This window comes from Clytia hemisphaerica, unplaced genomic scaffold, assembly GCF_902728285.1.
Source record: "Clytia hemisphaerica strain Z4C2 unplaced genomic scaffold, Clytia hemisphaerica genome assembly, whole genome shotgun sequence".
NCBI classification, from domain to species: Eukaryota; Metazoa; Cnidaria; class Hydrozoa; order Leptothecata; family Clytiidae; genus Clytia; species Clytia hemisphaerica.
The window spans coordinates 2566168-2710346 of NW_027103917.1; the positions used below are offsets into that span (position 1 = coordinate 2566168).

Below are 144179 nucleotides of genomic sequence, written 5' to 3' on the forward strand. Positions count from 1 at the left end.
TTTGTCTCATAATCTCCTCTAAAACTATAACATCTTGAAAATTACTATAAACTAAATTACCAGCAGCTTCTATTGGAGTAGTAGAATCTACAATCGGATCACCTAAATTGCTTGACCCAATAGCCCAAAGCCATCTGATCAGGCTTTTGTCTCATAATCTCCTCTAAAACTATAACATCTTGAAAATTACTATAAACTAAATTACCAGCAGCTTCTATTGGAGTAGTAGAATCTACAATCGGATCACCTAAATTGCTTGACCCAATAGCCCCTAGTTGAAATATATCTCCAAAAAAATTAAACGCTGGGATACAACCAAATGGGATGACACCTTCTCTTTTCAACAAACGAATAGAAAGCTCCATAAACCTGTGATGAAACCAAGCAAGTACGTATTCTCCTACCATTCCTCTTTCATCAGCATAAATACACATCAATGAGAGATGTTCATTTTCATCAAGAGTAAGATCCTTTAACTCTTTGTACTTACCAGCAGACATGGGCTTGTCAACTAAAGTTGCAGTGTTCGAACCTGTATTTCGAGGAATATGAACAGCCGAATGAATAGTACCGCCATCAGGTAGAAGTACAGCTGCAGCCCCAGTTGGTGCAACATTCAAAACAGAACGGTTAGATTGAAACATTCTCCTGACCATTCTAGTAAGAATCTTGATGACTTGGCTTTTCCCTGTACCTGCACAACCCTGGACAACCAAGCGTTTATAATGAGAGAGAGAGATAAACCTTCCCTTAGCACAGGGAATAGGCCCTATCCTAAGATAGAGATCACAGCGCTATATTAAGCTATATACAGCGTTTATAATTGTCATAACTAATGTCAATATTCCCTCTAGCATATTGCAGTAAGGTTTTTAGATTGAAATAGACAATCGTCATTTGAAGTTCGTTCACAAGCTTGGGGTCGACGTCTGAGAGCGTACACAGCCGACTCGATCTTTCAAACTCAAGAGATGCCTCACCAGAAACTTGCGAGAGCCAGCCTTTCATTTCCTGATACTGGTCTTCAGAAATCGTATCAATGTTTAGACAATCCGTCCCATGCTTATGCCAATCAAAATCATTTGTACCAGCATAAAGAACAGGCTCGTCAGCCTCGGCATTTGACATGTGCACCCTATGGTTTCTAGCTATATCTCTCAATAAATCATTTCCAAATGAGTCCAAATTTGATCCTTGAGAAGATTGCTGACTATTTTGTGTAGACTGTGAAAATGGAAAGCTGTCAGTATCTAAATCTATTTGTCTATCATCGTTTTTGTTTTTATTTTTTCTGAGTATTTCTCTATCAAAATCAATTTTGGCAAATTTCAACATCATTATTACTACTTCTGGACAGCTTTCGCTATCTAAAAAGTTTGCAAATGACTCTGTGAAGGTTTCGAAAGGCTCTTTTAAGTCCTCAACATTTCTCCATGTGCCTGGGGAAAATTTCATCAATAATTCTTTGGCAAATTTTTCAGAAACAGGCCATTTCCAAAATCTTTGACATCCAGTTAAAACAGGCACATGATTTGCTTTTTGGGCAGGTACATATCTTTGCCCAATCATAAAGTGAAATGTTAGGGTAAAGCGTTCTTCGTGAGTCACCTAAAAATTTATCAAGAGATGATTTTCTGGTTACTTCTCCATCTTTGTTTCCTTTTGGGTCAAACAAACGAAAACCACTCAAGCCTATCCTGTTAAATCTTCTTGAACATTGATAAAGTTTACCTCGCACATTAATGTAATCAGCACTGGATGAGGGTGTGTCAACTATACCAACAGTCTTCAAAATCAACTTCTGCGCTACTGATCTCATTGTTATATTTGGCTCTGATTTAACAAGAATGTTTCGATAGATTTGATGCAGTTCCGCTTTTGTGGCTGCCCCTTTACAGCAATAACCGGTTATATATTTGATTAATGCTAACAAATCTTTGGAAACAATGGCTTGTGTGTCACATTGCCCCATCCATGACAATGGACGTAAAAATACATGTTGTACCATCCTTGGGTGATCATTTCTTCCTTCATAGCGGGGGACTTTACCTTCAATAAAGCGTGGTTTAAATGGATTTGTTTCTTTCCCAACAGAGCGTTTTGTGCTTTCATCATATTCACTAAAGTGATGTCGGCAATACCGTACAACTTTTTTCTTTCTTTTTCCTGATTCGTCCCTTTCTTTAGTTGTGACAGTTTTTCGTCTCAAACAATACTTACTGCACTTGTGAACCATTACTTTATTAACAACACCCATCTGAAATCGGTTCAAGCTGTCGTTGGTAGTTTTACATAGCAAACAATCCTTCAAAATATTTGGATCATTTTCCTCAAGCGTTCCATCTGGCTTAGGCCAGAGATTCTTATTAGGAAGCCAGGTTCTTTCTTCAGTTTCTTCGTTAACATCAATTGTTCCTCCAGCAGGGTGCATTGAAACAAAATGGGGTGAGAATGTCTCGTTTGTGTTCAATTCAGTTGATTGTATCCATCATTCAATATCACTTGCAATATCAACATTGGGATCTGATGTATCTTGGTCCAATATGGATTTGACAATATCATAATCAGATTTGGAAAAGTACAACGCGTGTGTGTGAATGGCACCCCGACTCTTTGCTCCAATCATCTTCATATTGAAAAATACTTTTTAAAACCGTGTCTTTATAATTCAAATGTATTGCATTAAAGTAAGTCGTAATGATATGCTGATTTTGTAAAATAACTTGATGGCGAAATTGTGCATCTGTTTGAAATCTTTCTTTGATGGTGTGAATATTGTCGCCTGATGTCTTTGCAAGATATTTGATGATAACATCATGAAGTGGTACCCAGTGGTGTTCAGCACAGGATGAAGTATCAAAATAGGATGGATATACGTTGTCCTCTTTTAGCTTAAAAAAGCACAAAGAGTCAAGTTCGTGTTTTCTTTCCTTCCAGTATGGATCAGTATTGACTAAATTTGAGCTCATTGAAATAAATTTGTTTGGAATACTGTCATCTTTGTCTTGAAGTCTTTCTAACAGTTCGTCTCTGGTAAGATGTTTTTCATTAACCTGCTGATTAACACAAAAGCTTCCTTGATTTAAAGCTTTCTTGCGGAGTCCAATATTTAGAAGATGAAATTTCAAAAATCTATGAGGTGATACACGGTTATCAGAGCAAAAATATATATGATCTACTCACATGTCATAATCAACAGCCCTTGTTGATGGAATAGTCATGTCACACGTTCCATTAATGAAAATATGTGGATAAGCCATTGTGAAAAAACCTTCAGTAGACAGCTCAGGAAGAGGCTTCTCTTTGTTATCATGTGTTGAAAGGCAGAACTCAAATGTGAATGAAATTTATCAGTGACGGGGATTTCTCTACTGTGGTTTGAGTGTATAGCCAAAAGTCTGATACCGGAATAGTGCCCCGGGAGCCTGAGAATGCAGAATAGGTTGACTTATAATTAACAAGAGTAAACGCGTTTACTCTAATTTAAAGGAGTGAGACTAATCTTCGGTCTCGGACAAAAGGTAACATGAACCACTTTCGTTTTTGAAGTCAGTTCAAAGTTCAGGAATGAAAGACGAAACAAAAATCTCTATGCAGAATTCAACCATAACCAACAGAATGGAAACAAAACATCAAAACCAGGAAGGAATAATAAGAAGACTTCATCATCAACCATTTCTTGTGACAATCACACAAAAATCATGATCCAATTCAACTCTTTATAAAGCACAAAAACCAAAGAAAAATTGTGAAGGAGCAACACAGAAGGTGTAGACAACTCCCTTTATTGTTGAACCAGTTGAAGAAGATTGATGATGAAGACCAACAGTATTAAATAACCAAATCACCAGGCCAGATGATCCAAATCAATGTCATTCAAATCCATTCCTCAGCGAGCTGATGTGCTGACAAGAAGAGAAAGTTTTTTGTAGGTAGGCAATAGCAACCGGTCCAAATGAATAAAGGCGCGGGAAAACGGGGAAAACAAACCAATCATAGGAGTTCTCTTGCTGCAATATGAGGATTTAGTGCGAAAACGGAGCGATCTGAGGAAACACGAGAGTCATGTAGTAATGCACGAAACAAAAAAGTTTAGCGATATAGGGCAATTTAGTATATCGCGCGCACATTTTACCAAATCTCTATGCAGAATTATTGTAGGGATTACTCTTTATTTCTTTATTCATAGAAGATTTACAAGAATCTGTTTTATTTCTTATAATAACTAAATGGAGGGTAAAGTATTTGTAAGCTTTAGTGTTTTTTAATTGTGTAGCATAGCTTATAGGTGATTTCAATTTTTTTTACCCAACTTTAACTTTATATAGACCTCCATTCTCCTGGAAAATCTTGATGTAGCAACTCCCTCTGCTTATTAGACCCCACACCAATTTAGCAAAAAATGATACTAGTTTGTCTTAATAAATAATTTGTGAAATCTGGCAACGAACCAATATGAAAGATAAATAATTTGTAAAATCTAGCAACAAACAAATATGAAAGAATCAAATATATATCTGTAGAAGAAAATATTGAAAGATTCTGATTAGGAATTCCTTCCGAGTAAATAGAACATAACATTAATTTTGGGTACCATAAGTGAAATAGCTTGAGTATATCATTTTTCAAGTACATTATACATAGAACAGCTGTACTGTGTACTGTGAACTATTTGACAATCTGTTTTAACTGTTCTGTAGAAACCCAATTTCAAACAAAACACAAGTCTGTTCCTTCCCTCATACTGAGGGGCAAAAAAAGATACTTTGGACAATTCTTTGGACAAGTTACGTCCAAGGCAGTTGCAATAGAACCATCTTTCACATCTGGAACATGCAACCCATTCCCCAAAGACTCCTTCGTTAACTCTTGTTTTAAAAACCTAAATAAAAAAACAGATTGTGTTAGCAAGAAGGAAAGGAACTAATAGTAAAACACGTCCTACTATTAGAATTCCCTACTATTAATGACCTTTTTTCTTCTAAATATCTTTAAGAAGCAAATAATCTTTTTACAAAAGTGTCTGAACAGAATAGAAGGAACAATTAACCCCAATTGACGGTATAATTAATAAAGGCATTAAGAAATCCTAAGATTAAATGTGTTTAATCTAAAACCCTAGTTTGAATGGAATCAAATTCTTCAAACATTGTTACTAGGAAAAAATTGTTTAAAATCGATGTTGGAAGGTTTTTGGAAAGTTTATACCCATATTATAATCAGTTGATCAGATTAGTTTAACAAAATAACAAAGCAACTCACCGATTTCCTAATGAACGAACCGCACAAATTCGTCTGTTTATTCAGAATGACGTCGAAAATCAAAAAGAGCATGGCGACGTCAAAATTTAGTCGCAACTATAATGACTTCCTTAAAAGTTTTCCAAAAATCTTTTTCTACGACAAACAAAATTTTACGAAAAGTAAATGGTAAAGCTAGAAATGACGAAGATAAATTGGGAGATTTTGATTATACTTTGTGATTTGTACAAAGCAATACCTCTACACACATGGAAGAGATTGGAATTGATTCGTGATATTGCATCAGAAATCTATTGCGGAGAATCGTGTTGCGATAGGGAAGTGCTTATTGACATAAAAGGTGAACAATCTTACTTTCAAAACCCACCATTTATATTAAACATCGAAAATTTAGCACGAATTGAAGTAGATCTTCCACGCATGAAAGATATTACAAAAAATCTTTTGAACGTTCCTTTGATATTCATACCTGATGTACTATTTTGTTGTGGGAAAAAATTGAAGATCATAACATTTTTTGCGGAAATCAAGGTTTATTTGTCCAAATCCATATTAGACGGTAAATCATACCATGGGAAATGCACTGTATGCAGAAAATTGGCATACTACGGGTATGAAGAGAAAAAAGGAAACCTATCGTGTACTTTTGACGATCTGGATGGAGAAATTATGCTCCGGTATAGCATTTACCAAGGAATTATTGAATTTAGTAGACATGATATGTATCGGTGGTATTTCATTTGAGAAGGCGGTGGATATAATATATGCCAGTGCTTGAATGTCCTCCCAATTGAATCCTGATCGACTGGAAGTGGCCTGGTATTTGTATAGAATTTTGGAATTCAAGAAAACCTTTGAATATTGGCCAAGAAAAGAGAAATCTAGAGAGCTAGACCTCGAATTATTGTGCAGATCGGTATTTGACGAGATAAGAACCAAAGTAGATTTCATTTGGAAGAAACATTGTTGCACAGAACCAGGATGCCATGAAAGATTTGTAGTGTTAGATGGCAACGAGAAACTTCATCGATTAATTTGTGCTGAGCCTAGAGTCAGAGTTACAGGGAATGTTGGTTATCCTAACCATGTCGAAGCCTGCATACGTAACCCTATAAGATGAAATCAAGTCCAAGAGAAATCCAAATATTGTGAGGTGCGTTCCAAAGAACAATCCGGTAATACAGACGAGCAAATTGATTTGAGACCAATGACTCGCCAGCATGCAAAATCACTCAATGAGGATCGATACTGGCAGTGTTTTGCCACCTGAACAATTTCTTACTAACTCTATACTCGATAATCTTGTACTTGAAGAAGAAAAAATCGAGTCTATTATTAATTCTTTGAACGTTAACAAGGCCCATGGGTGGGATAATATTTCTACTCGTATGGTCAGAATCTGTGGTAAGTCTCTAGTAAAACCTTTGCTTAGTATATTCAATCTTTCTATCAACTCTGGCATCTTCCCATCGCAGTGGAAGAAAGGAAACGTGGTTCCTGTCTATAAAAAGGGAGACAAGAGCATAGCCAAAAACTACAGACCAGTGTCTCTTCTTCCTGTGTTTGGGAAAATATATGAAAAGTGTATTTATGATACACTTTACAGATATTTTGAAAGTATCAACTTATTTTCTCCTTGTCAGTCTGGTTTTCGGGAGGGGGATTCCTGCATTTCTCAGTTGTTATCCATAACGCATGATATTTATACAGGGTTTAACAAAGATTCTTCTCTAGATATCAGGGGGGTATTTTTAGACATTTCAAAGGCATTCGATCGGGTCTGGCCCGATGGCTTACTCTTTAAACTCAGATCTTATGGGGTGACTAGACCGTTGCTTTCCTTAATTCGCAGCTTTCTTGACGATAGGCATCAGAGAGTCGTGTTGAATGGGAAAACATCTGAGTGGAAGCGAATCAAAGCAGGGGTACCTCAAGGCTCGATTTTTGGTCCGTTGTTCTTCTTAATTTATATTAATGATCTCCCAGAAAACCTTGAGTCAAAACCCAAGATCTTTGCTGACGATACCTCTTTATTCTCTCTCTTTATCAACTCTTGAGCCTTGATGTACTTAACAGAGATCTCTCCAGGATAACTGATTGGGCTCATCAATGGAAGATGTCTTTTAACCCTGACCCATCTAAGCAAGCTGTTGAAGTCTATTTTACCTGTAGACTCACTCCTCCTAATGCTCCAGTAATATCTTTAAATAACTCTAATATCGCGACCAGTGAGTACCATAAACATCTTGGTTTAATCTTAGATTCAAAACTTTATTTTGATCGCCATCTAGATGAGAAGATACAAAAGGCCAATAAAGGAATTGGTCTTATTAACCGACTTCGCAAGCATGTACCTAGGAGATCTCTACTAACCATTTATAAATCTTTCATTAGGCCTCATTTTGATTATGGTGATATATAGGAAATGCTACCTTTGTGCAGAAGCTTGAGTCTATTCAATATAATGCCTGCCTTGCTATAACAGGCTGTTTTCGTGGAACGTCTCAAGAAAAACTATATTCAGAACTTGGTCTTGAAAGTCTTGCTGACAGGCGCTTTGCTAGAAGAATGACATTCTTCTATGGAATTATTATAGATTTAGCCCCTTCGTATTTACTTAACTACCTGCCAGGAAGACTTACGGCACCGGGTGGCCTTAGAACAAGAAATCCTATTTATCCTCTTAACTTACGAACTGAGCGTTTCCGTAACACTTTTTTTCCTTACTGCATATCTCAGTGGAATGTTCTGGGAGGTAATATACGAGATCTACCTTCAATAAACGGTTTGTGTAAACCGCAGGTTACAGGTCGCAGGTTACAGGTCACAGGTTACAGGTTACAGGTTGATTAAAACTTATTCAGGGTGGTTGGGAATCATCATAAATCCACATTCCAAGGCTGATAAAAAAATTCACTAACTTTTTGAGCAAAATTCTTTCTTCTTGGAAGTATTTGTCTGACTTTTGGATGGCTCGTAATTCCCGCGTAAAAATGATTTCCGAGGGTTGAAAATACAGACTTCTTTTGTTATTCTACTGACCAACTTGAAAATAGCCTGTATCTTGCCCCAAATAGATGCGATTTTTTAGCAGGCTCGCGAATTTGTTTTCAGAAAGAAAGTGCCGTGTTTTATCACGTGAGAATAGATAGTCATGTGATTAAAACGGAGCATTTTCCTGAAGATTAATCACATGGTGTTGATTTTTATCACGTGGCGTATTGCTTGAGTTACATCATTCCCGCATGGCCTAATTCATTTTCAATATATTATTCAGGTCAGTGGTTGAAGGAAAGATTCGTGCTTGTAGCTTGAATGATCAATATACAAGAGTTTTTTCCTTAGAGTTTTTTTCCTTCTTGCTTGTTGGGACTGATGATTTGCATGGTGGTTAGTCAGTTAAAATCAGATTTTTCCAATTTTTCAACTAGTGACTCTGTGTCTGTTTTTGGGGCAGCCTTAAAAATGGTTGGATTTGGCTGAAACTTGCGACACTTCTTCCTTGGGTGAAAAAATTGGGTAAACAGTGAGCCCAGGACTTGAAAATCGACCCTCACAGTACAGGAGGAATTGGCTAAAAATCAACCCTTATCATAGTTCTTTATTAAAAGGGGGAGCAATGTTCAAAAAATCTCAGAAAGAGGGATGTTTTTCTAGAAAGAGGGGTTAATGCATTAGCAAGTCTTTTGAACACATCTTTTTCCAGACTGTGTCAATCAAACAATTTCAAACAGAAATTAAATTGAGCGGATTATATTCAGTTAGGACCATGTTCGAGTAACACAGTTTCTACCCCCCTGAATGCAGGGGGTCTTGCTTGGGTCTTACCCAAGTAAGGGGGGGGAGCTGGTGTGAAAGTTTGAATTTCCTAAAGGGGGTTGCCAGTTAAATGGGTATTGTAAACGTACGTAAGGGGGGTCTTCCTTCAAATATGGGTATAGATTGAAACACGGTGATCTGGTGACGGAAGTATGAAAAATCGGGGAAACTTTGACTCGTTTTTTTTAATAACTCGAGTTTTATTAGTCGAATGAAGATGGAAATTGGTGTATATAGTGCAATTGATGTACGAAATAGACTAAAATCTAAAATTTCCGAAAACTTTAATAAGGTTTCTTGAAACAGAGTACTTTCGTTTTCTCAGATCCCTCAAAATCCCTAGAAATCCCCTCTCAGATCCTGCAAATCGGAATTCACATAATTCCGACTGTAGTGGTGCTACGGACCTAAAATTTTGACTGTAGGACCAGATCATAAATACAATAAGGATAAAACAAAAAGGTTTTGTTAATTGATAAATTTTTCTACAAAAATTAAAATTTATCGATATTTTGAATCCGATAGCAGATCGCTGTGAAATGTTCATCTCAATGTAAAAAAATTTATGACTTGTCTGTATTTTCACATTTAAATTATTTTGGAGGTTCGGTAAAATGATGGCCGAATTGCTGTCCCATGTTTTATCAGACTGTCCCAAGTTAGAGCTGTTGACGGTAGGTTGTTGGTAAAATTGTAGTATCAAGTCAGCAAATTTGGTAAGGGGAGGGGTTACTAATTTTTTTCTATTTACGTAAAGGGGATTCCCACTTTTAAGGTAAGGGGGGTCTTCTGACCCAAGGGGGGTCTTGACAGTAAGAGACAGCAGTACGAGAGTAAGCTGTTAGTAAAAATGCATCAAGTCAGCAAATTTGGAAAAGGGGTCTCTAATTTTTTTTCCGTTTTAAAAAGGGGGGGTTCTCACTTAAGGGGGGTCTTGACAGTAAGAGACAGCAGTAAATATTAAGCTGTTAGTAAAAATGCATCAAGTCAGCAAATTTGGGGGTTCTCTAATTTTCAAAACAGGGGTTCCCACTTAAGAGGGGGTTCCCACTTAAGCGGGGGTTCCCACTTAAGGGGGGTCTTGACAGTAAGAGATTACGGTGTTAGTAAAAATGCATCAGCAAATTTGGTGAGGATGGTCTCAAAATTCCATTTTCGTAAGGGGGATTCCCAGTTAAGAGGGGGGGGGTCGTCTTTACCCCTCTAGAAACTATGAGTAAAGTTATTGATTCGTTTGATAATTGACTATGTTTGATTGGTTTGATTTATTTCAATTACATTTGGTTACGTTATATTACAATTATGCCTGATTACTTTGATGTTACAATGTACCTTAACTTTTCAATGTTGATTGAAAAAGTTGACGTCACAAATTGACGTTAAATCAACAAAACCAGTAGATCCTGTGAGACAATAATTTCAATAAATTCCCAATTTATCTTTTAGTCATAAGTAATTTATAATTCTCAATGATATATCAATGGGAGAAACTCCTATAGAAGTAATCTCCATGTTGAAATGAACAATGTGAACAATGAGTTGAAACCAAAGTTGGAAATTCCTGACAGCAGTAGTGATGAATCAATTTTTAATGAAGAAGATGAAATTAATGCTGGATATGTGAGTCCATCTGATGAGGTGAGATACTACAAGAATAAGAAAGAAATCCCCATTTTAAAGGACAGTCAAAATGACGAATTTTCACCACAGTTTCTGGTTGATCTGTTGATATCTAGAAAATCAAAAAGAATTGCTGTTCAAAAACCTGTAAAAGTTCAGGGAAATTTAACCTTTCTTGTTGACACTTCAAAACTTTCAAATCCCAATGACTGGGCTGCTGATGACTTAGGGTGTTGGGAAAATCGTGGTAACAGTGGGACATTTATTACACTTGATGAAAACCAAAATGTGGTAGAGACCTCTGGCATGGATAGGAGAAAGAAGAATCGTCAAACTCTTCAGCCTGGGCAATTTTTGATATTGAAGACCTACTTCAGGAACAAGGCCTCTCATGATTACAGACGAAATGCAACTATCGTTAAGATGTATCCAGACAAAACTCTTGATTTGGTGCTCATAGAGTACAGGTATTTTTTTTAACAATAGAATCAAAATTTTTCACAAGCACCTGATTGTTTGACTTGATTCTGTATATATCTACATTTAATAACTTTTTAGGAGGACTAAAGTTTTGATGCAAATGCCTCCTTTATTTTTTGAATTTTTGAATTTATGTTGCTTTTGGGGCCTGATAATCTGGAAACTTCCCACTTGTTTAGCATAGTCCAGGTTCGAAAGACGAGCCCAAAACTCCTCTTTATTTTACTTTTAGGTATACAAATGAGGTACATCCAATCACAGTCAAACCCCACGGCTCAACCAAAAAGTCAAAGAAAAGCTTTACCCCAACTGCAGCATCAGCAAAACAGAAGTTAAGGGATGCAGTGACTGGAACCGCTCGGGGACCTTCACGAATATACGATGATCTTTTTGAAAGTGCTGGAGGCATGAATTTTAAAGCACACAGTGAGATTCCAAGAAATAACCAGCAAATCAGAAACACCCGAAAAACAGTATGTATAGGTCAAAGCCTTTCACTTAAAGTTTTAGACAAAACATAAAATCTTTTGCAAAATCTGAAAACTTTATTCCATTTTTTAATTTCCAAATCCTTCTCAAAGTTAAAGAAGATGCTTTTTAAAAGTAATCTTTATCTTTTACAGTGTATCATCAAAGATGCTTCAATGTTTTTGTGACCCTAAGGTACACAAGGCTCCTTTACCCAGCTCCTGTACCCAGCTCCTGTACCCGTGTCTTTTTAAAACAAAGTGATCTGTTTCTACAAAATGCCTTCTCTATTTCTAGATTCGAAAGCCCAAAGCTACTGATGAAACCACTGAATTGATAACATTAGTTTCGTCCCATCCTGAGGTGATTTCAAATTTACAGTTTGATCCACACATCAAATTTGTTGTATATTCCAAAGCAACACTTAATCATATTAAAGAGTTGTGCACTGTACCGTCTGACATTCTCAGTATCTTTCAAATAGACAGGACATTCAATGTTGGAGCCTTTTATGTAACTAGTACTTGCTATAATTATGGAAAAGTGCAAGATCGCATCAGCAAGAAAAAGCCATGGATTCCAGGCCCAGCTGTGTTTCACGTGAAAGAGGATCAGTCTGTCCATAGATTTTTGGCCCAAACTATGAATCAAAAGAATGCTCGCATGAGGGAAATTCTCTTCATTGGATTAGACAGAGAGAAGGCCATCTCCAGTGGCATGTTGACAGAAATGCCGTTTGCGAACTTTATATTTTGCCGGAAACACATCGAAGATGATATAACCTTAAAGATGACGAATCTTAAAATTGATGGGATGGCCAAAAAAATCATTAAGGAAGACATTTTTGGAAATGAGCATTCACAAGTAAGACCTGGATTATTATATAACAATCAAAAAGTGAGCATCCCCTTGAAAAGGTTGACTTTTGGGTCAATCTTTTCAAAGAGGTGTATTAGAGGAAAAAAGGGGGTTAAATTTCAAAGGAGCTTTGTGTTCAGCTGTTGTTTGCTCTATCATTATTCTGTCAATCTAAAATGCCACACATTCTTAGGCCAGCACAAAAATTCAGGTGAAACTGACTAAGAGGTGCATCCAGAGGCATAATGAATGATAGGGGGTTAAGTCAATATTTTTTATTGGTGGGTCGATAAAAGTTAAGGGGTTGAGAGATTTCCCTTAAGATCGACAATCATACTCTCCTGGGTCGCCTCTTTTGCCAAGTTCTGTAATCAAAATCAATTATTTTCCTTAACCCCCTATAAAGAATTCACCCTCCAAAAAAATAGAATTTTACCTTAATAATTTTTAAACACTTTTTACAGATTATGGGATTGATTGACTGTGAGGATGGCCCTGATTTCTACCCCAGAATGCCAAAGGTGTATGAGAAATGGGCAAATCTCACTGGCAGCAATGAGTTTGAAGTTTACTTCAAAACGTACATTCTTCGAGATTTTGTAAATGGATGCTTGGCGGGTATCAGGCGAAGTGCTGGGCTTGATGAGAACTTGTTCTACATCAATGCCATTGAGTCCACCCACGCCAAATACAAAGCTTTTATTAGGCAGGACAAGCAAGATGCACAGAGGTCAGGCAAGATATCTACCAAGTGCTCGTGGACTGAAGCTGCATTGCAATATGCTGGCATGATGGCTCTGCACTTTAGAAATTTGCAGCGTGCCTTGATCGATGAAGGTAATTTAAGATTGCTACCATTGCTACCGATTCTTACTCTATTGATAAGTGTATATGGTAAAAATCTGACTACTCTTTTGTGCTTATCTGTAGGGGGGCTATTTGAATGTGGGGAGTCAGACAAAAAAATGTTTTCCTGGGTGTTAGAAGGGGAAATAAATGGCTAAAAGTTCTTTTCTCACTGCAGATATTTAAAAGCCAATTTTTTACCCAAGAGCCGAAAACGTCCCCCTACAATTAAGCACACAATATGATAGTACTAGTAATTCATAGTAGAGAGTTCCATTGTTAACTCAAAAGCAGATTTTGCAGAAATTTCTGGGGAACGAAAGTGTTTTTTTTTTTGCACTTAGATATGGTTTACTGTAGATTGAAAAAAGTATAATTAGTTAAATTTGTTTCATTTTCGGACCATATGAACTTGCTCCAGGCTTCACAAATATCACATTGATAAGGAAGTCGGGATGGAATGTCTGAAGAAGAGCAAAACGCAAAGACAAAAACAATTTTGTGGTCTATTCCTGTTTTGCCTGTTGGTAAGACGTTCTTTTAGATTCCGAATTTATCTTATTAACAGACATTGAACTCCTGGCCACTACCACTGTTTGTTTTTGCTGTAACATTAGAGGTAACAGGCATTGCTTTATGGAGTTCGTCTGTTTCAAACTTTTATCGACAAAAACTTAAATGCTAAAACCTTGACAGTTGCCTAACACAAACCAATGTCATTTCAAGAGTACCTAGCTGATCTTTTATCAATCCAAGCTCACCTTTCCTCCCTCGGCACCCCTGGTATAATTTGGAAGGGGGTCACCATCCCTAGAACAACCCCCTACCCTTGGTTCTTCCCCTTTCAAAATATGATGCAACCCCTCTCTAGATGAACCACCCACTTTTTGAAAACTTCCCCCATTCTACAGAAGCCCCTCTATTTTGAGATTTTTTTATTAATATTATGAAGGTTTGCAAAAAATGACAATGAATCCAAACTCACTTCTAAAATGTTAAATTTGATATTATCGTTTAGACCAACATTCATTGAATACATCTTCGTCAAGCTATTCAGCCCCAGATCATTCAATGTCATCTTCCTATTCCAATCATATGGATCCACATTCTTCGATTCAACCTTCGTCAAGCTTTTTGGGTCATTCAGCCCCAGGTTCCTCCAATCAATCTTCATCAAGCAATTTAGATCATATGGATCCACATTCTTCGGACCAACCTTCGTCAAGCTTTTTTGGTCATACAGATCCAGGTTCCTCACATCAATCTTATTCAACTTCCAACCATTTCCAGGAAGAACAAGGTAAAAGTCAAAAATTGATTTTCAATGTAGGACAAAGAATTTGAATCTAATACACATAGATTAGAAGTTACAATTCATAGTCAATTTTGGACCAAAATGTGTTGAAAAGTCGAGCTTTTGTGTAAAAACCTTAAAATAGATTGATAGAGGCTTCATTGATACCATACTGGCATACACTACTACTGTTACAGATTCAAATCAGGACTACCACAAATTTGTCACATTCTGTCTCCGTTTCTTTTTAGAGCTTTCAATTTGGTATAAATAACATTATAGTGTCAAAGAACATTGTAATGTCTGAAGGAGTTTAGAGTTTCAAAGTACAAAATTATCCTGTGAAATGAAATGTGTTAAGATAATCGAATGCTGAGTTCTATTTGTAGCAAGTCTTACATTTCAATTTATTGTTCTAAATTATAGGTAGTGTGTCTCAATTATCAACTTCTGACGAAGATAGTGAGCAACCAAGCCATACTGTGTCGCGTTCAAGTCTCTTGCCACCACCATTCCCAGACTTTACGTCGACTGGTCTACCAGGCCACCTTGCTGTTGATTGGGATGGTGCTGAATACTACCTGAGGAATTTCCTCGTCACAGTTGAAAAAACATCCCTCCTGCCAAACGCATATCTAATCAAGTCTAGAAGCGAAGCGGGCGACACAAGGTATCTCGAGCAATTCATCATTCTTTTAAAATCAGTGGTAACCTTTTTAAAAAATCTTAATTCACTAGACATAGGCTCACTCGGCTATAAGACGGTTCCCTATGAGACATGATGGTCAGGGGACTTTCAAAAACTTGCTCTGTGGTAGGTCTTGATAGGTCGCAAATAGATTTTGACACTTGTATGTCACTCGTTTATTGTTCGATTTTAAGGTATTTGTGCTCATTCCATCACTGTTGCCTATCATTTGGACCTTCTGGAGCAGCTTCTTGTCAAATGGTCCCCAGTAAATGATAGAATTTTGGCCGAAGTTCAACCACAGAATGCTGGTAAAAAGAAGAACGAACGAAAACGACAGAGAAACGAAACCAAGGAAAGAAAAACAAAGGGGTACACAGATAAAAGACCCGCACGTCCGTTCATCGAAGACGATGAAAAATTCCATTTGGTTTATATAAATCAGACACGCTCTACTGTTTGCTATGGTTGCAAAAAGAAAACCCGTTCAAATACAAGCGTAGAATCGTTACCAAAGCCACCATATGATATGGTCTTCGGTATTAAGATCCACCGATCATACCCGGTAAGAGTTCCCGGAAAACTGCCAATGACGTGCGTCACCAAAGAAAAAGAGAATGCATATTTTCACCTTCAGAAAAAATGTGTTAAAGCAGAATTTCCTCATATCCAGCTTTCGAACGAAAACCTTGTCATCGACAACGTTGTTTCACCGCCAAAGCTCACACATAAATTGTGGCTGCGACAAGAGTTCGGTTTGTTGCTGAAGTGATATGGTTCAATTAGTGACTATTATTGATAAATCATTTATATGAAGTTTTTGATACTTTTTCATCTTTGATATCTTACTGTTGTGATTTTTATTTGCTGATGTTATATTACATTAATATTTTTTCCTTTACAGTAGATGAGAATTTGAGTGTAGCCAACCCGGGGGTACTAGTTACTAGGCTACGACGAGATGAGTAAAGAAACTGGATTTCGAAAATTCTGTCCATTTTTGACTTTTTTAACGGTTATAAGAGAGCCGCTTTTGAACTAAAATTGTCACATTCTGGGCCAAATTTTAAGATGTTGATTTCATATTTTCGTTAATATTTTGTAACCTTTGTTTTTAATGATTTTTGTAACACGTTCAACCCCCGGGGAACTTGATATTTTGATACATGTTTGTCACAATTCCTTTTCAGATTGCTAATCTTCTGTTTACTTTCCAGCGTTTGTGCTTGATTGCTTTTTTATGGTTTTGGTAACCCTATGAATCCCCTCCCCCATCTTATTCAATTTACATTTCATTACGCTCCGTGATTTTTCCCACCCTCTCCTAAATCTCCCCCGCCCCCTACCCGTTTAATTATAATTTTTTTTTTGATTTTTAATGTACATAAACATATTTTATTAATAGTGCAGACAGAGGCTTGTGTATTCTCGAATGCACAGACGTGTTAAAAGCAAACTGATTTTTGATATCATGGTCTTGATTCCTCAAGGATCAAGAAAATCTTGGGCTATAAAATTCTGCCACGACAATTGCCATGAGGAATTACGTCATTAGTTACCATGTTTTTTCCAAGGAAACATTATTACAAAAAACGTTTTTCTTTTAACACGTCTGTGCATACGAGACCCTGTTGTGAGACATAAGCCCCTGCACTATTATAAGAAAAAAAGAATAGGTATATTTCTTAGGATTTTATTTATACGAAAAACGAAAGGTGTATAGTACTTCCACAGATATTTTTATTTGTATTGTATTTTTAGATGATATTTTAATTCTGTATATTTTGTATTATATAGTTACAACACCCTCATTAGTGTCATTGATTAACATTTTATTGATATTAGGGGCCTTCCATATAGTACGTACGCACAAATTTTCCAACAATTTGATACCCCCTCCCCCTTGTACGCAGAGAACAATGAAATGATGCCATTCAAATAGTAGTACGCTTTTGCTAAACCCTCGCTCCCCTTCACTGCGTACGTACCATATGGGTGGCCCCTTATTTTAGATTTATAGTGCAGAGGCATTATTTCAGATTATGTTTTAAACAACGAAAACGTAAATTTTTCAGGTTATGTTGTTACTTGTTATCAGCATTTGTTTGCTTCTTATTTGTTTGAATTTTCGTGGAAAAACTAGTAAGCTATTTTTATTATTAGCTGTAGTATTTTATTTTTCAATCGTCGGCTTGAAGAGAAAAGATAAACTGAAAAATAATTCGACCAATTGACCATTCATTCATTCAAAATTAAGTTACCATAGGCCTTGTCTAGTTTTGAGTCGCTGATTTTTCTTGTTCGACGCCTATTGTAATTAAAAGTCATTTTTTTATTTGGTGTTAAATATAAAGAATTCCAGGCTAAAACCCCAACTGATTACTGATAGGAAAATCATCGAGCAAGCAAGCTAGTTGTGACCCGATTAAACTCTGCGGTGTCTCGAATTTTGTAATCCTCGGAGACAGTTGACTAGAAAAATTTTAAAGATCCAATTGACCCGATCAGCGGAAAAATTTACAAAATCTATCAAAACTCTGGTTCCAAAAAGATCTTTCGATTTATTTGGCTCGAAATTGAACCTATAATAATTGTCGCACGTCGCATGAATCAGCGAATAGCAACAAATCATCTCCGCTGTCCAAGTCTGGTCTGTATTATTCTCCTTGCGCAACTGCCGTATTTTCATTCTGGTCTTGGTTATGTCAACCTGTAACCTGCGACCTGTGACCTGTAACCTGTAACCTGCGGTTTACACAAACCGGTGCCTGTCCTTTTGATAAAATTCACATCCTCCTAGATTTTCATGTCTGTTCGCTAAGCAAATTGTTCCTGGATTTTCTCCCTAAAATCTCTCTCCTGTAAAAATAGTACAGACATTTGACAAATATCCGTTGTTGGCTGAGACCAAGCTCTATAATTTAAGAACTTTGTATGTTGAGGTAAATTTTGTTTTTTCTTAAATTTTGAGCTTGGATATCCAGGCTACATGCAAGATTGCTGTTGGAAATCAGTTCAAGCAAAACAATTATATGTGGACAGCAGAGGGTCTTCTCGAGTGAATCTTTAAACTATTTTCCATAGTCATTTTGTCTTTCTGTAAAAAATCGTTTTACAAGCAGTTCCAGTTCGCTCAGTGCAGGGATAGACCAGGATAGACTGCTTATCAAGGTCTTGTAGTATCTTTCTCTGCCAATCAAGTTTCATTTAAATGACATTTTGCAATTTTGTCAATTGATTGGTTTGCCAAGAGTTCTTCATACTTCAATTTCTTCATGTTGAGAATCTGTCTTTGACTTTTAAATTTACTATTTACATCAGCCATTCATTACATATTTAGCTTGTTTTGATCTTTTCAAATTCTCGGAATTTGTAAAATGGCGGAATTATGCTAATCGACATACGTTTCGCGTACATGCCTAAAAGTACTTTCGTTTTTAAAGTGCACCAGGGCTTATATCCCCCGTCAACGCGTCCATCAGAATCATCAATAGCGTAAGGGGGTTAGATAAGCCATGGAGTCGAGGGTGCTATAAAGTTTACAGACGCACTTCTTCGTAGAAGAGAAAAATATTTCCTTCGCACACTTATTTATTCATGTCAGTTTTATTTATAAGAATCGACCTATCTAAAAAGTTAAAATACTTTAAGTAAGTAGAGCCCTATGTTTCACTGGGTACTTGCTGAAAATCCTTTGACATGTCTTTGACATTTATTGACAAAATGACCCTTTTGAACCAAACTATTGACAGGGTCGTTAAATATGACCTTTGCAGACTTCATTTTATGTAGCAAAAATTCTTATTGTGCTCAATAAGATGTTTTCAATATCGCAAGGTAGAAATTTTCAGTAGGAAAATACTACAAAGAGCTGTTTTAGAGGTGTCAATTTGACCATGTCAAAGTATTGACGAAATGAAATTTTTGATAAAAATATTGACACAGTTAATGAATATTAAAAGCTTCGCAAACCAATTCCAAGAAATATTTTGGCAACATTTGATATGATGCAGATCATACAATAGGATAGAGATAGATTGACCCCCTATTTATATTACAGAGCCTTTTTAGACATTTACGTGTATTCTTATCGTCTTATAATAAGAGTCATAAGAGGGAGTATGTTTAGGAAAAAGGAAAGTTCTTATAATAAGAGTCATAAGAGAGAGTAGGTTTAGGAAAAAGAAAAAATCAAGATAATGGTAGTCTAGCAAGCTAGACGACTAATTTATACATAGTAGAAATAAAGCAAAAAGTAATGAATGGAACAATTTTAGTCGTCTAGAAACCTTTGTGCACTAACTCCAAACAAACGAAAAGTGTCAATATTGCAATTATAATTTTTTCCTGCTCAAAATAATTCTTGAGAAAAAAAATATGTGTGGATTTGAGTATAGAAAGTTTTTCATTTGAGTTGATTTCGTTTTGATAGTTTGTTGTTGGTTGATAAATTGTTTTCTCGCTACGCAAGTTTCTGCGTAGCTAGCCGGGGTATCTATAAGGCTGGAACACCGGATTCTTCCAGTCGTTTATACAAACTAGATCCCGTATTATTATTATTATTAGTATTGGTATTATTAGTATTACACGCATTATAAACGACTCCAGTATACTTATATGAGGCGAAGAGAATATTTACTCACTACGTAAATATGCTAAATATTCTTTTAGATAACACTTTTTTCAAGTAAATATAAAGCAAAGACTTGTGTGTTAGCATTCAGATATTACAAACCAATTTTTATAGAATAGAGATTTCGAACAAGCGAAGGAGAGTTCTGGTCTGTAAAGTATACAAACTGAGTAGGTAGTAGGTAGTAAGTAGTAGGTAGTAAGTATTAAGTAGTAGGTAGTAGGCGTTTTGTACTTGCCGGTGCTCGAAATCGTTAAAAATCGACCTATCAAAATTTTATTTTAAAACTAACAATCGCAATAGCCTTTGCATGATTAAGAACATTTTTCAGTAACTAAACACATAAATTTTGAAACTGAAGGGTTGAAAGGGTTTAAAATTTTCATCAAAATCACTTTAATTTACTTTTACCGAAATTTTCCTCAGATTTTTGGTTCTAGACTGGATAAAGTCTATGTAAGACTGGATCTACCTCGAAACCAGTATTTGATGTACTTTTATGAATTTTACCAGATCTTTTGGTCTTTTTCGACGAATTTTTCTTCATTTCATTGAAATTCAACCTTCCTTTATACAAAAAAGGTCATTTAGACAGCTAATTATCATTTTTAATGACTGAACCGAAAATACTGATGTATCATCTTATTATGCTTCTGTTTGATTTGATACGATTTTTTTTTTTCAGCACTTTCTGAAAGTAACTTTTCTATTCAATTGAGCATAACTTTTGATCTAATGAATCAAATTTAATAAATGACCCATCAAAATTTAAGATTATCTTTCTTCTTACCAATGAAATAGGAATGGTCCTTTTAAAATTTTTAGATTTCGAGAAAATTAGTTTCAAAGAAAGAAACTTTTTTGTGGCGCACCCGGTATGACAAGTGGAAACGGTGATAAAAAATTAAGCTAAGTTTGAAAAATCTGAACAGGCCTGAATTTGCCTGAGAATACAATACTTCGCTCTCCACCGTTTCATTCGATGTTTATCCAGAGTCTCTATAACAAATCCATGTTGCAATCAATAAAGCAAGAATCGTAAATAATTGGTATTCCTGCAGGGTCGTCTCTCAAATATCCTCAGTTTTAATTTTTTTATCGTCAGAGAAAGCCAAAGATACGAAGGGAATAAGTAAAGAGGTCAAGATACCTAAGCCCAGTCTTTTAGTTCGCCCTCTGACAATTCTTATATTGCCCTAAGCTGCTGATTTTCACCATTGAATTCGTGCTCCTACTATGTGGGCATTTTTGTAAAGGCCTTCAATTCAGAGTATAATGGTGTTCAAGAAAGATATCAACTATATTACGACACCCCCTTCTCGTAGACCCGGTAGGATTTCTTCAGCCAGTGACTGCAATGGAATAAAACTCGTTGGGGGTCGATATCCCCATATTTTTTATGGCTGGGGATTTAAATTCTTTTGTTTTGTTTGTAAGTCAGAAAATTCAGTGGAGATAGGAAAATTAGCATAATATTTTGTAGTGAGAATTGATTTATTCGATTATTTTCAGTGGGGACAAAAATTAGAGTATAATTTTACACCGGCAGGGACGATATTTTGGCCAATTTCAGTGGGTCTGTGAGAAGGGGGTGTTTTACGTTCATCAGCAACTTCGTTCTCTCCTACCTATTATCAGCATTGTGATGCTTACTAATAGCGTCATAGTATTATCTGGCGTCAATCAGTAACGTAAATAAAGCCTATGATACCCCGGGGACGAGTATGGCTTATCAGTACACATGAGTGATTTTATGACTATAGGGTGTCAAACAGATAAGTTGGTAACTGTATATTGTACACTGTGTCAAAATCATTTCCATATGTCATATCCCTTATAATTCTAGGATTGGATATAGAGGATTTTAAATCAATGAAAATTGTGTAAAAGTGTTTGCGATTTTCATAACTCGTGAAGACGATCTCTTCTCTTGATCTGCTCACGCTATGGAAGCACCAAACAACTGTCAAACCCACAGAAATAAACCACGTTGAAAAAGCAATGTGGTTTTTTTGAAATAATCTTTTCAATAGAAATGTTCGTAAAAAAGGGATTGAAAATGTAGGAAGGGATTCATTTGCGTGTAAGTGCTTACAGGGGAAATAACACAGTAGTCAAGTAATTCAATGTTTGCATGAAGATAAATCAACGAAAATTTTGACTCTTAACTTTTGATTTTAAATCTCTCTGTGAGAGTTCCGTTGTTGATTATCAATCACCTCTTGTGCTTGGTGGAGAAAGAAAAGAAAGATTTTACACGCTAAGAAATTAGCATCAAACTAATTTACACTTAAAAACAATTTGGATATTTTTTGACCAAAATATGAATTTGCAGCATTTCTTGTATCTACTTTTCATTGTTCTATTAAATGGATGTTTAATCACCTTGGGTGTTACTTCACCGGTGGGCGTTATCAATATGCTGGTGGTGGGCGTTACTCATTTCAGAGACACTTTCTTTGTTTTGATCCGCATCCTTTTCAAGCCATGCGTACGGATGCAAGCGGATGAGGATGATGACGAAGCATTACGTAATGTTTTGTGTGTCATCCCTACCTACAAAGAAGAAGCTAAAGAAGTGACAGCTACGCTGGATTCGCTAATCGCGCAAGAGGAAACAAAACTTGTACACAGGAGAATTGTAATGGTTTGTGACGGCTATCTACGTTTTGGTGAGATCTTTTCAAGTATGATATTAATCGAATCTTTTAAATATAAGACTTATAAACAAAAACTCAATCAAGTCAGTATTTTCTTCTGTACGTACAACGGATATGATTTAATTTTAATGCTCAAACATGAAAATGCTGGTAAAAAAGATTCCTTGATCCTCGTTGATAACATCTTTGTTGATTCAACTTTCACGGAAATTCGCCAAGTTCTGCTCAAATTTTATAACATCACGGAGTTCCATTTCATTTTCCATACTGATGCTGATTCGGTTATTTCACCAAATACATTACGTCGTCATAGCAAAATCATGCAAACAAACCCAAAAATATCCGGCGTAACTGGGATCGTTATGGTTCCAGAGAAATACCGTTTCTGGTCACTTTTCCAAGGTTTCCAGTATTATTACGGACAGCTTATCAGACGTTTGACAGAATCAATGTGGGGAAAACCAACCTGTATGCCGGGCTGTACCAATATGGTCAATATCACGCATGATTGTATCATTGAAGCATCGACGCGCTATCAGAAACTACCAAGCCGTACACACATCTTTCAAGTCAAGAACCGGCTACAGGGAACCGACCGACGTTACACTAATTGCGTCCTTCAGCATTCCAAAGACGTCCGCCTGGTCACTGACGGTGAAGCACGTTGTTTTACCGTCCCGCCGCAAACCTTCAAACATTTCCGTTCACAACGTAAGCGGTGGACATCTAACGCCATCACCGGATATTTCTTTATCCTTACTGGTACAAATATCCCTTGGTTTGTCCGAGTTTTAGCTGCTATTGACTTATTCCGTATTCACACATGCGTCACAAGGCTAGTCAGTACCGCCCTTTTGATGAGTCATATCACTGATCTCCAATTGGTTCAAATTATCCTCATGGTTCTTGTTTTCGGTATCCCGTATTTTTATTTCCTTTTCTTCGCTATCAAGTTGAAAAAGTATGGCTTGTTCTTGTTCACCGGTAGCATTGTCAGTAAATTCGTTTCTCCTTTCATCACAGTATATAATTTCCTATACTGTGTGTATTACTTCACTGATATTTCGTGGGGTCTTTCGCATGGAGCTGTTAAAGGGGAACGGGTCATTTCCGTAACTGAAGACTACCCGGTTAAAGACAATGATCCGGAAACGTTGGTCTGAGAAAGAACACTTATACTTACAGACTTATTGCTACATGCTACTTTGAGAAGCTTAATTCCACCCACTTGAGAATCAAGAAGACTCGTTTGGCAACAATTTTTATGAACTCAAACTCAAACCCAATGTCCTTTAGTTCGTTTTTTATTACCCCTGTAGCTCTCCCGAAACAATTGTATCACGTAAAGGTCTCAAATACCAAAACCATCGGAGTATTTTCTTAGTTTATTTAGTATTTCCAAATGCAATCTATACAGAAAAGGAACCAATGATTTTCGAAAAGAGTTAGGCTACGTCAAACATTGTTCTTAAAGGCTTTGGCTGTCTGAGGTAAAAGTAGTCAATAGCATTTTTTTGGAGAACTTGAAATAATTTACAATTAATGGCGGCTTTGCTCAAGTGAAACAGAATTTTTAATAGATATTCACAAAACTTGAACCCATTCCTTTAGTTCGATTTTTTTTATTCTGATAGTGCTCATGATTCTTTTACTGTATCACTGCCACCAGTGAAATCAAAATTGGTGCATAAGTGACTCCTTGTAAGCTCTTTGAACGGTATTTTTCTAAAATTATTATGTATATTTATCTTGTATTTAAGTCATATTTGTCATAGTGTTTCACTTATCACTTATAAAATATTAGCCTGTAAATAATGTGTACAAATATAACATTGGATTGGTTTAAATTTAGTCCATCTATTGTTTTATTAAATTAGTTTGTTTCAGGTCTATAAGGGTACTTTGGTCAAAATTTGTTTCAAAAATCAAGAGTGTGGCTGGGAAGCTCTCATAAGGTCTTTTCGCTATCTAAGTTATTTTAGAGAACTTATCTAGGCTGCTGGCATCCCTATGATCTGTTTGACTTAAAATCTTAGCCGTTACTTTTGAAAGCTAAGAATGGGATTGTTATTCTTCTTTTCTTTTAGCTTTTGATAAAATTGAGCCTCATGCTGTTATGAAAAGATTCTTATAAAAAGAATTTCTTTGAAGGGGAGGGGAGTTTGGTTTGTAAAAGTTATACCGTTTTCCAGTCAAAATTTTGGTTGAAATGCGGAATCCTGGAAAAAAATAATAACATTGTAACACTGGTTTTAGAGCTTGAAATAACGGAATACCGACTGAGAACGAGGCTAATCACCGTCACCGTCTGATCTTAAAATACCGATTTTCCCGTCTCTTTTTTTCGTCAAATCAGCAATACGGTACTGAAAACGGCCAATCCCGTCACACCCTTAAAATACATGAACCCTTTTAACGCATTCTTCATAAAAAATTGATCAAACATCCCTGTCTCACTCAGTATCAAAATAAAGTTTCCTGTTCCAGTTTAAGCGATGTCAGTTATCAAGCCTAGAGGCTACAATACAAAATATACAAACAAGAGCTTGATCATGGATAGTCTGAATCGCAGACCTCTATATAGATATATTTCCTATAAGAAATTCTTTTCACTAGAGGATGAGCAGAAGCCTAGATCATGGATCGCTTTAGAATTGACATATTTTTGAAATATCTCCTTTTCTTTTTTTGAAAAAGATCTTTTCCCAACACGGTGTTTTGAAATGAAGCTCAACATCGTCTTTGATCTGATAGAGCTAATTCGTTTTTTGAGTTTTGATGTTTTAAAACCAGAATCAAGTTTAGCTTTGAAAGAGACAAAAAAACACATATTACAAAGTCAAAAGTCACTGACGCTTTAGTTTTCAGAGGCGGTAACGCAAAACACGCATCACAAAGTCGTGAAGCCAGTGACACACTATGAAAATGACGCCATCGTTTTGTCTTGTGTGCCCATTGATGAAAATATCTTCTCGTGACAAAAGAAAAAGTATGGGAGATCCTAAATTTTGTGGTTCTCAGGTTATATAAGAGACTTGCACCGTTATCGGGATAAGTAGTTGACACGCTATGTTATAAAGATGATTATATCAACCCACAAATAAAAAATCCAAGGTTTTCCTTTACCATTATCCATTTGAGACAAAGACTAGAGTTTCCTTCTGATTGAACTTTGCTTCTTGATGATTCCTGATTGCTCTGAGTCCAGTTAAGTGGACTAGAGGAAATCGCCATTTTTGAAACTATTTGAAAATTTTTTAAAAACACCTAAACAATGGAATTTGTTCTAGAATATAATCTAGTTTTACGAAACTATAATAAAAACATAAAAATACTTCCAGGCTTCTAAAAAATGGTTGTTTGATAATGGTTTTTGTTTGTTTCTTTTCTGCAAACAGAGACTGGATATAGTTATATGCCAAAAAATGAACCCTACCAAAAATTACACCGGGCCACTTATCAGTGTCATCCAGTCCACCAAAAAGCTATAAAGGGGGGGGGGGGTTCACTTTTACGGTATGACGGTATTGGGCCTTTTTACCCCCGGTAAGTCGGTATCACGAGAAAAAAACGACGGGATTACGGTATTTCATTTTCTACCTACCGGTATCTGTAAATTGTCTGTTTTTTGTCGGTATTTCGATATTTTTATCAATATAAAACGCGGTATTTCGGTATAAAACTATCTACCTTTTAGTTTGTTCATGAGTTTCATGCAGAAAAATTTTCAAAAAAAATAAGTCTATTCCGCTATTTTAACCAGTAAAAATTCTCGCTTTGCTCGCATAATCTTGGATGTCCTATTGACTTATTGTCATTGTGAGGTTATTCAAAATAAGCAAAACTTTACGATATCTAAACAAATATTTTCGTTATTTTTCTAATTACAACTTTTGTGATGCAAATACTGCATCCAACGAATGAGTCTAGATAAAATTTTCTCCGTCAGCACTAAATGATATGGTCTAAATGATATAACTTATATTGCTACTACAATACAATGCACTGATACTGCAACTTAGAGACAGTAAAGGCGGTATTTACCCCTTCAATATTAGTAAAAGTAGGTAGTTCTAAAAACATCTTGTGCAGCATCGAACGATTTAAAATTAATTCACATCGTGATGCACGGCAGGTACGTCGCTCGCCGTACCATATTTTTGCCAACAAATGGTCAGTGTTAAATAAAATCAAAAATTGTGTGACCAAACAAGGCATACTTGGCAAACAATAGCGTATTAAGGCCGTTTTTCAATAAACAAAGGAGAGCGAGAATTGTCAACAAGTTTTCGCGCTCGCTTCGCTCGCGTTCTTATTTTCCATTTATTTTATTTCCTCCGATAGTAGGGGGGGTTAAACTTTAGTATTCGCGTCCTCTAATTGCATCACAACACCACCTCTATGAAGCCTGTGTTGAAGTCTACGGCTTCTCAGACCATGATTGTCCCAAACCTCGATATTAAATTAATTCTCTATATAAAAGACACCTTACGGGTCTGCGAGGAAGAAATTATTGGGGCTCAATCTTGCATTTTTCTCCCGTAACAAGCAAGTAACTTTGGCGTGGCAGACCTAAAATATTGCTTTATGAAAGCTCAAATAGCTGTAAAAGAGGCCTTAAAAAGTCGACGATATCGAGAATAAGGTCACAAAACTAGGAAAAAACTTAATATATTGGCGAAAATGTTTGGTATAAGAATAGGTCAATCTGTTTAAAAGAGACCATAAAAAGGTTAAATTTAGCCCAATAAGGTCACAATCGTTTAACCAAAGATGTAAAACCAAAATTGATGCGTATCGTGAAAATGGTTTTTTTCGCGCGTGAATACGTGAATTAGCAAAAATTTGTGCGTGAATACCTGAATTGAGGGTTCGAGGGTTGACTGGGAGGCCTCATAAAGTACAAGACTTGTTTGTACAGTTTCTAATTTTGTTACTACACAATAGATTTGATAACTGAAAATTCATTATTTTCGAAAAACCACAAACATAATATCGGTATCGGTATTAGGCTTCCTTCACCGACGGTATTACGGTATTTGATCTAAACTTTTGTCGGTATGACGGTATTTAAGACCCCTGAACCCCCCCACTATAAAGTGGCCCCAGGCTATGATGTGAAAAAAAGAGCTTATTCATAGATCTCATGTCCAAATTAGAGATTATTTTCCCCTGGAAACATTTTCCTTCAACAGTGCATTCTCTCTCTTTCTCTCTTTAATAACGCTTTGTTATCCAAACGGCGTGATTATTACTTCTCTCGTTTGATCGAAATTCAATCCCAAATTCCTTTTCGTCTTTATTCAAAAGTAATAACTTTTTCTTTGTAATTGAGTGTAGTTAGCGTGCAAGAGTAATTAACGCCAAGGGTGATGGGATTGAATTCAAGTCAAACAACAAATCAACGTCTATTTTTAAATTCGTTACAGTATGCTGTTGACAGTGGCGTGGTGGCAGGGGGGGGGCCAGGGGGGCCAGGCCCCCCCAGCGGAGCCCTTTTGAGAAGGGGCGCCCAAAAATAAGGGACGCCAAGAAGGATTTTTCAGGCGCCCATATCAAAAGATTGACAAATGAAAAAACAAAAATGGCGCCCCTCATCACCTCAAAAATTCAAAATTTTCTGGCTCGCTTCGCTCGCAGACTCCCTTTTTTGTGTTCATAATGAGCGTATAGAGAGAGGCGCCAAAAACAAAAAATCTTTAAAAAGGGCGCCATATTTGCCTTGGCAACCCCAGAGAAATTTTCCCACCACGCCACTGGCTGTTGAGTGAATTTAATCTAGATATTAGGGAAAAATAGGTGCTTTGTGCGGTCGGTTAGTCTTTCTAAGGGATACAAGAACAACATAAGTCAAAATAGCTCTTTAAAGATCAGGTTTTCCCCCTTTTTGGATCTCTTTAAGGGCACGAAATCCATGTATGAATATCTCTCTGTTTGGTTAGGCAATGTTTCAAAAATTGTATCTCTAATAAGGGTGATATTTTCGCAAAGTTTTTAAGTTTTCGGAAGCTTTCATGTTCACACATACCCGACATTCTCCAACACTAGTAACCCCTTTCGAGGAAAAACCTGTCTCTACTAGTACATATCTTTAAGGGTAAGCACGAAAATATTATTAAGAAGACCATTTGATTCAAGAGAGAGAGTTTTTATTGTATTTAAATACTCAAATATACAATGTGACAGAATAAAAACAATCCTTCGAGAGAAGGATGCGTAAAATTTTGAAAACTTGAGAGTTTAAAATGCTCTGAATAAAGTGTTTTCATTTTTAGTTCATTGTGAATTTAGATCGCCATTTAGATCTTTCTTGTGATTTGAATCGATTTTGATTAACACACCGTTTAGTGTTTTGGTGGTGATTCTGGTTCAGTCTTGTATTTTCCTTCGTACAAACAGGCGTTCCATTCCTCGTTGAACAAAAGTCCTGATGGGCAAGCGATACATCCGACAGTTTGTCCGTGGAAGCAAGCAACGTATTGTCGTGGTTGGTGATCGTCTTTGATGTTTCCACTGAAGTGTGGTCCACGGGCTGGGCATTTGTCTGGGCAAGCGAAGGTGGTTGCTGGTTCCCATGGTTGTGTGCTGACACATTCGTCTTTTCGGTTGTACAAACATTGGTTACATGGTTCGCTGAATTCCAAAGACAATGGGAAGCATGGTTGGCATGAAGCTAATCCGTTTGAGCATTGGAGGAAGTAGTTGGCTCTGTATCGGCCATAGTAGTGATATTCGAAGTTTCCGTCAGCTTTTCCTTTGCACAAGGAGTCTGGGCATGGGACAGCTGGTGGTGTGGTACCAGTTTGGGTTCCAACTTCGAGAGAGTAGGCAGCTGAGAAAATAAAGAACAGATTTTGTTAGTTTTTAAACAAAAGCACTGAATAAGCATTGAAGTTAGATGTACCGGTAGATGGCCAAAATTTTTCCAAAGATCGTATTAAAAATTTGACTTTCCCACCTTATGTCTTAGTTTAGATGATATGGAAAAATAAAATGCTTACCAGCCAAGAGGGTGATGAGAATGAAAGCCTTCATTTTTGTTGTTTTCTTCTTCTTCTTGAAGTTATTTTGTTGTCTTCAGAATGCAAGATGAATTTGAAATGCCAAACTCCACGTTTTTATACTGCAAACCCACCCAACTTAATGGACTATAGCTTGATTTAGTATTATATAAGCTTCCGGTGATAATGTTATTTTGAAAATTGTCAAGTAAAAATTGATGTTTACATTTTTCAATATCCTTAATTAGCTAAACAAGAGATACTTAAAATATCCGTAAGGAAATCATTATGTCATGGTATAGTTAGGAGACAAATGCTCATGCTGCTGATATATATAGCCTCTTTTCCTTTGCCACCTAATGTGAAGCAAAACTTAACCGACTATCCCAGCAAAAGTTTTTTTATTGTCTCCCCCCCGCTGGATGAATCTTCGCTGGTACCATCATTTATAAAATAATCAGCTACGTAGTGCAGTCTAAATGCGCCAAAAGTCATTAACATTGTGCACAAAGGCGTACAAGCACGAAACTTTACACAATTGTAGTTCAGGAGTAAAAGATGGATTTAAATCACAGACCCAAAAAGTTGGCACCTGTTTGTGTATTTTACAGACCAGAACAGGTTCCCAGGCTAAAATGAATTGTTTTTCTCCAAAGTATGTCATGTTACATACCGTTGGAAAGTATTTTTCATGCTCGTTTAGATTCCAATCCCATTCGAAATTCAATTTTTAAAAGCTGTATTCTCAAACCATCCTCATTGGACTTTTTAAGCTGGGAACAATTAATTCACAAGGATTTAACTTTTTTTTTAAATTCGATTATGTAAATAAAATTTTAAGAATAAAATAATGAACCCTTCAGCAAGACTGAAATATTGAAAATTAAAAGAAAATTAAAGACAGGTTGTAAATAAACCATTTAAAAGAAGACTTAGCTCTTGGTGCTCAGTTATAGCCAAAGAAAATTATCCTAATTTCAAAGAGATTTTATTAAGAATTTCTCGAAACATATAAGGTATTTGTCTTTATACGCTGAATCTCAATGTCGGTCAAATTCAATAGGAAGGGGGAATAATTTCCAGTTGAAATTTCCCATCACCAAAGTTTCCAGATAGACTGCCTTACAAGCTAGGAGAATAATCCCTACAATATTACGTTGAAACAATTGAGCTAAAAATGAAGCTAATCAAGAATTCAGATAAACTGTTAATTAAGATGTGGTAAAAATATTTTTTCACATTTTGTAATTAGCTATTTAACTAGCTTTAATACACCATTATGTAATGCAACTGCCCTCCCTTTGCATTGTTATATAATTAAATGAGAAGCTCGTTAGATTTGATGACCACAAAAATCAGAACATATGAAGTTTATTTTCCCTTTGAAAATGAACTAATTGATATTGGTGGCTCCTAGCCAAAGAAAAACAATGAAACTTTTTATATTTTTGGGTCTGAAGATATCTGACGGGCCCCAAATTTACTAATTTTCAAGATGTGTATTTGAAAGGTTGGACTTGTGGTGATTTTTCACTTTGAAAAACAGAGACATTTTTCATTGCATTCGTGAAGAAGGCTCTTTAGCAAAAAAAACAAAACAAAGAGAAACTTATTTTTAGGCTCAAATACCATTCAAAAATGTCGAAGCTCATTAGTGCCTTTAGTTGTTTCTTTAATTGCTTTAATTTAAAACTGCAATCATGCTGCAATTCAGCTAATGAGAAGCAAAATCAAAGTTAGATGATTCCATAAAACATTTCAGGTGTTTCAACATTTTATTTTCGCGCTATTTACTTTGCTAAAGCATGTTTATTTCACCCCCTTCTCATAGACCCACTGGGTCCCAATGAAAAAATTGGCAGAATATCGTCCCCGGTGGAAAATTATCACCCAATTTTCGTCCCCAATGAAAATAATCAAATAAACCAATCCTCACTGCAAAACATTATGCTATTTTTCCTATCCCCACTGGATTTTCTGACTTGAAAACAAAATCCCCAGCCATAAGAAATAAGGGAAACATTCCCAAAATGATGTCCCTTCAAACCGGGTCTCACTCGACGTTCATTCTCAAAGGTTATCATTTCATTAAGAATCCATTTGAGATTCAATGTAAAAAATACACTCCAAAACATCCCAGTAGAGTTTTTGACCTATGAACAATAGAACATCTATCCGAATTGCGATTTGCTTCCATCTCGTCGGCTTTGACTTCTTCTGCTTGACGATTTCTTGCTTTTTTCTTCCATCTGTCGAGGGGTTAACCACTAAAAAACTAGTCATAGCTAGCACTCTAAATGTGACCTGCGTTATAATGATGTTCAAGTTGTATATTAGGCTTGTTTACACTTGCAAAAAAGTTTATACTCTACTTACCTTCCTTAACCCTATTAACCCCAACCTTTTTTGATTTTTGTAGCCCCAGGGGGGTGTAGAACCTACCACCTTCGATCTAGGAGAGCTATGGCCATGAAAATTGGTACAGATGTTCACCACCATGACACAAACTTCCAGGAAGAAAAAAAGTTTTGATGACGTCATCCAAAAAGTGATGACGTCATCACAAAATATAATTGCTGTTTTTGTATTTCCCATTAAGATTTTTTGTCAAAATCCATGCTGAAGATGAGTAAAATTTTCAGAATTTGATTCAATGACGTCATAAATGATGGCGTCATCATTTTTAAAGAAATTTTTGAATTTTTTTTAGATTCCATTGTTAATACCTATCACCTGTCAAAATTTGAATATGATTGGATCAATACTTCAGAAGTTATTGCAATTTTAAATTTTTGAGTTTTAAGCGATTTTAGCTTGGTTTTATATCATGTTTCACAATTAAGTCATAGAACCTGACCTAGAAGACCTATGAACCCTAAAGATTTGCACAAATACTCTTAATAAGATTTTATTAAAAGTCAGAAAATTTCAAGTCGTTTCAAAATTTTTCTCCGAGATTTACACAAAAGACCACCAGCGTGGTAGATTCTACCCCCTGGGACTAATAGGGTTGAACTGAAATTGATTTTAAATAAATCCTAAAATAATTAAAAAATAAATCATAAATCCAAACTAAATCAAAAATAAACAAAAAATAAATCACAAATCAAAAATAAATTAAAAGTAAATCAATATCTCCAACACAATTTTTTAAGTGATTTACCCCTCCCCATCTGTTAAATAGGACATTGCGGGAGTTTTAACAATAGAAGCCTTTCGTTTTTAAGAATCGGTAGATTGTGCTTTGTGTATTTTACAGACCAGCGCGCTTTATACTAAAGCCTAGGTCTGCAGATTATATTATTAATTTTCCAGCTACTGAGATACAACCTGCGGATTACTTTTATTTTTCAAGATGTCGGCAAGAACATGTGTATTTCTCTCTGGTTTCTTTCACTTTAATTGAATGGTCTAGTAGTTGTCTTTTATTTTACCAATTTCTTTGGGAATGTATGGAGTTGAAAGGAGACTTATCAAAGTTGATGTCTGTGAAGTTTTGGTACATGATTTTAAGTATTTCGTTAGCAATCATAAAGGTTTTTGTAATGCAATGCATATTATTTGGATTTCATAGAAATATAAAATAGGTGTTTGATCTTCCCTTAGCTTCCACCGCTTCCACTACTGAGAACTTTTTATTCTTTGAAATGTTGATTATGATGCTTTTTAAATTGGAAATTGTAACTATATACATTATTGACTATAACTTAGCTTTATAATCTCATACAGGATAGGCTCTTCTTTTTCTTTTCCCACAAGAACACTTTTCTGAGCATTTGACACCCCTTGTTTTGCAGGGAGATCCTTTTCTGAGATTGGAATCTTTTCTACACAGGTATTTTTACAATTACAAAATAAATCATCTATTTTTCTTTTCTTCTTCTTTTGTCTGCTTTCTCTCATGATAACAAAGACGTGTTTGCCAAAAAATGGTCAAAAATATCATTAGATTTCAAAGTATTACGTAATCGTAGCGCACTTACCGTTGTGTCTTTTTTCATTTTCATAATAGAGTTCTTTTTTACAATCTCAATTTTTAGCTGCGGAGGAGAGAGCAATGAAATCGATTACCTCGACGTTCGAAAATTTGCAATAAACCCCGGGGGGGGGGGCATCTAAAACGTAAAGCGACCCAACGGACGTTTGACGATATAGGGAAACTTTTTGGGGACATTTTTTGGGAGTTCAGGAAGTGCATTTTAATAGTCAAGGATCCCATTTTCGAAGGGGCATTACCCTTTACAAGAGCGATAGAGAAACACACCAGTACCCCCCTCCAGAGAAATAAAAAAGTAAAACAAAAACAAAATGACAAGAAATGAATGAAAGATTTTTTATTTTGTTGGAAATGTTTCTCTGTGAATGAAAATATCACTTCGTTAGCTAGTATTACAAAAAGATTGGAACGATTAATATGCAAAAGGCTTCCCGCGCCTTTTCGCCCAAAGGAAAGTCTACCATGTTTGTTATGGTTTTTCTGTTTTCCCACGTGACTTTTGTTTTGATTTTTTATGTTTTGTTTTAACTTGAAAGCGCGACAATGTTTACATCACAACTCCCGCAATGTCCCTTTAAAGCTACTTTTAGTTTTGAAATTGAACCTTTTAGTCATGTGGACGACGATATATACTTGCAAGTACAATTTTGAACCCGATGTAAATATTACACGTAACTTTAACCAATTTTAACACTTTGAAAATGATGATTTGCAAATATTTTCAAAGATATTTATTTGCTTGCTCGCTTCAATGCAAGAGTATCTAACATTTTACACAAGAGCTCTCCTACACTTGTGTTTTCGATACCGTCGTCGAGAAGGGTTTTCTTTGTTATTTAACTACCACCAGTATCCTCCTGCTGCTCAAGTGTTGATAGCTGTATTGTGGCGACTTCCATAGCTCAGATTTACCTAGATTTTTTCCTTGATTTGGCGGGTGGTCAAATTTCACTCTTGATATTTAAAATTGGTGACAGGATAATTGCTTCCCGCGTGACAATTGCCCCCCGGGTGATTACCCTTCAGACGATTGCCTCAAAAAAATTGCCTTCAGGACAATTACCCCCAGACAATGTTAATTTCATGGTTGTATGATTCAGACTATTTTCTCCTGTAAAGGTTCGAATCAAGAGTGGCTTTTGGAAAAATTATACTATTAACAGCATCCTTTCATTCACTTTCATTATGCATTCTTAAATGTAGTTTTAAAAAATAACAATTAAACACAAAAGGCTACTAGGTAAGGGTAGACCATGGATTTATTATAGAGACTCTGGATAAACATCGAATGAAACGGTGGAGAGTGGAGTATTGTCTTTCTATTGTTTCAGAAAACAATCGATGTACAGGCTTTGTCCGCAAAGGACAACTGTCATGGCGGCTCGAAGTGATTTTGAAAAATAATTAATACTCTTATTTCTAAAAAGTTCTCTAACTTTTTCTGATCGTACTTTTGCTGGCTAAAAGTTTGAAAATAAATGCTAGAATAGCAAACGAATACATTTATGAAATCTGGTGTGAGAAAAACATCATCAGACGAGTAAAATCAAACAAAATGCTTATAATGACACGAAATTTTGAATTGGGAATATCTTTCCAATACATCTCCGAGAAGAGCTGAGATTGATATATATTAGACGTGAGTCTCATAGCTCCACTGTGGTATGAAAATCTTTTGGTGGCACGTGGTGGCACGGTGGCTTTTTTGAGGTTGAAGTTAAAAAATATCTGGTGTCAATATTCAATTTCTTATACATAGCATGTTTTTGCATCTTTTAGTCCCGCTGATGAGGTCGATAAATGTTTCATTTCGTGACACACATCTTAGAACTAACTTTTTTTGGTGGAAACTCGCGAATTATTAATATATATAGATTCCAAAATCAAAAAGTTTCCGCGATAATATCGTGCAAGTAACGAGTAATTGGCGATTTTTTGCGTTTCCAGGCAAAATTGCAAGGCCTGGAAATTCATGATTTTTGGGGGGTCTTCAAATTACAAAAATACCTATTTCCCCATAATCTGCATTAATTTATGCAAATTTCAACACCTTTTTGACCACAAATATGCCAATAAATTTTGATCTAGAGAAGTTGAGACTTTGGTGTAATACACTTTTTTGCTCAGTTTGAAGAGCTCTATCATGTGATACAGGTTTTTTTTTAATTTGAAGACCCCCCAAAAATCATTTCAAAATCAATTTCCAGGCCTTGCAATTTTGCCTGGAAACGCAAAAAATTGCCAATTACTCGTTACTTGCACGATAATATCGTGGAAACTTTTTGATTTTGGAATCTACATATACTAATTCGTGAGTTTCCACCAAAAAAAGTTAGTTCTAAGATGTGTGTCACGAAAATTGTTTTCTAGCCACTTTTTTCGATCTCAGCAGCGGGACTATTTCTCGAAATTTAAAACGTCATAACGAGGTATAATTAGTAATTAACTAGATGAGTTTGAATCTCGGAGGAAACTTAAAGTCTCATTTGGGAATTAGATAAGTGTATTTTGATGAGAAATCAAAAAAAGTGAAAAATGCATTTTTTTGAAGATTCTGAACTAAATTCAGCTTCTAAATCAGTTCATTTTGTGTGATTACCTTAGAGACATTATATTCTAAAGAGAAATTGCTTAAAAGTATGTATAAATGTCCAAGAGCGAGAAAAAACTCAAATTTTCAATCGAAATTCTCATCACGAAAATGCTTAAGGTAACCACAAATGTCCAAATATCTCGAAAACCGCTAAGTGTCACATATCAAACCATATATGTTTTGAAAACTACAGATACTAACCTTTCTAAAAATGCTGGAGTTTTGATGTGACACTTAGCGGTTCAAAAGTTCAAATTTTGCCTGCATTTTCCAAGCTAAAAATCTCAATTTTCATGAAAGTCAAAAGTTGAAGTCTACTATTTTCTATCTCATGTAATGTGACCCTAGAGCTCTATGAAAGCCTTTATAATACAAAAATTGTAAGAAATAGTTTTTTGTTGCTCTCCCCCTCCCTATTTCCTAACTTTTGCCATCTGGGCCCAGTGTGCATGGTATTTTCAGTTCTTGACGGAATAAACACTGTGAAAACGGCACAGACAAAATATGTACAGGATTATAAACTAGGAAAATAAAACAAAAGATTACAGGAGCACAGTATAGTAAATAATGACACAATACAAACATATAGGTATATAAAATCAATGGGCCAGCAAATGGCAAATACATAGTATAGCCCGTAAAGGAAACGGTTCACATAAAGAAAATCTAAGAAAAATATCAAAATATTCGGTGACCTAAGCATTAGGTAAAATTGGACCTAGGAAAGCTTCCACCAAGATGCTGGGGAGGGAGGCGGAGCAAAAAACAGCAGTCTGCACTGAAGAACTGAAGAACTGAAAAACTGAAAAAGGCCCATGTGGAAAATCTGAGGCCTTAAAAGGGGCATGAAAGTGAGGCTAAATCAAGAGTCCGGATTAGGACCAAAACAAACCAATTGCATCTAAACCCTGATATACAAAAATACATATATCAGACACTTATAAACACAAAAGGCTACTAGGCAAGGATAGGCAGAAAGCACACAGATATGTCTACATGGTATTTTCAGTTCTTGACGGAATAAACATTGTGAAAACGGCACAGACAAAATATGTACAGGAATATAAACTAGGAAAATAAAACAAATGTCCAAATCCAATGTGTGTATTAGTTGTTTGGTAAAGAAGAAATATATGAAAAAATAGAATGCTGGGCATGCAAACGCTGCGACAAAGGCACATGTAGATAAAAATACATTGCATCAGACTTCCAGTCACCCATAACTGCAATGGAGTAGCCCCACCACGTCTGAATGAGTGTGACCCATATTGACGGTGTGAGAGCCTAGAACGTGAGAGGTGCGCTTGAAGAATGTACATGAAATCCCGGTAAACAAAAACTCGGTTAGCCCCAAGGTAGGAATCTCTCCAACAAAAAGCTTGATCACATGGGACGGCCCCAGAGGTAAGGGAGAAGGCACGTGAAACTGCAGAAACGGGACAGTGGTGAGACGAAGGAATCGCCACCACAGGGGCCGCGGCTCCGCTTTGAAAGTGATAGGGCCATGATATACTGACGAAGGAGGCGTCACCATGGTTGGCGCCGACGCGCGAAATTTTTTGAATTTTACCCCTTCTAGATCACCTAAAACAGGTTTGTTTTAACGTTATTAGACAAAATTTGGTTTGATTGGTAAATTTTCTTTTTACTTTGAAAAAAATGGTCGGGCCAAGGCCCGGGTGGCCCCCCGGTGCCGCGGCCCATGCACCAGTGGTATAGTAACAGTGCGTTGACCAAACTGGAAAGTCTTGCTCCATCTCATCCTGGTGTGGATCTCAGAACCCAAAAAAGTAAAATCATCCCGGGTGAGAAAAGTGTCTGGGGAAAAATCCTTCTGGGAAACGGGTAAAAGGTGACTTTTTCGAAAAAGCCCAAAAAAGGAAACCAAACATAGAGCCCAAAAAGAAGCTTGCCTACTATCCCGCAGGTTGAGCTGGGAGTGAATGAAAGAAAGAATCTCAACCGTGACGGGAAGCTTGGGGACGGGAGGGACACCCTTGGAGCACTTGATACCCTTCAACACAGAGGACAGGAAAAAATTATCAAGAAGAGGGTTGGGGAACCCCATCTCACGATGCAAGAGGCCAACAATGTTCAAATATATACAAACAGACTGAGGTAACAGGAAACGGGCTAGATACGCAGCATACATGCAGAGGTGCACATACTTAGCAGGAGCTGGCAGTAGATCAAGCATATTGCAAAACTGAAGATAAACCTTGCGGTGAGTACGGTAGGCCTTGCTGGTATTGATAGCATAGGTGGCTTCACGATAGAACTGCACATCTGCCAGCAGCGAAGACGCAAACTCTAAAAAGCAGAGTGAAGACGTGAGCCTGAGCCATGCAAGCCAAGAAGAAAACAGAAACAGTTCACAGACATGTGCTAGACAACATTATCAGTGGAAGCAGATTGACCAAAACAGTCACAAAGATACTGGAGAAAGGCTGCAAGATGTGCATACTCATGCAGACGAGATATATGATCAGCAACAACATTTTGGACTCCCGGCACATGAAAAAAGTTATAGGTGACAGAACATCAGAACAGACGTCTGAGGCAAGTCATCATGAGTGGGTTGCGAGATGATCCCTTATTCAACATCCCAACTGCAGCCGTGTTGTCACAGTAAATATGGACAACCTTATTACACAAGTAAGGTGCCCAGCGTTCCAAGGCAAAAACAATGCAAAGCGCTTCCTTGTAGTTGATGTGCAAGCCTGCAAGGACAGGAGCATCAACCAAAAAGTTAGAATAGAACCAATCATTGTCAAAAACTGCTCCGATGTCAGTTGTACAGGCATCCGTGTGGATGTTAGTAACAGGTCTAGTGTCATGAAAGGAACACTGACCATTAAAAATCTCAAGAAAATCCAACCACCAAGAAATGTCCTTAAAAAACTCCTCACTCAACCGACACTTGGATGACTGTTTCCGTAAGGAGCCCATTAGGTCAAGTACGAGGCAAAAAAGTTCTCCCTCCATAAATAACTTTGCAAGCCCAGTTAAGACGGCCAGCAACCTGTTGTAGCTGCCTCTTTGATGCACGAGCTCGGGACTGAAAAGACAGTAGTGCATCTTTCAGATCACCTAGCTTCTTGACTGGGAGCGAGAGAGTCAAAGAGGTGGTGTCAATCTCAACTACAAGAAATACCAGTCTTGTGCAAGGTGGGACAAGCTTAAAGGGGCTGATGGTAAAACCTAGGGAAACCAGAAGAGAGGAAAGAGTATCAAAGGCAGCTTGACATTCATGCTGAGTCCTACCAATGACCAAGAAATCGTCAAGATACACTATGATCAAAGGGTAGCCTCTTCTCTGCATCATACGTCTGACACTCTGAGTTGGACGATGAAAAATACCAGGGGCACTGCGTGCACCAAAAGGGAGACGTGTGTCTTTTAGATACGTGCAATGGCTATCCCCACTAAATTTCCACTTCAAACCGAGAGCATCCCGGTTAGAAGAATGGACTGGGACAGACCGATACACATGTCTCAAATCCATCTTAGCGATGAAGAAATCCTTCCCTATCAACCTGCAGGCGTCTTGAGCATTGAACAGTCATGGATCAAACGGAGATCCTCAGAATTAGGCTTTGGAACTGCTCCAAGTGCACTGACTATCACAGGCTTTTCAGTAGCAACAATGTAATTTCCGTCTGCAAGTTCTTCAAGGATAGTAGCTTCAACTTTCCCTTTAGAACCCTGGCCAATAGCACAATTATAGTTATTCATCTCCGTAGGGCTGATTGAAGCATCTGCTGGGAGCAATTGAAATCCATTGACCACACCATCAAACAAAAATTGACGGTCCGGATCATTTTGGAGCTCTTTGTCCCAAAGTGCAGAATCAAGCGGAGAAGGACCAGGTTCAGAAGAAAAGAGTCATTGAGAGCCACCCTCATTCACAGGATGCAGAAAACCCTGATGTGATTTTCCACAAGCCTGAGAGCCAACCTTATGGTTATAGGCATGAGTGTACCTGCAGGGTGACTTCTGACAACCTTTTCTTGAATTAAACATTCGACAAATCTCAGAGCCAGACGAGAGATGTGTCATTGTGGGAGGACCAGAAACCTTACTGTTACCCGCAAGACCTGAGAGTAAAGAATCAATCTTGGGTGAGGAAGTGCCATGCCCTAGCCCACGAGGTAGCTTTGCAGCCCAGCGAGATGATCGATTCCAGAAGCTCAGTTTCTTGATTTTTAAGATCTCGAAGATGTTGGCGGTAATGATCCATCTGCTCTGTTGAGAAGGAATGAGAATCGGGGCTTTTCCTTGTGTTTTCAGCAGATGAGCGACGATTTCGTGTAGATGGAGAAGAAGACGGAGACGGCGGTGGAGGTGGACCTTGGCAGTTTTTGCTTGGATGACCAAAATCATGTAAGTCATGACTTCTTTGGCATCCGGGGCATTTTTTCTTTCTGGTACCAGTAGAGTTATCCTCACTGATTGGAGTACCAGGTGGAGTAGTCAGGAACATAAGAATTGAAAAGAATAGTCTTTTAGCAAGCATTTTGACAGATAAACAGTAACAGGAGATAAATATAAAAATAGCAAAAAACAGCAGTCTGCACTGAAGAACTGAAGAACTGAAGAACTGAAAAAGGCCCATGTGGAAAATCTGAGTCCTTAAAAGGGGCATGAAAGTGAGGCTGAATCAAGAGTCCGGATTAGGACCAAAACAAACCAATTGCATCTAAACCCTGATATACAAAAACATATATCAGACACGAAAATTAGTCAAAAAGACTAACTGTAACGATCAATCCTGGGGTAATTGTCCGAGGGACAATTGTCACGGACAGTGGCGTTGTGACAGGGGGGCGGGGTGCATACGCCCCCCCCAGCGGAGCTTTTTTGAAGGGGCACCAAAAGAGATTTTTTTAAACGCCCCAATCTTAAAGATCATATTTTATTATGCGCCTTGAATTGTGCTCCAGGACCAATTTTACTCAGATGATTTTTAATTATTTGCAATTTTTCTCGCTCGCTTCGCTCGCAATAAAGTTAATTGGTAACTTCTTTGCAATCTTGCTAATTTACAAGTTTTTTTGTGTACAGTATAGCACTATTAAATTAAAATCTAACTGCGCCCCAAGACCAATTTGCTGGTAACAATATTTTAAAATCATAAAACATCAATTTTTTTGCTTGCTTCGCTCACATTACACATTGTTTCTTTCTTTTCACTCTAGCAAGTGTCAAATTTGTCGATTTATTTATTTAGTGATTTAGGGTATCTTGGCAGTCGATTTTCAAAAATGTTCTAGTCGGCTCCAACCATAGTGGGGCCTGTTTTTCCCTTTTCCATTCATCAAAGATATATCTACTCTTATCCACTAAATATTTCCTTCCTCATTATGCCTAGGCAAACAAACGAATAAGTAAAAGTTTAGAAACTTGTGGGTGGGAGCGCCATTTTGGAAAATCGGGGACTCATTTAAAAAAAATTGACTTTGGCCTCTCCAGAAAAATTTTCCCACAACGCCATTGGTCACGGGGAGCAATTGTCCTAGAATCTTACAATTGACTTTTTAAGAAAGATTCGTATGTGCATTTTCGTGAATATTTACCCACCTCTGATTGTTTATTTTGAAACTTTTACTTTCTCTCTAGAGAGGGAATAAACACAGCTTAATCTATAAGTTTATACAGCTGTTCTACAGTCTAAACTTTAGTATCTGCAAATATACACTAATCTTTATATTTAATGCTGACACAATTTAAATCAATTTCAAACCAGTGAAGAATCGAAAAGAGGAAAGTGGTCAAACTGTACACGAAAGATGTTTCAATTAGCGTTTGTTGTGAGCTTGTTCATTCTAGCTGCATCAGGTGAGATTTATTTGAATATTTCTATATTTTATCTATAAGATGGATATATCTTTTTAGTAGAGGATGAGTAGAAGCACAAATACAGAAATACAGAGTACCCTTTATAAGTTAGGGCCAATTAAATATATGGTGTATTTTCACAGTTTCGCTGTAAGCATTTGTTCCTCAATTTATCCCTAAGCGATTTCGATCTATCATTTATTTAGTACACATAAAATTGGGCATTGGACACTCGTCGAAATCAAATCCTTAAAAATGAGTCTTATTGATCTACTTTAGCTATCTTATCGGCCCTTTCTACACCGGCCCTTATTAGCGTTATTTTTGAGCTCGTGGCGTAATAAGGGCCGGCGTTAAAAGGGCCAAGATTATGCAATTTTAACTTAAAAGCGGCGTTAAATTTTTATCATTATTTCTCAATTTAAAGAATTTTAGATATGATTCGAAGACGAACATTATCCCTTGTTTTACTCCATATTTAAAACTTCAGTGAAATATTAAATCAGTGATTTTCGATGGAATTTTCAACAATTTAATGCTGAAAAATGATATTTTAATGTAAATCTTAGCCATTATTTACCAATTGAAGCATAAGTAGTCATTTTTACAAATTTTGGCGTTATCAACGGCCCAAAATTGGCCTCTGGCGTAATATGGGCCGGCGTAAAAAGGGCTGATAAGGTATGGAAATACCAGATTATACCATTACCAATAATTTCAAACGAATACCCCCTCCCAGTCCCGATAAGGAAGTTGCATATACGCTTTTTTTATAAGAACATCCAGACTTTTTGAAGCCTTAGGATGTTCTTAACTTTTTGAGTTTTAAGCTTCCTAACATGTTTTTATTTTTGCCATTTTTTAGTATTTTTGTCCAAATTTGTTGTTCTAGAGCCCGCAAAGTCTTAAAATGTTGTTAACTTGTTCTTAACATTTTGGTCATCGAAGCCTGATATTCTTAAATAGTTTGTTCTTAAAAAAAAGCAAAAGGGTAGTTTACCTTCCTATCGTTTTTACTTTGCCTCTCTCATTCTAAGTATACATTTACTTCCTTATAATAGCGAATGATTGTGAAAAAAGCACATACGAAAAGCTTGGATGTTTCAAACGACAACCAAAACTGTTACCAGATTTAATCCTTAACGATCGTGATCCTACACATGATAATTACACTGGAAGAAATATTGATTGGGTTGAATATGCAAGCTACTTGAATGAGTGAGTATTATTGATTACAGATTACTGTAAAGCCCGAAAGGGCTAGATATTGTGCTTTCAGCTCTTCCAAGCAAAAAAAGTGAATATCACAAAAAATATTGCTGGCATTGTTTTCAAAAACCCGCGAAGCTTATTACAAGCGCTGAAATTCTATTGTAATGTCATTTGATCTAGGTAAGATTTCCTACCTAACCTCGGCACACTTTTCAGCCAATGCACGACATCTGGCCTTTTGGGTTTTATGAATTTATGGACGAAACCTCTCAATCAGGGAACAGGTAAGTATGATTTCCTCCATGCTCAAGTTGAAACGCTTAGCGCTGTCCAGATATTCCTAGTTCTTTTCACGCGACACACAGTTACTACTGGTGCATATATAACGATGACACTTGCTCTTGCATAGTGCTCTTCACGATCGTAGAACAATAACGCACCGATATTTAGAGCTTTAACTTGATGGGAAAATCAATCTACATCATTTGCCAGATAGATTTTGAAATTGGTAATCATCCCGGAGGGTCTCCTCCCAACTGGAAATCGATTACAATCCTCATGAAAACCATAGTTTATATTTCATAATTGGTTTTAGATTTACATGCCGTTGTTCAGACAAAGCCAAGAAGATGGGTTATAAATACTTCGCCCTTGGTTTCTACGGTGAATGCTGGGCTGGAAAAGATATGAAAGAATTCGTCAAAGTTATGAACGACTTTTCTCAAGGTTCAATGAAATGTATTAATGGTAATTACTGGGCTTGCGACAATATGACGACTTCACCTTGCACTGGAGGCGCCAATACTGAATATATTTATTTAGTAGTAGGAGATGATGAAGAAGGAGAAGAATAAATCTTATTTTAATGCAACTCGTAATCTATTCTATTGTCCAAAGGGGGGGGGGCTTAGACAAGAAACAGTTACTACTAATGGGGCCTTCAAGCGTTTTGCGCGAATGCGTGAATGGGCATTTTCAGTTGCGTGAATGCGTGAAAATTGAAAAAACCAATGCGTGAATTAAAAAAAACTTGCGTGAACGTGAAAATCCACTTTTTGATTGCGTGAATGCGTGAATCTGGGCTATTTTGTGTGTGAATAAGTGAATCTTCCTTTTTTTTCACCGATTGTGTGCAGTTTCCCCGATTTTTCCCGAAAATTTTCCGATTTTCTGGAAAATCGGGTTATTGCGTGAAACTCAAGTAAAATTTGCGTGAATGCGTGAATTTCGAAAACAAATTGCGTGATAGCATGAATTGAGGGTCCGCTGGGGGAGGGGAGGGCTCAGTAATAGATGTGTTGACCTTAAGGGTCGTTTTTTTTGCCTTTGCAGGTCTTTCTACTCTCAAACAAGAAACAGTCAAAAGGGTCTTCCCTGGTATTTTTAAAGGTTTTAGCTTAACTTTATGTCTGGCTGCGTAATAAAGTCACAGAAGCTGATCCACTTGGGTTATGAGCATAAAATTTGGTACTTGATTTGGGGAACTTTATTCAAGCATGATTTCTTATCAAAGCTTGCCAGGTTTTCTTTGAAATACAATACTACAACTGCAAAAGTATCTGAATTCTTTCACGCTGATATACACATATACACAAATTAAGACATAACCATAAGGAAATATTTCGAAAAGAATCTAAGATGGTGAGCTTGAATTTCCAAATACCAATAATGTGTAAATCCAGCACCTTATAAGGAGTGTCTCGAAAAAAAAAGTCATGTGTTAAAACACGAACACAAGTTGGAAGGTTTCTTCAAAGTCATTATAAAAACACTGGTCTGGACGGCTTTTGTCTCTTTTTATTGTTAAAGGATGAAGCTTACATACCAAAATCGATTTATTTTACTTTTGATCATATGATTAAAAAATAGACCAATCCCAAGAGGATATTTTGGTAACGTGATCAAAAAGTAAGCAAATCGCAACTTGCATTTTGTTTATAACAAAAGCAAATTAAACAAAAAGCTAAATAATACATTGCCAGACCGGGGTTTTTTATAATGACTATGGTTTTCTGTTGATGTATGTCAAAAATGTATTGATTAACGTGTATAAAAATGTTAAAATGTTTAATCGCACGATGGGTTATTTTTTCTTATTTGGCACGCCCTCAAAGAGAGCAGTTAATCGTTAATTGCATCCTGTAGAGAGCAATTAATCATTAATCACACTCCCCAATGCCACGCCAATGTTTACAAAATGTTTTTAGTGTTTTTTCTTATATTTTTTTTGCATCGAACGTTTTAATACACGGTTTTCATGTCTCGGCTGAGCATGCGCATTACGGTCTTCGCGCCGATTCCTATTTTGATGGTAGGAAAAGGTCGTCAACTAATCCGTCGGTGAAATATCTGAATGCTTTTCCTAGTTTATATTCTCTGTCAAGTTGAGCGATAAACTGAGGACCCTGGAGATTTACATAGCGAGACATATCTTGATAATACATTGAAGGCCATTTCGTAATTGCGTCCTTCTCTTTGAGCCATCCGTCTTGAATTTTTAAGGGGTCTTTGATCCTTTTTTCGCCAACTTTTAGTTTTAGAACATATTCTCCTTCAAGGGCTTTTTCTTCGCTCTGCTTTGTAGGCACAAGAGGAGCGTTCTCACAGTGAGCGACATAGGTTCTGAAAAGAAAAAACTGTTTTTAAAACCACAGTTAAAAAAAACTATTTATGAATTTATAAAATGAGCTGTCAATCAATAATTGCGTTGGTGTACGGTAGGTGATAAGTAGACATTGACTGAGTGAGGCTTCGATTCCCCTAGTTGAAAATTTTTTACCTTGCAACAAGTTCATCAAATGTTCCATTAGTATATCTTTTCCATGTGAATTTGAGTATCTCCTCAATGAAACCTCAGACCATAATTTGAAATTGTCAAAAGTTGTTTTTTCTTTATTGTTTTCGACCATTTTGTTGTTGAAAAATTTTCGCGGGCTTTCTTCAAAAAATAAACAATCGAAAGTGGTTCGGGAGTGTTGCCTTATCTCAAATAGCAACAACAAATACCAAGAAAGACACCACCATGACTTTTTTCTGAATAAAAGATGTATATTTCTTAAAAATAATGCTAGAAATAGTGAAAAACTAGAAATATATGTAGAGATATAACTTCAACTGGACAAATACTGCCTTAATACTGAAATATTGAGAGGTGCAAGCATTCGGGTCTTTTTTCGAAAAAGATGTTCTAAATTGCACAATTTTTTTGGATTTTTTGTTCAAACATTTGGAGGAAGACTTGTTTTATATCAAAATACATGATTTCAGTGCAAATCCTTGATTTTTAAGGAAAAAAGGGAAGGAGAACAACAATTGCACTTGTGATTTTTTGTTTCGAATTTTCCTTGTCCTTTCGGACTCGGAAAATTAATAACAAAAAAACCACTCGTGACCACATGTGATTACATATACTTATTACACAATTGATATCTTAATTATGTTTGTTGCGTTTCTGCTTCATTATAATCATTTAAGTGTTAATTACCGTGTTGTGATAAAGAGAAAAATCACTTATGAATATAGAGAACCTTTTTTCGTGACACCCTGTACAGGGTGTCCCTAATTAAAGTATCGAGTTTGAACATGCGATTGAGTAGAAAAGTTTGTGTGTGTTATCGCTAAAATATAAGAACGTTCTCCATCACACAGGCTTATTACAAAAAGGTAGTTACAACGTATAAATTAATTGTAATAAGAAAGAAAAAAGAGGGAGAGCTTAAAATACAATTTTGTGAATACGCACATAAAACTTTCTACTCAATCGCATGTTCAAACTCGATACTTTAATTAGGGACACCCTGTATGACCTGTATATGCATCCACTTTACAAAAGAAATTCTTCTTCAGTTTATGTACATATCCAGTTTTTTACCAATTGTAATTACTTCAACCGATTAGATTTTACTAAGAAAACAAGTAGAGGGGATTAAATTTGCTCCTGGAAATTGCTTACATTACATTAAAAATAAACGTGAAAATTGTGCATAAAATTAATCACAAATAAATCCATGATAAGATCTTTAAATCTAGCCTTTGTTATGAAAGTTTCATACGTTTTTAGGCAGAAAAAACTTTTATAAATACGTGCATATAATTAACATAAAGTTCCGCGTTTAAATAGTTCAATTAAATCGTACAAACACCATAATTGCATGACCAATACGGAATCGATGAAATCGGTAAAAATTTGTACGTGTAAAATCTAGCACAATTTGTTATTACAACTGTACCATAATCATCACCACAGTAAAACGTGCGGAAATATATCCTTACGGGACGCGAATCTCCAAGTGGGATAGAGACATTTTGAGACAAGTATCCAGGACTTCTTGTTCCACAACTACCTGGTGCTGGGCATCCATTGTAAAGCTGTGTTCCGGCTTCCCCACCAAATCGATGCCAGCCGGTTGTGAGGAATCGAGCATCGCAAGAAGTTTCATTTGATTGGATGGTGGAATTATGATGAACGTTTCTCCAGCTCTCATTGTGCATAGTGTAGTTTGAACAACCCTCGACTTCTTCCACTGAAATAAAATGAATAAAGAGAGTCGTTTATATGAGTCTTGAACACTTTCCCATCCCTTTATCTAAGATCCTGGATGATTCCCATAGGCGTAGCGAGATACACTTCAAAATTTATGGGTGAGAGCGGTTTTTACGATACTGTAATTATTGTCTTTGTTTTATCAAAAGATAATGAATATGTCATAAACGTCTGCACTCCCTCATAAATTTTGCAAGGTATCTCGCTACGCCTATGATTGCCATGACTATTTTATATTTATAAACTGTGATACTCACGCTACAAAATGCTTGAATAGGACAGCACTTTAACTGATATTTTCACGGAAAGAAAAATAAGGCCGATCACCATCAAAACAATTAGTTTAGCGCATCTTTCTATTGAAAGTTTTACTATTTAAAGGGGGAAATTTTGGGACGAGATGGAGTTTTTACAACCTTCTTTTTTGATTTGGTTTGTCATTGCCAGTAATAAAACAATTTTGTTCCTTTTTATAAAGAACGCGTCATCTTTATTACTTCAAATGACCAATTATTAAAATTATCTTATAAAAACTCCATGTCATCTGGGAATTTTAATCAAAGCATGCACTGCAACAATTTCTCAACAAATAGCAATGTAACTTTGATCAACATTTTCTAAGTAAATAGGAGAAGGAAGCTTGATGTGAAAGTTATCCGTTCAATATTTTCAGATCAAAATCATTATGGGGGTGGCGTACGGGGTTTGCGATTTCCGAAATACCGAATAATTTTGCTAAAATTTCCACTCCGTAAAAAAATACTTGCAATTCCGATACAGATTTTTTGGGGTATTTTTCCTCGTTTTGACTAATTTTTCATCAAATTTGATTTTTCATGTATATGAATTCCGAAAAAGGGGGATAAAAACTTTATAATACCGAAATTATGAAGCAAAAATTCACGGATTTCTCCAGTACCGAAACAATTTCAGTATTCCGAAATACCGAAGGAATTTTGCCCGATTTCCGAAATTCCGAAGAAAAAAGGGTCGATTTCCACCATACGCCCCCACCATTATGTGTTACTTTAACTTACAACTGTTTTCACACCGCACGCCATAAAATCTTTCAGTACAATTACAAGAAAGCCGTCCGTTGGTAAACGAGCAAGTTCCACCATTCGAACAAAACGAATCACAAGATCTCTCCACAAGATCAGCATCTATAATGACGAAAAAAAAACAAAGTAGTGTTTGTTCTATGTAATGTAGCGAACGTAGCTTGATGTCTGAAGGAAACAACAATCCTGCCCTCTTGGAAACTCGTGATCAGAAGACTACACCTAAACTTCTTTTTGCAAAATTACTGGATAGTTCTAAAATTCCTTCTGTTAAATCTTTTCGGTGTAAACAATGTTAGACCAATACACAAAAATTCTTCATTTTTTTCATCTTCGTTTTTTTTCTGCAATTTTCTTTTTTATAAAAATTGTCAACCTATTAGAGAATTCCTTCGAGAATATCTTTACAACGATGTATATCTTTTTTAAATAGCATACTAAAAAAAGTCCGTTTTTAGTATTAAGTTGGAGATTTGATATTTCACAGAAAAGTGCTACCAAGGGGTATTTCGGGTCCCATATCTTCCGAAGGACTTTTCTGTTTGCCTTGAAATTTAAAAAACTTCTTAATCTAAGGTTGAACTACCACTGGTGTAAAAATGAACGTTATAGCATAAGTAGAAAAAAAGCTCAATTTTTACAATCGCAAATTTAACCAATAAAAATCACGAATTTTTCAACCATTCAAATATAGCGCTTTTAATTCTCTGAAACAAGTAAAAAAAATTTCCATAATCATATATGACTATCAAAAGTTACAGGCATTCTTGTTTCCACTGCCAATTATATCTGGACAGACTTTAGAAAATTTTTAAGAAGTAAAGTTTACACATACTTTTGAGGAAGATTTCAGCGCATTAGTATTATCAAACTTTTACTTTTTTAAGCTACTGGTGAGCTGTAGAAGATCTTTTTTTTAAAGATAAGGTCCTACCTTTTTGACAAACGACATTTTTACATTCTGTGCAATCCTCAACTTTCCATCCATTTTTACCATCTGTATTATTCACTACTGCGCAGTTGTGACCTGGAATACTTCCCGGTTGTCCAGGATACCATTTAGTAAATCCAAGGGAAGTCGAATCTCCCCATTTCCAGACTCCCGTTGAAGATTTCGTCAAATCCAACCATGAAGGTCCTGTTATTCTTTCTTCAACAGAGGTCGATTGCAACGCATTGTTTATAATGGGCAAAGACGCACCAAATTTGTTTTGACATTCAGCCTTGGCTGCACTAAAGGAAGCACAATTCGGCATTGAATGGTAACAAGTTCCATTTCGAAAACTTCCACCATTGGGGCAGAGATCTAGAAGAAAGAGAATGAACTTGATCCAATCGAACTTGAAACAAATATCGTTCAGATATTCGACATGAAATATCGGATACTGTTAAAAAATTCGGTGAAGCTTGATGGATCCAACGAAGTGCAGGTAAAGTCTATTCCCGGGGGGGGGGGGTACTACCCTTGTCGACCGACGGGGGTGCTCAAATTTTCTACTTTTTCCCCAAATTTTCCAAAATAGACACCCTACGAGGGACTTATTTTTCTATTTTTGCGACCCTACCTGGGACTCGTGGAGGTTAAAAAAGGTACCCTGGCCAGTGGAGCATCCCCGTAACCCATCTTGCCCTAGTACCCCCCCCCCCCCGGGGGTCTATTCGCTTTAATTGTGCATTAATCTTTGTTTTGCTAGCTATTTTTCAACCAATGTTTTAATTTCTTCCATAGCTTTACTGCATCAAACTACAGCCTCCAGAAAGCATGTCATTTGAGTTTAAAAAAACCCTGTTTTTTGCTGTTAATTTCTGTTGATCTATTAGAGGACATATCAGTGGAGAACATGATGGATAAGATATATGGAGACATCTTCTTTCAGCTGACTACGTTTGATGTTGAGTTTTAGAGTTCGTAACTAGCGCTCCTTTATGGATAGAGCGAAAAAGACTAGGCCCGAGACATGTGAGATTAAATGTCCGGTAACCGATTAATGTAAACAAAAGCAAAACGAAAGTCGTCAAATTATCGACAATTTCATCCCAATCAATCACCTTCAACAGGTGAGTAACCCTTCACGCATAGCTATGGCAAAAGAAAAATTACGTATATTGAAGCAGGAAGGTTCAAACATAGTATAAGAAAGCCGCGGCTGGAATATGTACAGCATTATCTTTTCAGTTAATCGCTGTTCCATCTCTGTCTCCGAGCTTTATAAGAACATCACAGATGCTCAGTTTATTATTGGTAGATAGTTTTTGAAATTTTTCTCTTACTTTCCTTCACAAAAAGTTTTTTTAATGCTAGATATCTTTGAATCTGTACCCAATAGAACACTTGAACTAATTTTGGACATATTTTAGGGGTATTTTGTGGAAACAATGGTTTTTTGCCAAAATTGAAATTATAAGAACTATATTCAAAGATGACAATTTTCTTGTCAGTTTGAATGATAAATTTTGAAAGTGCTGGCTTGAAATTTTCACAGAATTATCTTGATGTACTTTTTCATTGGTTTCTAAAAAGATTACACTGAAATATTGTGAAGGCATTTGAGGCACTTTATTAACTTTTTAGTCCTTTTAGCCCAGCCATTTTGTGCTTGTTTAAATTTCTTTTTGTGGATCTTTCATTTACAATGATTTTATGATGCAAATGTATCATCAAGGGCATATAATTAATGTCTAAAACCCACTGAGGAGTAAGTATTAACGACAAACCAATAAAATTTACCATTAAAGATGCTACATTACTGATTTCTTGATCAACAAATAGTCATCAAATACGACAGAGATAGAACAACAGAAATTCAGATGTTATCATTCCAGCCGCGGCTTTCTTATACTATGGTTCAAAGTACCACTGTACCAAGACTGAAGTTCATTCTTCATTTTTCACCTTTATTTTTATTTTATTTTGAATATTTGAAACTTTTCATTGAAAATCATAATGCTGCGAAATATATTTTCAACGATATCAAGGTTTATCAAAATTGAAATATTGGTTGAGTAATGGCAAGCAAAATAACAGTTAGTGCACACTTAAAGTGAATCGACTCGAATCGAATCGAAAATTTTCTGTATGCTTCATTTTTGTTTTTTGAAAGTCATGAAAGAAATAGAATAAACATACTTGGGAACACTAGTATTCCAATCTTTAGCAATGGTCTTGAAATTGAACTCCTCAGTGATTTCAAACAAATTGTTAATTTAGCTCGGTCAATTTTCTAAAAATAAATAGATTATGAAATATGTTATTGTCAGTTAAATTTAGATATCTAGCCAAGGTTATAAAAAGTTGTCGATGAAATGAAATAAAAACTTGTCTGTGTATGGATGTGCATTTGAAATTCAATGGAATTTAAGATCTGAGTGGATTTTTATGAATTACGGCATACGGTACTTGAATTCATTACCCTGAGTATCAAAGGTTGAATTTTCAAAGAATATATATCAACCTCTGAAGACCAATAATATAAATTTTATCGCACATCAAAGACGAAAATAAATATTACCATATTAAAGTCTAGCAGAGTATTAATATGCAATTTATTATTTACGAATTCCCAAGAAACCTCCAAGTGTAATTGAAATGAGTTTCTTTCGAAAAAAATCTTTTACATGATCCCCAAATGTATAACAATAATTACTAAATTTTTAATTTTGAAAATGTTAGTTCAATTGAATCGAAATAATAGACATACTTTATGTTTTGATTCTCTATCGCTGACTCTTTTTTAAAAGCATTGATGACATTTTTGAGTTGTGTTTTCAACGACGGGAATAAAGATACCAATTTTGATCTTCATCCTAGATCTTGGGTTGTCGTCATGGTTACTTTTCTCTGCGTTAATTGCGCACTGAATAAAATCTGGATTGGTCAGCACAGGTTAATATATGATATCGGCCTGTGCTTTTCACGGTATGAATTCATATGATATTTTTATTTTTAACTTACCTCTATCCAAACAGCGACATCATGTTGCGAATAAACCGACGCCGTGTAAACATAGCTGTACGGTATATTAGTATTGACAGCACCAATGATGACCGCAGGGTTTGGCAAGCTTGGGAATCTCGTGTTGTAAGTGAAGTTCTGAAAAAAACGATGAATAAATTTCAAATAAGTGCTTACCTCGCTGTATAAGTACTGCAGTTGAACAATCTGTTCTCCTTAATTGGGGAAACATACATCAAAATTAAAATGAAAACCTACCAAATCTATAGCGTATCTTACTGAAACCAAATTATATGAAATATTATTCTGACGCATATTTGTTTTTTTTTCTCGCTATATACTGCAGGAGTAGCCAGTGCCTTCCCACAAACCAAATTTTTTGTTTTGTTAAATCGCGATAAAAAAGCGGTTTTTATCTAACAGGCTACCTCAGGAGCTTCGAAAGCTCTAGTCTTAAGTGACGTCTAAATACGATATCGAGAGTTGTTTTTGAGTTTTTTTTTCAATACTACGAATAGGGTGAAGACACTAAATGGCCTACGATAAGTTGATACATATAGAAAATGTAAAGAATAAACAAAAAGAAAATAATATGCTAATCATATTTTTAGTATCAATAATTAACTGACCTGACAGTCAACAGGATTCTCTTGACCCAGCGTAATTGTCATTGCCGGGAATTCCGCATACAGGTGCTCTGAGGTATGTGGAGGCATGAGAGGCTTCCTGGGAACATATAGCCAGTGCTAAAAAATGAAATTCGATCAATTCAATATTTATCAACACATGGCATTTTATAACAATTCTTTTTATAAGGGGGGTTCCATGGTTGGTAGAGGAGTGGATTCGGACCTTATCAAGCAGAATTGTACGGAATTTCTGAAATTGGCTGCTCTATCGGAGACGAAAAATTGGAAAATATTTTATTGCGGGAAATGGATTTGGCAAAATTTTTTGCAGTATTTCGGAAAAGAATATTAAAAATTTCCGAAACTCAATACTTACAATGACTACTCCTTTGTGAACACCATCAAAGTTTTGCAGTTCTCTTGCGCACACACGAATGCTCACATAATTTGAACTTCGTCTCGTTTTCTCTGCCCAAACAGTCATTGCATTTTGAAGATTTCTTGCTTCTAAATGGTGAGCAGATGCAAATACATTTCCTTCGCCAATGCTATCAGTTAAGTAATTAATTGTCATGGCTTCCTTGCATTGGGTTCCAGTATACCACGTGTCAAGCATCACTGAACCAGAGTATTTTCCAGGTGAGTATTCTTTTTGGAACACTGTCCAGTGCACGGAAGGTGGATAATCGAATTCAGAATGTAAATGACGACCAGCGACCATGATGCAAGCTTTGAATCCATTGATAGTAACATCTTCACTCCATGCTGCCGATGCTTCTTTCATGTTGTTGGATGTTTGGTTTAAGGATGATGTTAACAATACTTTCAAAGTGCTTGATTGACTATTGATGAAGTTGGTTGGGTCGATATTGATGTATTTGCAAAATAGTCCAGGCATTTCTTTGTTGGCTTCAAGTTGAGTTCTTCCAGATTGAATTGTTGGAACTAAATATAATAAGTTTAAACGAATAAAATAGCATTGAAAATTTTGATTCAGGTTTATCTCTAGAGGGGTTGATTCTATTGGTCAGCTATAAAGTTATTTTTTATCAAAAGAGATTCCATCGAAGGTTAAAGTAGCTCGTCGGAGTCGAAAAACCCTGTTTTTTTGCAGTTTTTTTACTTAAGCGCACTGAAACTTTTTCTAAAAGAATTTAACAGGGATAATACTCAATGCATTCTGTTATATCAAAACTGAGTAAATATTAGATTCCACCAACCTTGGCATTTTCCATAATGTTGAATGGTGACGTTTGATTTCGATTCTGCTCCATTCCTCCAGCAATGCAATTGATTCATTCTACAGAAAGAATCATAGGTTTGTCGATCCGAACCACAAAATTCCTGATGGACATCACATCTCTGGATACAACCACAGAAAGCTTTTGCATTTGTTTTGTTGACTTGACATTCTAAGTGATCTGGACAGGAGACGTTTGTACACGGGCTGATATTTCCATCGACAATTAAATGAATTTCAGTATCAGTAGCATGTGACATAGCAATACAAATCTCAACTTTAGATTGTGAGATTCCTTTCGTCCAACTAATTGCAGGTTCACTCGGTGATTCCACGCTGGTAAAGACGTAAGGAGGATCAATGAAAATATTAGAAAGCTGCTTTTCAATGCATGTTGTGTTAGGCTGTATATCTCCTTTTGGTATCTTAATGTGATGAATTTCCTTTAGTAGGTCAGATGTTTGAGATGCAGCCACAAAATTAATGATAACATCTCTTGAACCACTGAAGTCAATCATTTCTTTGGTACACACAGTGAAATTTGTTACAGACACACTTTTCAGCCAAGCATTGACCAACTCTTGAGAAGGTAGTCTCTGCGAATGAAAAACACCTGCTGTGATTTTGACAACCGGTTTTGAAGAAAATGGTTTTTCGAATTGGTGAGTAGCACATTTGGTGCCAGAAATAACATTTCCGATTGTTAAATTACCGTACTGGAAAATATTGGTTGTCGGTGTCCCCTCCAAGATGTACATGTTCTGAGAAATAAGAAACGAGGGCATCCTGGTGAAGGCTACCAGTGATGAAAAGTAACTCCCATGGTTTGTCTGACTTCTGATGTCGATGTTTATCACCGACAAAACACTTGTTTGGGGCTCTTTTAGCTCAATAGATACGAAACCATATTCAGTTGAATGTGAGAAATGTGAAGTAAACATATTTTGCGTTGGAGCTGGAGTACGGCTGAAGTGGAGCCCTGCTAAAAAAATATTTTCGTGAGCATAAACTTCTGCGAATCGTTGGATAAAATGCCTTAAAAGTGAAAAAAAATCCTTAAATCCACTAAAGGCGGTTGCTTTTCAACTTTGAAAAGGCATTAAAGGATAATAATATACCAAAAATTTGATATTTATGGAATTCCAATTTTTTTTGAGAATTTTTCGCGAGCAAAAACTTTCGCGACTTGCTCTTTTAAGATTTTCAAAGACAATTACTTTCGCTAAAAGGGCCAAAATTCGCAAAAACCGCGAAAGTTTCTGTCTGCGAAAGTTTTTACGCCTAAAGTATAGAGAGATTCGAATAGTAAAAGTCTGATTAGGCGAGTCTACTGTATTGTATAAGTAGCATCCAGTTTGAAGAAATGAGGACGGCTGCGAGTGCCTCTCCACTAAAACAAGCGTTTGGTATGTATAAGTCGTCATGAGAAATAGATCTTAGAGGAGAAAGTCCTGGAGGATTGATGGTGGTCTTTCTTGTACAAATGACTCTCTCAAAATCCTTTTCATGGGAAACTGGATTTTCATTGAATAAGAGAGCGTTTCGAAAATGACATGGTCGTTTGTGTATATATTCTTTTAGATGGTGACTTCCAATATTATCAAATAATTTAGCATATCGAATAGTAGAACGAGGAAATAGAGAGCGTCAACTAATTTAGAATTTTGCTAGTAAATCTGTAAGGTTATTTACATACCCATGGGACCTGTACATCTATCAGTTCGAACAACAATTTCATCAATGGCAATATCACTCATGTAACTCGTTCCTCTTGTTGCTACGAATGCCAGCTAAATAAAAAAAGAGTTGAACTTTTGGAGTCAATTTTTTTATGAAAATCTGCGAACCATGAAAGACTCCGACCATAAGAAAATTTCATTACCAACTATATACCTGCCTGGTAATTTTGCAACCAATTTTTTGACTATGGTCAGAGCCTCAAGTTTAACGAGAAAAAAATTATACCAATAAAGGTTCATTTATGTGAGAAAATGGAATTTTACTCAAAATATTCCATCATTTCAAAACTTTTCTTTCTCCTCTTGTCGCACTTGCTTTTAATCTGCATTTGCATACTATTGCTGGGTTAGTGCACACGAGTGAACGTTTCTGAAATATTGCCGATTCAGCATCGTCAGCCCTTTCCGTCAAAACAAAAGCCCTATATCTTGCCGTGCTCAAAGCGGTTTACCTTGAAGACTTATCTTATTCATTAAGTAAGCTGTGCGCATTGGAAGCCGACTATAAAAGGCTGAGTGGAATATTTTCTCACCGTCACATACGAAGCTCTTGGAAAATTCGAATTGAGAGCTGTTAGACGAGCTTTTCTCCATTGATCTCCTTGATTACCGCTCACGGTAAGTAGCTGTCTCGGTAAACCAGATTCGGGTGTAAAATATACTTCAAATCTACCCATGTCGGAACCATACATGTGGTAAGAAAATTCAACGCAATAGGAAAGTGAATTAGCAGAGAGTCGATAATGAAGTAAAGCTTGTGACCCGAATAATCCACCAGACGTTTCATAATACAAGTAATATCTTAATGAGGATCCTGTTAAAAAAGTTAAAGATGTGGAAAATAAATATAAATCTATAAAAAATAAAACACAACAACATTTAAAATTAGCAAAAGCTTTTCGGGTTTTCCATCATTAGTGCTATAGAATAGTAAAATTGAAAATCAAAAAAGTTACAAATTTATTCGTCTAAAATCATTAAAAAGTAATAAAAGAAAGCTATTAAAAATGAAAAGAGGCATTCTCACGGGATATGTGAATGTCTCTTTTCTATTAAAATCTATGTTACACCATTTCTAAAAAGAATTAAACGAGCAGAGTCGAGTTGGTCATTAAGAAGTGGTCTCTTAAGGGCAATTATTGCGGCTTCCAGATTTTTTCTTAATCGGGTATTCGTGGGAGCGTTTGAAATTATTTTCCATAAGAATTCGTGGTCAGGGTGGTTTTTAAGATGATTTTCAGGTTCAGCGAGTTGTGCTCAAAATTATTATGTTCTGACCACCTGGTTTCAACATTACGTTGGGTTTCGCCGATATAATTCAATCCACAAGAACACGTGCCTTCGTAAATTTTACACGCTGGGTGTGGATTTTTATCTTTCGAGTTAAATAACTGTTTTACTTTCTTTGTTGCCTATTTTATAGCAAAATCAATTCTGTCGTCGATTTTTCAATGAATCGCTTTGCAAGTTGTTCATTGGTGTCTGAAAATGGAACCTCAATGAGTATGAATTTGCGTTTTTCTTTGAAAAGGAAATCAGGTATGATGCAATCATCAGTTAATTTCGGTTCAAAGTCTTTGATGACGCTTTCAGTGAATCAAATTGGGTAACCTTGAATTGAAAACCATTGATTGAAATCAATGAACAATCAATGAACAACAATTACCACGGAAATATTTGATTTACAATCGAAAGACCGAAAAGCTTTTGCTAATTAAAAAAAAAAAAATTTGTATTCACTTTTTCGTTTTTCAGGGTTCAATGTTGAAAGGTTAAAAAAACAGATACTTCGTCAGCTGAATCTGAACACGGAACAAAGCTTCTGGTTGTATTACATACCTGTGGCATCAGTAGAAGGGCCGGTATTTGAGCTAGGTGTTCTTCCAGACCATCGTAACCAATTTTTGGATGATGTTATTGATGAGTTGCAGGCGTCCCGCTCAAAATCACATTTGAAAATCACTAAATAGAAATTAGAAATAGAAATTAGCCAATAAACCATTAAATCAAAGTATGTATGGTGTAGTGATTTTTACAAAACACCAGTATTTGTATGTAGTGGCAAATTTTAAAGAAATTTGTTCCATTTCAAATTTGTCATTACTGGGAAAAAGTGATGTGTTACCGTGGAAAAAATCGGTTCGTGAATATCATGATTTGACAAATGAGAGAAAGAAGTTAAATCCAAAAACGAGTTCAATCATACTCTAAATGCATGGCCTCCGGCGACTGAATCAGATTGAGGGGGCCAACAATTTTTTTGGGGGACGAAGTAGATTTTTGATTTTGGACCCTTATTTTACCCTTTAAAGAGGTATATTGAGAATTTACATACGATGACTCAGGATAAGCTCCTCAATTTCAAAACTTTGCATCACCCGGTACGGGAGTCATAAAATTATCACCAATGTACTAGAGGAATGAGGAATTGGAAGTACGTTTTGCCATGAACATATAAACGACTGGACATCTATCTTTTATTGTCTCTTTGAAGCGAGCTTCGTTGCCGCCTGTATTTCAAAATTAGTATGAAAAATCCGAGAATATTACATCATAATTTTATTTCTTTAGGTAAAAGGATTGATAGAGCTAGAACATTACTCCTAATGTACAAAATAATTGTTTTCGAATTTTTTTACAAGTTTGTAATATATTTTATCAACATTTTCAACTCTAAAATGCAGAATTTCATCTGCGTATATACTTTTGAATCCCTTTTGTCACTCCAATAATTTTTTTATGACTTGAAAAAAATAGCTTGCCAAAGTTTAGAGCCTGTGTCATAAGAATATCGAAATTAGAATGCAACACTCTCTAAAATTATTAGACACTTTTAAGTCTAAATTTAGAAATATTAGTCGGAGTTTTGACAAGCTGACGATGATTTTGCCTCTGTTATCTTTGTTATGCGATATAGATAAAAGACTTGAGAAGAGTAGAACAACAGAGACTTTTGTCGAAGTTTTGACGTTGTTGGCAAGGTACTCCCAAGTGGTATATCATCAAAATCTATTGTTTCATTTTATGCTTTTAACGGGGCGGCAACGAAGTTAGCAGCTCTTTCTACAAAAAGACAAAGGAGATGGATGTCCAGTCGTTTATATGTACCTGGTTTTGCCAAATTCGAATGAGATAGATCTTTACAGAAATTTATTTAGCGATGAAAAGCTTTAATTCTATTAGATTTATGAGTTTTATGAGGGCATCTTTTTATCTGTGTATCGAGTTGGTAGGTAGCAATAGTTTTCTTTTCTTTTTTCACTAAACTAAAGGTGTGGGACCACTTGAAACATTTTTCATCAAATAGAAACATTTGAAAACCGAAAAAAGCAAAAAGTTTCATTTTGATGTGGTCCCGCCAAAAAAAAGAAAACAAATCGGAAACAAATTGTTTTCTGATACAAAAAATGTTTCAGAAAATTCCTCAAAAGTTTTTTTCTAGACAGAAACAGTTTCAGAAAACTTTTGAAACTTTCCATTGTACCAGTGGATACCCCTTAAAACCACATACCCCTTAAAACCTAAAAGGTTTGGTTTTGGGCTTTCTTAACTACCAAACTTAATTTAGTTTTGTATAATTCACCTTTTCACAATCTCTTAATATAGGAACTTTCATAAAAAACCTAATTTCAAATATTTCTATTATTGCAAAGTGTCGTAAAATTCAAAGTTATTGCAATCTTTATCAAAAACCCCTTCAAAAATCAAGTTTTTCGGACCTAGAGATTACACAAATGAATTTAAGGTCATAAAACCTTTTTAGGTACCTATACTTATAGGGGTCCTCAAAGCTCCATTTTATAGCTTATTTATGGTAGTGGCCAATAAAATCTGAAAATAGATTCTCAAAACATGGTCATATTGCATACCAAAATATTTAGAAAAACATTAGCAATATACGTCAAAAATGAAGTGAATAAAAGTTGTGACCCTTCGAAGCCGTCTTTCGGCAAAAAAAACTTGCATTATGGAGATGAAATCCTGAAAAATACACAGGGCTGTTAAAATGGTTTAAAGTGGCCCCTAGCAGACTTTAAAGGTTCGTATGGAAGTAAGAACATATACAGTTTGAAGATAAATAAGTAACACGAAGATGAAAAAGGATAAAAAAGCTAAAAGTTATATTATCTAACCTGAAGATGATGTGGACGGTGTTGTAGTATGTGTTCCTGTGGTCTCGTTAGGAGATCTGGTTGTCTCGAAAGGTCTTCTAGTTGTTTCGAATGGTCTAACTGTCGTTTGGGAAGCTCTTGTCGTTGTTTCAAATGGGGTTTGTGATGTCCCTGAAGGCGATCCCGTTGTTGATTGTTGTGTTGTATCTACTGTACGATTTTTAAACAGAAAACTTTTAGATTTTATCTTATGAAATTAACCAATTAATCAATATTTTCCAAGTGCTGATGACTTTAAAAAAAAATTTATTCAATCATTTTCAAATTTTGACACGTGATAGGGATTGAAAATATGAATTTGAAAAATAACAAAAAATTTGAAAGAATGACGCCTTCATTTAAGACGTACCAGACTCTTCTTATCCATTTTAAATTTTCTAAAAACAATTCGAACTTTTCATTATGGGAGTGGTGGATGAGAACCGTCGACTATTTACACAACTTATGTTTTGTTTTTGCCTCTAGGTATATGAAAAAACAAATATTTAATTTTTCGCTGGTTATTGGATTTATTAACCCTCGGTGATGTATTTTACATCACCTCGGATTAATAAATCTCAAAAACTAACTTTTAACTATTGAATATCTGCTTATTATCTCTATTCTGGACTGATCATTTCATGGCTCAATTCAATAAAGTAAGTAAGTAATCAATTCTGTGACAGAAGGCTCCTCTTCCGATAAATATCCCAAAGATAGTGGAGGGTGCTACTATTGCTCCCTGGGTTGCTCCACTTACCGTTGATCCTTCTCTTAATAGCTACTACTATTATGATAATATTTGGTATGACCCGACTGGGAGTTGAACCCAAAACCCAAAACCTTGCACACCGTAGCCGGATGTTCTACCAATGGTAGAATGCACTTCTACGGTAGCTCAATTCAATTATCTAATTACCTGGTAAAGTTGTTGTTGCTGTCGTAGTAACTATGATTTTGAAAAGAGAGAAAAAAGAACCTCATTAATATATTCAAGCTAAAAAGAAATTCTGTTTCAAAAAGAAGTTCAGTCCGTGTTGTTATTTTTGACCGTAACCTTTCCAAGCATTTGTCGTATAGTAAGAAAATTTGATAATTTTGGAAAGATATTTGATGCGCATATTTTTCTACTTATTTCTTTTTTCAAAATTCAATCAAGAACGACGTGAAGAAAAACGAAGACGGAAAAAATAAATTTCCTGTAGAATAGCGCTTGGAAAGTTATGGTCAATAACAAAAACATTGCGCACCTTTTCACATAGACATTCAATTCGCATTAAGTCTGCACTTGAATACTATTTTTTTTGATATTTTCTAAGTAATGGCAATTGTTTCATTGCTTCTTTTTTTGTCTAGGTCGTGTGTTGTGGTTCTCTTAATTAGATTAAGTATGCCTTCATAATTAGCAAAATAAAAATTGTTTTTTGGCATCGGGCAATTTGGGATGATTGACGTCCAAGCTCATCGGAAAACTCGTTTTAAAAATTATGAAATATTAAACCATATTATTTCAGTTGACTCTCACTACTTTGGATTCAAATGAGTTATCTTATTTGCTCGAAATACAGAGATATTTCGATTGTACAAAGTATTTTACGAGGGTCGACCTGGACTGGGAACAAGAATTGATTAAATTATTCGAATTATAAAAAGATTCGAAAATAATAAGTTCGATTAAGCGAGTCTACTGTAACACCGGGTGGACCCCACACCCCGGTGGAAAAATACCTTACAATTTTAACCCCACTGGGAAATTGCTCTATGATCTTATTCCCATTGAAAATTGAATGGAAAAATTGCGCTCTAAAACCATCAACATTGGAATTTTTGAGCTGGAGCCAATAGATTTTCTATCACATTGGAAAATTTGCACTTATCGGGGAAAAAAATGTTGGGGGAAATGACGAAATTTTTGAAGGGGTGACGCATTCCCCGACGCATTTTTTCTCCAATATTTTATCACCTGACCAAAACCTTTACCCGTTTTTTTTATCCCCGACCAAAACTTTTATCCAATTTTTTAAACCCCAACCAAAATTAAAATCTAAATTTTTTACACGTTTATTAACCGAAATTAGTGCTTTAACCCTATGCGGCCTAGGGGGGGGGGGGGGCTGTTTCTGTTCGGAGGACAAATTATTGGTAATAGCTCCTGAAATAATAGAGCTTTTGCCATGAAATTTTCTGTAAATTACTAACTTTTATTTAGCTTCAAAATAAATAAAAATTTGACACCTAAAAGTTTTCACACCTTGAGCATGATGACATTTCTGACAGTGGGGTGTCATTAAAATTGACAGTTTTCCAATACAAATTTATTTTTTATGTCAAATATATCGTTTAAACCGTAATTTATTGAATATTTATGATAGAATAAGCCTTTTAAACTCAGACAACTTTTTTCTAAAGCCTTTGTTAGAATACAATAGCTATTTATAAGAACAAAGGAAATTTTCAGTTTTTGCTCACTTTGGGCATGATGAGTCACGTCATCAAAAAATTATGTCAAAAGTTACCCTGTGTAACAAGGATCTTATGTGCCAAATTTCATCCAAAAAGATCCACTAGATCAAAAGTTAGGGGGTGGTACAGGAAAAGACCCCCCCTAGGTTTGAACCGCCCCTAAAAGCCTATGTTGCATTGGTTTAAAACAAAAATATAAAAAATAAAATAGGTAGCCTAGATTCACCAGAAAAAGTTTCAGTTCTTACTGTTTTCTTTATCAGGATATATAGGGGGTACCTTTTTTGTTGTAGGTTTTAGGGGGTACCCATTGGTACTTTTAGTTACGTGACGGTGACAAAGAGTGAGATTTCTCTGAGGAAGCTGGGCCACTTGAAACAAGTTTAGCAATTGAACTGTAACTTGTTTTGTTTCATTTTCTCACAGCCCCGGTGGAACCTTTTTTCTCAGTGGGGATAAAAATTCCAAATAAAATTCCAATGGGGATAGAAATTCTATCCTTCCAAGATTAAAAAATCCAGTGGAGATAGCCCGGGGAGGGTACTAGGGTTGCGAGCTGACGGGGGGGGGGGGGGGGCTGCCGCCCGACTTTCGAACTTTGGATCCTTACTGGGACTAAAAATGAGAAAACAAAGGAAAAGTTTGGGAATTTTATGACCCTTAGTTAAAAGTTCACCGGGATGACTTTGAAATGAAAAATATCCACCGGGGTAGAGATTTCAGTCACTGGGTCAAGAAAATCGGTAATTTTTTAATACCGGGCAAAGTTAAAAGTCAGGATTTTTCCCTGGGTTTGTCCTATTTAGCACTTTAGAAAAATCAGATTTCGTCGGGGTTTTTGATAAAGTTCTCGTTTTTTGCCCGGGTTGAGATTTCCATTGTTCTTCATTCGATTTTTACACCGGGTTATCGACCGGGGCATATCTGACCGTGCCACTGATAGGGATGTCTTAGCGGGACAAATTTTACCAATTTTGACCAAATTTCGATCTTTCAAAAGTTGAAATTTTTGTATTTTTCCGACCCTTAGTGGGACTGAAATTTGATTTTCTGATTTTTCCGACCCTTAGCGGAACTTTGGAAGTCCAAAGAAGGGCGGCACATACCGTACCCTCCATTTGCCTAATTACCCCCCCCCCACGGTAGAGATGGTTTTAGAGTGCAATTTTAAACATGGAATTTCGAATTGCGACAAAATCAAAGTCAATTTCCCAGTGGGACTGAAATTACAGGGTTTTTTTCGACCGGGGATGAAATTTTTGCCAAACTTTCCATTGGGGCTGGGGTCCCAGTGGGTCTGTGACACAGGGGTGTAAAAATGGCTTCACGTGGCCCCTAGCAGACCTTAAGGGTTCGTATATAATGGAACATATACAGTTTGAAGATAAATAAGTAACACGAAGATAAGAAAAGATAAAAAAGCTAAAAGTTATTGCCACCGGAGGAAGCCTAAAGCTTCTGAGGATGGCATTCATAGCTTCACGCATAAGGAAGTTGGGCAAACATCTCATAATTTTGCGCGCGTTTTTCAGTATTTTAGTTCCGCTTAACGGTAGCATTCTTATCTTACGGTCTCTCTATTGTTTTATCATCATCAAAAAGACTTTTCCGGAGTTATTTTGATCTGATTACTCATTTTGAAATGTCAGTTTGTCTTTTTCTTATCCCTAGAGAGTTAAATGAATCTAAGGAAATTCCCTTTTCTGAGAAATTCCCTTTTTATACCACAAGTAGTTATTAAGCGCTCTTCATAGGTTAAAAATATTACTCTACTCAAAGTATTCGGACAGTTGTGTTGCTAAACGTGTACATTAGTAAAATAACATATGAAGAGCAGTATCATCAGATATATACGCTTTTTATAGGAAAAACCAGTAAGTCATTTGATTCTGGCTGGGCTGCTCTTAAATTTATATGAGTTTTTCAGCCTTAAATGTCAATATTAATTAAAATGGAAACATGTACTTCTCAGTAATTTCTGAAATCTGAGGTTCAGATTCTTCTTAATTTGTTCTTAGGTTTTAGCCAAATTTCAGCCTCGTATTCTTATGAAATTGTTCTTATAAAAAACGTGTAAGACAAGGCACGGATGTCACTCTAAGTAGACTGTAAATCACTCCCTTGACACATTTGTTAGCATTTGAAAGAATTTTGTCTCAGATGAGAGGTCACTCTTAACAAAAATTTCTGTATGGCTAAAATCATTCCTTTTGAACGCAAATTCAACTCTATGTGTTCGTTTTGCTGCGGTGGCACCTTAATGAAAGTTATGGCTAGTATTATCTAACCTGAAGATGATGTGGACGGTGTTGTAGTATGTGTTCCCGTGGTCTCGTGAGGAGATTTGGTTGTCTCAAAAGGTCTTTTGGTTGTCTGGATAGTTGCTTTCGTCGTCTGTGATGAGTCTGTAGGACTAGGTGTTGTTGTTTGCTGTGTTGTTTTCACTGTATTATTTGTGATTAAGAAATAATTAGAAAAGATAAATCCAAGAAATATGTTATTTTTTTGTTATTTAATTTACTTTGGATTTTGAGGGCGTTTTTCCATTGTTTTTGATTTGTAATATTTACAATCTCAATTCAAAAAAACAATGTTTAACCAGCGAGCTCTGGTTCAACCATTACTGCAGTGAAAAAATCAAAATCCTTCAATTATTTCATTGTTTCATTTTTTCATCTCCTCTTTCGGAGAGATTTCACAACAGCAAATTATGTTCTTAACCTTTCAAAGGCGCTAACTTTTTTGAAAAAGGCCAAGAAGTTCATCATTTTTTTCTGAAAATTTATTCTTTCAAAGGCCATGACCTTTTCAAAACGTATATATACATCTTTCGCCGTCTAAGGGTTAAGGATGTCAGAATGAAGCCTAAATTCCATGTTATTACCTGAACAACTGCTTGCAACTTTGATCTCGTCGATAGCAATATCACTTTCTAAGGAACTCCCTCGTTCTGCTGTGAATTTAAGCTGTTAAAAAAATACAAACTATAGTAGACATATAGTGGGTTGGATGGCCCTATGAAGGTTTTGATTTCTGAAATACCGAAGAGTTTTGTCGTGATTTGCGTAATTTTTTTTGATTACTTTGGGATTTTGTGATTTTTTTGCGATTTTTTTGTGATTTTCTTTTGTGATTATATTTTCATTTTTTTAGAATTGTTAATTTCTCGAGTAATTCACCCCTCGCGTAATCCAAGGTAAAGAGATTATCGAGAATTTCTATTTTTGACTGAACTTTACTTTTTGATAATTTTGATGATGCTGATCCCAGTTGAAGTGACTAGAGGATTTGACGCGGTCACCATTTTAAAAGAAAAACATGAAAATTCCAAACAACAAAAACAACTACTTGGAGTTGATTAAGAATGGGAAAAGTATTAGTGGTCCCAGGGCTAGTTCAATATTATTGACATCGGACAATATTTTACGGTATTAGTATAAAAAATTAGTATTGATCAATAATAAATTAGACTTGAGTTTAACTCTATGACGAGTGGCTAAGTCAAACTTACCATTACATTTCCAGAAGTATGAATGAAAGTTCTGTTAAATTTGTGCCAAATATTGCCCTGGTTTCCACTTAGTTGGAGAACTTTCTTGATGCCTTGTTGATTCATCAATTCCACATTCAGTTTCCCCATACCCACACCATACATATGATAGTAAAATTCCACGCAAAACCCATTGATTGAATCGATTGGTATCAAGTAGAAAACTACACCAACTGGTCTGATATTAGCTTCATGATACAGATAAGATCTTGAAGCAATGCCTTAAACATTTGGTGAGAAAAGATACAATTAAGTATATGGTCCTAATATAATATAGATATGTTATAGAATGAAAAGTAAAGGATGTAATAAAGTAAAAGGTGGGTATTATAAGGAATAAATTTGATTTTCATTCAATTTTTTTGACAAAAATTAAAAAGGTAAGGGTCACACCCAAAGAATTACCTTAAAACAAAAAATTGCCAAATGGAAGTGTTTGCAACTCTTGGTTCTTGCCTTGGCAAGACTGTACGTTAAAGGAAATGTACTTAATCTGGTGAAGGGACCCAAAGAATAAAATACCTGTGGCGTCCGTTGAAGGTCCAGTGTTGGGGGTTGGTGTACTTCCTGTACGTTTTATCCAATCATAACTTGCTCCACATGTAGTTGTTTCGTAGTCACATTGGAAAAATACTGAAAGTAAATAAACATAACAAAATTTTTTCCTCTGAATCTTAGGGGTGAAATAATCATAACCTTTGTTGAAAATAAGAACTTTGTGATGCGTTTGCATAAATTAGTATAATCTGTATAATTTGCATAAATTATAAATTTAGAAGTTTTCTAGTATTTATGAAGTGCAAATTTTATAGCACGTCCCTTCTTCTCGTAAACCTTAGTGTTTATAGATGTAGATGATTTTGAACCCGCAAGAACTGTTTAAAAAACATTAAACCTTGAGTAGTTTATTGTTTTTTTGCAACCTTCAGAGAAATAAGGTACGGTTCTAAGGTTGGGCTCATAAGACTGTTTAAACTTCATAGCAATACCAAACTTTATACTCTTACTTTTTCTTGGCTCTATTCCATTGGTGTAGCTTGCAGATCCTAAAATAAAATTGAAATATGTTCATAGATTTTATATGTTGAAAGGTGAAAAAGCATGGGGCTATTAGATTTTTCTCCTAATTTCCCCTTCATAGATTTTCTAATAATTTGAAGAAATTTCAAATTGTAATAAGGGAACAAAATACACGTTTCTTCATAAGAACAAATTATAAGAACACGAGAAATCGAAGATCGAAATATTAAGAACGAGTATGCTAAATTGCGCAGATTACGTGCGTGCGCGCGTGTATAGGTTGCTTGAGTGCGTGGGTGCGTGGGTGCATGGGTCAATATTTTTGCGTGGGTTATTTTTTGTGTGGGTGCGTACCGCGAATAGCACAGGTCAAAATCATATATTGACGCTGTGCCGACGAATCGAGATTCTATTCATCGCGCAATCAACCAAGACAGAAGAAACCTTGACGACCATCCAAGATCTTGGATGACGCTCAAAGTTGATATTTTTATTCCCGTCGTTGAAAACACAACTTAAAAACGTCATCAATGCTTTGTAAAAAGAGTCAGTGATAGAGAGTCAAAGGATAAAGGTCGTGTCCAGACCTGAAAGTTTAAGTTTAAGGTTTAAGGGACATTACAGTACTTGCGAAATTTGTAAACAAACTGTATGCAGCAGATACAAAATCAAAACAAATGTCACATGTCAAAATAAAAAATCAAACCAAATATGGCTAATTTTGATTGTTCAATTGTTTTACAAGTTTGTTTTGGACACGTGATTTTAATTGTTCTCTTTAATGATACGTGGTTCGCGCAATGTTTACATTTTACTACTTTTATGTCCCTTTAAGTAGTACCTTGTTGATATAGGAATTCAATTATAATCACTTTTCTTTTGTCATCATCGATTGGCGATCTCGAGGAATCTCCTTTCCTAACTTGAAATCATGTCATTTGTCATCATGTACTTTGAAACAAAAAAGATTTCAGGGAATCCCTATGCAAAACACTAATTCGTGTTCGTTGAAGCCATTACTGCTAGAGATGCTACGAGCGTCTCTAAGTCATAAATTTCACGTTCTTTTTTCTTCGTTTACAAAAGGAGCATGCTTTTCACTTGCAAATTCTGATTTCGTCTATTCAGAAAACTGTAACGGAATCGTAAAAACCTTTTTTTTAAACCAGAGGGGGATTCCTTTTTAAACTTTGGTTTAACTAATGAGGAGCGTGCCGTTAAATACAAAAGGAATATAAAAGAAACATGTAGACCTAATTGCTTTAAACCTTGGTCTGAACACGACCAAAGTCTGTCTATTATTTTGATTCAATTAAAGTGATATTTCCATAATTAAAAGTTTAGTAATTACTGTTATACATTTGGGGATTATGTAAAAGATTTCTTTCGAAAGAAACTCACTCCAATTACACTTGGAGGTTTCTGGGGAATTCGTAAATAGTAAACTGCATACTGATACAGTCTGCTAGACATTAATATGGTAATATTTGTTCTTCATCTTTGATTTTTTCTACATTGATTAGATTGACACATGCGCGATAAAATTTCTATTATTGGTCTTCAGAGGTTAATATATTATTTTAAAACTTAACCTCTTATACTCAGGGTAGTGGGTGCGTGGGTCAAGATATTTTTTGCGTGGGTCAAAAATTTTGCGTGGTTCATATTTTTTGCGTTGGTCATTATTTTTTGCGTGGGTCATTATTTTTTGCGTGGGTCAAAATTCTCACTGTAATTTGAAAAAATGTCTTCCCCTTGGAATTTGAATTAGCAAGGGTCTACTGAAGATTATATTAGGGGCGGTGCAGAAGAAAATTGGATTTATTCTTTGTAAAGTATTTTGCTTTATAAAGATCAGGCATATAATTCTTGATAATTAAAGGAAAAGATCAAACTTTGTAGTCCCTTCAGCTTAGAAACACTTTCTCTAATTCAAATCTTTCTGTAATTCGAACTAAATTCTATCATCCTTGAAAATCGAATTAAAAGTGTCCACTGTAATTACTTTTTTTACAGTTGGCGGACAAAGAAAAACTTTTACGCGCTGTTACTTTTTATCTGTTTAACTTTCGGTAAAATCTTTCGGCGATTAACAACTCAGATTAACACAATAAAGTCATAAAACCTGATCTAGACGATGTTTAAAGCTAAGTACTCTTATTAAGATTTCATTAAAAGTTAGAATATTTCAATTCGTTTAAAATATTTTTCTCCGAGATATACACAAAAGAACTAGATTCTACCCCCTCCCTGGGGCTAATAGGGTTAATACAAAAAATCTTGGTGGGGTCACTAGAAGCCACCTATAACAGTACCTATAGACAAGGAGTAAGGCCTAGAAGCCTGGAGCTGTCTATTGTGTAGACTATGAAAATCATTTACCATTGTTATTGTTTAAGGGCTCTGACCATAGTCGGAAAGTTGATTTTAGTATCTGAACATAAAAGTTATGCTTTAGGTTCTTTAACACTTTTAACAAAGAATTGCTTTATAAATTGCTTTTTAATCAAATCCCTTAAGAGTAAGTAAGAACTTAATTGCAAAAATGACGTTGTGAACTTTAAAAAGACGTTGATAATATGTTGCATCACCTTCTTTTATAAAAAGTGCTAAGTTTTAATGGGTAATTAACCTTTTTGTTTCGAAGTTTTTTCAAACTGTCCGCAAAGAATTGAACTATTTCAAATTTTACGGAAAATTTTTCTAAAAAGATGTGTCAAAAGTTATGACTGTTTTTTTTAAGCAAAATCCAGATGAAAAATTGATGAACAACTACTATTTTGAAGATTTCGAGACAAAGAAGCATTTACAAAAATTTTCCGCAAAAATTTTTATTGTTCGGTAAAAGATACACCATCTACTGCAAAAAAATTTTCATAATGTTTTTTCTTTGCCGAAACTAAGCTTTTCAAAGTTGAAATACTCTTCCTCGCAAAAGTCTTCATTTTCTTCTTCATAAAATTTTTTCAATGCAACTTTTGAATTTTCAGATTCAGGAATAGTTTTTCTAACAGAAAATGTATAACATGCCATAGTTTTGTTGGTTACATCAGTCAGAAAACACATTTTAAACACGGCAATTATGAAAAATTCAATATGGTCAGAGCCCTTAAAAAAAGGAACACTGTTGTGCCATAGAGGTATAAAGAAAGACAGGAGATGAATTTGTCGGTAATTGGTCGTTAAAGTCTTTTGATTTGTTTTATGTAATAAATCAAAAGAAATTCTAGGCTCGCCCGATGAAATACGACTTTTTAGTAGAACTCAAGTTTGCTCTGAATATTCTTACTATCAGCATCGGGGATTTCTAGCCTTCTAATATACGAGAATAAAATAAAATTTAGCTCCACCAAATGATTTTGCGTTCAATTTTGTCATCCATTAAATTTTTTTTTGAAAAGATATTTTCTCTAGCCAGAAAATAAAAAGTTCTTTATAAGCACACACAATTTCAGACCCAATTTGTAGACAAAAAGTCGCTGGAGAATTTTGGAGGAAAGTATCAAGCAATAGAGTTCACCTTAAAGAAAACATTGATCGAAAAATCTTGTCATTTGATGAAGGATTGCAAAGTTTACAGGCCTTTTTTTGATCCAAATATTTTCTTACACCAATGTCAGAAACAATGAATCTCGTCTCATCTTATTTCCAACACTTAAGTTAGCCAATAAGATTTCACCTATCAACAAAAGAGCTCATTAAAAATGCACGATATATGAGATTATGAGCATGCATACCTCGTAATTTTTTTAATCGTAGGGCGAGCATGGCTACAATAGCATACTTCTCCTGTTTCTTTATACCTCCATGGTTGTGCGCAGTTTTGTATATTTTTTGCGCAGTTTTGTAGTTTTTACGCAGATTTGTAAGTTTTCTGGGCACTTTTGTAATTTTCGAGCTGCGCACTTTTGTAATCAAGTGGCTGCGCACTTTTGTAATTTTGACAAAAAATCGACCAAAATTTTCTTTTGAAATAGTAGATAAAAGTCATAAAGATTTGTTTTAACGGAGTTAAATCGAGTTAATCCGAGTTTTAAGTTTTGAAATGTCGCATGATTATTTTTATCGGTCTTTTTTACAAAGTAGATTAACTTTTTGCAAAGTATACGTGATGTGTGATGATTTAGAATAATTCATTTCAAAATTCCGAGTTAAAATAGTTATAACTCAGCATTTCATTTTTGGGTTTTATCCATAAATTTCTCAACGAAAATTAACATTTCAGCCATATTTAAAGAAGTGCTAGGAAGCCAAATAAACAAAGCAGTCTTTAGAAAACATCTTAAATACAATCCTTTGTTCAGAACAACTCTGAACAACTCGGATTAACCCATAATTTCAATTATATCGCGTTAATCAGTATCACTACTTTTTTCAAGAGAATGAATGACCATTTTGCAATGCATTCATACTAGGCATTACATTTTTTGGCATAATTCTTTAATGAACCAACAAAGGTTCATGATAGAACTAACCTGATAACAGATGTTCGTAATTTTCTTACGCGCACGGTAAACCTCTGAAGGTGCTTGAAAATTATACATCTGAGGAAAATAGTCCTACCGCGGAAAATTTTACAACAAGAATCTTGTTGTGCGCCAGAAAGTCAAAAACTGATACGGCACCCTATTCATAAACACAATCACGCAACTTTGCTGTCAATCCCAGTCCTTTTAGACGAACACGGTCCTTACGATTTCGAGATTGCATATTCGTCAGATTGTTTGTTTTCACACATCCCTTTAGAGCTTCAGCGTGGTGTGCAGAAAACATTCACAATCTGATCTCAGGTTAGATAGAACCGACTATAGTTAATGAAAAGCGCGAGAAAAGCGCACAGTCAATCAAAAATATCAAAAATGTATCTGTTTAAGTACAACTCGGAACAACTCGGACTAACTTTTCATTGTAAATTCGGCTTAATAGACCTTTTCATAAATTACGTCACGAACATCACTTGCCTCGTATTCAAACAATTACCATGGTGATTATGTCCCTTGAGACATTAAGTTATTTTTTTATAAATAGAAAGAAATGGAAAGTAGTTTTAGTAAAATCCGCTGGAAGTTAATCACCACGGCAATAATTTCAAAACGAGGCAAGTGATGTTCGTGACGTAATTTATGAAAAGGTCTATTGTGACTTTTTCAGTATAATAGTCAAGCACTTTGATCAATGAATCATATAGAAATAAAGTAAAGTGCTTTTTAAAAAGCTTTTTAAGTATCCTTGACAAAGGTCAATCACAAAGAAGACGAATCCGGAAAGAAAAATATTGGATAAAAAAGTACGATCTTTTCTGAAATTGCAAAAGTGCGCAAGGGTGCAATTACAAAACTGCGCAGCTCAAAATTAAAACTACAAAACTGTGCAGAAATTATAAAAGTGCGCAAAAATTACAAAACTGCGCCTAAAATCGATTATCTCCTAGATGAAAGGGGTGTTTTTCCACTGACGGCTTTAGCTAACAATACTTGATTAGCTTAAGTTATTAGTAATTTTTGATAAAACGATGAATAGCCCAAACTTTTCATATGATTCTTGGATGAAAAGAGATGGTTACACGTTATTTTTTTCTTTTCTGAAAAATATTGTATTTCCCAAAGTAACACAGGAGTAAAAAATCGTTAAATCTTTTGTATTTTGCACGAATTTTCTAATCCACGAGATACATGGTGGAGGGCATGTTTGAGAGAACAAAAGATCGAGGATAAGCGGATCAGACCAGAGGAACGTAAAGAGATGGAAAACAGCTTTTCTGATTACTCAAAGTTCAACGATCACTTCTATTGAAAACTCTATTGTAAAAACGTTGATTAGGTCATTAAATGAAAATCCAGAAAAGACGGCTCGCCATACACATCGGACGGTTTCTACATGATTTGCCGATAAAAATGAAAATTTGTTTTTCCTTTTTTGCCGATTACTAGTTCAATTTTTAAGAATAAGGGCGAATAATATTTTTAACCAATTTATAGCAAAAGAAATTCTTAACACAATGACATTAAATTGATTCTTGTAAAACTGTCAGAAATCGAGTAAAACCAAGATGAAGTTATAATTTCCTCGAGCTTCAGCTTTCCATATAATGGTGCGGTCATGATGCCGTTATATCAGTAGAATTGCTAGGAAATTTTGAGCAAGAGGATATAGGTACCTTTTCGTATAGGAGAGGTGTACCCAAAATATGAGCCCTAAAAGTTTGCACATAATAAGGCTTGAAAAAAAATAATTTTGTCACGATACGCTAATTTTGCAGATTTTTTATAGCGACAACAAAAAAACCTATTAACTCGATATAAACCCCCTTAAGGGCAAGAGACCTGATATGTATATGGCGAGCCGTCTTTCCATTGTTTTCAAGAAGTTTTTTTCCATCTCTTTACATTCCTCTGATCAGGCAATACAAAAGATCTTTCGATTTTCTCCTGTGTTGCTGATTAATGAAATTATTTTTTTGTTCAAAAGAAAACATAAACATGTATAAACCATCTCTTTTTTTACCTCATTTAAAAAGGTGAAAAGAGAGCTAATTACGAGATCTGCATGCGCATGCAGTTTAATTTAATCCCCCAATACAGTGATAAAGAATTAAAGATTATGGATTGTTTGAAAAGGTTTTTTCTAATGAGCTTGGCATAAAATTAAATACGCAATGATTGCAGAAAATGGCTCAGATAAGGACGAGTGAAGGGAGATAATTTACGTTTCCTACTTCTTACTTAAAAAATGGTCCTCTATACTTGTTTACGCCATTCAAACAGGTGAAAAGTAAGCAAATTATGGGAACTGCATGCAGTTTATTTTAATCTTAGTCAATACAGAGTAATAAAGAATTAAATATTATAGATTTTTTCTAATGAGCGTAGCATTAGATTAAATACGCAATTGTGGAAAATGGCTCAGACTGGATGAGTGAAGGAAGATAATTTACATTTCCTACTTCTATGCTATAGTTTTTATTTTCTTTATTAAGAAAATGGGGGTCAATTTGGGCTGAAACTCAAGAACAAGTTAAGAGCAACCAGTTTTCAGACTGGCTAAAAACTTTAAAAATTTTAAAGTTTTTTTAAATCAATAAGTGAATAAATTAAAAACATAATTTAAGTCTGAAAATCACAAAAAATTAAGAACTTTGAGCTTGAGTCAAACCTTTTACGATTTTACTGGTTCTAATTAAAAAGTTATGTAGCCAAAGTAAAATGATAAAAAACAATCTCGTTTCGACTATCCGATCATAATCTACCCTCTCGAAAAAGTTCTCATAGACACAACTTAGTGTTAGGTTCAGGGATAACCCGGTGAATATCCTCTTTGAATTATATCCTTGACTTTTATGGATACATGGATGAAAGTTGCCAAATTTGACCCTCAAATAGAATATGTTTGTCTTTTAAATCAGAAAGCGAGGAAGGCGAGGTTGCTGGGTATATGTCTGAGCCACATAAGTCCCTTTTTCACACGTACTAAAAGCCCCTCAAAGGTGTAAAAAACACTTTTTTTTCAATTCAATTCAACTGAAATTTTGGAAAAAGATAGGACAAAATTTTGAAAATTTAGTCACTCTAAAGGGTCTATTTTCATTCTAACCATCATATTGCAAACCTAGTAACTCTACCTACACCGTGGGGTGGGGGGGGCGTACGGTATTTTGGAATTGTGTAAATCGACACATTTTTCTTCAGAATTTTTGAAATCGGGAAAAACTCCTTCGGTATTTCAGAATTCATTGTTTCGGTATCAGAAATCCACGAATTTTTGCTTCGAAATTTCGGTATTCCAAAGTTTTTATCCCCCTTTTTCGGAATTCGTACCTGAAAAATCAAATTTGATGAAAAAACTAGTCCAAACGAGGAAAAATACTCAAAAATTCGGTATCGGAATTGGAATAAGAATTTCTTTACGGAATTTCGAAAATTTTGGCAAAATTATTCGGTATTTTGGGAATAGCAAACCCCGTACGCCCCCACTACACCCTGGGTTACGATATCATAGGTTACATTTTCAACAGTTTAGTATATATGATTTAATGTATATGACTTAGAAGTATATATGTATTTTTGTATCATTCCCGTTACCCAAACTAATCGAATTGGAAATTACTGTGAAATTCATATAGGATGTAATTCGAACTATAACTTAACATTCTGATTCAACTAGTATTCATTTAGAACTTAATCAGCCATAGAGACCATCCAATGAAATCACAACTCCACAAACTCTATATAATTTTAAACCATTTAAAGCAACAACATTCATACACTTACGAGAAATTTTGTACAGTCGGTTGATTTTCAGAGAAAGAACAGTCATACTTTTTTATTCGGATTTTCAACAACTAATACATACACCCAGAGGGAGTACTAGGGCAAAATGGGTTACATTACATTACACTGCCGCTGGTCAGGGTACCTTTTTTAACCTCCACGAGTCCCAGGTAGGGTCGCGAAACACCAAAATAGAAAAATCAGTCCCTCGTAGGGTGCCTTTTTTTGGGAAATCTGGGGAAAAATTAGAAAATTAGAGAAAATTTGGAATCTCCGTCCCATTCAGGGTCACTTTCTTCGCAGATTTCGGCAATATTTTTGAAAAAACGAGTCCCACGGGTAGTACTCCCTCCGGGTACATACGTAACTGACTTTGGGCCAAAATCTCTGTCTTAAAAAATTAGCTTATATTATTTCTATATTGTACATTTATATCTTGCTTTGCGAATGTATTTAACAATAAATATTAGATTACTGATATGACGTAGAAAATAATTTTGAATATATTGAAAGCGAAAATCCTAAGAATTAGTTTAAAATATTTATTTTTAGGTAACGGAGAACCTTTACGTAATAGAAAGAACATATCAAATACCTGCTACGAGTAGAATGAGTACAGAATATAGTTCCATCTTGGCTTTGGTAGAGCCAAAGTTGTCCTTTGAGCTGAACCTCTTCTAATGAAATTAATAACAAATCTCACATTTGTTCGGTATTTAAGTTCAGTCATCTAGTTTTAATTGCTTAGTCATTCTATTTTGTTAATTGCAACCTAATCTTTTGTTGATTCTCTTTGATAGTCATTATAAATCTATTCAATAAATGTTTGACTTTAAAATTTTTCTATGCCTTTACACTTCTCTGATTAAAGGGGACAAATTTTGACTACATTTCCTAGTTTTTTGAGGGTGTCTAAAGTATATTTCAAATTAGCTGGCAGTAAATTTTCAATTGCGTATTACTTTTGTGATAGATTTCGAATTAGATAGCGATTTCATACTTTTTGGAAAGGCAATTCGGAGTGGAATATTATGCGTATACAATTTTTCTAAAATTTTTAAACACGAAGATGAAAAACGAAAAAAAAAAAGTTAGCTTTTTATCTAAAGTCTATTCACGATAAGTGTGCACTCTTTTTGCTTTTACCTTTAACTTTTGAAGGAATTTTTCAATCTTTATAAATTTGGTATCATTGGAAAGATATTAGTGAGTGGAACAACCTGAAATAAAAAAATCTTTGAAAAAATTCTAAAAATGAAGATGAAAATGAGGAAGAAAAAATTAAGATCTTGTAATACTTATCGTGAACAGAGAATCAACACGTACTTATCGTGAACAGACTTTAGCAATGCTATAACCAACATTTTTGGACTTGAGAAATTTGAATCTTTTCCCATTTCAGCTGTGAATTTTTTTTTCGAAAAAAACAATTCAGTCGAAAGATATTGAGCACGAAAGGAGGCTAGGAAGGCTTTTCCAACGTTTTTTAATTCTACAAGAAAAGACGAAAAGGCGGGGGTTAACGAATGAGTAACAATTTGTTAATTACCAAGTGTCTTGTGATAAATGGAACGTTCAAAGTTTGATGCCTTTTTATCAGATCTTTTTTTAAATTTTATCAGTTTAACATCTTCATGATTTTAATGACTTTCTTTCCTCAATACTCGTGTTTATTTGTATTTTTACGTCATACCTTACTGTTGTTAACATATATTCATTCTTGAAAAGTCTTAATTACCTACTATGTGTAACTCGTTTTATTGTAAATGATAGATAAATGTTTATACATCTCATGAGAAATATATATGTTAATCACCTGACACTATCAGAAATTTACTTGCCCCCGTATTTTTCAAAGAAACAGAAAAATTTACTTTGTGGTGAAAAGCCTACCTAGCCTCCTTTTGTGTCCAATATCTTTCGACTGAATTATTTTTTTCGAGAAAAAAAATCCACAGCTGACATGGGCAAAGATTGAAGTTTCTCAAGTTCAATAATGGTAGTTATAGCATTGCTAGATAAAAAGCTGATTTTTTTCTTTATCGTTTTTCATTTTAGAAAAATTTTATAAGCATAATATTCCACTCCGGATTGCCTTCCAAAAAGTATAAGATCGCGCCAATTCGAAATCTATCAAACGTAATACGCAATTGAAAATTTACTGCCAGCTAATTTGAAATGTACTTTAATTTAGCGGGATTGTTTCATCCATTGAGTTTAAAGTCTCGAAGGGGCTAGAGAGGAATCTTTAACCTTTCTCAAGCAAGAAGAAGCCTTAAGATTTGCACTGCATTTAGAATCACGAATCTAGCTCTTTCTTTGTTTTTAATTTCAATCTGGTGTCCGTGTAAAAATCACGCGCGGGTCACACGTTTTGAATGGGAGATAAGGTGGAAATTAAAAGCTTCAATTCTCATCCAAGAGTTTAGAGTCTAGCCTCTTTTGGGCTTTGAAGTCAATTGTTTCAACTGAATTAGTGCTAGAAATAATTTGCTTCATACAAACAAAATTTTTTTAACCCTATTCGTCCTGGGGTGGGTGAAACTATTGTTAATAGCTCCTGAAATAATAGAGCTTTTAGGGTGAAATCTTCTGTAAATTCCCAACTTTTATTTAGTTTCAAGTTTCAAAATAAGAAAAAATTTGACACGCCCAAAAATTTTGACACTTTGAGCATGATGACATTTTTGACAATAAGGTGTCAAAAGATTGACACATTTCCAATACAAATTTATTTATGTCAAATATATCGTTTAAACTGCAATTTATTGAATATTTAGGATAAAATAAGCATTTTAGACTCAGGGAACATTTTTCTAAAGCCTTTGTTAGAATACAATAGCTATTCAAAAGAACAAAGGGGATTTTCGGTTTTTACTCACTTTGGACATGATGAGTGACGTCATAAAAAAATTACTCATCAAAAGTTACCTTATATGACAAGGGTCTTGTGTGCCAAATTTCATCCAAAAAGACCCACTAGATCAAAAGTTAAGGGGTGGTACACCCCCTAGTTTTAAACCACCCCTAAACGCCTAGTATGAATAGGAATAACTTGAAAACAAAATTGTTAGAAATATTCGGGATGGTGCCTTCATCTTCTATCTGATCTTCTATCAGTTTATGATCTTTTTTAATTTCTGATAAAAAAGCGTATGAACAAACTTTATAAGAACGCAAGGCTTCGATGGCCAAAATATTAAGGACATTAGTTAAAAACATACCTTATCGGGGAAAACTTCGTCGGGGAAAAGTGACAAAATTTTGGACAAATGACGAATGTTTTCCCCGACGAAAATTTTCCCCGGCCTTAATGCGTTTACCAACTACCCGCAAGTGACGAATTTTTCCCTGACGAAAATTTTCCCCGACGAAAATTTTTCCCGACGAAAATTTTTCCCGACGAAGTTTTCCCCGATAAGGTATTAAGACTCGGGTGCACTATAAAACATCCAATTTCTTAGGAAGTTTCACAAAGATACTCACATAATGTTGAAAAAGATTTAAGAACATCCGAAGGTTTCAAAGTTTTTGAATTTTCTTATAAAAAACATGTACTTGTTTTTAAAAAGATCATGACATTAGGGTCGACAAACCATGCTTTATTTTACCTTCTAAGATTTTCCTAGGGAACTCATATGGTCCGACCCACGGCATGTAAGAACATTTTATAGATTGCACTACAAAGACCTTCTTTTAGCTGGATACATTGTAAGGGTCTGTTTGGGGAATGCTGCAAGTCTAATAAAAATCTGATGTATCTTTATAGTTTCTAACACGCACTCATTTTGGTTTGTTTTGCACTTTGTGACGACATCCCAGGCTCATTTTTGGATGGCTTCAGCAAAATAAGATATGCAATCAAACTTCACTGTAAGGGTGAGAAGCGTTCGTTAGAATACACTGTAAGGGCACCTTTTTACTGCTCAAGAGTTGCACTACACCCCTGTGTCACAGACCCAGTGGACCCCCCATCCCAGTGGAAAAATATGCCAACAAATCGTCCCCGGTGGAAAAAAACCCTACATTTTCAACCCCAATGGAAAATTGCCCTTTGATTATTATCTCCATTGAAAATTGAATGGAAAAAATTTGGCTCCAAAACCATCCCTACCGGAATTTTAGAGCTGGAAACATAGATTTTCTGTCCCCATTAGGATTTCGAAAGAAATTTTCATCCCCCTTTCATCCCCACTGAGGGAAAAGGTTCTACCGGGGCACTGAAACTTTTAGTGCCCCGGTAGAACCTTAACAGGGGTGGTTGCACTATAAGGGTCCGATTTTGAAAGCCAGTTTTTGGCGGCACATACCGTCGTTTAGAAATCGAGTCCCCCCGGGATGATATTACTGGGACCTGGAGAGACTTGCTAACATGTCAAAGCATTTTATTTTCAAATTATAATGCATATGTATTCAACTTACTTAGAATGACAGTTGAGGTTTCAAAAGCATTTCATTTTGCAAAAACAATACTGCAAAGGTCAGCCAAAAGGTAATCCCACTTTCAACCGCATACAGAACAAACACAAAAATAATCTTTCATCAAAACATCACCCACAATCGTAGTTAGAATAACCACAAGAAGCATTGCTATTATTGCTTTTGCCAAAAAAAAGAACATTAAAATGCGAAAAATAAACGCTGTGTTGTTGTCTGGTATGCGTGATAAACAGAGAGAAAATCAAGATTTCAGATGCCTAATAAACGCAAAAGTATTACCATAGCCTTTCTGCAGCGGCGACGGGGCCGAATATTTTTGGGGCTTGGTTACACTTCTTGCACTAAAAAAATTGCAAGAAAGATCCAAAAGCATGCTATTTACAGGGTGGCCCGAAAAAAGTATCGAGTTTGAACATGATTCTGAGTAGAAGGTTTTTGCGTGTGTTTAACAAAATGCAAGAAATATATACCAACACAATAATAGTTTTTACAACAGTCATATTTTTACAACAGTCAAAAGCCGTGTAATCTAGCCCGCCTTGAAAAACAAGGCGGGCTACACGGCTTTTTGCGCAATGCAATTGGTTCTTTTCACATGACGACGGGCCTACACTGCCCAGAGTTGCCTGTTGTTATGAAAATTCATTGTGACGTCACTTTTTCAAAGGAAAATGAACAATGCATTGACATCAACCACAAGCTGCGTATATTTCATTCGTAGTTGGATATCGCCAAAAATTCAACTACATATTCCGTACGGTCAAAGACCTCGACGAATACCTGATACCACTTGAAAACGTCATCAGATTCCACTTGATTCCCGCCTTCTGCAATGGAAGACAATGCAATGATACTGAACGTCGCTTGATGGCTTTGCCGACGAAATTCGGGGGACTTGGTATCATAAATGTAATAGAAGAAGCGAAATTCCAACACGAAACGAGCCTAAGTGCGACGGCCGAATTACGAGATCGTGTCGTAAAACAATGTGAAGAGCCCGTTGATTATACAAGCTCGATTTCGATAATCAAATCGAGAAAAAACCAACGACTAAAGGAATATGAGAAAACCCTTCGGGAAATTGAGCCTTCTTTACCATCCATTGAGCGCAAAGCACTGGAAATTGCTCAATGTCCGGGTGCTTCATCGTGGTTGACGACTCTTCCTTTGAGGGAAGAAATTTCATATTGAACAAGCAAGAATTCTTTGATGCGATTTTCATGCGGTACGGTTGGCAGATGAGGAGACTACCGGTCAAATGTGCATGTCAAGCATCCTTCTCCATCGAACATGCACTTTCTTGTCACCTCGGTGGTTACGTCATTCATCGTCACAACAACATCCGTGATGCGTTAGCGATGATGTTGAAAGAAGTTGTACATGATGTGAAAATTGAACCCGCATTATTGGAACTCACAAGAACTGATAGTGCTGATTTTAATAAATCAGCTATTTGTGGTAATGAGGCAAGGGCCGATGTTAGTGGTAACGGTTTTTGGACACGGTTTCAGAGAGCATTCTTTGATGTTAAGGTTTCAAACCTTTTAGCTCCGAGTTATCGTGAAAAATCCGTTTCAACTACATTAGCAAGCTTTGAGAAGCAGAAGAAAAGAGCTTATAACCAACGAATCCAGGAAATTGAGAGAGGGACTTTCACACCATTGATTTTTGGTGCTACTGGCGGAACTTCCCGTGAATGTTCGATATTTTTAAATAGACTTTCTGAGAAAATCTCAGAGAAGCAAAATTGCATGAAGAGTGTCGTGATCGCCGGGATTCGACGCAAGATTTCCTTTATCTTGATCCGATCAGTTGTTGCTTGTCTGAGAGGTGAACGTGCGAGTCGCACATTTACCCCAGACCAAGTAGCACTGAAAGATCAAAAGCTGAACGAAGTCTTGTCGTCTTTCCGTGAGTGAGGTTGTGATATTTTCATTTTTATTTATTTATTTAAAGACAATTAACTTTTGTAACACAAAAGACCCGTGCCGGGACTGGCTCCGGTAATAGTATATACCAGTTTAAGAAAACATTTTTTTTTAGTGTTTATAATGATTAAAAAAAAAAAGTTAAATTTGCAATACGGAAAAAAAAAAAAAAAAAAATTGACATCATTTTTCCCATTTTTTATTTCTGACGTCAAAAATTATAACAATTTTTGATCTCTTTTTGCATGTTTTTTTTCTCGCTTTATTTCCTTATTTTTCCTGGATAAAGCGCTAAAAATCGACCGAAGCTGAAGGAAACGGTAAACAAATACAATAATGACCGGTTTTTTTGGGCTGTACTGAAAATATTGCCCTCGGTCAAAGCAAATGTTAGCAAAAGTTAATTGACCTCGGGCAGTATTTCTCGGTATAGCCCTCACTAACCGGTCACTATTGTATTAAAAGAATTAACTTTCTTTACAATTTTCATGACGTTAAAGCTATTGAGAATTGTTTTTTTGTAAAAGTAAATAATAAAATATGTCTCATGACAACTAATATATAGTGAAACACACACACAAGAACTTTCTTTCTATAGAAGTGGTACGACTCGACTTTTTTTGGGACACCCTGTATAAGAAATGGAATATTGACACTGGAAATTTCAACCTCTTCAACCTCTAGAATAGCCAACGTGCCACCATACTCACGTCTAATATGACAATATCAGCTTTGTTGTTCACCGTTTCATTCGATGTTTATCTAGTGTCGCTTTAATAAATCCATGGTTTTGAAATGATTCCCTTTTATGGAAACTTTTCTACCTTTCTTCTTCGCGATTTGATTGATACGGCCTTCATCCAAGATCATGGTTGATTGTCATACTTACTTTGGTACTCGTTGGGTGCACTCTAAATGAAATCGCGATAATAGCCTTTTTTGTTATTATGCCGGTATTTTAACCTCTAAAAACCGGTGTGACGGTGTTATCATTTTTTTTTCAATTTTCAAGATTCCGGGATATTAAGCAAAAATTTTGACGGGACAACGGTATTTTGAATCTCTACAAACCCCAACCCTCCCCCTCATACAGGGGTGTATCTTCCTTTACAGCGGCTATTGAAAAGACTTTATGTGTAATGTAAACCATAAACAAGAGAGATCTAGCAAATCATTAAAATCTTTGCTTGACAATACTTCGCAAATCACCGTCACAATTAACATTAATTCATACCACGTAGTTAAAATGTAATTATGTTTTCGTAGGATTTACTTGTCTAATCTCAAAGATTGATAGCCCATTAGTCTGCATTTTTAAAAATAGAACAGACGCATTACATTCCCTTGTAATCAGTTCTAAAAAATATATAATTTATGTATAAAATCTTTAGGGGGGTTTCATGGTTGGCGGAGGAGTGGAATCGGCCTTCTTTTCGGACGGAGTGGTGGAATTTGGCGAAAATTTAGACGAAATTACGGAAATTGGGTTTTCCGGCGGATACGGAAAATTAGACAATTTTGACGGACAATTCGTATTTTTTAAGAACAATTCCAGAAATGGAAAACTACTTAACACCCATCGAAACAATCGTCAGACACCAACTCATTCCAGCCATTACAGGGGGTGAAATTGTAAATGACTTAGAAAGAGACTTGTTATCATTACCACCTAAACTGGGAGGCCTCGGTCTCAAAAACGTATGCGAGATCGCACCCATCGAACACGAAAACTCGAGACAATTCACCAAACATCTACAAAACCAAATCTTGAACCTCCAACCACCAAATGACAATGAAACAAAAACTAAAGCAGCGATCAAAACTGAGAAAACCCGAAGAAATCAAGACAAACACGATCGTATCAGGGCGGAAATGACTGATGATCAAGAACGAATCCACGAAGCCAATTGCTATACCGGAGCATCGAACTGGTTGACCAACCTTCCAATCAGAGATCAAGGCTATGATCTTAACAAGGAACAGTTTCACGATGCACTGCGAATTCGTTATGACTGGAGTATCCCTCGTCTTCCGAGTGAATGTGTCTGTGGTAATCGTTTTGATATCAGCCATGCTCTGTCCTGCAAGAAAGGAGGCTACGTTACTCTTAGACATAACGAGGTACGAGATATCACTGCTAAACTTTTGGATGAGGTATGCGTCAACGTACGAAACGAGCCGAGACTAATCACCCTTGACGGCGAAGTACTGACGCACAAAACCGCGAATACGTCCGAAGGAGCACGACTTGACGTTAGCGCAACTGGGTTCTGGACACCTGGCCAAAGAGCATTTTTTGATATTAGGGTCTTTGACCTAAGCGCTCGAAGGTACAGGGGTTTGGAGCTCAGCAAGTGCTTCCAAAGAAACGAAAACGAGAAAAAGAGACATTACAATGAACGTATGAACAGTGTCGAAAATGGTACCTTCACCCCATTAGTATTTTCTACAAACGGAGGTATGGGACGTGAATGCCAAACATTCTACAAAAGATTGGCCGTGATGCTTGCTGAAAAACGTGGTGTACGTCTCCATGAATCAATTTCGTTTATTCGATCAAAAATATCATTCAGCTTGTTGAGATTGTCTTTGTTATGTATTCGTGGATCCCGTTCCATTTGGAGTAGAGAACTGAATACAAATGATATTGAACTGACTAACTCTCGTTCAAGAGATAGCAATAAATAATGTTTCTTAATTAATTTTTTTTTTTATAAATTTTATTGAGTTTTTATGAAATTTTCAAGTTTCTGTTTCTTTACAGCCCGGCACAACTACTTAGTTGTGCTATTACATTCTTTTTCAATCGGCCATTTTCGTTAGACCCTAGGTTAGACTCATTGTCACTTGCTGCTAGCTACAGTCTAGTGCCACTAGCGGTTATTGTTTTCAATTATTTATTTTATTTATTTATAAAACCAAATTTACTCTAATTTATTGCCCCTATTGTAAGTATATATGAAATGTAATCCGAGTTTGCTAAAAAAAAAAAAAAAAAAAAAAAAAATTAGACAATTTTATTGCGGAAAAGCGGAATTTAGCTAAAAGTTTTACGGAGTTTCGGAATTGGCAAAAAATATTCAAAATTGGTGAAATTTTTTACAAAAATCTTGAATTTCAAAGAAATTTTTGGTGGCGGAATTTCTGTTCATTTTTAGACGGTTTGACTGAAATTGTAAAAAAAAATTGGCGGAATTGCGGAATTGGATACCTCCCCCCCCCCTCCTTCTTTAGGTCACCACAATTACAGTCGCGGTTGATAGTGTGTGATTTCTGTGTCCATCCAAAAGCAATTATATCAAATTACTCTGTTAATTAAAATCAAATGAAAGTTTGGCATTCAAAATATTTCACCACGCACTTTTTTAACCTATAAAAGTGGGTACACGTCCTGGTAACCCTGAGATCAGAAAATAATCATTCAACAACAAGTTCACAAGGCAGAAATATGGCTTGCATAAAATTCTGCATAGTTGTATTTTCGTTATTTTATTTCATTAAATCTGTGAAAGGTAATTTTTATTTCAAAAGTTTTTACTCAGTAAGAATTGTTGGGGCTTCTTCCAATTTCTTCCTCAGGAATGATTTTGTTAATTTTTGGGACCTTGCAACAACTGTAAGAAAGGTTTTAAGTATTTCAACAACCTCAGATTTGGATTCTTTTTTTGTACTGTTAAGAATCTAAGCTTCTTATCTTTTTCAACTAAGTCACGACGCAACTAACTAATACTAGTATTAATACCAATGACCAGTACTGTAGGCTCTCGATAATAGACGTTTTCATAAATTACGTTACGAACATTACTTGCCTCGTTTTTAAATTATTGCCATGGTGATTAACACCGAGCGGATTTTATTAAAGCTTCTTCCTATTCATAAAAAAATCATTTAATGTCTCAAGAGACATAATCACCATGCTATAATTGTTTGAATTCTTGTTATGCGTAAGTCAAGATGACGTTATATTTTTTAACGGAAGCACCAAAAAAAGCCGGTTTTTGACCTCTGTGTTTCTATTTTTAGTAACAGAGAGAGGTCAAATCCCGGCTTTTTTAGGGTGTCTCCGCTAGAAAAATGACTTACGCATATCAAGAATACGAGGCAAATGGTGTTCTTGACGTAATTTATGAAAATTTCTACTCCCCGTCTACTCGAACTGCGAAACGGAGAATTTGTACTAGTAATCTCGTGGTTAGGGATAAATTTGGGATAAATTTTCCGAGTTAGACAAAGAAAATTTAAAACATTTTGAAATTTGACCAAGGGTAATTTATCCCGAATTTCACGAAAACAAGCATGGGATTACTGGTTAATCTCTTGGTTTGGGTTGCAATTCTAACAATTCTGAAAATTTAACATTGGAAATCAATCTAAAACTTTAAAAAGAGGTCTCAAAGTCATAGAAACGCAAATCGAGTTTTAATTGGGTAGTATTCCATCTACTTAAACCTTCCAAGTTGAAGAAATTCGGAAATATATTGGCCAAATGCCAAATATACTGAACATGACTTACAAATTGTTGCCCCGTTTTTTTTTGTGCAGCTGCTCAATTGATTCTAAAAAACATTTCGCATGTCCAGCCTATCGAAAAGGGTTAATTTATTTGGATCTAGCCTTTACAAAACGAAAAAAACTTTTCGCTTGTGGTTTTACAGTCATCGCTGTGGATTGGGAGGCGCAAGAATATTTAACGTGGGTGGCTTCTAGTATGGGATAATGTTATTGTCCTATTTCAAGAACATATGTTGTATTAGATTGATTTATTCTCAATTTCTCTATTACTCGTAGGTTGTGGATATTTTGAATTCAAATGTGCGAACAATGGGAGGTGTATCCAAGGCTCATGGAGATGTGATGGTCAAGATGACTGTGGTGATTGGAGTGATGAACGGAATTGTAAGTGGCTGTTCTACTGTTCCAAGTTTCAAATGAAAAACAAGAAAGAATTTAAATCAAAAATCGCAAGAAAACATTGGAAAATCAAAAAATGTAAAAATCAATCAATATAAAAGTGGAAATGTTTTTTTAAGTTTTGATGTAGTTTTTTTCAATGGCTGGTTCTTTTTAACATTGATGAAAAAGAAATGTGAGAGATGAGCGTTGTTTTGAGGTACGAGCTTGAGTTAAAAAAAAGTAAAAAAACGATCACACCCGGGGGGGGGGGGGTTACTTGGGCAAAAAGAGTACATTGCGCATTTCAGGGTACCTTTTTCACCTTCATGATTCGCAAAGAAAAAAGAATAGAAGGATCAGTCTAGGGGAATTTGGAAACAAAATAGAGAGATTTTTGAGAAAGTTTTGGAATTTCAGTCCCATACAGGGTCACTTTTTTCACAAAAACGAGTCTCCCGTAGGGTCCACTTTTCGAATTTCAGTGGCTCAGCCCTGTTGGTGGGCAAGGGTGGTACCCCTCCCCCGGGCATCACATCGACTTTCATTTTATCCCAATTTGAAAGTCACTGAAGAAATTGTACTCTAAAACAATCTCTAATGAATTAATTTAGCTTGGAGCAATGGGATTTCCATTGGTATTTTCAATAAAAACTGTTACCTCAAATATTTAGAATATCGAAAAAATTCCCATGAAACTTACCCCTTCTTAGGTTTGTTTTGTACACTAACCAGTTAGACTTCTTTATGTTGTAGGTTGCAGAAGTTATCAATTCGAATGTGTAAACAATGGGCGATGCATTAGTTCATACTGGAGATGTGATGGTGATGGTGATTGTGATGATAATAGCGATGAACGGAATTGTAAGCAAATTTATTTTTCAGTTTGAAAAATATGAATATTTCAGGCTCATCAATATCGTTTTGTCTGTCAGTATTTCCAAAGGAGTTGTTTTAAAAATCTATATAAAACTACTTCGACTGGGTTATTTTATATTTCACCAAAACCAGAGAAGGAGGGCCCCTCCCCCTAAATATTCATAAATAAGCTGGAAGTTTATCCATAAAAATCGATTCACCCATCAAAAATCTTACTAAAATAACATATTCACAGGAAAGCTTTGCTTGTTAGATTGCGAAAATTCTCTGAAATTGAGGAAGATGGGTGTTTAGCCGAGAAGTAAGCTCGACAGTGCTTCTTGCTTGATGTCTTCTGGCTACTCTTGTCTCCTGAATAAGCAGGGGGGTACGAAAATTTTCTAAATTCTAATAAGCGGGAGGGGGTTCGGAATAAGAGAGGGGGTTATTTGAAGACATAATTCTTTTTAACTGATATCAATTTCAACAACAAAAAAGAAGCTTTAACTTTAATGAACACGTAAAATAAGAAATGTTTTAATAAATTTTAACAAGTTTAAGCTCTATCAACACTGTAATAAAATATTGAATTATTCGAATTTAATTAGCGCGAGGGTCTTAATAAGAGCAGGGGATAATGGGTTTTTTTCTTTTAATAATTAGCGGGGGACGTCTATTCGGTAGACAAGAGTAGGTGTCAAATCCCGGGGGGGGGCAGTGGGTTTACTAACTGACGGTATGTGCGGCGAAAAAATTGGCTTTTAGAATCGCACCCTTACAGTGCAGAAAAAATCGGTGAAATTCATAACCTTACAGTTAATTTTTTTAAAATCTTAAACTCTTTTAGAGCAAAAAAAAACAACATTTTCGAGCAAAAATTTGCAATTTTTCCCAGATTTGCTGAAATTTCCACCCTTACAGTGCATTTATCAAAAGTCCACCCTTACAGTGCATTTCTTATATTTTGAAAAACATACCCTTAACCGCCGCACATACCCGTCGGTAAATTTGCCTGACTGCCCCCCCCCCGGGGTCAAATCATCCTGTTTAATGATCAGTGATAGAATCTTCTATTTTTATATATTGTCCTTATCTAGGTTGTGGTCGTGATGAGTTCCAATGTGTGAGCAATGCAAGGTGTATCGAAAAGTCATGGGTATGTGACGGTGAAATTGATTGTAGGGATCATAGCGATGAACAAAACTGTAAGATTATATGTTTGTTTTTATTGAACTTCGGTTAAGGAGTTTCTTAAAATTAGTGTTTTTCATTTGCGATAGTGCGTAAATGCGATTAATCGCGATAGTCAGGTTCGATTTCCCGATCTTTCCGGTTTGATTTTCCGATTCAGTTTGCGTTTGCGCTCGCACTTACTAGGATATACTCTTTTAAATTTTATGTTAGATATATTAAGAAAGGCTGACCACGATAAAGATATTAGCATAATGGTTCGCTATTCAAAATAGACAATTACCGGAGTTTGCAGCCGTCATTACGACTGTTTCATTTTAATTTCTATTCTTGAAAAAATTTTCTTCTGGGCCAGATTATTCTCAAAAAAAAAGTGAAGACAAAAAACAAAATTTTGTTCATCCTTGACGTTTCGATACTTCTTGTCCCTAGAGAACATGAAAGTTTACGAGAAAGGAAAAACTGATGAAGAGCTTTATATAAAAGAATCTTTAATCATTAGGGATTTGAAACCTGATTTAAATAAAACGGTATCTTCTTATCCTCTAGAGCTTTTTTGAATAAGTATATGTATGCGTTCAATTATATAAATTTTATGACCTATAATTGCTAGATGTGATTTTGAAATTTTGATTTATTAACACGTTTTTGCTTGTAAGCTAACATTTGCTTGTGATCATGATACAAGAAGTATCGAAACGTCAAGGATGAACAAAATTTTGTTTTTTGTCTTCACTTTTTTTGAGAATAATTTCTATTCATCAATTTCATGAATATCGTTCTTTCTTAACAGCTATAGTAAAGTTGGACGAAACGACAGGGCTTTGACTTAAAAAAATTGCTTTTTTTAACAGGATGGTGCGAATTGACTCACAAGGAGAATCAGATTTTAGATAATAAAGTCTGAACAACTTTAATTGTATATTAAAACTTTGTTTTGCTTGTCGTTTTTAACCAATTTCGCCAATTCTAACAAATTATATACCGTCGAAAATGTAACGAAGAGTACTATGTAGTTGTTCTTTGAGAAGATAACTGTCAAACTTTTTTTGATACAAAACACCATTTTACCATTTGAAGCTAGAAAATTTGCAATTTTTGCGCACTTTAGTAATTTTCTGTGCACTTTTGTAATTAAGTGGCTGCGCACTAATTGCAAGATCGTGAATTATGTCGAGATTCATTATTAGAGTGATTTATCAGCTCCCTAACGTAAACATTTGTTGTAGCGGAGTTAAATCGAGTTAATCCGAGTTTTAAGTTTTGAAAAAGGGCCTGATTAGATTGCTAAGAAACCAAATGAACAAATAAGTCTTTAAGAAATATCTTAAAAGCAATCCTGAGTTCAGAGCAACTCGGAACGACTCGGATCAATCTAACTCGTCACTTCAAGAATTCCACGTTAAACGACTTCAGCTCTCTTTTCAATAGAATGGTTGGCCATTTCTCAATGTATATACATCGTTTAACAACTTAAGATAAGTTATTCCAAATTTACGAGTTAAAAGAGTGATAACTCGGCATTACATTTTTCGGCTTTTCTATTTAACCAATCAACAAAACTTATTGATGAGCGTAAATTCTAGTAACTGTGAAGCCAAATGAACGCTACAGCCTATCAAAAAATATCGAAAGCTTATTATTTTTGGGAACAACTCAGAACAACTCGGACTAACTCTTCATTTTGGAAACTCAGCTTATTTGTATATTATGTTCAAGTATTGTGAACAATGAATGAAATGAAATTAAAGTACAGTAAAGTGCTTTAGAAAGTTTTTTAAGTATCTTCGATAAAAGTCGAGTCACAAAGAAGACGAATTCGGAGAGAATATATTAGATAAAAAGTGTCGATTTTTTTCTAAAATTACAAAAGTACACAAGGGTACAATTACAAAACTGCGCAGCTCGAAATTACAAAACTAAGAAATTACAAAAGTGTGCAAAAAAATACAAAACTGCAGATAAATTACAAAACTGCACATAAATTACAAAACTGCGCACAACAAGGTACCTAGCCTCCTGATTTCGACTATATGATTGTTAAAAAAAGGAAACACATGCAACACTTAAAGCGAATAACTTTAGATTGATTACAATAATGATGTAAAATTAATTTTAGGTCAACCAACGACAGAACAACCTACCACAACGGCCACCAGACGTACAACCAAAACGCCACCCATTATGCCTTCACAGTCAAGTATTTCTATAGAAGATCCCACATCAATTAAACCATTGTCTCAAGAATCCAGTATTGAAATTATCCAATCAGAAAGCAGTATCTTGTCAGTGAGCCAAGCAGCAGATACCGTATTTCCTTTTAACCGATCATTTACAAGCATTTCAGCAATCAGCCAATCAGTTAGCAGATTTACTACCACTCCATCATTTTTCAGCCAATCAGTGAGAGCTGAAAGTTCAATTATCCAATCAGAGCGAAGCACATTGAGACACCCTGCGCCTTCTCAAAGTGTTTTGATCTCTTCAACAATGATATCAAAAAACGAATCAAATATCAAAAGTAAAAGCCGTTGTTTTTCCGGCATAAGAAACTTTTCTTATTTAATTCTTATTAACTCTTACGGGAAAAATTTCTCTTTAAGTATGCAGTTTCGAACAAAATGAGTTTTCTTATTTTTGACCTGATATAACTTTTAAAAATGTCTTTGATTTCGGTTGTTTCATTTTCTGCTCTCGTTTCTTGAAAATCTCCTCGGTGATCTGAATCTGTGGGATGACGTTCGATGATTCGAAAAGGGTCATCTTTTTGACAGTATCAATAGCCTCGTCAATCAAAAAAGTCGAAAATTCGAATTGCACGATTAAGATTTCTTGATAGCACCTGAAAATCGGTTCAGTTTGAATGATTTTTCGAATTACATGTGCTCGAATTATAGGAGTTTTGTACTGCTTTCAACGTAAATTCTGAGGGGACCACTGAATTTGTTCGAATTTAGTGAGTATTCGAATTATAGGAGTTCGAACTACATGAGTTCAATTGTACTTTTGAATTAAATCATTTAATGGTTCTATAGCTGAAACACCAAGTGATAGTCGAAGTAGTTTCTTGTTAAACTGCGCAACAAGGTACCTAGCCTCGATTTCAACTATATGATTGTTAAAAAAAGGAAATACAACACTTAAAGCGAATAACTTTAGGTTGATTACAACAATGATGTAAAATTAATTTTAGGTCAACCAACGACAGAACAACCTACCACAACGGCCACCAGACGTACAACCAAAACGCCACCCATTATGCCTTCACAGTCAAGTATTTCTATAGAAGATCCCACATCAATTAGACCATCATCTCAAGAATCCAGTATTGAAATTATCCAATCAGAAATCAGTATCTTGTCAGTGAGCCAATCAACAGATACCGTATTTTCTGTCAACCAATCATTTACAAGCATTTCAGCAATCAGCCAATCAGTTAGCAGATTTACTTTCACTCCGTCATCTTTTAGCCAATCAGTGGGAGCTGAAAGTTCAATTATCCAATCAGAGCGCAGCACATTGATACACCCTACGCCTTCTCAAAGTGTTTTGATCTCTTCAACAATGATATCAAAAAATGAATCAAATATAAAAAGTAAAAGCCATTGTTTTTCCGGCATAAGAAACTTTTCTTATTTAATTCTTATTAACTCTTACGGGAAAAATTTCTCTTTAACTATACAGTCTCGAACTAAATGATTTTTCTTATTTTTGACCTGATATAACTTTTAAAAAAAGTCTTTGATTTCGGTTGTTTTATTTTCTGCTCTCGTTTTATGAAAATCTCCTCTGAGATCTTCTGAATTTATGGGACGACGTTCGATGATTCGAAAAAGAGTGTCCGATAGTCTTGTCTGTCAATCAAAAAAGAAAAATTTCTTGATGGGACCTGAAAAATCAGTTCGGTTTATGATTTTTCGAATCACATGGGTTCGAATTGAAGGAGTTTTCTTGTAACGTTTTTGAGGTAAATTCTGAGGAGACCACAGAATATGTTCGAATAGAAGTTTGAATTACTTGAATTCAACTTTACTTTTGAATTAAACCATTAAATGCTGTATATCTGAAACACTAAGCGAAAATCCAAACACTTTTCACGCTCTCTAATTCTTTTCAAATGAAAATTGTACGTTTATCGAATAAGGGATTTCGAATCGTAGAGCGTCGTTTATGAGAGTTTCTTTTTAACATTAGCTTTTAAAAATATCCAATATTGAAGCGTATCGAATATAGGAACGTCAAATAACTATATTTGTCATTTTGTGATCGAGACGGTCGAAATAGAGGGGTGTAAATTTTGATTTTGATGAATATTAATTTGTTATCTTTTTTTCAGAATTATTTGAGTGTGATTTTGAGAAGGATGTTTGTAAACCTTCTTACCACCATCAAAACTGGTGGATAAGGACCAATCAAGCCACATCCAGTGATGGTACTGGACCTTCCACAGATGCTTCTGGTAAGGAAGATGTAATACTTTATCGGGAAAAAAAATGTCGGGGTTTTGATTAGTCGGGGAAAAATTTCGTCACCTAGAGGCAATTTCTTCCCTTTTCCCCGACCAAATTTTCAAATTCGTCACTTTTCCCCGACCAAATTTACAAATTAGTCACTATTACCCGACTAAACTGTCCAAATAAATTCGTTTCCTTCACTAGCTCGAAAATAGATCTTGTAATTCGACGTTTAAAGCACTAATTTCTGTTATTCAGAATGCAAAAGATTTGAATTAAAATTTTGGTTGGGGTATAGAATTTCGGGTAAAAGTTCCGGTCGTGGATAAAGAAATCAGGTAAAAGTTTTGGTCGGGTGATAAAATGTCGGGGAAAAATTTCGTCACCCCCTCAAAATCTTCGTCACTTTCCCCCAACATTTTTTCTCCGATAAGGTATATCATTGTAGATTAAGGAGACCAGGAAAAAAAATGTTTTCAAATATTGTTCTTAAATATGTATCTTAAAGGTTTTGTTTTCAAATAAGAGTGATATCGTTTGCTTACCCATGAATTCTAATTCTCAAGCTTTTTTCACAATGGATTGACACGGATGTGGATCAAGATTGGTTAGAAAGAGGAAAACTATACATTTTTTTGCTTATATCAGCATAATATAATAATAGGCAGACACTGTTCTGATATGAAATATGTGTCTGATATGAAACAGGAGCACTTATGTAAAAAAAAATTTTCAAGCAAACTCTCCCTGATTCTAGGAAACTCTCTTTTTGTTAATTTCCCAAAAAGAGCACAATCAATATAGCGCGTTCGGTTTTTCATTGTCTCAGGACGACCTGGTGGATATTACTTGCATTATGAAGCTTCATTATCATCCACAAAGGGACACCGTGCGTTTATCATGTATGAAATAAATGATACTAAAGAATATTGTGTTGAATTTTCATATCATATGTATGGTGGCACAATGGGGTCACTTGAAGTTTATTTCGGTCGAAGAACGCATAAAATTTTTGAAGAGAAAGGTAACCACGGTGATATATGGAGGAGATTTAGATACGAGTACATCAACCCAGATTATGGTTATGGAAAAAAGGATTCGAAATTTTACGTAAGTATCAGTAGTGTGGTTGATGGACAAATTTTCGGGCAAACTGGGGAGGCAAACCGGATTTTGTCCCACCCCCCCCCCAAAAAAAAAAAGTCGGCTGCTGGGTGGCACTGCCCCCTTGCCACCAACCTTCTGCTAAGTATGCTAAAGTTATCATTTTTTTATATATAAACAAATGAAATGAAGCGCGGAGACGAAGACGAATTACTTTAATTTAATTTTCAATATTTTAACACTGATAAGTATAGGAAAATTTTGGAAAAATTGCCTGAGTAGTGCATTGCTAATTTCTTTTCTCATTTTAGCTATTTTTCGTAGCAACTAGAGGGGAAGATTTCCAAAGTGATATCGCCATCGATGAAATTGTAATCACAGAAAAATGCGCCGGTATAAGATTGTATTTTTACAGTTATATTTTCTTTCGTACACCCCCTTCTCACAGACCCGGTAGGATTTTTTCAGCCAGTGGGGATAAAAATAATTGACTGAAACTCACTGTGGATATTCCCATATTTCTTACAGCTGGGGATTTAATTTTTTTTTTGTTTTCAATTATATTTGGCAGTGAGGATTAGTTTATTTGTTTATTATCAGTAGGGACAAAAATTGAAGGATAATTTCCCACCGGGGTGATATTCTGGACATTATTTCCAGTGGGAAGGGTCCCCGTCTGTCAGAAAGGGGTGTTTTTTCCACGCAGGGTTGAATAAATTCCTGGGATAGCGACCTTGCAGTTCTAAATTCTTAGTTTAAATAAATCTTAAATCATATTTTTACTAAACTAGTTGAAAAAAAAAGATTCGAACAATAGAACTTCGAATTAGAGATCTAGCCAGATCTAATTATCTATGAATTATACTGGGTTTTAGGTTGTTTTGTTCTTTAGGAAATCCTTCGCCTATGATCACATTGAATAATTTTTTTTCTGCAGGACCTGTTCCAAAACAACCCTCAGCACCCCTTCCTCCTGTTCCAGTTACCAAAGCAGGTATATCTACGCTTTTCTTCTAGTTTATTATCTGACCTATGAAAAAGACTGCAAAAAAGAAACCCTGCTGGTGATTTTAAGGTCTTTTGATTTCTTTGTTCATTTTTTCTATCATTTTTCAAATATATTTTATCATGCTATTTATGTCTAAGAAATCATACGCTAAACATTGAAAGTGGGATTATAAGAAGTTTTTAAATGAAAGGGAGTTTTTTTGGGTATTAGTGAAGACAATATTTATCGACTCTGTCTCAGCGATCCGATTCAAGTTTTTAGTCAGTTGGGGGAAGGAGGGAGAGCTAAATAAGCCAACTGGATATAAAATTTCCTGTATTATTAGGTAGGTATTATGTTGGTTGCTGCTCATGAACTTAGTGAAGATTTCAAAATTGGAGTGATATCATCTCAGGGGAATTGTGTAATTGGGGTTATAAATTATTTTTCTTGTTGTGAGGTCTTTCCCATTGAGTTTAAAGCCCGACCTGCTAGATAACCTCTAACCTTTCCAAAGCAATAAAAAGTGAAGCCACTCATTTCCCATCGCACCGTAATCATGATGACGAATTGTATATAGCGGTTCCTTTGTTTTGAGGACTGCCTTTTTAAAAATCTAGCGATAGATTTTACTTTCAATCCGGCGTTTGTGTAAAAACCACGCGCAGGCGTTCTGAATGGGAAATAGTGGCTTCATTTCCCATCCAGGAGTCTCGAGACTAGACTTTAAAGCTTGGAAGTCAATGGTCTTTCCCACTCTGAAATTTCTTACAACTATCTGAAGCATTGATGTTCCGCACTCTGTCTCCGAAAACATCATTCGTATATAAAAAGAATCGTTCATTTTTTTGATTTTCAGGTTTTATTCCTTTTGGGGCGGTATACGGTGACAGCTACGCAAAAGCTGGTGATGACGTCACCACATGTTTTGCAGTATCCAATCAATTTCCTTTATTCACAACAACCAATCGCAAACAAATTTGTGTGAGTATGGATAAAGGTTAACGATTATATTATTCATCAGAGAGGAGTACTTTTAGATCTTAATAAACAGTCCATGGATCTTCGATCTTAAATTGGACCTTCTCAATCTGTCAGGCTCTCGCTTATTCGAACTTCTATTTTTTGAATCTTTCTATAATTCGAATTTCTTCCCAGTTCCCGTCAAGGATAAATCATCTCAATATACTTTCCACAATTCGAGTCTCTCGGTAAATCGAACAAATAAAATTCCCCCGAAAGAGTTCGAGTTAGCGGTAGTCAACTGTATTAAATTATAAAGACTATCCTACTGCCTAAAGTGTATAAAATGCTTTTTCCTGATTCGATCCTAAAGGCCGGTCTCCACTTTCACGCGAAATGGGCGACAGTTTTTTTCTTAATTACGTCAATTTCAACCAATGGAATTGCTTCATTTTTCAACTGATCAATGACCTTACAAAAACGTCAAAAAGTTTTCGCTCATGTCACGCGAAAGTGGAGACTTAAATTATTTCATTGATATTCAAAGAAATTTTTCTTCAATTGCAGATCAATAGTAATGGGTACATAACAGTAGACCACGACAGAAGTGAAATTAAAGCATCCCTCACCTCCAACTACACTGTCCTCATCCCTTACAACATAGACATGGTCAGTAATGGTCGAGACATTTCATACCGAACAACACGAGATCAATATATTTTAAACCAGGTCGACAAAGACATTGCTTTATCAGTGGGGAATCAATTTAAATCTAAAGAAGCTATAATAATCACTTTAAATAATGTACAAATTTATGATGAGCCGAACGTATTGGTTAAATATCAAGTAGTGATCGCAACCGACTATAAAAAGACTTTTGCCATTCTGAATTACGAAAGAATCGATAAAGAAGGCTTTCTAAATATTGGATTGTCGGACCCGCCAGCTTGTAAAACATCTCGCAGATTCAACATTGATGCGAAGAGGTTAACGACATCCAGTAATGTTGGGAGACAAGGAAAATTTATATTTTTGTTGACTGTACCAATTGATTGTCGCAATGAAAACGGTAGGTTTCTGCATCCATGTCCAAAGATTTTTAGTACAAATGTCAGTTTCCCATGCAATATGCAGGGATTATGGTCTATTTCAATTAACATCTAGATTTTTTCCCCTGTTGTTTGAAATTGCAAAGTTGATAAAACAAGATTAAAATAATCAGTAAGAACACAAAATAGTGGGTTTCCTGGTATACACTGTAAGCTGCAGCTTGCATGATCTAGCAAATCGCTTTCTTCACTAAGATTTTTTCTAAATTGGTTTGTTTCGACTAAGTATGTTCTCTTAACATTTCTTCAAGCTTTTGTAAGCAATGAGGTAGGTAGCTTGTTTATCTAACATTATATGGACGTTGTAAACGTTAGGTAAACGTTAAAAGAACGTTGTGTACCAGCTGGTAGCAGTTTAAATTATGTTCTATTTTCACATACAGGATTTTAATTGTGTGTTTGAATAAATATCTTCTATCATTTTCAGTGATGTACGCGTTCGGCGAATCTGTCAACGACAATGTCATCTCCACAAATAACCAGCATTATCGGCAGAAAGTGAAATTAAATAATACTTGGCCTTTGTTTTCGAAAGAGGGAAACTCTATTGACGTAAGTTTGAATGTTGGCCAAAATTTTTATTATAAACAATCAGGTTGCTCGAGTCCTCAAATTAGCCAATTTTTTCATTATGTCGTAAAGTAAAAGCTAGCTAATCCAACCATCTTTTGACACTTTAAAAATCTCTGAAAGGGAGATGGGCAATTAATTTCGGTCTTTCTCGTATCTATCGTTTTAAGTGTGCACTCTCTTCTACTATTAAAGATGAGCTTGATTAGGCTAGTCCCCTTGAGACAATTCTCAAACGGGAGTGCAAATTTAAGGGCTCTGACCATAGTCGGAAAATTGATTTTAGTATTTGAACATAAAAGTTATGTTTTAGGTTCTTTAACACTTTCAACAAAGAATTACCTTTATAAATTGCTTTTTAATCAAATCCCTTCAGAGTATTTAAGAATTTAATTGCAGAAATGACGTTATGAACTTTAAAAAGACGTTAATAATATGTTGCATCACCTTCTTTTATAAAAAGTGCTAAGTTTTAATGGGTAATTAGCCTTTTTGTTTCTAAATTTCTTTACAGTGTCCACAAAGAATTGAACTATTTTATATTTTGCGGAAAATTTTTCTAAAAAGATGTGTCAAAAGTTATGACTGTTTTTTTAAGCAAAATCCAGTTGAAAAATTGATAAAAAACACTATTTCGAAGATTTCGAGACAAAGAAGCATTTACAAAAATTTTCCGCAAAAATTTTTATTGTTCGGTAAAAGATACACCATCTACTGCGAAAAAATTTTCAAAATGTTTTTTCTTCGCCGAAACTAAGCTCTTCAAAGTTGAAATACTCTTCCTCGCAAAAGTCTTCATTTTCTTCTTCATCAAAATTTTTCAATGCCATTTCTGAATTTTCAGATTCAGGAATAGTTTGTCTAACAGAAAATGTATAACATGCCATAGTTTTGTTGGTTACATCAGTCAGAAAACACATTTTAAACACGGCAATTATGAAAAATTCACTATGGTCAGAGCCCTTAAAGCGAATGTATCTAAGTAAAGGCCGGTTTTCACTTGTGCGCGCTTCAATCGCACTCTTTTGAGCAAAGCTTCCACGCTATTGGTTAAAAGAAAAATTAAGCAACTCCATTGGCGCGATCTGACGTAACTTTAGAAAAAAGTTGAAATGTGTTCAACTTTTTTTTTCGAGCGTGCGCTACATTTTTATGAAGTAATCTTTTTTCCAAGTAAAAAGGATTGAAGCCAGAAAGTGCAATCGCAGCGCGCGCAAGTGGAGACCGTCCTTAAAAACTTATTTCTTTAAAGAGGCCCCCCCAGTCGACCCTCAATTCACGTATTCACGCAAAACTTTTTGCCAATTCACGTATTCACGCGCGAAAAAAAACATTTTCACGTTCACGCGCTGATTTTGCTTTTAATTCTTTTGTTAAACGATTGTGACCTTATTGGGCTAAATTTGACCTTTTTATGGCCAACATAAAGTTTTCTGCAGTTTGTTGACCTTATTCTCGACAGCGTCGACCTTTTAAGACCTCTTACAATTATTGGAGCTTTCATAGGGCAATGTTTAAGGTCTGTCTATCACGTCTATCACGCCAAAGTTACAAAAAACTACCTCTCTGGCGTACGGTGGTATAAACCCTGCCTGAATTTGCTTTTTAAGGGAGGTAAGTGCAAAGTTAAGCCTTAGCTTTAAGGTTCCCCCCCCGAATTTTCTTCGTCGCAGGCCCTAAATATATTTTATTTTGAGAATAAATTTAAATCGAGGTTTGGCTCAAATTCATGGTCTGGAAAGTCGCGAGCTTCAAAGACGTGGTACAACCAGAGGACGCAAATTCCAAAGTTTGACCCCCTGTCTGATTGAAGAAAAGCTGTGGAAAGGAAAAAGCGAGCGAAGCGAGCGCGAAAATTTTTTGACAACTTTCACTCTTTCATTGCTGAGAAAACGGCCTTAACACACTATTGTTACCCTAATATGCCTTGTTTGGTCAAACACTTCATTCAGAATCTTTGATTATTTTCAACACTGACCATTTACTGGTACAAATCTGGTACGGCGAGTGACGTACCTGCCTTACACGGTGCGGCGTCAGTTTTTTTCTGAATGTTCGATGATGCAATCATATAAAATTTTTTAGAACTATCTACCTACTTTTGTAAATTATCGAAGAACCAAATACCCTCCACTGTCTCCAAGTTTATGCGGTATCATTTTGTGTACTGCATTTAGTAACAATATAAGCGATTACAGAAAGACGACCATCATTAGCGCCGACGAAGAAAATTTTCTCATTTAGACTTTTTTTGTTTTTGCTCAAAACACTCTCGCTGGATGCAATATTTGCATCACAAAATGCGCCCTTAGAAAAATAAGGAAAAAATATTTGTTTCTGTTTCAATTTTTGATTATTTTGAATAACTTTACAATGGCAATAGGTCAATTCGATTTCAAGGATTATGCGAGCGAAGCAAGCAAGAAAATTTTACATATTAAGGTTTATTCAGTTTTGTTTTAGACAATGATTTGCTTTTCACGTTCACGCTCAAAATCTCGATTCACGAATTCACGCTGGTAAAATCTTATTTTCACGTTCACGCGGATATCTCAATTCACGTATTCACGCGTTGAAAAAGTCCAATTCACGTATTCACGACAGAAAAAAGGGTCATTCACGCGTCACGCCAGCCCCTGGGGGAGCCCCTTTAAATATTGAGCTCCTTGAGAATTTCATGACCATCAAAAACCTGTTTCAGATTTACTCATCAGGATACATTGGTATAAGCGATCTTCCATACACCCCTTCAATATCGAACATCAACCGTTTGACATGGCTGACACCTTATTATCATAGTGTCACTGGGATGACCAAAGTCTACTACAAAGAAACACAAAATGCAACTTTATTGGAAAGAATCGAGAACGATGTTAAGACCAGTCAGCTTTTGATCAACTTTCATGCTAATAGAGCTTTCACTGTTACGTGGATATCGCCAGGTACTCGTATATCTTAATATTTCTTAATTTTCTTAATTCTTAATTCTCACAACTTGAAAATAACACGTAAGACGTCAAATTATCGTTAAAGAAAAATGTGTTCTGTTTTATCTTGATATTTCTTTATATTCTTGATTCTTTATTTCTCATTTGATGTTGCATTCTTGCAGTCTCCGCCGAATACTGATTCATGAAATTTTCTTTTCAGATGGAACCTACATTTGACAAAACAATGAAAAATCTAGATGCTTGCATTCAAATTTATTTTTCTTAAAAAATAGCAGTCGTTGATCATTTGCATTAAAATGCGGATGAAATGTTTTCTTGGAATTAATTTCATGAGCACACCTCTCAAAAGACCCACTGGTAAAATTGGCCAAAATATCGTCCCCAGTGGAAAGTTATACTCTATAATTTAAGCAAATCCTCACTGCCAGGTACTGTGCTATTTTCCATCCTTAGAAACACGAGAATACCAATCCCCATCGCGTTTTGGTCCGTTTTTTTACCCCCACTGGCTGAAAAACTCCTATCGGGTCTATGAGAAGGGGTAAATGAGCTGTGTGAATGTGGCTTGTGTTTTTATGACATTTGATTTATTTATCTTCACCAGGAACAAAGTTTCAGATGGTCCTGGTAACAGATGAGAAACAAACATTGATTGTCTTGAATTACGAAGAATTAGATTCAAACCCTCTTGTTGATGTCGGTTACAATGAGGTTGGTTGCCAAAGAAAGACATTTGCATTAAAATCGAACGTCATTGATAGATTGTTAAAAGGAAACAATACGTTGGTCCGAGGTAGACATATTTTCAATTTGACCAGACCAGATTGTTTCATGAAAGTAGCAGGATTAAGATTTAAACAAAACAAAATTCACATTGGGGCTGCTGCATTTCATAAATTGAGCAGTTTTTACCAAGTGATACAACCCAATGAGATCGGGAAGGTTGTCTTACAAGTCCAGGATCTGGCATCTTCGGATTTGGTCACTGTTAACTTGAAATCAAATGCAAAAGAAATGAGTGGCTTTCATATACGTGAATATTCAATCTTCAAACCAATACCTGGAGAAGTTTACCAAACAAATATGTTTCTTCTAGATGGTACACCAAAAACCTCCAACCTCCAATACGGTAATATCACTATCTATAACCTAGTTGCTGGAATTAAATGTGTTCCACACAGATTCGAGATCGCAATGTCTTCCATGCCAGTAGTGAAAATAACAGCATCTTCAAAAATCCTGTCATTGTATGACTACTCTAATATTTGGATGAAAGACGTTTCTAGAGATGGTTTTACAGTCTGCGCAAAAGAAATGATTGATTTCATTGGTAAACGAAAAGTACAAGTTAATTATATAGCTGCAAGTCGAGAAACAAACGAATTTCAAGAAATTCATCAATTCGTTGTTCAAAAAGAAGCAAGAGATCTAAGCAATAGGAAATGTTTTGAAAAGAGTTTTTCGAAGATATATTCCAAACCTCCTTGCGTTTTCACATCAGTAGAATCTAATAATGGGTCCGCAGCTCCAGTCATCATTTGGACAAAGAGGATCAATCATACAAAGGTTGAAGTATGTCTAACAACTAGTGAAATGAGGGCGACGTTCAAAATTCATTTGTTGATTAAGGGAGATATAAGCCCATGCACATATTTCTCATGTCCAGGACACTTAGAATGTCACATTAATGCATCTAACATAATCCCTTACTGTGGATGTATCAGCAGTTGTGGTGACGCTGAAATGAAACCAGTATGTGGCTCTAATAGGATGACTTATCAATCAAAATGTCATATGAACCAGCAAGTTTGCCAGAGATATGGAAACACAACAAAACCGAACATAACTATGAAACACTATGGAGAATGCCAAGGTAATTTTATATACTCATTGTAGATCTGAGAAATGTTTAAATAGGCGATTGTTTACTATCGAAGGAATCATTATATTGCGTCTTTAATTTTGGCTTCGCTACAGATTCACCGAGCAGTTTCTGAGTAAAAAGATTTACATGTCATATTTTAAATCAGTTAGATCATTATCTTGTTGCTTTACAAGAAAACATAGATTCTTAATGTCATTTCAGCCCATTGAGAAGTTACAAGAACTGATCTAACCTTTCCCCGTTCTAATTATTTCAGTTCATCCGCTTCAATCAGGAAACATCCAATTAGAACCAATCTCTAATAAACATGGTTTATTTTGCAAATACATCAATCTCCGAACTATAAACTTTATTAACGATACATCTAGCCCTTTGAAAGTACTGTTAACATCATCCTTAAACCAAACATCCAACAACATGAAAGAAGCATCGACAGCATGGAGTGAAGATGTCACTATCAATGGATTCAAAGCTTGTATCATGGTCCCTGGTCGTCATTTACATTCTGAATTCGATTATCCAACTTCTGTGCACTGGACAGTGTTTCAAAAAGAATTCTTTTTCCGTAATGACCAGATAAAGTCAGACTCAATCCTATTAAATCCAGTAGCACCTGATACTGAATGCAAGATTGTTGTAGCCGTAAACAAAAACACCAGATTTTACATGCATACATCAATACAACATTCAGAGCCTGTTAATGATCAAAATGTTATGACCGTTTGGACAAATCGTGTTGATGGAACTTCATCAACAGATGTCGTGAAAATTTGTGCAAGGATTAAACAAAACAGCAATACAATGCAATATAAAGGAGTTATTGTTGTAAGTCTATTGTTATGTCCTTTATATTATTACCCTTTTTCACACGTTTTACTGAGACAATATTTATTTAAGCCATGGATCAATGTAGGTCATTTGATTCTGAGTAATCTACCAAGCCTTGTGTATAGTCCATCAACTATACAGATTTTTTTAACAAGCAGTTCATTGTCATTGTTTTTAAAAGTGGAAAGAAAAGTGTTCACTTGAAAGTCGTCAACGATTATCGAAATCAAAATGGACGGCTCGTACCTTAAATCATGCTTAAAGGGGCAAAACAGTACTTGCGAAATCTGTAAACGAACTGTGTCCAGCGGATACAAAATCAAAACAAATGTCACAATTCAAAATAAAAAATCAAACCAAATATGGCTAATTTTTATTGTTCAATTGTTTTACAAGTTTGTTTTGGACACGTGATTTTCATTGTTCTCTTTAATGACACGTGGTTCGCACAATGTTTACATTTTACTACTGTAATGTCCCTTTAATTCACATGTTCAAACGTCTAACAATTACCTTTAAACTATTCTTTTTATCAGCACTGGCTTCTGGTCCCAATAAATTCAATTGAACCAACAGCCCCCTTTATATCTGAGCAACTCAACGTCAAATTTCCAAACAAAACATTTTCATCAGAAGAAGAAAGTATGGATACGGAATGCAGGGTAATTTCTTTTAGTCTTTCGATTAAGGAGTCTTCATAACTCGAAAATAAAAAGGGGAACACAAATTTGTTCGAGTTGTCGAGTATAGTTTAGAACGCATAATTAACTAAAGAGACTACAAAACTTATTCGAGTAAGAGGCCCCCTGGTATTTAAATCAAGGACAATCCTTGGTTATCCTTTGGACAAATTAAGAACAAAACAAAGTGAACCTTTGGAGCAAAAATCCCTCGATATCATGGATAAAATGGAATGTACTGGAATTGTCCTTGATTAAAAAAACTCTATCCAAAGTTGTCCTTGATTGTACTTAGCTTAAATTTTACAAGATTGGGCTGCTCCAGATTGTCCATAGTTTATACCTATTTTTTTCATGACTCTTAAAAATTTAGGGATAATCAAGTACACCCTGGTTATTCATAATGTACTCAGTTTTGTCCTGGATTTGAATACCGGGGTTAGAGTCAATAAGATTCCACTGTATGTAACATAAACTCGGTATAGGTCAAAGAAGTACCGGATGAATTACCCATCACTTGAAAGATTGAGTCTATTGCTTTTGAGTTAGAGGGTTCATAAATCAAAAGTAACTTTTCTATAAGTCTTTACTTAACCATTAATCTTAAAAAGATAATTCTCTTGATATATCTATCAAGATATCATATCAAAGGTAACTTTTCTAAAAGTCCTTATAACATAAATTTTAAAAAGATAATTCTCTCGATATATCTATTCCTCAATTTTAGACTATGACCTACAATATGGGATTTCCAAGTTTAGCAAATCCAACAACTATCCTTGGTGAAGTAGTATCATCTTCTCAACATAACCAGATCCTTTGGATTGAAGTAAGTGTTTCTATTATTCTTGAACAAGTGAAGGATACTATCACTTGTATATTGACTCATTTTGGGACAAAATTTGCAGCGCTCCAAGATTCCAAAACTTTATAGTTGTCAAATCCAATTTTTGCTCGTTGGCGAGCGAGGTCTCGATCTCGGTGTATTTTGTAAAACATCCTAAGTTAACCTCTCACTCTATGACCTTAATTTCCTCTCTTGAAGCTAATTTTTTGTAAAAATACTACTCCGTTCAAAAACAGGGAGATTTTGCCTGGATTTTGCTCTGCTTGTGTTTCCAAAAAAAATTGCTTGGTGCTCATTTTGAATCCCGACCTTCAAATGGAAGCGTTTTTTGCTCCTTGTTTTTTTTATGATATACAATTTTAAATTCACTTTGTAGTTGTACCATGATAAAACCCGGTGGCATTCCCGGTATGCTATTAAACAGTTCTAATATTATACTTTTATAAAATCCCTATTTTGAGAAGTTTAATTGTAATTGAGAATCAATTGTAAGCGTTGGGTAGAATAGCCTTGCTATCCTGTGGAAGCGTTGCAAGAAACCACGACTTTGTGGAATATTTTAGTGATACGGAACTATACAGTTTACCAAACTGAAAAAGTTAAAATCGAGTCTGCAAAATTAATGGAGCCCGCTATAGTCTGATTTCACTTACTGTTTTTAGTGTCATACTTTGTATACGAATGATTACGTTTTTAGAAATCGAATGGTGAAGAACTCACGATTTGTATGAAGCTTCTGAGCAGTACTCGATTCCGACCTGAAATCAATATCGGAGCTCTTGTCTTTCCTAGTGAGTAGCTAGTGTTAATATGCCCTATCTTTATGGAAAAATTAAAGAAGCTTGAAAATTAGAGAATATGTATATGACCTGCTTTTTTTCCCGATGAAATCCTATCCCCGTTAAAAGAAGGCTGAAAAATATAATCTTCGGTGAGAAATTAAAAAATTGAATTCCAACCACATTACATATCCTACCTACAATTGGATGAAATGGTGAAATTTTCGGTTAAAATTCCCTTGCCAGGTCTCTGAGAAGGGCGTCTTAATATTGAAAGGTATGATACACCAAAGCATTTTCTTCGCGAACCGGGAAGCGCAATACCCAAAGGAAATCTAAAGTGAAGGGAAAATGAATGATGGAAATTATTTTGCTATTAAAATACCTATCTTACATACCATACATATTATCAAATTTGTTATTCCACTACTAGGTAAGTAGTACTGATAATATTCAACATGACTTTTTCAGACCTTTGCGAAGATGGTGAGTTTTTCAATGGAAATTGTTATTCAAAAATGCCAACTTGTGAACCCTTCAACGCAGGCAAAAATAAATGCATTGCTAAAGGATCAAATTTACTCACCATAAAAAGCAACCAGGAAGCTACGTTCATTCAGGAAAGAATTGTAGAAGCTTATTGGTTAGATTTGACCAATTCTTCGAGTGGAGTCTGGCATTCAGATTCTCCAAAAAACAAAGCTTCAGCAGAAAGTTGTTCGGTTGTCGAAAATAAAGGATTCTTCACCGAATGGAAAATAACAAACTGTTCAGAATGTAGAGATTACATTTGCAAGCAAGGTACTTATTCGCAATATAATGATAACCATCTCTATCACGTATTGTTGAATCAGAAAATATAAATGACAACCCTGTCTCACATCCCAGGGGGACATTTTTCCCAGAGTGATAGACTTGGAGTCCAATTTGTTCCAATGGTATTTTTTCCACGGGGGACAAAATTTTGGCCAAATATTTTCTAGTGGGGCTGGGGTCCCACTGGGTCTGTGACTTGGGGTTATGCGCCCTTAGAAGAATACAAATCACATGTGTAATAATAAGCTGCTCCTTAAATTCCATACATATTCCCAAGATTAGCTACATGAAATAAGTAGCTTTGTGTCTGAATCTTTTAGATGCGATTTTTGGTGAACGATCTTGTCAATCGTATTGTTTGAATGGTGGTTCGTGTTCTTATGAAGCGTCAAGTGTTTCTTGTCAATGTCCTAAGGGATTCTCTGGTGCAAGATGTCATATTGATGGTAAGATTGAACCATAATCGTAATCAAATCACGATCTCGATCGTACATTTCTGGTCCATACCTTTTCGTTGGTTAACGCACAAAATTCGCCAATATAAAATATATAATCGTTATTTTAAGATAGAGGACCTTTCTCTTGTCTCCAGCCATTTATGAATTTCTATACTTTGGCCTTTGAAAAGCATGAATCCCATACCTTAGTAATTTTTGGGAGAGCTCAAAAAACATCTTCAATTTTTCCCTTGTGCATTGTTTATCATGGCTAAAAAGTACCTCCAGAACATTCGAGACAGAGATATCCCGATGTCATTAAGAATGGAGAGAAATATAAAAGGGTGCTCTAGAAAACTCTAAATTCTAAAAGGATTTTTAATTTGATTAAAATTATGTCCTTTTTACGGGTTTAGTAAGTGGTATTGAAGGCTGCACAGGCTACATAAAGCACAATGAGAGCTGGAGAAACGTTCATAGTGCTTCCACCATCCAATCAAATGAAACTTCTTGCGATGCTCATTTCCTCAGAGCTGAACGGTGGCATCGTTTCACAGGAAGTGGTGGCAGAATCATTTACGATAAGTGCCCTGGGAGTGGCAACAAATGTGGTACTTCAAACCCGGGATGGTTAGTTGGTAGTCATCCAACAAAACTCGGTGAACTAAAAACATCAATGTTGCATTTTCATTCGTTTACTTGTGGTGATGATTTTGGAACTGTGGGCGTAAAAAACTGCGGTGACTTTTATGTGTATAAATTTTTGAAGATGCCTTACTGGTCTTGCGGATATGGACTATGTACTGTTTAAGTTGAGTTGATGTTTTTTACGTAGAACGGACCTAGATGTATTTTCTTTTGTCAACATTCTTTAATTAGTTTTAACTATTTGAATTGTATATCAGAAAAGTAAATTGCACTCTTTAAATTTCGTGTTCTATCTTATCACGTTCGTTTTCGTGTTTTTTTTACCATGACTGGTGGACGGCGGGGGGCGGGGGGGTAAATGTAAAAAGGATATATAGCGCTCGCAGTAGGAGTTGTACCAAAAAAAACGTTTTGAGAGGTGTGAATAGGGATAATACTTTATATCATAGATAGATAATACCTGATAATACTTTATCAGTTTCTCATTGTAATCTGAACAGTGTTTGGATTGATAATTTTTACCACATTTCTGACTGCTCGTGAATTTTATATTTTCTGCATCGGTGAGTCATTACCCTGAGTATCAGAGGTTGAGTTTTCAAAGAATATTTCAACCTCTGAAGACCAATAATATAAATTTTATCGCGTATGTGTCAATCTAATCACTGTAGACAGAATCAAAGATGAAAAGTAAATATTGGCGTATTAATGTCTAGCTGACTGCATCAGTATGCAGTTTACTTTTTCCGAATTCCCCCAAAACCTCCAAGTGTAATTGAAATGGGTTTCTTTCTAAAGAAATATTTTACATGATTCCCAAATGTATAACAGTTTAGTTACTAAACTTTTGAATTCTATTGTTTCGCGCTATTGTTCAGTTTGTCAAATTTTGCATTTGAAATGTCATTTTGAGCGAAGGAATCCCCTTTTCTGGCATTTCAAATCGGTTCTAGGAAAATTGCCCCCGAGAAAATTGCCCCCCGGAAAACTGCCCCCGGAAAATTGCCCCCCGGAAAATTGCCCCTTAGGAAAACTGCCCCCTAGGAAAACTGCCCCCAGAAAATTGCCCCCCAGAAAATTGCCCCCTAGGAAAATTGCCCCCCGGAAAATTGCCCCCCCCCCCGCCATCTTTTTTTCCACTTTTTTATAAAATCCAATGAAACTTCAAATGGCCATTGTAGCTGTAAAATTAAGTAGTTTTGAATTACTCTTAGGGTACTTATTAAACAGGGGTCAGCGGGGGTGGATTGGAAAAAAGGCTAAAACAGCATAATCCGTACAAAAAAGAAGTTTCAGATTCCGAAAAATTGATAAGCGGAGGAGGGGTTGGATCAACAATGTCCTGGGTAGAAAATTTTCGAAAAATAGATTATTTTGGTGGGAACTTTTTTTGGGGAATACTGTAATCAATTTTTTAACTGTGGTTGGAATTAATTTTAGCGAATGACAGCGCAAATCTGTTCTATTTCATCTTATTTTGAGCAACTTTGTTGAATTTCAGGGGTTATTTAGCCAAGAAAACTGAAATTTTAATTTTGGTGGGAACTTATTTTGGCAAGTTAGTAAAAATTAGTTCCCTTAGCTTAAGATAGCACGGATAGGGCGCGCTTAGGGTTAGAGAATGGGGAAAGATTTTTTTGAAAGTGATTTTATTACTCGACTATCTTTCTCCACCTCATACAAAACTTGTAAAAGTCGTTTTTGAGGCGTCTTTTTTCTTTAAGAAAAAACTAAAAACTAAACTAAAACATGCAAAGCAGATCAATGGTCAGCGTGAGGAATATAGTAAGAATGAAGTTATCCATTCCATATGACCAAGAAATTTTGTAAAACCATAAAGAAAATACTTGAATAGCGAAAGAAATACAGTATAAAACACATTGAAATGGACTATCGCTAAACAGAGAAAACGCTTTCTCTGTATTCCATGGTTAAACCACATTATTCCTTATAAAAAGTGTCAACTTAATGAAAATTACGGCTGCAACCTGCAACCGTTGGACCAAAATATTCTAGATCTCTTAATCCGTTAAGACGCGATCACGTAAAATTGCGTAATCCGAAATCTCCCAAATGTTGAAAATTGAGTTAGATTTAGTTTCGAAAAATGGAAAAATAGGGGGCAATTTTCCGGGGGGCAATTTTCGTAGGGGGCAATTTTCTGGGGGGCAATTTTCTGGGGGGCAATTTTCCTAGGGGGCAATTTTCCGGGGGGCCGTTTTCCGGGGGGCAATTTTCCGGGGGTCAGTTTTCCGGGGGGCAATTTTCTCGGGGGCAATTTTCCTGACACCTTCAAATCAAACAAGACGACTTAAAGTCGAAAATTTCGCATAATACTTGAACATCAACGACGAAGACGCGTGAAACGTGATTCCTACAGCCTTACGCATTTTGAATGAAGCGTTACACAAAATATAAACAATGTATTGTACAGACAGGTCATAGATACCCTGTTTTTTTATGAAAAATCTCAATCCATTAAAAAAAAGATTCCTTAAAAAATGGGACTAAAGAATTCCATTCTATAAAGCGTAAACAAAATTTTTCAATTCAGAATAATTTAGAGAATTGCAATATACTTGAGAGAAATGATTTTGAAAGTTTTTTGAAAATGAAGAAGAAAAAATGAACTTTTCATTCTTTGATGCCAGAAACCTCATTTTGTGCTTTGAAGGAACTTGTGATAAAGACTTCTTTCACTTGCGCAAAGTTTATATCAACTTCTTTCTATAAACACATAAACAGGAGAATTTATCTAAAATTGAGAAAAATGGCTAGTCAGAAAAATCTGTTGTATACTATCTTCGCTTTCTGATATGGATGATGGCCCACCACCATCAAGATCATTGGACTTTTCCAGAAAAAAATTGAATATGGGGGGTAAAGGATATAACATTTTTTGGAAACCCCTGGACATTGTGACTTTTGATCTCCGGACAACAGGTCTACCCCCCCCCAGGACAAGGCAAATTTTGTAGATTTTTCACTACCCCCCCCCTCCACAGTGGGCCCAGAGGTGGAAATAGGGAAAAAACGAAAGTTAAAATTTTGCTTTATTAATATAATTTATGGAATCTTGACTAAATTTCTGATCAGATGCCAAAGTTTCAGGTCTGTATCTGATTTGTAACTCAAGTTATGTGGCTCCAAAGTTGACTGAAAACCAGATTTTGATGAAAAATCAAAAAAAGTGAAAAATGCATTTTTTTGAAGATTCTGAACTAAATTCAGCTTCTAAATCAGTTCATTTTGTGTGATTACCTTAGAGACATTATTGCCACCGCAGGAAGCCTAAAGCTTCCGAGGATGGCATTCATAGCTTCACTCGTGAGGGAAAGTTGGGAAAACATCTCATAATTTTGCGCGCGCGTTTCAGTATTTTAGTTCCGCTTAGCGGAACATTATCAATTAACGGTTATTTGATTTCCCGGAATGAAGAGCGATAAGCCGTGTTTTACAGGATAGCTCTTTTTTAGCTTGCGCGGCGGACGTTTGTTTCTTCCTATCGTGTCGGAGCTTTCAAACAATGTCAATTGAATTATCTGGTATTTCTTCTATTGACTATGTTTCAAACGATCAGCCGATGGCTCTGGCTTTAGGTATAAGGTAATGTCAGCGATAAAAAAGGAAAGTTGGTGGACCTGATGTGATGGTGGCAGACATCTTGAATTTCTCCCTGTTTCTTTAAATCTGTTTTATTCCAGTTATTAGCACAGTCCAGTAGTCCAATCGCACTACTTTTCTATAAACCCAACAATCCAGTGTGAGTTTGCTGAAAGGAAAACTAAACAATTTGAATCCTTTTTAGACATTGAGATTGATTTATATTTTCCAGCGAAACAGAACACAGACTGACAGAACAACAGTCTGACAGTTATTTATATAGTTTTTTCCATCATCGTTCTAACACTATTGATACAGAACAGCACACAGCTGACAATTAAAAGAATTTTTGAAACTGAACTAAAGTATAAAACAAGGCGCCCTATAAAAGGGAAATTCCATAAAGGAAAGTTTGCATTTTGCAAAAAATCTATATATACAGTAGTTGACACTCTCTAATTCAAATTTCAAGGGATTCTCATCGAATACCACAGCATATTGAATATTGAGAAAGTCTCCCAAATCCCTAAAGTAAATATTGAATTATAGAGTAACACGGGAAGAAGAAGGCGAAGCGAAGGTTGATTATTGCGATTGGTTTTTGAACGTCGAATCAGTACAATAACCGAAGATCTTGCTGAAAATTTATATAAGTTTTTTGGAAGGAAGAAATCTTTGATATTTGCAATATTTGAGGAGTCAAATTTTGAGTTTCTAATTTGAACGCAACAAAATCGAACATTTGAATTTCAAAATATCTGGCATTTTTTTTGTTACTAGAAATCAAATAAGAGAGTGGTTTTTCAAAACCTTTAAAGTGACTTCAAATTTTTATCCAAAACGGGCTTATCAAATAGTAGAACGTCAAATTAGACAGTGTCAACTGTAATTACATTTTTTGCTTTTTGCTCCTAAAATAATTTGAAGATTTTTCACAGTATGGCAGAGGAAGACTTTGCGATTAATCTAGACACTGCATTGAATGTTGCACATTTCCGAAATTCAAGCAGGACAACTGGCAGTCGTACCTATTCTTGCGCTGTTGATTGCTTTCTTGAAATATGTTACCGCTTGCTTCTTCCAGAAATGAAAGCTAAAGTATCATATGAAAAATCAAATAATTTTTTTAAGCTGCTTCAATTAAGTGGATCAATGGAAATTTCACTTGAAGATTACGATATGAAAAGTAATGCTTTTCGACTGCTGGATGAAATTAGGGAACCGGTATGGTCTAAGATTATTGAAAATTGTGGTACCTTTGTGAGAAGAAATAGCGACGCAGAGTTTCTTTGCCCAAATTCATTTTACACTATTTTGAGTCTAAAAAGTTTGAAATTTGTGTGGTTAGGGGGATATAGTATGTATGCGCATTTTTTTCAAATGACGTTTTTTAAACAATACATAGACAAAAATGCCTCTGGAGTTGAATTTTTGAATGCCCCTGTGGAATTTATTTATTTCAGTTTATTTTTGAGTTGGGGGCTAAAGAATATGGGAAATAAAAATGCAATGCTAATTTAAACATTTTTAGATGACAGTAAATATCATGCACTTATTTTACCTTAGATTCTAAACCGTTTTGTGGTAAAGATGAGAGTTTTGAGATGCCATGTGAAGTAAAGAATAGTGAAAGAGCTGGTACAGATGATGAAAGCAAAAAAGAACAAACAAAAAGAAAAGCTAGCAGTGCACCGACTGGTTCACCAAAGAAAGCCAAATTGTTTTGCTCGGGAACAGCATACCAACCCAAAGCTCCTGCAAATGCGATAGGTATTGTTTTTGGTTAAGAATTATACTAATTTTTAAATTTCTGGCTGTCAAAATGTTAACTAGAAAATTTGAACAAATATTTTGACGCCCTCACCAAATTTCTGAAAGAACCTAATCTAGACTTATGGTATCATTAAGTTGGTACTAATTTTTATAGAACTAATTTTTGTGGTAACTAAATATTGTGATTTTGGGTGTCTACCGCGCAGTTTTTAATTGAAATCTATAAAAAACCCCTAGGAAAATGAAAGAATTTCAGAATTTCAGCAAAAAGTGTATGTCAACAGCAAAATTTGTTCTGCCAAATTAAGTTTTGACCCCTCTAGAAACTGAGCAATCTGGTTTGGTGTGAATGTAGAAATTTCTGTTTTTTTGTTTAAACAAATTGACCAATTTCTTTTTTCCTTATTCAAGATTTTGCTGGCTTCATTGCATGTGTGTCACCCGTACGGTTATCCTATCAATCGAAGAAGGAGCACTTTAATGTGTTCATCAAAACCAAACCAACTTCATTTGCAAAAATCACAGTGTCAAGCACAAACAAACAATTTTCCGCAATACGTCAAAACTTTCTCGATTTATTTTCACAACAAGGAGCCCGTCACAATCAAGTCATGCTTGCCCTTGAATGGTAGAAACTTTTTCAATGCATATTCCTTTGTACAACCTTGTGAAAGGCAGTTAACTTTTAACTTAAATGATGCAGATGCTACACCATTAAACGAGATCGAATCAAATTCAATCACTGAGTCCATAGTTGGTAAACTCAGGTTCCGTGGCCCTGTTCAAGTGAAGCCCTATACCACTAGGGGTGGCAAGGCGAGAACGGACAAGATGCGGGAATGTGTTATCTCCGATGGATCCACCTGCCTTTTGATTACGTTTTGGGCAGATTTTCTCGACTATATAGTAGAGGATAAATTAATTCAGTTAACTAACATTAACTCAAAAACAATCTCTAATGAAATTAAACTCACTACTGATCCCAATTCTGCCATATGTTTTTTAACAGAAGAACTTACATGTGGGTTTGAAAATTACGAACAGGATTTAATTGTTCCTAAAAATTCTATTGAGTGTGTAAAATGCGTGGTGTGCATAAAGAAATTTGAAACCTACCAATGTTGCAAAAATTGTAAACGAAGACTTCAAATTAACAGTGGTACTGGCATGGCCGCCGACTGTGTTTGTGGAAGGATTTTCGATACAAACCAAATGAACTCAAGCGACGAATTCAAAAACGTTGTTGCAACCATCGAATTTAAAAATTCTCAAGACATAACACTGCAAGCAACATTTTTCAAAGACACTTTAAAAGCTCTCTTCGAAATCATGGATGATACAAAATTGAAACAAAAACTGTTACAAATGTGTGACATAGATGTTCATTTGAACTCAAAACAAATAGTGGCAAAGACAGAAGCTTGCAAGCATTGAAATGCATTTTATACTTTTTTATCGTTGTTTTAAAAAATTGATTGGCAAAATTTGTAGTTTGTGTAGATTATTTGTTTCGTTGTAGTTGTTTTTGTGATGAAAAATGAAAGTTGTGTTAGAAATCTTTCTTTTTATGATTAAACTTTCTTGTTTGAACTGGTTTGAAATGAACATTAGACGTATTTAAAAATGCCAGCCAACTAAATATTAATTTCTACAGTGAATCTTTCTATTATCTGAACAAGCGTTCCTCCGCTTATAATTCTTTAAAAAAATCTGCACTATTGTATTTATAGTCTTTTCATTTTCATTTGGGTGAACTTTACTTTTCACAGCTTGCGATTTAACCCTTTCGCAGCGAATATATTTTAGCACTTTTTTAGAAATCTCAACCTTTACCGTTTGCTTCGAATTTTATGCTGCTTGTGTTTATTTAAAGATAGGGTTGTTATACATTTTTGGAAAGCATATGAAATAAGCTTTCTTTTGGTATATAAATCATCTATATAGCATTTGGTGATATTTCAAAAATAAATGTAAAATTTTTTGAAAAATTTTAGGATTTTTTTTTAAAATTTTTAAAAATTTTGCCTTTGAGGGGGTCTAAAATTTTGAAAAAACCACAAAGAACGTCTGAAATCTCCTAAAAATAAAGTAGGACATAGTACCTCACGATTCAACAAGAAAAACTGTCATTCTGAGTATTTTTTGAAAAAAAATAACCTAAAATAGACAAATTTTAGCAAAAATTTTTGGCCTAAGATTTCCTTTGCAGAAAATTTCATGAATTCATAAAAATGCCATAAAAGTTTAGCACTTCGTTTGTTTTTCAAAAAACTTGGCAGAAAAGGTACTTATAATGTTGGTAACAATTGTGCAAAAAATTGAGTGCTAAATCTTATCTGAATCGAAAATATGATGCTAAAGCTGAGGGGGGCCACATATGGACCCCCTCGCTGCGAAAGGGTTAATTTTGATACTCTTTTTAAAAAAGCACTTGAAATAATTAGAGTAACAAAATAAAATTAAAAATTCGATAAATTGGAATTTAAAGATAATATTCTATTATTTTCTCACTCAGTCTTTTGAAACACAGCACTCACTCCTTAGAATTTTGTATCAATATAAGACATAAGCATGCGGGTGCGCGTCAATAAGAAAAAATTTTACCGAATATTTTAACTGCATTCTTAAACGCAAATGAAAAGACTGAAACTATTATTTCGATCATTTATAAAATCCCAGCACAAGATGTTGTAATGTAAATTGTAAATATGTTGTGATGCCAAGCCTTTTAATTGGTCAAATTCCAATGAAAGTTAGAAAAAGTCTCTTGTAAATAAGTTCAAATTTACGTCCACACACTGTTTTTAATTTGTCTCCAACTCAATTATTAACATGACTGGGTAATAAATTAGCACTAAGCTGCTTGAAGTTTAAAAATGCATTAAAATCATTTTTTTAATCTGCTATTGCGGTGGCATTTTAATGACAATTATGGCTAGTATTCAGAATTCTATTGTAATGCCCGGAGAAAACTAATTTTCATGAATTTACAAAAAGCTAGAACCAAATGCCAATCAGTTCACAATAACTAAGTTGAAACACGACCAACTTTCAAAATTGTTTATGTACACTAGCGGTTAAAAGTTCAAATTTTGCCTGCATTTTCCAAGCTAAAAATCTCAATTTTCATGATAAATCTCAAAAGAAAGTCAAAAGTTGAAGTCTACTATTTTCTATCTCATGTAATGTGACCCTAGAGCTCTATGAAAGCCTTTATAATACAAAAATTGTAAGAAATAGTTTTTTGTTGCTCTCGCTCTCCCTATTTCCAAACTTTTGCCATCTGGGCCCAGTGTGCCCTCCAGAGACTATATCCTCCACCCTCATGTACGGAAATTTTCTGAAAGAGCCCATTAAAGGAAAAAAGCAGTTGAGTAGTTGAGCTCCAGCTTCTGGACTAGAAAATTGTAGGGTAAAAACTAGCGGACTTTAAGCTTTAAAGAAATAATACTCCTTGAGATTAAACTTTTTCCTTTATAACTGCTTTAAACTGCATCCCATTAAACAAACCCTCCCCAATCTCTTGCCGTTTGCGTTTATCCCGTGAAAAATATATAGGGGAAAGATTCCAGAAAAGTAACAATAATCTTAGTGCGGAAATGGGAACCTTATACAAACAACGGTAGCATGATGAAAATGAAAATCCTAATTAGCAGGTGTATCAAGATCGGTGAAGTTTGACTGAAGCTCGATTAGTTTGATTTGTTACCTTGTTGCCCATTCTTTTTACATTCTGACGGCTTATTACATTATTAAGCTTAAAGAGCGAGCCAATATCTATCTTCCCATTGGGGAAGGAAAAGCTGGAACTTTTACTAACCAAACTAACCAATCAAACTTCATCGGAAAAAACTGTCATCATTAACAAGGGGCAGCTGTAAATTGTGCGGTGGTGTACGGTGGGGCTGGATCTAAATGTCCTTTGTATGGCGGTGAAATAAGTTAATCTGAAATCTGCTGTACTGTACACCCCACCTTACCCACCGTAAATCACCGTACAATGACAATGTACGGCAGTGTCCAGGCAGGGTCGTTTCAATTATACAAAAATGATTGCTGAATTTCAATTGACATGATTTCTAAGAAATACCGTGAGATCGGGTAACTTGCATCAGTGGAGGCTAACATACATAGCCTTCAAATGAATGACCCGTTTGGTCATTAAAATACAAAGTTAAATCAAAGCAAAAATGGTAGACTAGAGCTGCAAGCGGAGCTGCGTACCTTAAGGGAACTAATTTTTGCGGGAACTAATTTTTGCGGGAACTAAATTTTAGCGGGAACTAAATTTTGCGGTTTTTACGGATTTCGGCCCAGACTAAAAAATTAAGTTCTCGCAAAAATTTTCAAATGCGAAACACAAAAGTCGAATAATTCACAGTATATACGGCTCTAATTTTCTTTCAAGTGAGAAATCCGCAAAATTAAGTTCCCGCAAATATTTAATATTAAATCTTGAACTGCGAACCGCAAGAAATAGTTCTCGCAAAAAATAGTTCCCTTAAGATAGTTCATTTGTTTTGAAATTCTGCTGCTTTGATTGGTCAGTCATTTGATGGCTATGCAAGTTAGCCTCCATTGTGATGCAAGTCTTCACGGCACTTGCTAAAACTGACTGTTTGTCACAACTGGTTTCACTATTAACACATAACTACCTGGTGAAAAAAGGAAAAAAAGATCATACCTGTGCTGTTTGTAGTTTTGGTGAAGAAGAGAAGAGATGGTTTAATAATGTTGTTGTTGTTTGTTGCGGAAAATTAACTCTCTTTGTACTACTTACTGACCATGATCAATTTATTGGTGCATTCACTAACTACACAAACATGAAATACTTAGTAGTAAACAAATATTAAACCTCTTTAAACACTCTACAAAAGACCAGAAAACATGATAAAAATATATACAGCAGCAGCAAGTTTCAAAAGCATGTGCAATCAAGCAGCCATTTAAAAAGTTCTCACGATGAATGTTTACAAAGGCTTGGTTACACTTCTTGCACTAGCGTATTTTATTTATTAAGAAAAGCCCTGTTTTTTATCACTTTTTATCTTTGTGAGTGAGTCCACCTTTAGAATATTGGCCGTAGTACGCCCGCAGCCAAACGCCCACGCCATAATTTGTGCCCAAAAAAATGTCTCGCCACATACATACACGGAAGGCTATCGTAATACTTTCGCTAAGCGAAATTAACAAAGGAACCAAAACAAAGAAAAAAATACATTTCTGATGTTATTAAGTGTTTGGACGTTTTGTATTTTGTTTTTTCTATACGTTATAAAATTTGCAAGTTGAATGTTAATTATATCACATAACTATAAAAGTTCGACGAGGATTCCTTGGTATCATAACAAGAAGAGAGATAGCCTGGGAATCCAAGCGTTAAACTTTGTTCGCAGTCTAGTTTATGATATTTTTGCTGCTTGTTTAACGCTTGGCGCAGGCAACTCGCCTGCAGGGAGATTTTTCGTTCGGCCTGATTGGCCAGCTTTCGGCATATTACTTAGCAGTACTTTCGCGCGCATTTTGATAATTTCGATGCGCGCGCATAATTTATGGAAAAAGCTGACTCTGCAGAAAAAAAGGAAAACGTATGAAAATGAAAACATAGATTCATTTAGAAACAAAATGGCTGTTGGCTGGATGTCTAAATACATGTGGCTGATGTTTTGATGTGGTTTTTAGTACTCAACGGTCGTAAGGGGCTCATTTTCGGTTTTTTCAAAACTGCATGTACTTCCACCTCATGAACATACCTATATTTGGGCTTTTTTGAAGAAGCTTGATTTAGCCGTCATGAATGTGTCCTGTCAGATGTCCCATAATGCACCAAACTTGAAAAAAATTTGAAAATCCCTGAAAAATCCGCCATTTTGATGACGTCATTGACAGAAAAACTTGAATAAGTTCAGGTAAAAAGAAGATTTCGAGCTGAAATTTCGACCAGAGACGTATAGAAATAAAACAAATTAGAAAATTGGAAAACAAAATCGAAAAAATGCTTACGTCAGCAAAAATGGCTGAAAAACCATTTTTGCGAAAAAATGCTGACGTCATCAAAAAATCAAAACAATTTTGATTTAAAATGCTTTTAATTTTTAATTTGTATCTCTGGTAAAAATTTGAGCTCGAAATCTTTTTTCTATCTGAACTTATTCAAGTTTTTCTGTCAATGACGTCATCAAAATGGCGGATTTTTCAAGGATTTTCCAAAATTTTTCGAGTTTGGTGCATTATGGGACATCTGACAGGACACATTCATGACGGCTAAATTAAGCTTCTCTAAAAAAGTCCAAAAATAGGTATGTTTATGAGGTGGAAGTACATGCAGTTTTGAAAAAACCGAAAATAAGCCCCTTACGACCGTTGAGTAGTTTTGAAAGTCTTTAGAGCTTGTGAAAGAGTTTTTATGGTAAGTTGATTATGTATGTTTGCCTGGATTTCCAAAGTTCAGAAAGTCTGTCAACAAGGGTTCACACACAGACTGTTTATAACATTCTGTGCCAGACTAATCTACCTGCGCCAAGCTCTATAATCTTAGAACTTTGTGAGGTGAGGTATTTTTTGTTTTTTCTAAGATTATGAGCTTGGATTCCTAGGCTAGAAGAGAGAGAGAGAGTTGTTTCAGGATCTGAGGATCCAAAAGTTCAAAAATGGTCCAGTAGGGCTTGAAATATAACCTAGAAACCAATAAATCCCTCCCAGATCGAAATAATCGTTGAAATCAAGTTGAAGGCCTGGAACTGACATTCTCGCTCGAACTTCAATTCTCGAAAAATGGTAAATTAGCCAAAAGTGCCAATAGGTTATGGCACCGATTGTCTGAGAAACCGAAAACTGCCAAATTCTGCTCAGTGGGGGGTCTTATTGCTAAGGTTTAAGCAATTTTTCGGGCTCAAAATCCCCCTTTCTTCAATTTTAGGGGCTAAAACTTGAAAAAAAGTCAAAATCTTCTGAAATCTTCACGTTTTTGACCTTTCATAAATTGGACCTTTTCAAAAAGTTAAATATTTCACAAAAAAGTGATTTTGGTCAGCAGCAAACGCTTCAAAATGGCCCAAATCATGCTTTAAAACAAATTTAGAAGGTTTTCATGTAATTTGAGACCCCCCGCAGAGCAGATATCAGCATTTTCTAGTTTTTCAGACAATCGGTGACAAAATACTTGGCACAAAAAGGAAATTCACCGGGGTGTTTTGAAACCACAATCGATTTGCAAGTGCTCTAAAGTAGGTTGGAAGGATAGAGTTTTAACTCTGAGTTTTAACGCTAGACTTAACACTTAGGATCGGAGGATCCAAAAGGTCAAAAATAATCCAGTAGGGCTTGAAATATAGCCTAGAAAGCAATAAATCCCTCCCAGATCGAAATAATCGTTGAAATCAAGTTGAAGGCCTGAAATTGACATTCTTGCTCGAACTTCAATTTTGAAAAAATGGTAACTTAGCCAAAAGTGCCAATATGTAATGGCACCGATTGTAGATCAATCGACCAATGCAAAGACAAAGTCAGGCGCGTGACAGACGATTACAACAGTGCTATATTAAATAACAAGAAGAGTGGTGTTGACCCTATCTTTAGCTCGTATTTCAACATTTTGGACGAGGTTCTTGGTAAAAGAGACATTACAAAAATGCCTTATTTACAAGAATCAATAGAGAAGAGTGACAAAGATGGCAAATCTGAAATTGCTGGACCAGGTGGAAAACATAAACTAGCTGAAACAGGTGGAAATACCAAGTTGGAATCGAAATTTTATAGTTTTTATCAAAGACAATGAAACTGATGGAAAATGCAGAAGAGAGGCAAGATACATTTTTGAAAGAATTCTTTGAATCGCAAGCCGCGTCCGAGAGAGAAGAGAGAAAGAACGAACGCGAATTTCAGCTTCAAATGATGAAAATTATTGCAGGAGTTTCAACTGAGGACAAAAAGGACGGACATAAAAACGAAAGAAAGAACAATGAAACTAAGAAAAGAGTCACTGAAAAAAAGGGCATTGACGATCAGTAGGAATAATTATTTTTCATGACACTTTGTCAAAATTGTTGTTTTTATGTCTTTTGAGTTAGATATTTCTTGGTTTTTCATTTCGTGAAATAATGGTATAATTGGTTACTTTTTGGAGTTTTTGAGAGTGTTGTTGGAATATTTTTATTTTGATAAATGATATTTTAGTGGATTTTAATTGTTTTCAATCTCTTTTGATTTGTGTTGAGGAGTCCTGCTTGTTCTGTTTTGTAACGCATTTTTAATTACATTATTTTTCATATCAATAATTGTGTTTTTGTGTTATTTTCTTGTAAACAATTTAATAATTTGGAGCTAGTAGCGATCAAATACCTTGAAGCTATACCATTTTCTTTTCAACCGTTGTTATAAGAACCCTGATAAATAGATATAGAATCAGTAGATGAAAATTTTTCATCATATAGTTTAAAAATGATGTCTGCAACATGCCGAGAATTATAGTAGATGGAATTATGAAAATAACACGATGTCCCCAAAAAAGGCTGGTCTAATAGGAATTGGCCCATCTTAGCTTTTGCTTTGTTAAGCACATCGTAAGAGCATTTAGGTCTCAAAATTTTGAAAAATCAGAACAGCCGAGGCCGTTCCAAAATTTACTGGTTTTTATAAAAAGGGATTAATAGAACGTGCTCGTTAACTTTTTTGCATTAAAACGCAATAATTTTTAAAACTACAACTCATTTATACAATAAAAAATATTTCTACGACGGTCTGCTGTCAAAATATGAATTGGAAACGAAATTCTTGTAAATACCAACAGTAAAAAATATGAAATGAATAAAAGCTCAAAATCTACGGTGTAAAGTCGTTTTGAATCTCAAAATGTGTTTAATGCCAGACATTGTTCGTTACATAGCTAGAGAACGTGACTGATATGACTACGCACGCAATTCTAATTCCTCAGCCAAAGCATCTCTGACCAATATCCTATTCTGTCGATTCATTGGCCGTTGAATTCTGGATTAGCCGGTCTTTGATTTCTCTCCAATTCAATAAAAAAATCAATGTCATTTCCCTCGTAATAATCCCACATAATTGGAAAAGATTATGCAAAATGAAGCATTACATTATAACGTTTCTAACATTTTCGATTTTATTATCAAAGCGTTTCATAAGATATCTCCAGCGGGCTTTCAAAACACCAAATCCACGGTCACGCTCTGAGCTTTGATTAAGAGTTATACTTTTATGTTTGGTGACAAGTTTTGACACTTCTGGACACTTTTTAAACTGGAGAGTTTAAATTTAACTGGCTTGGTTGTTGCTTTTACTGGAATTATCTAACATCTTTCGTTTATCATAGAAGGATTTTATCTCGCTGAGAACTGAAATGGACATAATATAAACAAAGGCTGAGGGACTATACAGCTGAAATTCTTTCCTATATTATTGTCTACGATTTCCCCTGAAAACTGGAGTACTTTGACAAAATTTCAAGTTGCTTTTATTTGGGAATCTTTTTTCTCATAACGTCAAATTACAAACAAATTGAGAAAAACGTATCATTTTTTCAAAATGAATCGCATTATCATTTTGATACTAACGACTCTAATCGCACGATGGGTTATTTTTTCTTATTTGGCACGCCGTCAAAGAGAGCAATTAATCGTTAATTGCATCCTGTAGAGAGCAATTAATCGTTAATCACACTCTCCAATGCCACGCAAATGTTTACAAAATTGATTTTAATGTTTTTTCTAATTTTTTTTGCATCGAATGTTTTAATTGCATTCGAAATTTATTTTGTGAGAAAGAAAATCAATAAACAACAATAAAAAAAAGACGAAATTAGAAGAGAAAAATATAAAACTCTCAGTGTAATCTCTGTAATTTACTTTCCTAACTGGGAAAAAGCAGTGAAAGCCATTGTGCAATTAGCTCGTAATCACATAATAATTCGTACAATTCGAAAATTGCACTCGTGATTTTTTTGTTTCGAATTTTCCTTGTCCTTTCGGACTCGGAAAATTAATAACAAGAAAATCACTCTTGCAATTATATTCGAATTGCACTCGTTATCATGTGATTACATATACTAATTACTTTCGATGCATCGATTAACAAAGTTTCAATGATTGTTATTACACCAAACAATAAAACATTTTACGAATACAATTCTTTTCGAATGAAAAGAGAAAAATCAAGTATTAGTTATTATTCAAACTCAGATGCTACTTTTAACATCATTTTGTCAGGTGATACTGAACGTAACCCTGGTCCTGCACCCAAGTGTACAGAATGTAATAAAGGTGTTGGTACCAATCGGAAGCGTTTCATATGTGAAGTTTGCATGAGTCTAACTCACTTATCGTGTTCATCAATACCAATAGCCCTTTACAAAACCACCGAAAAATGACTTAGATTGCTCATATTAACACGCAATCACTTTTGTCCTCATTTGACGAATTTCGTAAAATGCTATTAACTTATGAATTCAATATTATAACACTGAGCGAAACTTGGCTGTCAGATAACTCGACTACGTGAGTGATGTACCTGGGTACACAGAACCTACATTTCGAAACCGTCATCAACAAAGAGGAGGGGGTGTAGGCTTCTTTGTCCGTGAAAAAATAAAGCCTAAAGTACGACTAGATTTAACGAAAAAGTACAACATCGAGGCGCTTTGTCTAGAATTGCAGGGACGCAATAAGAACAATTCAGACCGTCTATCAACCAAGCTGTAAGGAAGCTGATAAGTTAAAATGGCTTCTAGAGTTTGAAGGTATGCTGGCTGATATTATGACAAAATAGACAGGTACCCTATTTTTCACAGGGGATACAAATATCGACCTTCTCTGTATTGAATAAGAATCTCAAAAAGAGATATAAAGAGATGTTACTAAACCCACCAGAAAGAGAAAAACACTTATCGATCATATTTCAACCAACATCCCAAATAAGCTTATCTTGACCGATGTCCTCAAAACCGACGAAATCAGCGATCACGACACACCATATACCATCATGAACATCAAGAAAGAAAAATTCGAACCTCGATACAAGAACATTCGTGAGGAGAAAAACTTTAACCAAAACGACTTCAAATTTGACTTTTCACAACTTCCATTCAACTTAACTTTTGCATTCGATGATCCAGATGACAAGCTTGATATACTTAATAAGCTTATATTATCATGTATAGATCATCATGCACCCATCAAAAGGGTTAACATTACACGCCCTGTTGCACCTTGGATGAAAGATCCTAAAATTGAAGAAACTTATCGAAAGTTAAACTCCTTACGTACCCAAAGCAATCAAGAAACCGACAAAAAACTCTATCAAGATCAAAGAAAACTGTACAAAAAAAACTTTTTTCCGAAAGTTTTTGTCTGATAAAGACTCTAAAAAGCAGAGGCGGATCTGGGATTTTTCTGAGGGGGTTCAAAAATCTCTTTTCAAAAAAATTTTTTCGGAACAAACGATTTGGGCGTAAATTTTGAACACGCCCTGTTTGGGCGGTGTCACCTTTTTTCCATTCAACATGGGAGGCGTTAATGAGCGCCTGCACGTCTGCAGTTCCCATTACCTATGAACTCCAAACATAGGCCTCAGCGGGTTAACATGCGCTGAAAGGAGGGCGGTAGGCCAATTTTTTTTTGACCCGGCTTGAACAGCCAGACGCTGAACGTGTAATAATCGTTTGTGGTGATATTCATATATACATTGGGAAATTCCCTAACTGCAATTGCGCACATCTAGTTTCTTCTTTTCAATCGTATCCCACAAAACGTTCATAAAACGGAAATATAGTTTGAGCAAAGAAATATAAGAGTATTATATTTCTTATATTTCTTTGGTTTGACCTTTTATTTTGATAAAACAGACACCCACACACCATTCTTTTATATATTCATGGTTCTTGCAGAAAATGTTTTTGAGAAAGCCATGGATAAAAGAGCAAATAAATGGTTTTGAAGAAAAGTTTGAAGAAAAAATAAGACAGTTTATAATATTAAATACTTCGCCATGCATGCATGTTCCGTTCAATCAATTTTTGACAACATTTCTGGTCAAAAAATTGAATTTCAATGATAATATTCAATTTTCAATTTTCGAGTTAAAAATGGGAAATTGAATTTTGATTCAAAGTTTCAATTTTATGTTTATTTCTGTCAGAAATGAACTGAAATTTCCAGTATAATCCGAATCCGTGACCCAAAAGTATCATTTGATTTTTGATTTAAAATCAAATCGAATTTCAGAAGAAAATTGATTTTCAATTATCCCTCACCAATTAAAAATCAAATTTCAAACCAATTCTTGATTTTTGATTTTTAAATCAAATATTGCATTTATCTGAGATGAGAGCCTGTTCTTGGGAAGCACACTTGTCCAAATGGGACTCAGTTATCTTTCCATGTCACTGACACACACACATGGTACATGAAATTTTGTCCGACTAAAAGTACGTAGGTAAACATACTGTAATGATTTTCGAAAATCACTTTCAATTTCTGATTTTTAATTTTTGATTTTCTAATTTTCTAAGAAAGACACGCATTCTATTCGAACATTTTTATGAGAATAATAAGGCTCAAAAATGCCAGTAAATAAAAACAGTTTCAGCCTGTATTTGAGTTTTCATCGTTGAAACAAGATATAAAGGTTGAAAGGTTGTAAGTCTTAGAAATTAAGAACAGTTAAGGATGTATCTTCATTAATAATTGTATTAAAAAGTACCATATCCATCCTCATGAATTTGAGGGTGTTCCTGGGGCTTGGATTTTTGGTGATTCCTGATATGTTCCCGGACCTCTGCGCAAAATATCTTCGCTACACCATTTTTGTCCGGGTAGTTATGCAATTTTATCTGACTATTTCCTTCGTTATTACCATTGTTACACGTGATAAGTTTGTGTACCTTTCAGAAAGAGGAACGTAAAGAGGAGAGGATATTTTAAATTTGGGTAGAAATTGTGTAAGCGATTTTCCTTAAATGTTCCTAACAATCATAATTTGTTGCTTTAGTTAAAGAAAAATAACAAGTACTCTGGTAGTTTATCCGAAACAATGCGGTATCCGATTTACCTTAGGGATAAAATAAATGTAAAAATAAGTTAATAAATTAATGTGGAACAAGAAAGCCTAAGTAGCGTTTAGGCGGTCCAGTAGTTTTAGTAGTTTCAACATATTATATGTTGCAGAGTCGCCATACAATTTAATTTAGATTTAAAGGAGAACATTCTTTCGAATCAAGCAAACAATTAATAAAGACATGATAAAGAATTATATTAAGTGCTTAATTTATTCTTTTGACTAATGTATCTTATCAATTTTATGGGAGAGATTTGACCATATTCGGAAGTGTTAATCATTTGTGGGTTTTTTTATGCATGTAATAGAAAGTCACATAATTCGGTTTTTAGCCTGGCCTCGTCAATTGATATTTGGGCACACAGGCCCCGACAAAGTCAAACCTTTTCGACCAGTTGCGTTTTTTAGACCCATTCCACTGCGCGCTAGGTCAATTAATAAACCAATAGACCTTTTCATAAATTACGTCACGAACATCACTTGCCTCATTTTGAAATTATTGCCATGGTGATTAGCTCCCAGCGGATTTTATTAAAACTAATTTCTATGTATAAAAAAATTATTTAATGCCTCAAGGGACATAATCACCATGGTAATTGTTTGAATACGAGGCAAGCGATGTTCGTGACGTAATTTATGAAAAGGTCTATTCCCTAAAGTCACAAACAAACGCCGAGTAAATAAACTTTTGATTGGCTGAGACATGCAAAGATTACCTCGTATTTTGGACATTTGAAATGACAGCAGAATTAACAAAAATGCGGATTATATTAATGCGAATTACACAATTTTAGGAATTGCGGATTAAATATTGCGAATTAGGGCCAAATTCGCATTAATTAATCCCGCATTTATTAATACCGGATTAATTTATTCTCACATTAATATATTCCCTAAGCTAGCGAAAAAACGCATTTTACATGCTTTTTATAAGAATATACTTTAACCCTATTGGCCCCAGCCTTTTTTGGTACAGATATTCTCCATCACGACACAAACTTCAAGGAAGAAAAAAAATTTTGATGACAACATCCAAAAAGCGATGTCATCAGCAAATTTTCACCTGTTGGAAAAAAGTAAAAATGTAGCACCTGACCCCGAGAATGTATTAAACCCCGAAAATGTAGGTTTTTCATTTTCAGCATTGTAGCCCTAACGGTAGTTCAACTTCATAAAAAGTTTTTCTCAAAGCATACTGCAGCCTATTTAATATCATTTATAGACATTAAATTGAAACTTGGATTAATATTTTCCAACAAAAATCTGAATCGAAGTTGATTGATACTTCCCGAATTGAGGATTTTTTTTAAATAAATCTTTTAAATGAAATCTATTGGAATTAAGTTATGATGATGGGGTATTTTCTTACTCCTAGTGAACTAAGAAAATGGGGTAGTTACACCCCCGTATCACAGACCCGGTGGGATCCCTCCGAAAAATCGGCCGAAAATTTGTCCCCGGTGAGAAAAATACTCTGAAATTTCATCCCCATTGAAAAACTACACTGAACCCTCATCCCCACTGGGAAAATCATTAAAATTTTGGAAATCCCCACTGGATTATTGAGCTGTAAACAATAGAATTCGAAATCCCGACCCATTAAAACTAGTGTTGAAAAATATTCATAATGGTCGAAAAGATGAGAGCGTCCTAAAATATTGACATGCTGGATTTTTATCAATGACAAAAATTTTTTATGAACTGAATGAATTTCTCACTTTTTAATTGCAAATGAACATCTTTTAATTAAATCATTGTTATTAATTAATCAATTAACATTCTATCGCTTAAAGCATTTCACTTTCTTAAGTTTTCCAATTTCTTTTTAGCATTTTCGAGATTTTTTTACGAGAGAATTCTTTTCAAGTTTTGATTTGAAAAATTTAATAATATGCCTTGAATGCTTTGCTTTGGGATTAGAATACGTACTTCATCATGAAACGAAAAAAAAAGTTCTAACAATAATTGTATAAAAAGTTTCTTAGATTTACTGACATTCAAATGTAAAAAACGAAAAATCTAATGAAAATTTGCATTTCAAAATTAAAATTCTTTCCTCAAAGTGTGATAAAAAATTTCAGGTATAATTCCCAAACTAGATGTTACAAAAATGATCCTACAAAAATGTAATCAATTTTTAACAAACGGGATAAAGTTGTCTTTTTTTTGAAGAATAAAATAAATCTAATTAAAACGAAAGAGATTCTTTGTGCATTTGCATTTCAAAATTAAAATCCCTTCCTCAAAGTGTGATGAGAAAATTTCAGGTATAACACCTAAAAAAAGTTACAAAAATGATCCTACAAAAATGAAATCAATCTTTAACAAAAACGTTGTCTTTTTTCGAAGAAAAAAATATAATTTAAACTATGTAAAGGAAATATTTTTAGTTTTATCTTATCGTGGAAATTAAAACGCTTTTCAGCATTTTATATTTATAAGGTACTATACTATATTCAAACTATCAAAGAAAGTTGTTGCAAATTTCCAACTTAAAACAAGCGAAGTGAAGTTTTTAACACAAGAGTGTGTAGTACAATGCTAAAACCCGTTAAAACAACCGCATTTTAATGTGAAAATAATTAAAAAGTATACGTACAAAAGATAAAAAGCAGTTCGAAGTGTGAATATCTTTCAAGAATACCCTCTTTCTTGCTTTGCTAATTTATTGTGTTTAGCTAAAAACATTTCAATTAAGTTTGGAGTTGCATGTGACACTTAATTCAAATGTTCTCGAGCTAATCTCAATAAATTCTCAAAACAATTTAATCGCATTTTTGAAAAATTTTCTGACCTGCATAGAGGACAGGAACTACCAGTATAAGTATGCAGGCATGTCGAGCAACCAAGAATCTGCTTACAACATTCGGAAATTTCAATGGGACTTGACGAAATGTCTCGACAAATGACGCAACGGAATGTCTCCTTGATTGGTTCAATCAGTCTGGTTGACCAGATGGCGTTTTCAAGTCCACTGATGTTTCGAATATTAGGTATCAGAGAATTTCGCTCGATGGTACGTTCCATTGAATCTAGCTTTTCAATTATTTCTCGATTGGCGTTGTCATCAGAACTTGCTCTCTGGGCTGTAGACGTTGTGGAAAGTGCCAAATGATTTTCAAATTTTGAAATTTAAAATGAAGTAAAAATTTTCAAATTTCAAAATTTGAAAAATGAAAAATGGAAAATTTTTAGTATTGCTTAAAATTGGACAAAGCTCGTTGTAATAAAAGTGCCAATTAAAGGTTTAAATTTTAAAAATTATATTTGTCACACTTTTTTCATTTATCTGAAATTTAAGAAGCAAACTAATAGAATTATCTTTGAAAAAATATATTTGTGAAATATCCACCTGTTATTTGCCTATTATTGTCTCAGATATTAGGCTATATTAGTCGAAAGTAAACATCGTTCTTAACCCCCATAACGTGGTTTCTTTGCCTTATATGGCAAAGTTGATTACCTAAACGTTCTTAAGGTCAAATTATGATGTTACAGTGTGTGCAAATCACACTTCTGTATACTAGGAACAAAAAGTCTATTGACGGGTCACGTGACGTTAATCAACCAATCAATTCTCTCAAAGATAGAATCACTCGAATTGCAGGGCTTTAGGTGATTATTGCACTTTTAGTGTACCTCCTGTTGACGTCAACACAGATTGCTAACCTTCTAATGGGCTATTCTAAAAAAAATTATACAGGGGTATTGACGAACTTTTTTCACTAGCCCCCCTGGAAATATTGAATGGCAAATTATCCCCTGGAAATTGGGATACAAACCCTCTGGAAAACTAAATTTTGTGAAAAAGGGCTGGAAAACAACTGATGTCAGTTTATGAGGGGAGAACCCCCTATAACCTTGAATAACCCCCTTGGAAAAGCTGAAAAAGGAACAAAAACCCCTTGGAAAATCAAGGCTTAAACCCCCCTTGAAAATTTCGTCAATACCCCTGTACAGTTTAAAAATGGAAAAGCCCAATTTATTCATACTTAAAATTTAAAAACCTCTTGTGGCACTTTTATTACGTCGATTGGGGTATAAACAATTTTTTTAATTTCAAAATTTGAAAATCAAAATTTTTTTGTATTTTTCATTTTTCAAATTTTGAAATTTGAAAATTTTTACTTCTTTTCAAATTTTGAAATTTGAAATTCATTTGGCACTTTCGTTACTTCGATTCAAAACGCAATGCAATTAAGTAAAACATAATGTGCAAAACACAAAAATTCGTTTGGCCGCAAAGGTACACTCATGGAAAACCATCGAAGAATTTTTACATATTTTCAAATTGTGAATTGTTTTTTTGTGTTTTGTGTTTTGTGTTTTTTTCATGTCTAGGGAATTAGCATCAGCATCGGAGTTATTCATTTCCTACTTTCCCTTTCCCCTAGACGATGCTATCGTCCGTTTAAAGTAAATGCGAGAAAGAGTTAGGGCGTGAGGGGGGTTTACGGGAAAAAAAGTGGCGGTAGAGTTTCGAAGAAACGGACGATACCAATTTGGCGCATCTTCACTCAAACGATTTTGCCTGACTGACCTCTGAGAGAGGTCAGCGGGATTTCGAGATTTTCCGTTTGCGTTTTTTGTTCGAACTGAGTGCAAACAGTGCAAACAGCTAAACGTTTGAGAAAGATGGCTGATGAAATTTCACTCAGATTGTTTTTATGAGATTTATTTTCATGGTGGAGAACAATTATTTCTACTTTTATTAGTCTTTTTTATGCATGAATTTTTGTGTACGGTATATAAGTCTTTAGTGTGTCAGTAGGGATTAGATTCCTCAAGATTTGCTTTTGGAATATGAACAACAACCTGACTGACTTTCCCCTCAAGATTCCATTTTAATCAGGCAAGGTATGTTTTCCATTCTTTCCATTCCTTGAAATTTTCAGCTTGTGCTTTTATGTGGTTTATGAGCATGAGCAAGTAATTTTCACATATTCTCACTCTATTCTCAACTACTTTATACCTCAAACTACTTTTTGATTTTTGATTGAAAATACTTTCCTTCATGTACTATTTTTTCATGTTTGTTTCTAATCTATTTCCCCAAGTTTCTAGGAATAGAACCTTTTAGAACTGATGTTACAAATTCTAATTCTTCTCATTTATTGGGTGTTCAGATTGCCATTTCACTGGACATATATAACAGGCTTTTTTGAGATTTTTCTCGAAAAGTAAACAGAGGATGTTCTTAGGTTAGGTAGGGGCAATTAATTAAACCAGAACATAGTTTATATTCAGTTAATTCCAGATGTACGAGTACATAAAAAACCAAACTTTTAAAAGTCACCATAAATTTTTGGCAAATTCACGGTGTGAAAGGTTGAAATTTTCATGAATTGCACCTTTTCACTGCAAATTCATGATATGTGCCATTCTAAGGTTTTCTGACATTACATCACGTACCCAATGTGTGATTCGTTGTAAGTGACGTAAAATAAGTCAATACGTCACTTTCAACCAATCAGCTGTGGAATAGACAATGGTGCATATCAAGAGTTCACCAAAAATGTTTTTGTGAAATCACCAAAAAGGTTTTGGTAATAAGTTTCCCTAGCTACTGATTATATACCTTTTTATAAAATTATTTCATGTTATTTTATGTAATTTGTGCAATTTGTGAAATTGAACCAGTAGAACGTGGTTGGAAAATTGTTCTGTACGTTATATATATGAAGAATAAAACCATTCAAAACAATAAAAAATGGTACTGCCAAATGCAAGCTGTGAATACTCGTCGCTACCCGTACATTTAACCTATTTATTTAATTTTTGAGAAATTTTTCTATATAAGTGGTTAATTTGTTGTTTTCTACTTGTTTAGGGTAAGATGTAAAAATTGTACTTACATTCTCAAGCAATTGTTATTCCTTTACTATTCTACTACAGGTCAAGACATTCAGCGACAAATTTTTTTTAGCATAATCTTGGGTTGCGGGAATTAAAATATTTCATATATATGATTTTTTGACTTATATTTTTTTATAAATAACTTAATATTGAGTAAATATCTGGTGAATTGTGTGGCAAAGAAATGTCTATATCATTTAAAAGAATTCCAGAATTATGCCAATTTTAGCAATTTTTCAACAAGAAATTTGGCTGTTTGAAAAAAGAATCTGTCTGAATCTGCCTGACTGTAGTCGCCCTTTGCTGAAAAAACAAGATTTTGATGGGGGTATCTTTTGGGCATTTTTTCTTTGCAAATTTTTTCCAGTCTGTACAGAGAGTTTACACACCAGATCTGAAGTCAATCTGAATAGTGCTCTAGGATTTATGGTAATTTTTTTAATGCTACATGTAAAATATGGTTTCGATGTTTATATAAAGAAGTTAGCAAAACAGAACTAAAACTATAATTTTATCCTTATTTTTCTTAATTTATATAGGAAATCAGGAAAAAAACAAATTTTTAATTTAGAGATTACTTCAGGGATTTTAATTAGGGTGAGAATTTGTTCTGTCATTTTTTGGTTTAATTTCTCGAAACCTGCTGAAAAAGCTCAGTTTTTACTCCAATCAGCCGATTAAAAGGCCATTTGTAGAATATGTAGTACGATATGTCTGAGAAAATAAAATATTTTATCTTCTTTTAAATAATCATTTTTTCCAGCTAGGATTTGGATAAGACTTTCAAGTAGCATTGTATGGTAGCAATAACAGCATCTTGCTGTACCATGAACGTCTACAACTTCTACCTAAGGCCAGAATATAATTATATTTAAATATAGAATATGGTGGAAAATATTGTAAACAAATTGTCTTCAATTGTCAAACTATCCTGTAATGATTTTTTATATCAGAATAAAACTCTTCTCTAGCTGCCAGAAGCACATAGTCTACCTTCAAATTGATACCATCTTCCAAACAAACAAAATTAAAAACTTCAAAATGATTTCCTGTCTGTGGCTATAATCTATAATATAAAAAATATGTATGAAAGTTAAAAATTAGTAACTTGTAGAATTTCTAACAAAACAAAAATGGGGAGTATTGAAAAGAAGGTAAAAAGCTGTTTTTATCAAAAGGGAAGTGTGTAGAATGATACTAAATGTACAGCAAGTGTGGTGTCTTTGAGTTAAATTACTGTAGTTAAAAAGAAGAAAAATGAAGGTTGGAAGTAAAAAATATTAACAACAAAAACCTGTTAGTCTTTGTGTTTCTGAAGTCAAAAAGTATGTTAAATATATGAAGCATGGCTCTTAAAATTTAAATACTTGTTGCAGATAAATTGCAAACTAACATTCTAAATTTGAGCTACAAAATAAACCCATAAAGAAAAGAATTTCATACAAGAAAATCCTTCAGCCAGTGTAGAAAAGTAAAAGTTGATGCTGTGCGTTTTCGAATGTTTTGAAAATGGCCGCACCGAATCGTCAATAATACGCAAAGGCAAATCCACGGCATTTTTCAGTTTTTTGCTATTGCGCCAAATTGGTATCGTCTACACTGTAAACATCTCCGCCACTGCTTACTCCACCCGAATTTATCACGCCTCTCCTAAACTATTCCCTTTTTAGTGATTTTGTGTAGACGATAGGATCGTCTACTATGGTGGCCGAGCGCTGCCATGCGATATTTTACTGTTTTTCCCCGTTTTTTTAATATCGTGTTTGATTTTTAAAAAGATTTTCAACTAAAATTGAATTTAAATTGAATTAATTCTCAAATTGAAATTAATTTGATTTTGTTTTCAAAATCATTTGATTTTTTTTTCAAAATCTTTTCAAACCAAATCGATTTTATTTTTAATTTCAAAATAATTTTCAAATCAAATCGAATTTCAATCTGAAAATAAAATAAAATTGATTTTTTGGCCATTGCTCCAAACCTCTATACCTCAAAACAACCTTTGCTGAACGCTCGGAAAAGGCAAGACTGGCAACTGGCATTCCTTTTGGTTCTGCACGCTGCTGTTTGGTTTTAGTCACAAAAGGTAAGCTCACATGAATTCTGTAAGATTCGTTTATAGTATATGGTAGGTGGGTACCTTTTTTCTTGACTACTAGGCCTGGGGGTACTAGGTTGGTTTGCTATTAACAAAACCAACCCTGAGCTGTAGTTTTTGGTATACCTGAGAGCATGATGAAGGTAATAAGAAAATAGAGAATTCTAATTTTCTTATTACCTTCATGCTGAGAGGGAAAATTTATGGTTTTCGTGGGGTTTTGGGACCCTTTATTTACTACAGGACAGAGTGGGTTGGTTTTTGTAACCCTTGACTGCTCTTGGAGAGATATTTTCGAGGTGTGTGCGTGAAAAAGGTACCCTTAACTTGTTGCCATCAGTCAGCATCACTTGACTTGCACATACCGACATACATACATACTACCCATACACACCCCATGATTATTTTAGGCTATTAAAAAGGAAGGGATCTGCAACACAATCCATCAGTCCCATCAAGATGATATAATTTTTTCTCAAGGCATCCTCACTCCATGACAGTGACAGACCACCATAGAATGAATGTTCAATTCACACAGCTTCCCTTTATAAACTTTCACCTGGACTCTCCTCCACAGAGTCTAACTACACTTTTTCAAAAACTAACCATAGATTTGTAATCAAACCTTCTTTGTATGAAAGCATACCTAATAAATTCTCAATAGAATAAAAATTTAAAAAATTGAACCTGAGAATTAATCAAATTATTAATTAAAATTGATCACCCTCAGGGATGGAGCGCACTTTGGTGTGTGCTATGCTAAAATCACATAAATAAAAGAGAGTTCATTCTATGGTGGTCTATCATGGAGTGAGGATGTCTTGAGAAATGTTTGAAACAAATTATGGCATCTTGATGGGACTGTCCATTGATCTGGTTCTCTTACTTATCTATTCTCAACTTCAGTTGAGTTAAAATCTGAGAATGTCTGCTGTCAGTCAGTGTTGTGCCTTCAAACAAACTTTGGGGCAGCCTGGAAACTTCAAAAATGGTTGGATTTGGCCGAAATTTGATGGTACACAGTAATCGTTGCTTGAAAGCAAGAAAGCCGTAAGTCAATTTTTGAAAAAAATGAGCTGCTGGTTGTCCCAGTATCTTTGGGTCATTTTGAGGTCAAAAAAGCCGTAAGTCACTCAAAATTCAGTGTTTACAGCTTAGATTCTCAACTTTTTCCTCAAAATTTTGTTTTGAAAATTTCTAAAAATTTTGAAGAAAGAAAGCCATAAGTCAAAGCACTTGAAAGCAAAAAAGCCGTATGTCAATTTGTAAAGATTTTCTGTGACATACGGCTTTTTTGCTCCAAAATGTTTTGGACTTACAGGTAAAACTGCTCAATTTGTTTTCTTGTTGAAAATGAATAATCTTGTCTTTTTTCAACTTTCATGAAAATTTTAGCACTCATATCGATATTTCAATGTTTTACAACAAATTGAGTTTGATATCGAAGGTCTCGCTACGTTAATACTATACTAAAAGTATCTTCTTTTCTCACTGTTTTATCTTGATTTTACATGAGACTTTACAGTATGCTAGAACATTTGAAAATAATTCTCACTTTCTTTAGCAATGCATTCGGATGCAATGCAGTGTCATCTTTCATAATCTGCTTACAATCTTGCAATGCAATGACTTCAAGTGAAGCAAAAAAGAAAAACAGTCAATACTAGTAAAGTGAAAAAGTACAGTTTGTTGGACTTTCGATGCAAAAAGAGTTTGCTTTCCTTTTCTCCTGGAAAATTTTAAATTCTTTAAATTTTAATCCTTTAAATTCTTTGATTTTATAGAGACTGAATGAGACATAAGGAGGCTTATAGAAAGTTTAACCATTATTTCTTACTTGATCATTTAGATTAGAAAAATTTAAAGATTGGATATAAAAGAATTGATAAATAGAACGTAATTATAGTTGAATAATGGGAACCAGAAGTTGGGCTTGTGAAGTTGACAAGTATAATGAAGGAGATAAAATCTATGTAAAGGCTGGGTTTTTTGATAGTGATAGGGACAAATATAGTGACTTTTTTGCAAACAAGGCAGAGACCCTTCTGGAGGGAGTCGTTTTGTCTGTGCACAGCAAATCCATTCGAGCAAAGTTTTTAATTGATAATTCAATCTCGTCAATACAACTTAACGATGTCCAAAGGGTAACAGATGCCAACAAACATCTAATCTATGTTGGTAAGTCAATTTCATTATGAACAGTATAATTGCATTTGTTTTTTATTAATTTCATTTTCTTGGGGCTCTTGTCTTGTATGCCTGGGGAGGGGCACTCAAGGTAAATGACCTACCATACGTATGTGCGACCCTTAAGTGTAGGTTTTTCATAGATCAGCTAGTGCACTGTAAGGGTATGAAATTACAAAACTGCACTGAACTGCACTGCAAGGGTAGAAAATTGTGATAAAAAGCCACTGCACTGTAAGGGTCTGATTTTGGAAGCCAAAATTTTGGCCGAACGTATGGTCATTCTCAGACCGAGTGCCCTCCCCCAGGCTTTTATGAAAGAATGAACATGAATCTGTATCAGGTTTATTTCTGAAGTCAGTGATAAAAATTCCTAAGGTATAATGCTGAGTTTTTCATTTTCTTTTAGACCAAAATGAAGATCTTGATATGTCATCAACATCAAGTCATAACGGTGTAAATGGTTAGTATTTCAGGAGTTTTTTACTCATACTAAGAGGTTTAGTTTATTCCAAAATTCAAACTCCTCAGTACATGTTGATCAGATCTTGGGAGCAGGATTTCCTTGACTGTAAAGTATAACAAGTGAACACTTTTATTTAAGATTCCCCAGTATACAATGACGTGTTCATTGGTAATGTGACATCCAACTCATCATTGCTAAATCAAGGTGTTTATTTCTATTCTATTCAATTTTATAATTAATAATTCACATGGCTTAAAGTTGTTCTTTGTTATAATATTGTACCAAATGAAACCCCAAGAGCCTTGAAAGAAACGACTGACAAAGTAAATGCAAAGACTGTCTTTCTTATTGATCATTTTAAGACAACAAAATAAGCAAAATTCATTTTTTATAGATTCAATCTTAAACAAAACTGATTTGGTTGCTAATAGTGAAACAGGTATTGACAATTTTCTTGTTTGAGTATAGGGTTTGTTTTATTGATTTCGTGTCATCATCTTTCATTTACAACAAATCACAATGCATATACAATGTGTATATATTATGCACACGAAGGAAAAGTCAAATCAGGATGTTATTACTCACTTTTATTATTTCAATGTCCTGTTATTGGTCTTATTACAATAGAAAACTTTGATTAGTCTTAACTTCATAAGTTGATGGGTAAATAAACCTTTTGAGTCAAAATTTGGTCGTTGAGTTCAATAATCTTATAGCGTTACTAGTAATAAACTACAATATCACCAATAATCTTCATACTAACACTTTCTTTTATTTTTTTTCTGTTTAGATTCATCTTTCGAGATTCCTGATGAAACATTAGACAAGGTTTTCAATAGTACGCAAATCGGTGAGAATAACATCTTTCCCATAATTAATAACTAAATAAAGACACCCCACCCTCTAAAATGGGAATTTTTAGGCCAGTCAAGATAAAAATGGAGAAGCTAGATCATGGCTGAAAAAAGAGGGTGCTGTATGATATTTCATGGAAAAAATTGAAATAGGAAAGTTATTGTAACGTGCTCACTATTTTTGAAAACTTTAGCTCAAGAAAACACAGCGCAATCAGACAACACTCCCTCTTGTAGTCTTGGTGACGAGGAAAAATCTAAACTATATATTTAAATATTATTTTGCCACATTCTTAGTTTGTTTCCTGGTAAGTAATTACAAATTACACCTGACATGACATAGACTTGGGCTAATTGTTATTCACCTTTTTCTTTCAGCTCTTGCAAACAACGTAGATACAGAGATTAGTGGAAAAAGTCCTCCTGTTTCTGATAGCAGTGAATATGAATCAGATGACAATGTAAGGATGAATTGTGTTCATAGAAGAATAGCAATACTAAGTTTAATTTTAAGACAAAATGCTCCACACCAGCACCAGCTTTCCCAACCAAAAGACTTTAGCAAACTAAATAAGAGAGAACACTTTCATCGCTAAATCAGGCTTGATAAAGCTTAATGATACCCAATATTTCCTTATAGAATGAATTATCTGGGATTGAACAAGCTCGTCAGCAGAATATTGCGAGGAATAATCAAGTGTTACAAGAACTTGGCCTCAAAATACAATCAAAAAGGAAATTCGATCGTCACGTACTTAACCTTCCAGACCCAGACCCAGATCCAGATGTTGAAAGTCATGATGATGAAAGTAGTAGCAATGAAGAAACAAACGAGAAACCGTTAACACCAGGGGAGGAAGTATATTTGATTAAAGATAACATTGAGATTTTCAAAGCCCGTTTTGAGAACATTGATCAAACAAGCACTACTGTTCATGGAGTACCCCTGAAAGATGGAGAAGGAAGATTCTTTATCACAAAGATTCTGAGAGGTGCTAAGAAATGGGATGCATTTGATGAGGATAGGATGAGTCCAGGTGCTGCGATTTCTTGGGATAAAACCCATCTCAAAAGGAGGTCAGCGGTTGTTGTCACGAACCAGGGCACTGAAGCAAAACCACCCACTCCTCTTGAAAAGAGAAAAAGAAAAAGAAACCCAGAAGAATGGAAGAAGGTTAAAAAGCAAAAACTTGTCAATGCTGGACAAGGAAAAGAACTCAAGCCCCCATGTGGTGACAAGTGCAGATTCAAATGCCATGAAAAGTTTTCAGAAGAGATGCGGTCTCAAATATTTACTGAATTTTATGCTTCAGCAGACAAGGCTACCCAATCCCAGCAGCTATCATCTCTTGTAACTGTCCACCCGAAGAAGAAACCTAGAAACAAAGAAAATGTCAACAGCCGCCGAAAGAACACAAGAGAGTACTTCCTTTTATCAAAAGGTGTGAACATTAAAGTATGCCAGAAGATGTTCTTAAACACCTTTTCAATCGATGAAAAAAGAATACGCTCAATATTGAACAACAGAACTGAAACTGGTGCTCCTCTCCATGATATGAGAGGCAGACATGATAACCATGTTAGAAACGGAGAGCGTGAGAAACCTGTGATGGAACATATCATGAGCTTCCAGGTTGTCGAGTCTCATTATGTTAGGCGTGAAAGCAAGTACGAATACCTACCCACTGAGCTGAATATATGGGTTATGTATCGCATGTATAAAGAATGGGCAGCAACCAAAAAGTATGCAATAGAGAGCTATGATTTCTATTACCGCGTTTTTCATGAAAAATTTAACATAAAATTCCAGAAACCCAAAAAAGATGTCTGTGATACATGTCAACAGTACAAGAATACCGAAAATAAAACAGAAGAAATGAAAATCGAACAGCAAAAACATTTAAAAGATAAAGACACTGTACGTGCTATTAAACAAAATGCAAAGACCGAAGCATCCAAGAGCATGAAGTTTGCTGCAGCAGCCTTCGATTTGGAAAAAGTGCTCTTAACACCCCATGGGCAGACATCGTCGTTCTACTACTCCAGACGGCTCAGTCATCACAATTTCACTGTGACAGAGCTGGACAACATGTCCACGTGGTGTTACTTTTGGTCAGAGCATGAGTGCGAGAGAGGATCCTGTGAGATATCTACTGGGCTCTTTAAATATCTTGTTACTAGAAGAAATGCAGGCATTACTGACTTTCATCTCTTTAGCGACAGATGTGGGGGCCAAAATAATAACAGGATGATTTTTGTCATGCTCTCCTACGCACTTGTAATCTACAACATCAATTCCATCCGCCTAACGTACTTAGTGTCTGGGCATTCTCAAAGTGAGAACGACAACGCTCATTCATTAATCGAAAGGATGTCCTCAAAGAGCACAATTTACACCCCTGCTGAATGGGAGTCCTTAATCCAGTGCTCGTTCAAGAAGAATCAGTGTTTTATTGAGGTGCTTGACCACTCTTCAATTATTGATTTTAAAAGCCAAGAAGCGTTCCCAGAATATGCAGATGTTTACACAGATAAAACCAATGAGATAATGACCGCGGAACAAATAAAAAAACAGAAGTCATTGAATGTTTCTCTTGGTCTTGAGAAACGAAAGCCACAAAAGATTTTCTGGTCGGAAATTGTTGATTTAAAGTTTGAGGCGGAAGATCCACAAGCCATTTTGTTTAAATACGCTCATGAGGAGCGTTATCGAAAAGCCACGTTCTCATTACCCAAACGAGATCTACGAGTCATGGAGCAAAGAGAGAGGAAGAAGGAGATGCAACGCTATGACAAACCTTGTGGCATTCCACTAAGGAAAAAGGACGACCTTCTGAAGTTATGTAAAAAAAACCTGATTCCAGCAAGGCACCATCAGTTTTACGAAAGCCTTCCAGTTGTGAAAAAAGAAAAAGTTACAAAGGGTGAAAGTACAAAAGCGGGCTCAAAGTCAAAGAAGAGTGGGAAAAAATAAGACATCAGCAATTTCAATATTTTTGATTTCATGTAGTTTATTGAAGAAATTATGATGTTTCCTTTGGTGCTTTCCAATGGTATAAGTGGTTTTGGGGTTTAGCGACTTTGAAATTTAAGCTGCGATCTTTTACACCGGTGAGACTTGCACTCATAATCTCTAAAGTACTATAGAAATCTAAGTTATATAACTTGAAGTGTTGAATTTGAATCATTTTTGAAAGTTTTTCAGTCCAAGGAATTTTGTTTTCAAAATGTTCTATTTTTAGTGTACAAATTTTAAAGATCAAAGTTTAAGTCGTTTGTTTCCATTTTGTAGCTATATTTTGTTAGATGTTTAGGTTTGATTTTATTGTCAAGCGTGATATTTGTTTCAATTTTGTAGTGATTTATGTTCAGATTTTAGATGTGACTATTATAACTATAAGTTAAGATGTATGTTTCGATTTTTGTAGTTTTTCTGTTCAGATGTTAGAACTTTGTTAGCAAGTGTGATGTTTGTTTCAATTTTGTAGTGATTTTATGTTCAGATGTTAGATTTTAACTAGACGTTCCCTTTATGATGATGTTAGTTTCAATTTTGTAGCTATGTTAGCCCTGGCAGTAGCAAAAATGCTTTTTTTATCAATGATACATTATACATACTTTTCTCTGCAGCCTTTAGCATTGACCAATAACCAATTAAATTTGATTAGGAAAGGTAAAATTTTGAAGAAAATTGTACATTATAACACTGGCTACTTTATCAACTCGCTAGTTTGATAGCCCTTTTTATGTGGATTATACAAGAAAAAGCTCTTTATTTTGTCAATTATATTTTCCTTAGATTTATTTATTCAATTATAAATTATTCATGTAAATTTTCCACAGTAATTCATTGAAATAATCATGCTTATTGCAAAACTTTTGGCTCATTGTTTGCTTATGGGTAAAGTATTTATGTGTACTGTAACTCAATATTTTTACAAATTGATTTGAAGTAAAAAAGCCGTATGTCACTTTTTTACTGTAAGTTGAGTATTACTTTTGAAGAAAAAAAGCCGTATGTCAAAAATTGCTAATATTTCTCTTATACCAGCAAGAATCAAAATAATTTGCAAAGTTTCAAAAACAAGTCCTCATAACATGTATTTTATGATAAAAACAGCTTTTATCACCTTTCGCTCATTCAATTATTGTACACATTCAAATCTTTAAATCAATTTTCTCAAAACAACAAGAATTGACTTACGGCTTTCTTGCTTTCAAGCAACGAGTTGTTCTTTGAAATGAATACAGCTGGGTTTTTTTGGGAAAATTTTGATTTTTCAGGCTGGGAAACTGGGTTCCAGTCCCAAAAATGGCCTAAAATGGCTCAGGTAAGTTATGGCATGTCCAAAAAACTGAAAAATTACCATAATTTTTGGAGGGCATTAGCTGGCAGAATCTGACCAAACAAATGACTCATTATGAAGGGTACTATGATAAAGTTTCTCAGAGGATGTGTAACCTAATTGTTTGGCGCTCATTTTCGCGAAAAACGCAAATATTCCATTATTACGTCATAATTGATGACGTCATAAAAATTGAAAATTGAATTTCTCGAGAATGGTTTATCCATAATTCACTCCAAATTTTAAACAAAGATAGGTCTTGGTAAACTCCATCTTTTAACGAAAAAAATGTTTAAAAATTTTGATGACTTTGATGACGTCAGCAAAAATAAGCAGAATTCGAAAATTGTAAATTTTTGATGACGTCATCAAAATTTTGAAAAATTTTTAACGTTAAAAGATGGAGTTTACCAAGACCTATCTTTGTTTAAATTTTGGAGTGAATTGGATAAACCATTCTCGAGAAATTCAATTTTTATGACGTCGTCAATTATGACGTAATAATGGAAAATTTGCGTTTTTCGCGAAAATAAGCGCCAAAACAATTAGGTAACACATCCTCTGAGAAACTTTATCATAGTACCCTTCATAATCAGTCATTTAAGTTTGGTCAGATTATGCCGGCTAATGCCCTCCAAAAATTATGGCAATTTAATTTTTGGACATGCCATAACTTACCCGAGTGTTATGTTACAATCAATGAATAAGAGTTAAATGTACAACTATCACTCAAAACTGGTGCTAAGAACCCCACATAACCCAAGATAAAAAACAGGGTTCAGCACGGTTCTGCGAAAAGCAGCAAAAAATACCTCAAAAACCCTTCAAAAAGCCCCTTAAAAAGACCTGTTTCTCACTCCCATAACAAAAATCTTTTAAAAATACATCATAAAGATGTTTAAATACACTCTAGGTTTGAAAAATATAACATTATAGCACTCGAAATTCATATTTTAGGTAATATCCATTAGAGGTCCTCCAGAACAGCTTTTCCAAACTTTTTAACTACTAAAACTCTTTTATGCAGCTTAGCTACCATCTTTAGGGGATTGTTTACAAAGTGGGGCCCAATATTTGGCTCCAATAGGCAGATTCTGGCGCTAATTGGCCGTTGTAACTACCGAAATCTATTTTCGACATCGAAAATTCAATTGCAAAAACATTATGTTTTGGCAATCCGAAATCGAATCCGATTACCCCGATTTTCGGAAAAAGTAACCCGATTCGGAAAATTCAACCTTTCCTTCAACCTTTGCCACAAAAATGAAGTTTATATCTGCAACATACCCAAAGATATAGCCAATTTAATATGGTAACCAGTTTTGCGTAGATCTATGGCATCCGCCAGGTAGACTTGCGTAGATCTACGGCATCCGCCAGGTAGACTTGCATAGATCTACGGCATCCGCCGCCTAAAGTTAAAGTTAAATCGGAATTCATAAACATTCAAAATGGTAGACTTTGTATGGTGTCGCATCGTTATACTTACTTACAGTCAAGGGAGAGAAATCGTGAAAAGGACCGAAAAAATCTTTTTCTGTCCGCCTGCATGACTTCTTTTCTTATCGTCACCCGGTGGACCAGAAACAAAAATTTTTTTTAGGGCCGGCCCTGCTGGTGGACCAGAAATAAATTTTTTAGGGTCTGCCCTGTGTCTGGAGACTTAAAAAGTAGTCGG

General features: G+C 35.2%; 5 protein-coding genes across 6 annotated transcripts; 3 read left to right on the forward strand and 2 right to left on the reverse strand.

The window, feature by feature from the left end:
- Window positions 1-22387: 22387 nt before the first annotated feature.
- LOC136809531 (uncharacterized) lies at window positions 22388-23791 on the forward strand. Its single transcript, XM_067066070.1, has one exon. The coding sequence runs from the start codon at window positions 22388-22390 to the stop codon at window positions 23789-23791; it is 1404 nt and encodes a 467-aa protein (XP_066922171.1).
- Window positions 23792-28762: 4971 nt separating this feature from the next.
- On the reverse strand, window positions 28763-29735 carry LOC136809560 (uncharacterized). Its single transcript, XM_067066098.1, has 2 exons — window positions 29630-29735; window positions 28763-29460 (listed from the first exon to the last, which is right to left on the reverse strand). The coding sequence occupies exons 1-2, from the start codon at window positions 29661-29663 to the stop codon at window positions 28973-28975; spliced, it is 522 nt and encodes a 173-aa protein (XP_066922199.1). The 5' UTR covers window positions 29664-29735; the 3' UTR covers window positions 28763-28972.
- A 12215-nt stretch (window positions 29736-41950) lies between these two features.
- LOC136809561 (uncharacterized) lies at window positions 41951-44140 on the forward strand. Its single transcript, XM_067066099.1, has 3 exons — window positions 41951-42057; window positions 43119-43275; window positions 43865-44140. Exons 1-3 carry the CDS (start codon window positions 42009-42011, stop codon window positions 44121-44123), a joined length of 465 nt encoding a protein of 154 aa, XP_066922200.1. The 5' UTR covers window positions 41951-42008; the 3' UTR covers window positions 44124-44140.
- A 2249-nt stretch (window positions 44141-46389) lies between these two features.
- On the reverse strand, window positions 46390-76582 carry LOC136809532 (uncharacterized). Its single transcript, XM_067066072.1, has 19 exons — window positions 76480-76582; window positions 67605-67643; window positions 67120-67230; window positions 66559-66818; window positions 65932-66013; window positions 65336-65491; window positions 61504-61533; window positions 60567-60755; window positions 58273-58395; window positions 56967-57247; window positions 56391-56484; window positions 54675-55673; window positions 53831-54399; window positions 53455-53571; window positions 52826-52963; window positions 52001-52094; window positions 49808-50179; window positions 48850-48975; window positions 46390-47792 (listed from the first exon to the last, which is right to left on the reverse strand). The coding sequence occupies exons 1-19, from the start codon at window positions 76514-76516 to the stop codon at window positions 47395-47397; spliced, it is 4215 nt and encodes a 1404-aa protein (XP_066922173.1). The 5' UTR covers window positions 76517-76582; the 3' UTR covers window positions 46390-47394.
- A 9050-nt stretch (window positions 76583-85632) lies between these two features.
- Window positions 85633-108541, forward strand: LOC136809459 (uncharacterized). 2 transcript variants are annotated; one of them, XM_067065994.1, is made up of 22 exons: window positions 85633-85764; window positions 87041-87148; window positions 87899-88006; window positions 89098-89205; window positions 91311-91712; window positions 92385-92786; window positions 93528-93650; window positions 94475-94755; window positions 95061-95142; window positions 95687-95743; window positions 96597-96721; window positions 97268-97769; window positions 98237-98361; window positions 101081-101321; window positions 101935-103203; window positions 103472-104040; window positions 104580-104705; window positions 105451-105552; window positions 106268-106361; window positions 106821-107150; window positions 107486-107611; window positions 108019-108541. In XM_067065994.1, exons 1-22 carry the CDS (start codon window positions 85701-85703, stop codon window positions 108411-108413), a joined length of 5739 nt encoding a protein of 1912 aa, XP_066922095.1. In that variant the 5' UTR covers window positions 85633-85700; the 3' UTR covers window positions 108414-108541. The 2 variants fall into 2 exon arrangements, with proteins under 2 accessions (XP_066922095.1, XP_066922094.1); XM_067065993.1 differs by lacking the exon at window positions 92385-92786 and having other exon boundaries at window positions 85659-85764; window positions 108019-108467.
- Window positions 108542-144179: the final 35638 nt, after the last annotated feature.

Coding starts and splice junctions, on each gene's coding strand:
- LOC136809532 (XM_067066072.1), bottom strand. CDS start 76,516: ATGGAACTATATTCTGTACTCATTCTACTCGTAGCAG. Junction 65,492..65,931: donor AGTTGCAAGCAGTTGTTCAG/GTAATAACATGG, acceptor CAAATAATACAG/TGAAAACAACACAGCAAACA. Junction 61,534..65,335: donor ACCGTCCACATCATCTTCAG/GTTAGATAATAC, acceptor TCAAAATCATAG/TTACTACGACAGCAACAACA.
- LOC136809561 (XM_067066099.1), top strand. CDS start 42,009: ATGTTTCAATTAGCGTTTGTTGTGAGCTTGTTCATTCTAGCTGCATCA. Junction 42,058..43,118: donor GTTCATTCTAGCTGCATCAG/GTGAGATTTATT, acceptor TCCTTATAATAG/CGAATGATTGTGAAAAAAGC. Junction 43,276..43,864: donor TATGCAAGCTACTTGAATGA/GTGAGTATTATT, acceptor AATTGGTTTTAG/ATTTACATGCCGTTGTTCAG.
- LOC136809459 (XM_067065994.1), top strand. CDS start 85,701: ATGGCTTGCATAAAATTCTGCATAGTTGTATTTTCGTTATTTTATTTC. Junction 94,756..95,060: donor AAAAGGATTCGAAATTTTAC/GTAAGTATCAGT, acceptor TTCTCATTTTAG/CTATTTTTCGTAGCAACTAG. Junction 104,706..105,450: donor GTATGGATACGGAATGCAGG/GTAATTTCTTTT, acceptor CCTCAATTTTAG/ACTATGACCTACAATATGGG.
- LOC136809560 (XM_067066098.1), bottom strand. CDS start 29,663: ATGAAGGCTTTCATTCTCATCACCCTCTTGGCTG. Junction 29,461..29,629: donor TCTCATCACCCTCTTGGCTG/GTAAGCATTTTA, acceptor TTATTTTCTCAG/CTGCCTACTCTCTCGAAGTT.
- LOC136809531 (XM_067066070.1), top strand. CDS start 22,388: ATGCTGGTGGTGGGCGTTACTCATTTCAGAGACACTTTCTTTGTTTTG.